Here is a 121,896-nt window from a genome sequence, read left to right as displayed (position 1 = left end):
TGTCGTCATTTTGATTTGATGAACCAAAAACGTTATAGAAAACAGTTTAACAATATAAAAAAAAAAGAACAGAAATATTTAAACTCACTTTTAGAATGTTTTTATTTAACATCCAAGCGAGCAACACCAACAAAAATGTCTATTTAGAACTACTTTGATGTTCAAAATTCATCTGACGTTACCATTTCGATTGTGACGTCAATCACGTGTAGCCCATGTTTTATTGTTATCAGAACATGGCTTTGTATATATTCAAAGCTCAGTAAAGAAGAACGTCATATTAGAATGGATTTTAAAACGTCTGACAAGAAAAGATCGACGAAAATCTTGACATTTTGCAATGTCAAAATACATTTACTAAATATCGACAGGATGTAGGACCATAATTTCTCATAAGGGAGCTACCATTTGATTTTTATGGGGGGGGGGGGGGGGGGCTAGGATGAAAAATTTTTTCCTGCTTTTTTTTTTAGTTGTAATCTCTGTCCTGCCTTTTTATTTTTTACTCTATTCGGTCCTGCCATTTTTTTACTAGTTTATCCTGACTTTTTTTACACAAATTGTCATCCTGCCTTTTTTTTTTTAACAAGTTTCTCATCCTGCCTTTTTTTTTACTCAAAACTCCTGTCCTGCCTATTTTTTTCAAATTTCATCCTAGCCCCCCCCCCATAATAATCAAATGGTAGCTCCCTAATGTTCAGCCAAACATTTAGTTATGTGTTAAAGGTTATGACTTGGATGGAGAAGTGTCTCATTTCTGTGGAGCGCAACTGGAAAAAAATATTTTCATATTAAAGTTTGAATTAAAAATAGATTATTGAATTTTTTTCCCTTAAAACGGGGTTAGAATATACATCTAATTATTTCAAAAATCGAGCATGACATGACCACGAAGTGCACCACTGTCAGGAGACTCAGAGTTAAGGGTAGGTATAGGATTTAAACACGGAACTGAATAACATGTCCGACATCTATTCATCGTTTTAATTTCTTTCTTTAAAGAGGTCAAGAAATCGGACGATCTATGCAATATTGAAAGTTGATAAACGAATCATAAGCTGCTCTGTCAGAGAATCCTTTTAAGCCATTGGCTTTTTGTTATTAAGTTTTCGTCCATTTGGAAAGGTATTATTATCAATGTTTGCTCATTATAGGGAAAACAGTACTATTTATTCTGCCATTGGCGACAATGTTAACATTTTCTAAATTTACCACTTTTTAAGATAAAAACCTGGATAAAACAGTTATATGTTGTGTTAGTACTTTATTACTCTGTTTTAAAGATTAAAGCCAAATAGTATCATGACCAACTTCCAACGGAGCTTGTTTATGTTATCCATGCCCACCGTCATTTTGCACCAAATTTATGAAATTTTGCAAGTCTTTTCGAATAATTCTCTAGAAAATATTTCAATAGGTTTTAAAATTTATATTGTAAATATACACACTGCAGTTATTCATAGATAAATAAAAAATATATGGTACCCTTACATCCAATCACAGCGCTCCTAATTTGACTTCCTTCACCTGCCTTGGGTACACAAAAGGCCAACCTAATGCTGGGAAAATTAAATACTACCATTTTCCCTATAGCCATGTATTTGTAAAGTGAATCTGATGTATACATGATTTGTCTACTTTTCTTTTCCATGACCATGTGCATATTCTTATAGTATTCTCAGTATTCTATTTCATTTTATTATTATTTCATTGTCATAACAAAAATTATTGTAATCATGTTATGAAATTAAAAATCTGCATTTAAAGTATTTCTATTTCTATACAATGCCATTGAATGGTCAATGTGGATTTATAGAACATTTGAAATAATGACATAACAACAAACATGTAATGCATTTTAAACAACAACAACAACAATACTTTATTTTAAGAGGGTTACACAGTTAGATATGGGCCATAATTTGCTATTGGGCTCGTTTCCTATAACGAAAGAAAAGTGATAAAAATGTGTATTACTGTAAGAAAAGTTGTAACAACATCTAAAGATGCCTTTATTTTTATCAACATACAAGTGTATGCTGCTCTTCCCTAGAAAAAATTGAAATTAACAAATTTCGAAGATTATACGACTGTATTTTAGTGTCGTTTCTCGCGTTACTTTTCGCTTCTGAAGTGCATAACGCTGACTGATTTATAGATAATCTTCACCGACAAATTCGTAACTTTTGCTTTCAAATAATAAAGAACATCGACCAATAAGAGTAGTCAGAAGAAAATGCCGAGAACTATAAGTATTTCTGTAGCAGGTGTAAGAACACTAGCGTTACTTTGGTTTCCGATTTCGTAATGCAAATTTTAGATGATGTAATCTGCTTTGTTGTAATAGAATTCTTTATAACAATATGCAAATATGAACTCTCGCGAGATGTTCAAACAGGTAAATCAGAGATGATTTACATTTTAGTTTTGTTCTTCGTAAGAATTAAGTTAGAAAAGGATGTTATCGTTATGCGTTACATTTCACACGAAACAGAAGTCCAGTTAATTCCTTTTTTTTTTATTAAAATTGTTTTTGTCGTTAAGTTCTAATCATTTCCGGTCATACATGAAACATGTGACTAACATGTGATCACGCCCTTACGGCTGGATATATGAAATACTAGGTCTAAACACTGTTTTTGTTTCCAACAGGATGTTAGCAAACATAATCTGTAGACTTGTTTCGTCTTGTTTAAAAAAGGAAAATACAATTTTCAAAGAGATTGCGCCAGGGGTCTATTATTTTTCCTATGTGCATAATGTTACATACGATCTTGTGTGAAAATAAATGCCAAATGACTTGACAAAATCGATTTCAGATTTGACAGACATTATAACACACTTCGTTTCCAGATAACGATGTAAAGGGTCCTTGGAAAATTCAATCGACATTACGTCTCTTATCATTGTGCCGATGCTCGTTGGATTGATTTTGCTTCAGCAGTAAATATTACTGGATATTTTAGGTGAATAAAGATAATTTAATAAAAAATCATGTTAATATACCGTTACACTTGGAATGTACAAAGGTGGTATCTTTGTCACAGTTTTTAATTATTTTTTTTATTCATGTTCTGCAAACACTTTTCAGAAACGCAATAAACTTGTCAAAGGAGAAGTAAACTTTTACCATGCATGACTTGAAAGGAAGTACTTTATTGATTTTAGCCCACTGAAGTAGGTTAAAATGTGGAAACCATGTAGATGGTGTACAGGTCACAAATATCACATGGTGCCTATTTTAAAGATTTTAATTCCAAGTTAAAAGTTTTTTTCTTTACTGGATTTAAAGAATTTTACATTGCCAATGATTTGGAATAAATTGTATATAACTGGAATTTCAAAACAAAATGTAAATACATTTTTTTTGGCTAAAACATCAAGATACAACGATTATGGTATCCTGTATCAATGAAGAAAATATGGAAATTTCTGAATAAATTGTACTAATTGTTTTCGAAACAAGCACATATTTAGGAGTTTTATAATACTGTTACATTTAAGATGGATTTTAAGAAAAAGTATACTGTTTAGATTATTTTAAGCAGATTTTGCAATAAAATAAAACTAAAAAAATGCTTTCGGTTTCTTATGGTTTCCTGGCTCTTTTAAAAAAAACTTTAATTTAACATTGAAAATAGATTTTAAATATTAACATGAAGCAAGTAACACTAGTAATGGTGTTCATTTATGTCTTTTGAAATATATATTGTGCAAAATAAAGAAAATAAAGATTGGTTTCCTGTTTGGTTTCTTGTCACGTAAACGGTGAATCAAAATGTATTAATTTTTTCTTGAAAAACTCAATTGTTCCATTAATACTATTCTAACACCAACACAACCCAAAGAATAAAAGTTAAAGTTTTAGAACTTATAAAAAAGGATACAAAAAGAAACCAAAGGCAGAATACCAAATTATGGTTCATATATAACTAATCTTCCCTGAGGCCCTCATCATGAAAAATCAAACAAAATGCAAATTCATTTATATAGGTAGGTAATTTTATTTTTCCTTTCTTTTTCAGTGAAAAGAATGGCCTTAGATTTGGATGTTATTGTGGACAATTTATATGTTGGAAGTCAACAAGCAACAAAAGATCCCTCTATGTTACGTGAACTGGGTGTTACTCATGTTGTTACAGTCAGTGATGGACCTATCGATAAGATTGTCAATAGTGGTTTCTTTAAATACAAATTTATAGAAGGAATTGACTTTGATATTACTGATCTGCTCCAACGATTCCCTGAAGTAACGGCTTTCATAGAAGAAGGAGTTAAGTCAGGTGCAGTTTTAGTCCACTGGTAGGTAGACTTTAAATTAGTAATCAGACATTTATCAACAATGTCAGAAAAAATTGTTTTGAAATTAAAGAATCAACTACATGTATTTTCTGCATCATATGGGGAAAAAAAATTGAAATTCTTTCTCATGTACTCAGAGTTCTCCCTAAGTACTGGACTCATGAAAAACAGTCTGGACTCATCATATTCAAAATTGGCAAGTCCAAAGATGCATCAAGATTGTTAAAACATGTATCAACTGAGCATTTATGTCATCATTTTATAGCAAAACTTTGAAAATGATCTAAACACGTAGCATTTCCTCGCTCTCTTTATTCAAGGAGATTGAAATAATGAACCTCTGTTAGACTTGCCATAGCTAAAATTGATGAGTTTCTGGACTCACCTTATAAATCTGTAGTGATTCTGTTACCCTGTATTTGTAACTTATGAAATTAAATCCTGTAGAAATTTTTTTGAAGAATGGGTTGAAATTTAATTATCTGTCAATTCCCATCTATGTTTTATTTCCCCAATTAACATATTTTCATTTGCATTCACCATTATCTATAATATTAATGAATTTAAGCAAGGATTTGTCTGGAATTTTGTATACAAATCCTTGATTGATTGATTTTAACCTCATGACCTTTGGTTTTGTTACCTTTTGACAAAAGAGTTATTTTATGACAGTAGATTATATCTTTCATGTCTTTGTTTCAGCCTATTCATGATTAGAATATAAAACTTAAATAATATTATCACATCTTTACAGTGTAGCAGGAGTTTCTAGAAGTGTTACCATGGTGATGGCATATTTGATGGAGAAAAATGGGATGTCTTTTGATGACGCTTTAAAATTAGTGCAACAAAAAAGAAAATATGCAAAGTATATACCAGTACATGTATTTGGTTCAAATAGTGGTTTCATTGGCCTTATTCCTGAAAATCATCAAACCTTAAACTAAAAGGGAACTTTCATAATGGTATAATACTAAACACGTAACAGGAAGGATTGTGCCTGATATTCATATGATGAAGACATGATCTTTCAATCAGTTTAGTTGAGGTCTGGAGCTGGCATGTCAGTAACTGCTAGTAATCTGTTGTTATTTATGTATTATTGTCATTTTGTTTATTTTCTTTTGTTTCATATGTTGACATCGGACTCAGACTTCTTTTAAACTGAGTTTTACTGTGCCTATTGTTGTGCGTTTTTTTTTTTCTACCTTGGCTAGATGTATAGGGGGAGGAATGAGATCTCAAAAAACATGTTTAACCCTGCCGCAATTTTGCGCCTGTCCCAAGTCAGGAGCCTCTGGCCTTTGGAAGTCTTGTATGATTTTTAATTTTAGTTTCTTGTGTATAATTCGGAGTTTAGTATGACGTCCATTATCACTGAACTTGTATACATATTTGTTTAGGGCCAGTTGAAGGACGCCTCTGGGTGCCGTAGTTTCTTGTTGCGTTAAAGACCCATTGGTGGCCTTCTGCTGTTGTATGCTCTATGATCGGGTTGTTGTCTCTTTAACACATTCGTCATTTCCATTCTCAATTTTATTGAGTGTTGAAAAGAAAATATTGTTAAAAAAATTTTTTAAAAATCTTCAAGAATACTTAAGTTATATTATAAGACATGTCCCAAATTGTTAAATTTTGAAAAATTTTAAAAGTTTCATAACTGGAACTGACAAAATCATCAGGGAAGCTTGGCTTTATGTAACAAAACTGTGTGAATAAATTTAGTAAAGAATCTTTAAACTTAAAATTATGTCTTTGCCATGGGTGTATTATCTAACAGACCGACAATTGTATACCGTTATATTTATTATACTTCACGTTAAAATGCTATATTTTGATTGGCTAATACAAGGGTGTTAATTTACTCTACAACATAGCTGAGCATGTGACAATTTTTGAATGTCACCCTCTCGTCAAGACCAATCAAAAATCGTAAATTTAAAGGACAATGGATTGAATTTACATCAAGTAATTAAATACAATGCTTTAGTTCTACGTTTTGGCTCAGATTTTATTATTTGACTGTCAAAATAAAAATAAAAAAACATCTTGCCTCACTTTTGTTGTTTTTTCTAATAATTGTATACCATTATTATATTATGTCTATTATTGACAGATATACAGTGAATTTCATCATTATTTTTATCTATTTATAGCCCAAACGATGGATTTATTAAACAGCTGAAACTGTATGAGAAAATGAAATGTAGATTAGATCCATCAGATGAGGAATACAGAGTATACAGATTGTCAAGTTTAGCAATAACTATGCAGGGACATCAACCTAAAGGTATCAATACTTTATTTGACAGAAAAGATGAAAGGCAGTTTAAAGGCAGTCTTTTCAGATTGTTTTCAGTGATTTTTGTTACTGGTGCTTTGTCATCATTCCTTATATATATATTTTTTATGTTGTAATATTTAGTGTTTTTATTTTGGTCCTCTGGTGACCAATATCCCATCAATCTAAATAGATTTAACATGTTTATCAATTGACTTTTATAAATTGTGACTTGGATGGAGAGTTGTCTAATTGGCACCCTTGCCACATCTTCCTATATCTAATTAATTCTATTGGTCCAAGTGATTTTAGCATAATTGATGTTTATCCGCTAGGTTTTATATTTTTTTATTTATATATTTCACTTGCTACTCTTAAACTCTTAAAGTTTGAATTTATGTACTTTTTGTTTAAGACTTCAATAGAATGAGACGCTTGTTATTCTATCTTTCCTTGAGTTATGTCCCTTCCTTCCTATCTCTAGAAATGAGCTAATTTGTTTTTCATAAATACTTTTTGTTTATAAATTCAATAATTTAATTATCAATTGAATTGTTTCACATTTTTTATGAGGGACCTTTAAGAGCAGTCTTTCTGGTTTTGGTTTTGCCAGAGACATATATTGTATTATATGTCTCTGGTTTTGCCATTGTTGAAGTCCAAACGGTTCACCATAGTTCCTTACATTCACTTTACTTGAACTTTGGTGCAATCATACCACATCTCTTTATTTTTATATACATCCACTTCATTCTAACTTTGGTGGATAAGTGTCTCATTGACAATCATACCATATCTCCTTATTTTTATATAATCTTATTTTGATACAATATTTTTATATAAATCTTATTTTGATACAATACTTTTTATATATAAATCTTATTTTAATACAATATTTTTATATACATCCTATTTTGATACAAATTAATGTTTTTTTCTTAATCGTTTAATCTTATTCTCACAATTTTATTGATTACACCTTTGATTAAGTAAGAAGAGCTTGTCTCTCAAATATATTATCATATAAAAAGAAAATTAAAGAAAATTGTAAAAAAATTTATGATATATAAATGGTTTTTTTTTGTTATTACGTCTATGCATGTGTGTTTGTTAACATGATGTTATATACTTTATTTTTAATTAATTATATTGGTGTATTTTAATATGTCATTGTGTAAATGTCAGTATTTACATGTGTTTTTGTACTTTCCTTTATAAAGCTTTTATAATTTTACACAGTATTGATATGACAATGTTATTTTCATTATTTAATTGAGTGTTAACAGTTGTGAAAGTATTCTGAATTAAAGTGTTTTATATGAAAAGAAATTTAAGTTTTCATTCAAAAACTTTCCAGTAACATGTATGATTTGATGATTAGCCTTGTGTCATATTTATTTTAATAATGTTTTAATTTTTTCATAGCGTTTTTATGTTGATAAGTTAATTTTTTTTCTCATTTTAAGTAGTTTTTATAGGACCGCAAACATTTTTTTGCGTCGTATAATGCTATCATGTCCTCTGCGTTGTCGTCTGAAGACGCATTTAGTTTCCGGACAATAACTTTAGTTTTAGTAAATGGATTTCTTTAAATTTTTACCAGAAGGTTCAATACTACTAAAGGAAGGTTGGGATTGATTTTGGGGGTTATGGTCCCAATAGTTTAGTAATTAGGGACTAAAAAGGGGGCTATAAATGAGCATTTTTGCAGTTTTCAAACAATAACTTGTGTTTAAGTTTATGAATCTCTGTGAAATTATTCCACAAGTTTCCATACCATGAAGGGATGGTTAGTATTGACTCTGGGGGGTTATGGCTCAAAATGTTTTGGAATTAGGTGCAAAAAAGGGGGGAACTAGGGTTTTCTGGTCAGTGGACAATTAAGACAATTTAAAAGCAGTGTAAGGGAGGTAATTCAAAAACATTTTAAATACAATGTTGGGTATGTTCAGAAAAACCTCACTTACACTTCTTGTAAATTATGTATTAAGGAATGTCAGGTTTTGGACTGATTGTAAAAAAAGGGTGGTGGTGGTAGTTTTCATATTTTTTTTCTCCAAATTTCTTTGAAGAAGAAATCTCTAATTGCACAATATTGTGCTATAGATTTGTAAGATCTTGACATTTGTTTTGTGTCAGAAACTCATATTATGTCAAAAATTTCATCACAATCCAAATTCAGAGCTGTATCAAGCTTGAATGTTGTGTCCATACTTGGCTCAATTGTTCAGGGTTGGACTTCTGTGGTCGTATAAAAGTGTGCCCTGTGGAGCACCTGGTTATTATATATATTAAAAAGAAGATTTGGTATGATTGCCATTGAGACAACTCTTCACAAGACTAAATAACACAGAAATTAACAACTATAGGTCAACGGACTGCCTTCAACAATGATCAAAGCACAGACCACATAAGCAGCTATAAAAAGACCCGAAATGACAAATATAAAACAATTCAAAGGAGAAAACTAACAACCTTATTTATGTTCTAACTAATGAACAAAAGACAAGTTATATGACAAAATTAAATCAGGTACAGTGAAACTGGCAGGATAAGAATGATAAGGTCCAGATCTAGTTGCTATAAAATCCCCAGATTGAACAACCTAATTTGGAGTTGTTGCCCATGAAAAATACGTTTTATGAAATTTTCAGTTTTTGGTTATTATCTAAAACACTATTGAAGATAAAGAGGAAATTTTAAAAAGGAAAACTGTTTCTAAAAGTAAGACCTTCAAGTAAGTCAAACATGACCGAAATCCTCAATTGATCTCTTAAATGAGTAATTGCCCTTGAAAGATGGTTGTTACCATATTTTGTTTCTGGCAGAAACTATGATGAATAGAGAAAAAACTTGTCTTCGCTAAAATATTCACCAAATTAAGACCTACAAATAGTTCAACATGAATGAAATTGTCAATAAACACCTAATATTTTATAAATAGTTATTGCCCGTAATGGATGATTTTTAATAACAAAAAAAATGGTGTTTTGAGGAAACTATGAAAGATTGAGAATACCTTTAAGTGGCTTGTTTAAAAATGCATTGGTATACATAAATGATTTTTGATGCAAGATTCCAGGTGAGCAATTTGGGCTCTTAGCAACCTCTTGTTTTATTGTTTTAACTTTGAACTACAATATTACAATAGTGAATTTTGGATCAATAAACACATTTGTATGCATACTTTCTGAAGTGTCTGTACTTAGTCATGAATTTAATAGTTGATTTTAAGATGTGACACTTATTCATAGTGTTTTCTCAGTGTTGAAAATATTTCTTGTCTTTCTCTGTTGAAAAAGTATGTTCCTAATTACTCATAGTAAGTCAGGTAAACACATAAAACAGACATAATTAACAACCACATAAGAAATAAGCCTACCAGTACTTTAGAATTAGCAGCTAAACGAAAGATTCAAATAAGCAGTAAAACGAATAAACAAGAAATACAAAGATACAAAACCGAAATATGAAACAATGAAAAATAATGAGCAGAAGATGAAATAATGAATCGATCACATAAAATCATTGCTTTCCATCAGCTGATATCTATGTTTATCATGCAATCATATGAACAAAGTAAGTGCAGATCAACTTAATTGTTCAAATGGTTTGGTCAAATTGATTTATTGTTGGTTTTTAAGACTATGTTCAGCACATTTGACTCCATTAGGCCATTTATGTGCCACAGTAAAGTGAGAAAATCATGACTTTTATTTCATTTGTTTGCTCTGCATCAATTGTATGGCTTATAAAGATTTTAACCAACCTTGTAAGAAATGGCTGGTCTTTATGCCTTGCATCATTTTTACATTTTGAAGGTTGATATGAAAGAGAAGAGAATCACTTGATCTTGTGTAAATTCTCTATCATTTTTAACTGTACCTGTTTGATTTTAGATGCAGGTATGTTTTTGCCTGGAGATTTAACAGATACACCAACAGCTAATGATTGTGACATTATCTTTAGATGTAAAAAGTGTAGGTTAGTTTTACAACTTTTTATTCTACAAATAACTTACTTGGCAAACTTTTCCAAGGAACAGGGATTATATTACAATTCATTTGCTGGAAAATCAATTATGAGATATTCCCATTGTTTTACAAGAGGGGCGAGAGATACCAGAGGTACATTCAAAATCATAGACTGAAAATAAACATGACAATGCCATGGGTAAAAAAGAAAAAGATAAACAGACAAATAATAGTATACAAGACACAACATAGAAAAAAGACTAAGCAACACAAATCCCACCAAAAGCTCGGGATGAAATCAGGTGCTCAGGAAGGGTTAGCAGTAAAATTACTTTTCCTATTGAAAATTTTTCTATATAAAGACAGGAAATTTGTAAATTGTGTTGTCTATTGTCCTTTTTTTTGGGAGGGGGGGGGGGGAGGAGGGGTTACCGGTATGACGTTGTTTGCAGATTTTTTATTGTCTTGACTCACTCCTGAGTGTTAATTTAATTTAATACTTTTTTTTATATGTTGCTTATAAACCTGTCTATTGTTGAAAGTTGATCTTAAGATACCTTGGTTCTTTGTTTATTGTTGTGTTGCTGACTTATTGAATTATATCCCACATATCCTTTAATTCTTATACAGAGGCATGTTTATGTTTACTTTTTCAGACAACCGTTATTTAACCGATCTTGTTTCTATAAACATACTGTAGGACCAGGAGAAGCAGCATTTGATTGGAGAGGAACATCAAATACTGAAAAATCTACAGAAATTTGTGATAAATCAATCTTTATACATCCTGTTCAGTGGATGAAACAATCCATTATTGACACAGAAGGCAAGGTAAATATTCAGATTAACAAATATACTATAATCTAAGGTTGGTATTAAAAGTAGAGAACTACCCCAAAAGGCAACAGTGTGAAAATACTAATGAACTAAACAAGTTGCAGATTATTATCCTCCGTAAAATGTCTCAGGGCCTACTGGAGTTAAGCAGATCCTGCTCCTCACATATCGCCCATCATGATGCTCAAATAACTGCCATACCATAAAATAACAAAAGACTCATGACTAACTAGGTTCCTTGCATGGGACAGGCATGTAAAAATGTTTGACACTGATTTTTTTTCCTAAATATTTATCGTTATAATTAATTTTTTAATTTGTTTTATTTTCAATGTTAAAATATTTGTTTGCATTAACTCTCATTTATTTTTTCAGCTATCTTGTCCAAAATGCAGTGCTAAAGTAGGATCCTATGTTTGGCATGGTATGTAAAATCTATTTTTAGGCTAACTTTTAAATCAAAGTTTTTCTTATTATAGTCATTCCTTCATTTTATTGATGTGATGCTGTAGCTTATGCATCTATCTTGATAATGCAGAAAATATACAAACTTATGATCTATAACTTAAATGTGCTTGTAACTAATTGCTGTTAGTAAAATTGAGCACACTATCATATATTGCTCTTATAATAAGTAAAATCTACAGATTCTACCACTACATAAAGTGTGCCCGTAGTTTGCCTATGACTGCTTTCATCCATTTCATTTGAACTATGATGGATAGTTGTCTCATTGGCAACAATACCACAACTCTTTAAGGTGGATCGTATGTCTTCCTCCATAGTAGCAAATAATAAATGGTCTAGATCTCTAATGGAATGTGCAAATTTTGAGAGTAGCATGTAATTCATGTGTAAGACTTTTAATGATAATATAGAAAATTATGTGATTCATCATTTTTATACGCCCGGGACGGGACGTATTATGGTATACCGTTGTCCGTCCGTCCGTCCGTCGTCCACACTTCGGACAATAACTCAAAAACACCTTCATCAATTTCCATGAAACTTAAGTGAATTGTTTATATCTATTGACGTAAGCTCCCTTTCGTTTTTTTTTAATTTCAGATTTTAAGTTTTTGATTTATGGGGCTTTATTCATAAAAAAAGGGGGAATTTTCAACACTTCGGACAATAACTCAAAAAGGCTTTCACCAATGTCCATGAAACTTTGGTGAATTGTTTATATCTATTGACGTAAGCTCCCTTTCGTTTTTTTTTTAATTTCAGATTTTAAGTTTTGGATTTATGGGGCTTTATTTATAAAAAAGGGGGGATTTTCAACACTTCGGACAATAACTCGAAAAGGCTTTCACCAATGTCCATGAAACTTTGGTGAATTGATTATATCTATTGATGTAAGCTCCCTTTCGTTTTTTTTTAATTTCAGATTTTAAGTTTTGGATTTATGGGGCTTTATACATAAATAAAGGGGGATTTTTAACACTTCGGACAATTACTCAAAAAGGCTTTCACCAATGTCCATGAAACTTTGGTGAATTGTTTATATCTATTGATGTAAGCTCCCTTTCAATTTTTATAAATTTCAGATTTTAAGTTTTGGATTTATGGGGCTTTATTCATAAAAAAAAAAGGGTGATTTTTAACACTTCGGACAATAACTCAAAAAGGCTTTCACCAATGTCCATGAAACTTTGGTGAATTGTTTATATCTATTAATGTAAGCTCCCTTTCAATTTTTATAAATTTCAGATTTTACATTTCCGTGTTATGAATTTTTATGCCTAAAAAAGGGGGGATTTTTCCAATTTTGGGACTATAACTAACACTTTCACAAAATTTTATGTATGGATGAAAAATTAAGAAAACAAACTTAGTTAAATTTGAGGTAGCCTTAATAGTGCCAATTTTTTTGTGCATTTTTATTTATTATTTGTATTTGACAGGGCTCACACTATTTCTAGTTGATCATATAAATTCATTTAGAGCATAAAAGACAAGTTAAAAGAGCAACGGGCGTATCATGCGCCTAAGCGCAGCACTTTATTACAGCATTATTTTCTAAAAAACACAATATTAATGTTTATTTTTTTTTTCAACTTTGCAAAATAAGGGGAGAAAACTCAAAAAGAAGGGGAAGAAAACCGAGATAAAGTAATTTTATTATAGAAAGTGTTAGCAAGAAAACAAGTTTGGTGACCCCATTTTTTCGTTTTATGTCCCATTTATGGGCATTATGTTTTCTGGTCTGTGCATCCGTCCTTCCGTCTGTCCTGCTTCAGGTTAAAGTTTTTGGTCAAGGTAGTTTTTGAAGTTCAATCAACTTGAAACGTAGTACACATGTTCCCTATGATATGATCTTACTAATTTTAATGCCAAATTACCCCATTTTCACGGTCCACTGACCATAGAAATGATAGTGCGGATTGGGCATCTGTGTACAGGGGACACATTCTTGTTCATATCTGAAAGCATGTTCTTCTCACATTTTATTTTAAAAAAATTTATCACAATGAACTGGATTTTCCATGCATAATCTATACAAATCTGACAATTTTGAACAACCTGTAGCAAGAAAAAATGTCCAGTAACCCATACTTTTTATTACATTTTTGAAAAAAGCATGATCAAAATCTTCATTTTGACAAATTATTGAAGTAATCTATGGATTTTAATTAGGATCTATAGTTGTTAATTTCTGTGTCATTTGGTCTCTTGTGGAGACTTGTCGTAATTTTTAGATATACAATATATGTACATTGTCGGAAAATATAAAATTTATTTGTAAACAATTTTTTTGCAGGTGAGCAGTGTCCATGTGGAGAATGGGTTATCCCTGCATTCCATATACAAACATCTAAAGTTGATGAATGTAAACCTATACAGACAGATATCAGAAACCGTGTAGAACCAGGACAAAATACATGAGGAACCAGGTGGGGTCAGCTGTTAAATGGGAAAAGGAACCAGATCTATACTCATTCAATGAATCTCTTGATTTATAGAAGACAAACTAATAAAAAGACTTTTAAAGTTTTTGTGATGGGAATATTGTGAATATAAGTTGTACATAGAAGCTGTTACTTATCATCAATAAATATGTACATTACCTAACCAGTATTTTCTTCTTATTATTATTTATGTTTTTCCTGCTCTTTTACCTCATGTATCATGACCAAGTAATAACTTGTATCAAAGTTAAAGAAGAAAGGGAATAAGAGTGCACACTTTGAAATGTCTCGCCTTCTTTACTAACCATTGGTTTTATTATGTTAATAGTCCTAAATATAAAGCTTTACTAAAACTATCATATAAACTTAATATGATGCAAGCAAATGATGAGAAATACATTTACACCTTACAATCATTTGATTTACTAAATACAGCTGACCTAATGTTTATATGGAAAAACAAACCAAAACACAACCAGATGCTCCGCAGGGCGTAGCTTTATATGACCGCAGAGGTTGAACCCTGAACGGTTGGGGCAAGTATGGACACAACATTCAAGCTGGATTCAGCTCTAAATTTGGATTGTGATTAAATAGTTGACACAGCATAGGTTTCTGACACAGAATGAATGTGTTCTAATGAACTTAAAATTTTTGTTTTCTCTTAGAGCAATTCACTATGCTGTTGAATATTAATCCTCTCAAAAAAATGTTTGAAGAAATTTTCTTTTTTATTTATGAAATTTCAAATGAGAAAAATTGAACCCAATTTTTTTAATCACATCCCCCTTTCCCTTATTCCAAAACTAATCTCAATTAAAATTTCTAATGGAGTTTGCAACAATAACTACTCATTTAAATACATCATCAAATATTAAGATGTAAAAAAACTGCTTGTTATCACTGAATGGTAAAGATTATTTTAATTTATCAGTTGGTAGTAAAAAGTGAATATACATTGTATATTGTATATAACAAAGATTTAAGTTGATTCTGGACAAAGAAAGATAACTCCAATTAAAAAAAATCTTGCTATTGCACAATATTTTGCAATTAGATATTTCTTGCTTACTATTCTGGACAAAGAAAGATAACTCTAATTAAAAAAATAATTTGCTATTTCACAATATTGTGCAATTAGATATTTCTTGCCATTGCGCAATACTGTGCAATTGAAAAGACTTGCTATTGCACAATACTTAATATAATAATTTTAGATCCTGATTTGGACCAACTTGAAAACTGGGCCCATAATAAAAAATCTAAGTACATTTTTGGATTCAGCATATCAAAGAACCCCAAGATTTCAATTTTTGTTAAAATCAGACTAAGTTTAATTTTGGACCCTTTGGACTTTAGTGTAGACCAATTTGAAAACAGGACCAAAAATGAAGAATCTACATACACAGTTAGATTTGGTATATCAAAGAACCCCATTTATTCAATTTTTATGAAATCAAACAAAGTTTAATTTTGGACCCCGATTTGGACCAACTTGAAAACTGGGCCAATAATCAAGAATCTAAGTACATTTTTAGATTCAGCATATCAAAGAACCTAACGGATTCATTTTTTGTCAAAATCAAACTAAGTTTAATTTTGGACCCTTTGGACCTTAATGTAGACCAATTTGAAAAAGGGACCAAAAGTTAAGAATCTACATACACAGTCATGACAGTTAGATTCGGCATATCAAAGAACCCCAATTATTCAATTTTGATGAAATCAAACAAAGTTTAATTTTGAACCCTTTGGGCCCCTTATTATGTTGGGACCAAAACTCCCAAAATCAATACCAACCTTCCTTTTATGGTCATTAACCTTGTGTTTAAATTTCATAGATTTCTATTTACTTATACTAACGTTATGGTGCCAAAACCAAGAAAAATGCTTATTTGGGTCCCCTTTTGGCCCCTAATTCCTAAACTGTTGGGATCTAAACTCCCAAAATCAATACCAACCTTCCTTTTGTAGTCATTAACATTGTGTTTAAATTTCATTGATTTCTATTTACTTAAACTAAAGTTATTGTGCGAAAACCAAGAATAATGCTTATTTGGGCCCTTTTTTGGCCCCTAATTCCTAAACTGTTGAAACCAAAACTCCCAAAATCAATCCCAACCGTTCTTTTGTGGTCATAAACCTTGTGTCAAAATTTCATAGATTTCTATTAACTTAAACTAAAGTTATAGTGCGAAAACCAAGAAAATGCTTATTTGGGCCCTTTTTGGCCCCTAATTCCTAAAATGTTGGGACCAAAACTCCCAAAATCAATAACAACCTTCCTTTTGTGGTCATAAATCTTGTGTTAAAATTTCATAGATTTCCGTTCACTTTTACTAAAGTTAGAGTGCGAAAACTAAAAGTATTCGGACGACGACGCAGACGCCAACGTGATAGCAATATACGACGAAAAATTTTTCAAATTTTGCGGTCGTATAAAAACCTTAATACTGAGCAATGAAGCGTGAAAATGAGGTCAAATAAAACCTACAAGACTGACAGGTACATCATGAAATATTTCTATACACTAAATATAGCTGACCTATTGCATATAGTACATGTATATAAAAAAAACTAAACCCAAAAACCTAACTTTGACCACAGAACCATGAAAATGAGGTTAAGGTCAGATGACACCTTCCAGTTTGACATGTACACCTTACAATCCTTCCATATACCAATTACACTAGAACTATTGCTTAAAGTATCTGAGATATGGACTTGACCACCAAAACTTAACCTTGTTTACTGATCCATAAAATGAGGTCACGGTCAAATAAAAACTGTATGATGGGCATGAGGACCATGCAAGGTATGCACATACCAAATATAGTTATCCTATTACTCATAATAAGAGAAATTAACTTTACAAAAAATATTAACTTTTTTTCAAATATTCACTGAACCATGAAAATGAGGTCAAGGACAATGGACATGTGACAGACAAAAAAACTTCAAAACATGAGGCATCTATATACAAAGCATGAAGCATCCAGATCTTCCACCTTCTAAAATATAAAGCTTTTAAGATGTTACTATCCCTAAGTCAAGCTTTCTATGACTCGACAAAAATTAATCTGTGCAAAGGTTGACTTGCTATCTTATTACTTTTAAACCAACATGTGTACATACAGCTCCATTGTTTATGTCTTGCCTACCATCAATGAATGTTGAACAAATGAATGCCAGACTCAAGAAGGCTAATCTGACAGCAGCGGCATTAGCTTCTTTAACAGTCATAATTTAGAATGTAAACAAGCTATATAATCAATATCTTGTAAAAAGATGCCTCATCTGTTGTCCTTGACCTCATTTTTATGGTGCAATGACCATTTTAAAGCTGTTTAGCTTTTTTTTCATGATAAGACTATATTTGGTATATACATGTGTTCTTCAGCGCAAAGTTTTAGTGTGATGGCATTCTTGCAGGTGAGGTTTGCTTAAAGTTCTGCTGTGTATTTAAATTGAAAAACAGCAATGAAAGAGGTTCCTTTGCTTCTGTTTTGACAAATGTGTATATGAATTTTGTGACATGAATATACCATTTACATTACAATTAGTTTCATCTCAATTCACCCTAAAGTATCAGGTTAATGAATAGCAGTATTTACCATTTGAGTAGAACTTAAAAATTGATAAACATAAGCAGCAATGCATATGATTTAATTTTCTGGTCTCTAAATATAGACGAATTAACTCTAATAATAATATTTTAATATAAAAATACAACATGCACAAATAATATGTTAAGTTGTACAACCAAAATCTTATAGGCCTTAGGTATATAGATTGTCAATGTAATATATCCTCCTTTTCTTGTTTTAAACAAAATAGACCTAAATACTATAATTTTACATTAAATCAATAAACAATAAACCGAATAGTAAACAAAACCCTCATTAAGTAAAGTAACCAAAACCAGATAAAAACAATCCTGGTAGTATTAATGGAAAAAATCCAAGTGCTTGTAAGATGGCTTTAATTTATCAGTGGGAAGTAAAATTAAATACAGTCGACTCTCGTTATGTCGAAGTCAGCCGGACCAGAGAAATATTTCGAGATACACGTAGTTCGACTCAAACGAACACCGGAAGTTCGACAATCTAAGGGACACAACTCTTGCTTAGCTTGGTAAAGCTAAAATAAATCCGGGTGAATATGGCAAGGGGATCGATATTCTAGTATCCTATCGATGTATTTGTATGTCACAGTCTTTTATTATTATAATGACATTATTTGTACTTATTCAATTGTTTCAATTAAAAAAATCCTATGGCTTTTCCAAGAGAGTAAATTCCAATCGATAGTTTCGTTATTCAGGTTGGTTATAGCTGACAAAATTGTTTATTCTCGGATACAAGAGATTTAAGAAAATTTTGATTTCGATTCATTTTGTTTTATCTCACTCTTTCTTTTCAAAAGAAAATATAACCGTTTGAGTAGTTTTTAGGTGATCATCAACGGAAGCCATAATCCTCACTTTATACACACCCAAGCTCATTAGTGTAAATCACAAATTAATTGTTTTGTAAACATTTTAAATACTTTTTCATGAACATTAACAATGTATCACTAATTATTTATCAAAATTCTATAAAAGATAATCTTAGGTAAACACTCATGGAAATAGCATGTCATAAATCAATACAGTGGTCAGTGACCGAAAATTTAATTACACGTGTATTGTCAGATTAACTCTTCAATCCATTTAAATCCCGGAGGTCATGTTTTGACATATGTGTATTAGTTCGAGATAAAAAATGAATTTTGAATGCTTTGTTAACCTTGGGACCGTAAATTTAGTTCGACTCAACCGAAATTTCGACTTATCAGGAGTCGAATTACATACTTTTGTATGGAATAATGTTCGGGACCGTGTGAAAACTTCGACTCATCCGAAACTTCGAGTCAACCGAGTTCGAGACAACGAGAGTTAACTGTATTGCATTTTACAAGGCATTGGTTGTGGTTGATTCAACTAATATTCTGGACAAAGGAAGATAACTCCAATTTTTACAGATGACTTTAACAATGACATCATTTATATTTTTAGAAATTTTTAGAGCGGATATTAGATTCCTCCACACCTTGCAAAAGTTATGAAATTTTCTTGACAAGTGTAATACTATTTTGTGACTTGAATATCTGGACATATATTATACAGATAAAATTCTGGAAATGTTTATGGATATCCTACAGGATATATGATCAATGCACCATATTTTGTGTATCAAAAAGGTAGTGATGAGCCTTGGAAGATTTACATGTCAAGTCAGTTCCATAGGGTTTTGATTGCGTTTTATGCAATCTGAACCCAATCAGCAGTATCTTGGTTTACATAGATTTCACTGACTTAAAATTAATAGTTTTAAAGTATACATGTATAACTATTAAAGCATTTTAAAAATGTTCTGTTATCTTTCATTTACTTTATAAAAACCTCTGACCATCAGTTATAATAATGTGCTTTACTTTACACAATGAAAATCAAAATATAATTTAAGGAATTTGTTCTTTATTATTGGTTGCATATCTAAATCAATCAACTTCAGGAGACTAAAATTGCATTATTACTAACATAACTATCATGATCAAACTGCCAAGTTCGATAAGTCTGTAAACCTCCAAAATCTTAAATTAACATGCAACTTTGGAGGTTAACATACTTGAAATATGACAGTTACTTAACACAAATGAACAAAACCTCTACTATTAGTACACAAAAAGTTTGGCTTATTCAGTTTGAACCGTCCAAACAACTTTGATGTATCTCATTTCTCTGGTTATATGTCATTTTCACCTTAATAAGCAAATGTGATTACATATATTGTTCACAAACACAAGTGATGGAAAAAAAATAGTGATATTCAAAACTTTTGCCAGATTTTCAAATGCAAACTATCAAGTAATGTGATCTATACTGAATCTTAAGCTGAAGCAAGTATATTATTTATTTACAAATAATTTAATTTTGGATGTAACGCGTCTTCTGATTGGCTGACGTTTTTTTGTTATGAGCCCATAGACATAATTTAGTCATGTGACCGTGACTTCATCAACGGTTTTTCATGGTTTTCTACGGTTTAAAATGGAATTTAGGATTAAATTATAAGAAATGACTGTAATATTTTTTCTGTCTATTCAAAATAACATAAAAAATGTGGTGCACACTGTTAAATAACCCGCTACGCGCGTTATTCAGTGTGCACCAAATTTTTAATGTTATTTCTTCATAGACAGAAAAAATATTACAGTCATTCCTTAAATAAACTTTTGATATGAGACATTTTAACTGTTTTCTTGTGACACATCAGTCTTCTTTTTGAGTGTTCAGATTCAAGATCATGCAACTGGAGCAACTGGGACTACATTTGGTATTTCATTGTCTGGTATAACCTACAACAAAAACAAAATATATATTAGTGACAACATTTGATTGGAGCATTTAGAGTTACTTCCCCTGGTAATACAAAATTTAAAGCAAGTGATATGTTTAAAGAAAGATCTTGTGTATGAAAATAGCACTTGATACAGGTCTCAATTTGAATTGTAATTAAATATTTGACACATAATAGGTTTCTGACACAGAATAACTGTAGTCAAAGAACTTAGAATTGATTATAATTCCAAATGGTTTGAGCAATAACCACCCCAAAGTCAATCCTAACCATCCCTTTGTGGTAAGGAAACTTATTGTATAATTTCAGAAAGATTCATACACTTAAACACAAGTTATTGTCTGGAAACTACTAAAATGCTTATTTGGGCCCCTTTTTTGGCCCTTAATTCCTTAAACTGTTGGGATCATAACCCCCAAAATCAATCCCAACCTTCCTTTTGTGATAATAAACCTTGTGTATAAATTTTTTGGATTTCTTTTCACTTTTACTAAAGTTATTGTCCGGAAACCAACTGTCTTCGGACAAAAACGAAGTGATACCAATAATCATATAAAAAAAGATAAAGCAATACAGCAGAAAAGAAAGAGGGTTAATAAGAATACAAAAGTTTTTTTCTCAGTCAGAAAATTAAGATAATTTACTTTTTTCCATTTTTAAATGTTTTAATTTGATTTTAATTTCTTTCTTTTGTTTTTTTATTCAAGAAACTGTTAATCATTTACAATAATGTACACTATTTTTGAATATTTAATTGTTCATTATCTGTTCATCAATACACCTGAATTATACTTACATTGTCTACAACATGTTTGTATATTATACCATGTTTATTGATGTAATATGTGGAAAGGCCATCAGTCCATCTACAAAAGACAAAAGATTGTGTGTTATTATACATTAAAATTATTTATACATTAAAAAACAAGGTGCTCTGCAGGGCGCAGCTTTATACGACTGCAGTGGTTGAACCCTGAACAGGCAAATTTGGTCACAATATTCAAGCTTGATACGGTCTAGATTTGGATTGTGATCAAATTTTTGACATAATATAGGTTTTAGTCACAAAATAAATGTGGTCAAAGATCTAACAAATCTATTACACAATACTGTGCAATTGAAGATTTCTTCTTGAAAATTTCAAATTTCGAAATTTGAAATATTGTTAACAATCCCTTAATAAAATTGTAACCAAACCTCCCCCCCCCCCACTTAATGAAATCACCCTTGAAGCAATGACCTTTAAACTCAATCCAATCCTTTCCTTTGTAGTATGGAACATTGTAGTACAATTTCAGGGAGATCCATATACTTAAACACAAGTTATTGTCTGGAAACTAGAAAAATGATTTTTTTTTGGCCCTTTTTTGGCCCCCAATTCTTATATATTTTGGGCAATTAACCCAAAACTTAATTCCAGCCTCCCCTTTGTTATATGTAACATGGTGGTACAATTTCAGGGAGATCCATATAATTACACTCAAGTTATTGTCTGGAAACTAGAAAAATGATTATTTTTGGCCCTTAATTCCTCAACTTTGGCCCTAATACCCCTAAAATGTATCAAAACCTTCTACTTGTGGTTTTAAACATTGTGGTACAGTGTCAGAGCATTTGAAATACTTATACACAACTTATTATCCCAAAACTGGAAAAATGCTTGTTTTTGGGCCAATTTGGGCCCTAATTCCTAAACGGTTGGGACCATCATGCCCAAAATCGATCCCAACCTTCCCTTTGTGGTATTGAACCTTCTGAAAAAAATTCATACAGATCTTTTCACTTAAACTAAAGTTATTGTCCAGAAACCAATGTGTCTTCAGACGATGACAACACAGACGACGACAACGACATCATAGCATTATAAATGTTTGCGGTTGTGTTAATGAGAATTTTGTTTAAAAAAAGATTTGGAGTCACATCAATGGGACAGCAACCTAAGGAAAAATATAACTAACAGACATTTACAGAACAATAAATGCAATTAGACAGCAGCAAATAAGATTAGTCAAGCTATTAAACTCAACAAATTTCAGCTATGAACGGATTTTTTTTTTCTGCAAATGAAAGAACTTGATCTACCGAAGTTGATATTGTCATGCTCTGATTTTATATTTTACTTAATCAATAACATGGTCATTTTGCAAGTTTCAAATTTTATTTTAATTCAAGACCCTGCTTACAAAGGCCTTTTAGGTATGAAAACTAAACATATCAATTTAACAAATTAACAAAGAATATATACTGTCATTAAACTTGAATCGAAGTGCTGGATAGCACCTCTGGAAAGTTTGCAACTGTATATGTGCATTATTTCAAATAGGTTACAGACGTGTATTATTTCAAATATGTATTTAATCACAGTTTTGATTTTTCAAACTAAACCATTGTCTCGCAGCAATTTCCAAAAATCACTTATTATGCCCCATTTATGGGCATTATGTTGTCTGGTCTGTGCGTCCATTCATCCATCCGTCCGTTCATCTGTCTGTCCCATTCAGGTTAAAGTTTTTGGTCGAGGTAGTTTTTGATGAAGTTGAAGTCCAATCAATTTGAAACTTAGAACACACCCGTGATATTGGGGGTCCGTGACTGAACTTATGTATATAACTATGCGTAAGCCTTATTTTAGTATTGGGATTGTCATATGATAAAGTCATGCCCATTACAAGATGCACAGTTTCCTCTGCTTTCAAAATCTTTCTGTTTGAACCTATCGACCTGGAACTTATCAATTATTGGTAACATTAATTATTCAGAAAACAAAAGGCCCTGAAGTATTTTTTAATTTTTTAATCAACATGCAGCATTGTCCTATATTTATTCATTTAGTTATAAATAAAGTTGAATTCTTTGATTCGCTGTTTTATGTCATGCCCGCTAACAAATTTAAAACTGTACCTATACGCCTTATTTTAAAAATTTTAGTATTCGTATTGTCATCTTAGAAAGTCTTACTGATTAAAATACTACAATAGGGAACAATTTGACAATGATTGAATTTATTAGTGTCAACCCTGCAATTATGACCCGTGTATATAGCAAAATTCGAAATACACGAGTTTGGTGGTGCACCTGTCAGATGAGAAATGTACAGATAAGGTAATAGGTAATAGGTGAATATACATGTACTATTGGTATTGGTATCGGATTCGACCCTGAACTTTTGTACTCACTTGTGTACTATGGACACATTCTTGTTTTATATATATACATATCTATACTTCTAAATCTAAAGACCGTTTTTATGTTCACCTGATAAATGTATAATCAAAGAAAGCTACAAGTCAATCTTATATATAAGGGTAAATATACTTGATAGGGTATACTGAAAATTTCCCCCCTTTACATCTAGAATGGTAAGAGTGACGCCAACAAAATTCGAACTTGACTTGTGTTTTGTGTTTAATATAAGAATTGCGTATAAGTTTCATAAAATTTGGTTCATGCAAACTAAAGTAAGAGAACAGAAATCAATTTTGGGATGCATGGACATACGTACAAGTAAGGGACGTACATACTTACAGAAAAAAACAAGGATAAAACTCAATATGGTGGGGGCATAAAAATAGTAGTATGACCTCAGGAATAAAACGTTTATATATACTAGATTCATACGATGTTGATCTGAGGTGCTTATAACCCTGTAACACATTTTAGTTGCTGCTGTGTAATTACCATTGAAGCAATGACATTTGAGATTTTTGTTTTAAGCCATTTATTTGATATACTAGTAATCATTGCCTCTGTGTTAGGACGACACATTGTTAATTATAGGTCAATCTTAAAGAATCATACTGCCCCAGGAATAAAGTGTGAGGATAAAAAGTTCTGGATCTGCCACTGCATTGTTAAGCACTAAGAAAGTCATTGAGCTAGTACATGGACAAATGTTATTAGATAATAAATTAATAATTTCTACAGCACTTGTCTTTAGCTTGCCCTAGGTCTTGATACACTGAACTATAATATTCTAAGAAGTAGATGATGAATCGGTTGTTTTTAAATTATACGGATGCTATGATAATTGTCATTAAGACAATGTTTTTCTGTTGTCAGTTTGATCCACTTGAGCATGCTGAACGAGTGAAGGTCCTTACATCCACATTAGAATGTGAAACAGCTAAATATTTAAATAACGCAATAAAGTTTTCAAATGATTTTTGGCATCAAAACTTTCAGATCGATGTCAGTTTGACAAAAACAATGCACTTTTCTATTAAAGCCAGTATTTACCTTTACTTGTCTTTGGCGTGAGACAATAATAATTATCGATTATTTTATATTCTATCACCTGTGTATTGTTAAAATAAATCAAACCATTATTACTTGTCAATTATCTGACAACTTGGTCAAATATCTACTTGTTCTCGCATACCGGAATCTTTCGATACACTCGGGCTTTTACTTATTCAATAATAAACAGTTGTAAATATCGTACATAGTAAAAAATAGTGCTGGAAAATGTTCATTCATGAAATATTCATGAATGAAACGCTGTCTCGCGTAGATTTCTTTTCATTTTCTCTTCAGCCAATGGCCGATCCACAAAGTAGCGTTTGTGATATTTATTTTCAAAATGATGTTAACTCATCTGAATTGTCAGTGAACATTTATTCCTTTTTTTTTTCAAGGAATATGATTTGTTTACTTGAATGTCTATTTTGACATTAATATGTGTATTGTAAGGGTGTTATAATGCAAAAATAAATGAAGTTGCTGGAAATGGACAAGTATTACTTACTGTGAATCCTTTTCAACATTTTCCCTGTATTTTCCTGGATAGAAATTCCAAAACTTTAAAGATGCTGTGTTTGATAATCCAGCAACCCTCCATCTAACTTTCACTGCTCCATCCTCAGGGTGGACTGTTATTTTAAGTAGTTGTACAGTAATTTGAGTGTACTTGAAATATGCCAATATCCTGATCACAGATAGATTTAAAGAATACATGCCAATGCCACTAAAAAAAATAAATATTGTCACATAACTGAACTTTATTTGCCATCAGCTTATGAGTCATAATGTAATCTTTTTTAAAATAAACTTTTTACTAAATTATAATTTACACAAACACAAGGTTCTCTCAATATGGTTTATATTAACATTAACTTCAAGCTTTAAGTTTGGATCACTGTTGATTCATTTGTATTTGTGGGATCATACACATTTTCTTAGATTTCGTGGGTATGTACATGAACCATGATTTTTAACGTGCAACTATAAAAATTTATAAATACAGAGTTACCATTTTCTATTACATCTAACACCAAATCAAATTTAATAGCAGTTCAAATTATGAAGTATGATTTCATGTTTGATCACAATTTTAAGAACATGTCTATTTTTTGCAGGAAATTTTTTCAGTTTGTCTTGTAAATTTACTATTTTTTATTTTGATAAATGGATTTAATGATTGGGTAAGGGACGATCATCAAAAATACTAACCTTATTTTGTAAATAAAAATGATGTTCAGACTGCTTGTCTATGAACTAATTAACCATTAATGTTGGGAAAGAAAATTATCATTCTAATATTTGCAGAAATTTGATGCTTTGATTACTTTGGTGATGCTGGTAGATCTCTGACAGATCCTGTTTAATTTATGACACTCAATGTAAGAAGTTCACCAATCATGCCAATATCAATGATAATCAATTATTTTATAGAGGTTACAATCACTCAGTGTTGTCCCCAGAACCTTAATGCACCATGGAAACATAATGCTATATTTTCATCACAGTGCTATATTCAGTCATTGTACCTGAATCGATTTTATAATGGAATATTTGTAAATGAACTATAATACTGTCAATGTCATCCTCCACAATAATTCTGTTTAATGTTCATGTCTGTTTTAGGATAGACTGACTCAGTGAGAAGATTATTTTCATTTAGAATCTTCCTACTTGTAATTGAATTAATTCTCTAAACAATAAAGTCCTTTTCAGTTTTGAGTACACAGTATCCTTAATTTGTATGTTGACATTTATATAACTTTGTGTTTATTTCAAGCATTTCCATTATTTTGATCCAGTCTATAAACCAAGAATTCCAGTCAAGGAGCTGTCTCAAAGTTTTAGTGAGGTCAGAGTTTTTGCTTTATGTTTTAGCCAGTTCTATGACTTTGAGATGAAGAACAGCAATAAAGTTGTTCCTTTGCTTTTGGTTTTTAATAATTATAACTTTGTGTATAGAATTGATACACCATATCCTTTCTTTTACATTCATAAAAAATAATAGCGATTTACTGAGTGCCTTTTAACTACTTACGAGGTTTTTCTATTCCATATATTGTTCACAAATACCACTTTCGGGTCATATATAGAATAGTCCATCACCTTATTAAAAAAATTTGGAAGCTGAAATGGAAGAAATTTGAAAATAACTGTACAGACTCCAGAAAATTTATAATAACAGTAAGAGTTACACAATGCTAATCGCCGTCAACTATAATATAATTATATACCAGGTAATATGAAATTATTGTCAACTACATACAAATTGTTCTGGATCTTTTTGGGCTTTGAACCATATAGAATTCTCTTTGGAAAATTGTAACCGTTGACCACTAGATAAACATTCTAAAATTGATATTTTAAAAGGAAATTATGAATTGCAGTGGACAAAGAGATACCATCCAGGAAGATTTGAAAGTGTAATAACAAAAATATAATTCTTGTATGACTTGCATATCTACTACACAATCTTGAATGTGATTGGTCTGTTATCATATTCACTGTCTGACCTTAATGCAGAATCTACTTTCATAACCATTGTCCAATGTAAACACTGACGATTTTACTGTAATATATTCATACTGGGGTTCTAAGAAAGTTGAAATTAAAAAATAAAGATAAAATGTTTGGGTTGAGAATATTTAAGGATTAAACAGATTTCTAGATGATCATTGATGTGGAAACTGGTTCTATGACTCAAAAACGTAACATGAAAGTCCATCAGACTATTATTCAGTTTGTGAGACAATCCGTTCACTTTAAACATCAATTACCATAACCTCTAGAAAATGAGTTTCATCCTTAAGTAATACATACTGTTTCTGCCAATCTTTCTTTAACAGCATTCAACTGTTCCATGGAAGGCTTCCCCAGACTTTTGTCATCAGGGGTTTTTAAATCTGTTTTGTCTGGTGATGAAGGTATGGGTTGACTGCTATACCATGATATACTGCTTTTCAAAAATTCTAATTCTTCTTGAGGTAGATTTATACTCTCTAACGTTGAACTTATTTCTCTTGAAATGTCATTTTGTAGAAATTCTAATGATTTGCCGGCACTGGAGTTTGAACAAATACTTAAAAACTCAGAACTGGCATGGTCATTGTTTTGGCCATTTTCATACGTAATTTCAAGACTCCTTTTCAATCTTGGAAGAATACACAATGTAGATAAATCTGAATTTATTATGAGTAAATCTTTTCTCCAATCAAAATGGTTTTGTTCTTTTTCTCCAACAGAATATTTATTTTTGTCACATGATGTCACATTGTCACTGCACCAGAAAAATAAAGCAACACTATCCGAAGAGTTTTGATTCTTATTGTTTACTTTTACTTGTTTTTGACTGGGATCAAAGATCACAGGTAAACATGGCACCTAGAAAATAAAGTAGTAAACATTCATTTTTTATACATAAATTAGGCCGTTAGTTTTCTCGTGTGAATTGTTTTACATAGTCATTTCGGGGCCTTTTATAGCTGACTATGCGGTATGTGCTTTGCTCATTGTTGAAGGCCGTACGGTTGCCTATAGTTGTTAATTTCTGTGTCATTTTGGTCTCTTGTGGAAAGTTGTCTCATTGTCTATCATACCACATCTTCTTTTCTTTATATTAAGAGTTTTCTATATGTAGATAAAACAAAACAAATTCTTAGTTTTACTACAGTGAATTGCATTACCCCACATGTACATATTACAGAAAATGATGCTATTAACATGTTAATATGTTTTCTTCTTTCCTTTAACTTCTCTTCAGTGCTGTTACAGAGTGTTTAATTATCGGCCATTATTTCATTGAAGATTAGGACAAGTAGTAAAACTAGTATAATTGAGACAACTATTCATTAAAGTCCAAATAATCTTGATAATATCAGATTATTACATGGCATTTTTCATATCGCATGTATTATCAGCTCTAGGTTCAATATCAGCCCAAGAGCCGCATGGCTCGAGGGCTGATGTTGACCGAGGGCTGATAATACATGCGATATGAAAAATGACATGTCATGATCTTTTTATCATATGCTTCTCAACAATGGAAAAAAATAACAGATTCATATATTGATCCTTTTACGTGGTTCCAAAAAAGAAGTTCAAAGACTGAAAGTTCACGGACGTTGGACCCCAAATTTTGTACATACAAATCTTTCTATCATATGCCTCAACAGAGAAGAAAATCATTTTGATATAGAGGAATCGAACAACAGCAACAAAAATTCAACAATATACATAATGAACACTGTTTGGAAAGTCAACTTGTTTTAAAGTAACTTTTTATTATGTTTGAAACTGTTAAAAAATGCATTTACTTAAATTATTTTTTTTAAATTATTTTACACAATATACTTTCCAGTATCCAAATAATATTTTTGTACACTACTTTCATTACTTTGTAATGTTTCACTGAAAACGTAGCATTGAGGTGTATTTTCCAGAATTTGCAGAGTATCACCGGAATGCCATGTGATAACGTTACGGAAAGGCATGTGATAACATTCGAAGCATGTGATAAACTTTTCATATCAGCCCGCTAAGCACCAATTCAAAAAATATGGAATTTACTTTAATTTAATGTTATTATCATACAGTAAAAATTAAATGTTATTTATTCTAATTATATGATAAATTCAAATATATGTCATTGAAAGACCTTCAAAAATGAGGAAACCCCATGATTGTAATAACTATTCATAACTATTTTAATTTCATATTTGTATAAGGAACATCTCATTTGACTATTATCTTCAATAAACTATCATTCACAAGCCTTCTTGGGATTATTTTTCAAGTCCTCTCTGCCAATTTCTTTGATTCCATGTTTTGTAGTTCTTCAAACTTTAATAAAATATAATTATATTGAATCTGAATCACTGTGAATCTGACAAAAAGTTTATCTCTAATAGAAAATACTAGCAAACATTTTTTTCTTATGTTTGCTAATCATGCTACATGTTATATCTTTTTAATTGGCATGATTTGACCTCACAAGAGTCACGCTAGTAAATTTATGGTTTTGGGAAGAAAAAAAAAGTAGTTAAGGGGAGATAATTCAAACCTCGAACAGAAAATCAAATCTTTCAAATTTGATAATCATGATAATGGGTGCAATGATATCCCTGGAACCAGAATTGTCTCTTCTTGATAATAAAATAAAAATAAAGTGTACTTTTAATATTACAAAAAAAGTTCTACCCAGAGAACATGTGGAAAAAAGTGCCAATTCTGAACATAAAAAACCTGAAATCAGGTCATGTGCATACCCATTTACATGTAGACATGATACAGGCATATTCGACATAATCAAAACTGTATGAAATTCATAGATTTTTACCTGGCCTTGCAAAAAAAATATAGTTTCAGGGTATAGTCTCCTGCTCTGAAAAGAGCTACAGTGGCTGCAAATAAGTTTTCAATTTTGATTGAATGAAAGTAACAGTGATTTTCCAACCCTCATTTTGGGGCCGAATTTCGGCCCCATTCCCAAAGAGAAATATGCTCTTTTTTTCCCAATTTTCAGCTCTAAAATTCCCAATCGTATATGGACATAGTCGCGAGATTTTGTTATTGTCGTATCTCCGTATCGTGTATTATTTTGTTGACAAATCTCTGAGCGTTCGGGGTATTTCGGGAGTTATCATTATCGTTCACTTAAGACGATGATTGGTTTGCAATCTTTTTTGGATTGCATTGCAATCTACGATATTCTGGTCACGTTTGCGCTTGAAACATCCGAATGAATAATTCAATGACAAAGCAAAAAAATGAGACATAATGTAAACAAAATGAACGTAGATCATGTCTCATAATTCCAAATATTACACAAAGAAGCTAAAGGCGGCGGACGGTAGTAAATGCCGGAAGCTGGAAGCTTTTGGATTCAAAAAGTCGTTTCTACTTCCTTCTGATGAAACAAGTGAAAGAAGGAAAAGACCGACTCTCAGATACAGAACTGGAACAACTAGTTGACATGTTTAAAAATAAACATGAAGGAAAACTTGGAATTTTAAATAAAACTAAAAAATAAATGCTTCAGATTTCAAATGTGTCTTTTTAGAATTTCTATAGATTCTCATCATTATAAATAGAATCAGAAGGGATAGGTTGAGTTTTACCTTTCAAGAGTAAAGTTGCAAAGCTTGAGTGCATGCAAATGTGTCCTCAGACACATTCAACTTTTATTTTTAATCCTTTTCCTTAAAAAGATAGCTTATTTTGTAGGCAATTCATGCAGTTAATCTTTCTCAGAATGCAGGATTTTGCACCTAATTTTCAAAATTTTCATGGGGGGGCATGCCCCCAAACCCCCCTAGCGAGGCGCACACGGCTTATGCCGTGTGCCCGCTGTCGTAAAGACCAATCATATTTTTCCCAAACCATAATTTTTTTCCCAATTGCATGGGCCCCAGGACCCTTCCCCTAAACACCAGGAAAATCACTGCAGTAATCAAGAATGATAAGATCCTTTCAAGTTAATCACTTATAATGATTGTAGAGTTTTCAACATACAATATGGTTATCCTTGAAATTAAAAAAAAAAACCTACATCATAACTATTTTAAATGTTCATCATAATTAAAAGTAAGATTTTATTTTTCCCTTTCTCAAATAGTTATGACGTAGTGAAATGTTAATTTTTTGCTGTGACGCCTTCAGTAGTCTTATAAGATTTTTCAAAAACCTCCACTCCATGGACCAACCAGAAAAATTGTGACATGCGCAGGGTTTAAGCTAGGATTTTGAGGGCTTTAGACATTAGTCACTTTTGCGTGATATTAAAATCAACCTTATTTTGTGTAACAGCAATGGACCAAGGATATATATTACTAGATAATCTTTGTCAGACTTTAAAGGACTTAGGCATGCTTGACAGTTATTGTATGATCTGACTGGTTTGGCCCTTATACAATGTTATAATAATAAGATTCTTTAATGGAATACAGAAATTTAGTTCAAGATTTCTTTTTCTGTTTGTTCCTAAGGGACATTCATGACTAATAAAATTGGATTCCATTTTTTTAAACAAGGAGTCACAGCAGAAATTAACTTGCAACAGTATCTCTCTGCATAATCATTCCCTTGTAAAGCGTCAAAATCGATATTTGGAAATAATTTCTATGAAGTTGGAACTGTATAAAAATCCTTTTTGGAATGATTTTAATGACTGTAGTGTATAAAGGAGGTTGTAAACAAATCAAAAATAGATCATGTTTACAACTTTTGGTTTTAAAATGAAATGAAAACGGGAAGTGATATGTGGATAATAAATTCAAAATGAGCCTGGTTTCATCTATGGTTTGGTTTGTGTATTATAAAAGCAGTAAATTATCCTTTTTTCAATTTAAATATCTTTAGTAAGAGATATATATATAAGTCTTTCTCGTGTAATTGATACTAAATTATTTCGTATTTTACGTTTTAAGTGTCTAAAAATTAAAGCACCAGAAAACTTTTCTGAACGTTTTGAATAAAGTCCTATCTTTTAAATGGAAATTGTAGAAAGTTTATATCAAATATGACGAAAATGCGTTCAAATGACGAATCTACGACAAACGAACTTCAAACATTGTCAAATTATGATGGATTAAGAAATATTAAATTTAAATGTGAACTATCTGGGGGGAAACAATTTTGATCAAATGACGTATCTATACTCCTGGTTGTTGAAATGCTGACTGACTTGATTATCCTGGAAATAATAATTATAATTGTCAATCATGAGATTTAATAATTAAGGATTAGTAACCCATACGATGGCTATAAGTGGATTAGTTGTAATAACAACTTTTACCACCTCAATAACCTGTCATGTTGTACCCGATTATTACCTCATTGGGTCATAATCTTGTCGAAAACATTTGTTGAAAACATGGACAGGTAGATTTGTAATATTTTCATGCGAATATATTAATACTTAAAAAATTTAAGTGACAAAATTGATTTGAAATACTTTCGTCATTTTGAAAACCGTTTTGTAAATAAGGAAAATGTTGAGCGCTAGCAAAATTACTGCATGCATGAAAGAAGCAGAATCTGGTTGCTGACGCGAATAATGATGAAGTGACTTTGATCACATTTTAAAGGAACAGCTATGATTCAAGTTGATTAAATAATTGTTGCTTGATGACTGGTGTACAGCAGCACATATTACAGACAATAATACATTTGGAAAGAAGGGATCAATATATCATTCCTGAAACAATTAAACTTGCCTCTGAATGACTGACAAGTGACTGTGCAGTTCTGGTAGTTTGAAAAGTGGACTTAAAATTTGTTCTCAATATATGAGAGCCTAATCTCTGAAACATTAAGGCCATGGCAGCAATCGAAAGTTGGTACACTTCACATGTCCTTCACCAGAAACCGGAACTTGATTTATGAATAAAGTAAAGAAATAATGAAATATTTGGTTGAAAAAATAAACAACCTATTCAACAAAAAATATTTCATTTCTTATTTCAATCACATTGAACATTAATTTTCACCAATAATATATGTTTGATCATCCATGTAAACATTTATTAAAGAATGTGATTTTGTAAAATGTCGATATACCATCTTTTAATCAAACCGGAAGTGCATCAAGTGACAACAAGGCAAAATGACAACACAACCGACAGGATAAAATCAATCAAACATTACCATCAAAAGAGAGGTTATCGGCAGACGAATCAAATCCAGCATTGCATATTTTGTCCAACAATGAAGTGCCAAAAAGTAGTAATAGTGTTGTCTTTTGTAATTGTGATTTTTGTATTGGAAGATGGTTTGGTAAAAGCAATGTCTCTGTCTCAAAAAAGGGAGTTAAAGTAAGTTTTAACAGTTTTAAGGACATCAGATTAAGTTTGTTTTAAAAGCGCTCATTTTTTAAAAGAAAAAGGATCTCCTGTAGTTGGTGATCGCAATACTAGTATACCAGTATTTTTCACAATACTGGTATAAAAATTTTGTACCAGTATTGTACCAGTATTGTGTTTTTTTTTTTTAAATAAGCAATACATATAGGTAATTAATCTTTTATTAAAGGTGTCACATATATATGCATAATGATATAAACATTTGACATGACAACTTTATATGGAATGATTACCGGTAAGTAACTTTAACTGATGATGCCATAGATGTCAGGTTAGAATTATAGTTAACCCGTACCAATGTAAACTCGTACCAACGTCAACTCGTACCACTAAAAAAAAACTCGTACCAATGTAAACTCGTACCACTGCTAACTTGTACCAACTTATTTAAATGCATTTGATTGGCGTTTAATTATGAATATATACTGTTATTTTTCTCAATACCTCTTAAGTCTGTAAAATGTATATAATTTGAAAGTACAATGACCAATCTGTAGCTAATGTTCCATGTGTATTAGATATAGACAATACCTTGGCAGATTTGATTTGTTGTCTCCCTTGAATCATTCTTTTTTAAACTTATACTGATAACCATTGGATTTAATTTTTAACCATTCCAAATCAGTTACATTGAACAGATTTGGGTACTTTTCTTTTGTTTCTCAAAGGAATTTTATTCACTGAAAGAATTGATTTAGTGTGTTTTAAAGGTTGTAAATTGTTTATGACCAACATGTTAAAAGTATGATTTTTTTTATATATAATATTTTGCACAAGGTATTGATTACCGACCAAGCAAGGGTTGCATAGCATAGTAAAGTAAATGAAACCTGATATCATCCTTAGTTTAGTCTTTCGTTTCCTATGTTGTCACGGTCTTGTGTGCTATAATTTATTAGCCATGGCGTTTATTCATTCTTATGAGTTTGACTGTCCATCCATGGTTCTAATGGTATTGTGAATAGTCAGTAGACGTAATGGTAGTGCTGGCAGCATAACATTTTAAGTTTATTTCTATTTATGAGTTATGAGTTTGACTGTCCATCTGTATTGTGAATAATGGTATTGTGAATGGCCAGTAGGCTTAATGGCAGTACTGGCAGAATAACAAAGGATAAATATATTTTATTTATTAAAATGTAATAATTTGATTAAACAAGTTGATTAGTTAATAATCAACCAATAATCACATAATCAAAGGAATGTATTAATTTGATCACACAATCAAAGGAATATCATATATTAATTAAGGTAATTAAGACCATTTATATTAGTATCTTAATTTAAAAAAAAAACGTATTTTTGTCCAAGTTTTCATTTAAATCCAGTATAAAATTACAGTAATTCAACTTTTTTTTTATTAATTTTAAAAAGAAAAAACACCACAAAACATTCATATTTTTTAATATATTTTTAATGGTACGACTTCCCAGTGGTACGACTTTACGTTGGTACGAGTTAACTTTTTTGGTACGAGTTAACATGGTACGAGCTTCCATTGGTACGAGTTAACTTGCTTCCTCAGGTACACTGTTCTTCAAGGTTTTACAAAACCGGTATGAAACATGTTGTCAATGTCATGAATGTTGATGCTGCTAATCGTAGCTATTGAATTTGCCAGTAAAAAAAGGTCCCTCCCCCAATTTTGTAAACCCTAAAACAATTACAAAATGTACCAAAATAACAAGAAATTAAACATGTCAAATGGAAACCTTAAGAACGTCATGTGGTCATTCTCCACAAAGAGAAGCCATGCTGGCTTGGCATTCAAATATTACAAATGACAATTAAATTAAATCATAAAATGTCATTTGTAATATTGCTGACTGATAATTTCCTTTCTCAGCATAGTAGGGTGATAATTAAATTATCGCTAGAAACTAAGGGCGTTTGTAATATTCGAATGCCATGCTGGCTCAAGCAAGAAAATCAATCTTGTTGAGATGACAAATTATTATAATCTAGTATAAGAAGATGATGTATGATTGCCAATGAGACAACTCCTAAAGAGATCAAATGACTCAAAAATAATTGATTATCAACAGGTCGTTGTATGGCCTTCAACAATGAAAAAGCCCATACTGCATATTCAGCTATTAAAGGACCCAATTTTTAATATGTGGTCCCATAGCCTTTTTGCATCCCAATTCTTTTGAATTAAATAAGGAAATATTTGTTTTATTGCAATATATTTAGAATAAAACAAAATTATTTTTTTTAAAACTCAGTCTTTTATTTTTTATTTACAGATTGAAGCTTAAAGAAATGTTCTTCCATGCTTATAACTCTTACATGGTGAGTAGTTCTTAAATTTAACCCCTTAGAAAAAAACAGTAAAGAAACATTTAAAATTGTTAAATATTATTTTATGTACATACAATGTATAAGATACATATATGTAAAATTTAAGAAATCATCTAGATTAAAGATTTACATATGCCATCAAGACATAATGAATTAGTTAATGGTTGTGCATTATCTGTTTCACGGATGACCATCAAATTTCAAGTCATAACCACAATCCATTCCTTTTTTAGTCCCCTATTGACAAAGTTAGGTTTAACTTTTAACATATAATATTTTTGACTTATTAACTAATCTTTTACTGGCCATGAGCACTAATGAGCAAAAAGACCAGTACAAACAGTACCAGTCCACCATTACCCATCTAGAACACATTCTAATGAGCAAAAAGACCAGTACAAACAGTACCAGTCCACCATTACCCATCTAGAACACATTCTAATGAGCAAAAAGACCAGTACAAACAGTACCAGTCCACCATTACCCATCTAGAGCACATTCTAATGAGCAAAAAGACCAGTACAAACAGTACCAGTTCACCATTACCCATCTAGAGCACATTCTAATGAGCAAAAAGACCAGTACAAACAGTACCAGTCCACCATTATCCATCTAGAGCACATTCTAATGAGCAAAAAGACCAGTACAAACAGTACCAGTCCACCATTATCCATCTAGAGCACATTCTAATGAGCAAAAAGACCAGTACAAACAGTACCAGTCCACCATTACCCATCTAGAGCACATTCTAATGAACAAAAAGACCAGTACAAACAGTACCAGTCCACCATTATCCATCTAGAGCACATTCTAATGAGCAAAAAGACCAGTACAAACAGTACCAGTCCACCATTATCCATCTAGAGCACATTCTAATGAGCAAAAAGACCAGTACAAACAGTACCAGTCCACCATTACCCATCTAGAGCACATTCTAATGAGCAAAAAGACCAGTACAAACAGTACCAGTCCACCATTACCCATCTAGAGCACATTCTAATGAGCAAAAAGACCAGTACAAACAGTACCAGTCCACCATTACCCATCTAGAGCACATTCTAATGAGCAAAAAGACCAGTACAAACAGTACCAGTCCACCATTATCCATCTAGAGTACATTCTAATGAGCAAAAAGACCAGTACAAACAGTACCAGTCCACCATTATCCATCTAGAGTACATTCTAATGAGCAAAAAGACCAGTACAAACAGTACCAGTCCACCATTATCCATCTAGAGCACATTCTAATGAGCAAAAAGACCAGTACAAACAGTACCAGTCCACCATTACCCATCTAGAACACATTCTAATGAGCAAAAAGACCAGTACAAACAGTACCAGTCCACCATTATCCATCTAGAGCACATTCTAATGAGCAAAAAGACCAGTACAAACAGTACCAGTCCACCATTACCCATCTAGAGCACATTCTAATGAGCAAAAAGACCAGTACAAACAGTACCAGTCCACCATTATCCATCTAGAGCACATTCTAATGAGCAAAAAGACCAGTACAAACAGTACCAGTCCACCATTATCCATCTAGAGCACATTCTAATGAGCAAAAAGACCAGTACAAACAGTACCAGTCCACCATTACCCATCTAGAGCACATTCTAATGAGCAAAAAGACCAGTACAAACAGTACCAGTCCACCATTACCCATCTAGAGCACATTCTAATGAGCAAAAAGACCAGTACAAACAGTACCAGTCCACCATTACCCATCTAGAGCACATTCTAATGAGCAAAAAGACCAGTACAAACAGTACCAGTCCACCATTATCCATCTAGAGCACATTCTAATGAGCAAAAAGACCAGTACAAACAGTACCAGTCCACCATTATCCATCTAGAGCACATTCTAATGAGCAAAAAGACCAGTACAAACAGTACCAGTCCACCATTATCCATCTAGAGTACATTCTAATGAGCAAAAAGACCAGTACAAACAGTACCAGTCCACCATTACCCATCTAGAGCACATTCTAATGAGCAAAAAGACCAGTACAAACAGTACCAGTCCACCATTACCCATCTAGAACACATTCTAATGAGCAAAAGACCAGTACAAACAGTACCAGTCCACCATTACCCATCTAGAGCACATTCTAATGAGCAAAAAGACCAGTACAAACAGTACCAGTCCACCATTATCCATCTAGAGCACATTCTAATGAGCAAAAAGACCAGTACAAACAGTACCAGTCCACCATTATCCATCTAGAACACATTCTAATGAGCAAAAAGACCAGTACAAACAGTACCAGTCCACCATTATCCATCTAGAGTACATTCTAATGAGCAAAAAGACCAGTACAAACAGTACCAGTCCACCATTATCCATCTAGAACACATTCTAATGAGCAAAAAGACCAGTACAAACAGTACCAGTCCACCATTATCCATCTAGAGCACATTCTAATGAGCAAAAAGACCAGTACAAACAGTACCAGTCCACCATTACCCATCTAGAGCACATTCTAATGAGCAAAAAGACCAGTACAAACAGTACCAGTCCACCATTACCCATCTAGAACACATTCTAATGAGCAAAAAGACCAGTACAAACAGTACCAGTCCACCATTATCCATCTAGAGCACATTCTAATGAGCAAAAAGACCAGTACAAACAGTACCAGTCCACCATTATCCATCTAGAACACATTCTAATGAGCAAAAAGACCAGTACAAACAGTACCAGTCCACCATTACCCATCTAGAGTACATTCTAATGAGCAAAAAGACCAGTACAAACAGTACCAGTCCACCATTACCCATCTAGAGCACATTCTAATGAGCAAAAAGACCAGTACAAACAGTACCAGTCCACCATTACCCATCTAGAGTACATTCTAATGAGCAAAAAGACCAGTACAAACAGTACCAGTCCACCATTATCCATCTAGAGCACATTCTAATGAGCAAAAAGACCAGTACAAACAGTATGACCGTAATTTGTAAATTAAACATACTCTATTTTTCCAATTGTAGGAGAATGCCTATCCTGCTGATGAATTGATGCCATTGAGTTGTAAAGGACGTTATAGAGGATCACAACCAAACAGAGGCGATATAGATGATAGCTTAGGAAAGTAAGATTTACAAATGATCAATTATACATTTATAATGATTGGAATACAGAGTAAACATTGATCGTGGGTTGCTTAAAGTCCAGTGGCAAATATTTCATGCATGTTCAGGGCAAACAAATATTTATCCTCAATAGCTGGATGGACTCTTATAAAGATAACCTGGCATTAATTATAAAACTCAGAATGTTTTCCATATAAAACAAAGGTAAAATGGTTAACTAAAAAAAAATAATCTGTCCAACAGAAACCTACCGAATGTTTCTTTTAAGTTGGTTATCAGAACTTGTTTCAGTTATGTGACATAATGTATGCACACATGTTTATGTTTATACCTTTCTTAATTTTAGAAATTTACAGAAAACATACATAATTGCATTTAATTTGTTTCAAATATACATTTTCATTTTTTCTTGACAGTTTTACATTGACGCTAATAGATACTTTGGACACATTAGCAGTGAGTATTTATAACATTAGCAGTGAGTATTTATAACATTAGCAGTGAGTATTTATAACATTAGCAGTGAGTATTTATAACATTAGTAGTGAGTATTTATAACATGAGAATTAAGTAAAAATGTTGGTATTGGTACTGATACATATTTCAGGATAAGTATTAGTGTCCCTGTTACAATGAGGAACCAAGGACATATTTCAGGACAAGTATTAGTGTCCTTGTTACAATGAGGAACCAAGGACATATTTCAGGATAAGTATTAGTGTCCCTGTTACAATGAGGAACCAAAGACATATTTCAGGATAAGTATTAGTGTCCCTGTTACAATGAGGAACCAAGGACATATTTCAGGATAAGTATTAGTGTCCCTGTTACAATGAGGAACCAAGGACATATTTCAGGACAAGTATTAGTGTCCCTGTTACAATGAGGAACCAAGGACATATTTCAGGACAAGTATTAGTGTCCCTGTTACAATGAGGAACCAAGGACATATTTCAGGATAAGTATTAGTGTCCCTGTTACAATGAGGAACCAAGGACATATTTCAGGATAAGTATTAGTGTCCCTGTTACAATGAGGAACCAAGGACATATTTCAGGATAAGTATTAGTGTCCCTGTTACAATGAGGAACCAAGGACGTATTTCAAGATAAGTATTAGTGTCCCTGTTGTAATGAGGAACCAAGGACATATTTCAGGATAAGTATTAGTGTCCCTGTTACAATGAGGAACCAAGGACATATATCAGGATAAGTATTAGTGTCCCTGTTGCAATGAGGAACCAAGGACATATTTCAGGACAAGTATTAGTGTCCCTGTTGCAATGAGGAACCAAGGACATAAACATTCCAGGCATGCTTTCTTACTTTTGTTGGTCTTGTTACTGTCAAATGTTTTTGGCATGTTCAGTCATCGGTATAACTTAAACAAGTATAACTAAATGTAAAAGAAACTGCAGGCATTGCGTTATTGTTCAATTTTTGAAATAATTTCCGAGAAGTCTTTTGGTTCTGAAGTTTGTGAAAACTACATGTACATGTAGTCTATATCATTGATTACATGTACATGAATATTATAATGATTTACATGAAACAGATGTTGAAAGAATTAAAACTAATCGTTACATGTTTACTTTTGAGATATTATAATTTATTTCTGTCTTCTCTTTCTAATCTTTGATGTAATTTTTAGGTATTGGGTGAAGTAGAAGAGTTTGATAAAGCTGTCAGATTAGTTATATCTCAGGTGAACTTTGACACAGATGTTGTTGTATCAGTATTTGAAACAAACATTAGGGTTCTAGGGTAAGTACATGTTACCATGGTTACATGTATATGATTTTTAATGTCATATATTTCATCTTCATTTGTTTAAGGTGGTACCCAACACCTTGACTTAAATTAATTTGGCTTGTTTAATTTTCTTAAATTTTGACAAAATGTTTACTTTCACCATATGACAAAAATATAAAATCTCAAAAAACTGGAACCACAAACTTTATCTGAAAAATTTCGTTGTACTAATATCAGTAACACCAATTTGGATCATTGAAAAGCATAATATTTCCTGAACAATAAAATATAATTAAAATGTTCAGGTGATTTTTACAGAGTTATCTCCCTGTAGTGTTATGTACCACCTTAAATGAAAACTTAAAACTTTATTTCACATAATTGTACATGAAGACAAAATTGTCATCATATCAGACCAATGAAGTGTCAAAATTGAAACTAGCTTGCATTCATGCGTGTGAAATATGTGCTCAAAGTCACACTTATATCTCTAAATGAATTTTATAAATGCATTATGATTACTATGAACTCCAAAACATATCCTGATTGTTGAACAGTCAGTGGCTCATTCTGACTGGAAAATATTTTGGTTGTTCATTTCATTCAATGATTAGACAAAGAAACTGAGCATACCAAAAACTCATTAATTTTAAAATCATTGATGTTTAAATATAAAAGTTTGATTAAACAGAAAAATGAAATTCATTTAATCAATTAACTTTTTAGCAACCTCAAACCTGTATTTATTTTTTTAAATTACCTATAAATGATTAAAGAGGAAAATATTGATTTAAATTGAAAACTTTTACTCGTCTATAATATTATACAGTTTTCAATAGATCAATTTGAAAATAGAAATGAACATGTTTTACAGGGGACTTTTAGGGGGACATGTTTTAGCAACATCACTTAAAAAGAGGAGGAAAGGAATGGAATGGTATACAGATGACTTATTATCAATGGCTAAAGATATTGGTTACAGATTATTGCCAGCATTTAATACATCCACTGGAATTCCTTATCCTAGAGTATGTCCAATTTAACATAAGATACAAACAAAATTTAATGGTACTCTTTTGCAGTAATGTCATGTTGCATATTGAAAATGTTGAAGGTCATATTTCTGAAATTTAAATAGAATTTACAACTCAATATAGTTGAGCATTCATGTGATGGTAATTACTATCATTTTGCCAAAATGAGATATTTTTTTGAATCAGTCCCTATAATTTTTATGTTTTTAATAGCTATGGAACTAATCTGAGGAAGTAAACGTACTTTAAAGTTCCCTCATCTTGCCATTGTATATGAAATATAGACATCTTTTTATATCGAAAAACACATGTTTTAAAAAATGTACTTTTAGGTAAATTTACGGCATGGTATAAGAGATATGATTAATAAATACAAGGATACTTGTACAGCATGTGCTGGAACTATGGTTTTAGAATTTGCTGCCTTGAGTCGACTAACAGGAGAACCTATTTTTGAGGTAACATATATTTTTTTCTATTTTTTCTCACTGAAATAATTTGCAATGAAATGTTTTAGTTTTTAAAAGAGAGTAAAAGGACATGGTTGTATTGAGAATGAAGTTTGTTCTTATTATTTGTAAAATAAAGCATAATTACATGAATTTCAAACAAAACTAAAAAGCATAAAATGAAAATCAAAGAACTTAACTTGATTTGCAGAACAAGTAATGAATGGATAATGCTTATAGACAAAATGATAGAGGTAAAACAATATTTTAAATTACCATATTTTATCTCTTACACTTTTTGTAGGAGAAAGCACATAAGGCCATGGATTATTTATGGGAACAAAGACACAGAAGTAGTGATCTCGTTGGGACAGTTATTAATATACATAATGGCGATTGGGTTAGGAGAGGTATGTTTATATAATAATAAAATGGCACATTGTGAATTTAAAAAAAATCAATATACAAAGACTAAATTCTGAGTGAGACTGGGACAAATTACAAATGTCAAACTGAATCTGATAAAAAAAACCAAGGTATTAATTTGAAAAAAGATGTGTTACTCTACCCCACCAGCCTTTGCTTTTTAAATCTAAATAAAATTTGTAAAACTGAAGAAAAAAAAACAACCTCATTCCTATTAAACAAATGAGTTGATGCACCCTACAAAGTCATGGCTGGTTAGATAGATTAGTTGATAATACAATGTACTGTAAACTAGATTTATTCACATGTACATAGTTTTGAGAAGGGAAGCGATAAGTCAATTAGAAATAACTTTGACGGGATTAAGAGAGGTCACATGGTGTTTTTTGGACAGGTACACATGTACTATATAAGAGTGGTGATTAATCAAATTGAAAATTCAAATGGGAAATATGTCAAAGAGATAACATACGACCAAAGAGAAGACAACAGGCGATGTTGAAGGCTAATGGGTCTTCAACGTAGCGAGAGAAACCTGCACCCTGAGATTGAAAGATTATGTCTTCATCATATGTTAAATGTTGAAATTACTTTGTTACTGAATATTTTCTTGTTTCTGACAGAAAGTGGAGTTGGTGCTGGGATAGACTCGTACTATGAGTATGTATTAAAGGCCTACATATTACTTGGTGATGATGAGTATTTAGACAGATTTAACAAGGTTAGACCACCTATATATAAATCATGGTTTAAAACTTCAAATTTTACAAATTTTTGTTTAATTGCAAAGTCATTTGGCTGCTATGTTTCTAAAAGTCATTATAAAAGATCTACTTTATTTTACAGCATTATTCAGCAGTCATGAAATATATAAGCCAGGGGCCATTATTGGTTGATGTACATATGCATAAACCAGAAGCTTTATCCAGACATTTTATGGATTCATTACTGGCTTTCTGGCCAGGTCTTCAGGTTTGTTTTTTCTGAATAGTTATTTTTTTTTTCATTTTTATAATAACTATAATAGTTAGACCTGAAAGTTTGATGGTGCAAGATTTTGAAGTTGGATCAATCGAGTGATGATTTAGAATTATGTGAATAAAAAAAGATATTTGGGGTCAGTGTTTGTGAGACTGGCATCAAAACAATTTTTAGAAAGGAATTAAAAACTATACTTGATCTTTATTATGCATAAGTAATTATGCATAAGTAACTGGGAATTTTTGTTTATTATTGAATTTAATTTTCCAGTTTAGTGAACTTCAGAACTCTGAATTTTTACAGTTTCGTATTTCCCTTACAACAAAGTAAATTTTGAGGTTTAAATTTTAAAATATTATATTCATGAGATCTAGAAGCCAACACATAAATATATACTCACTATTTCTGAATGGGATTTCAAAATGAAATTTACTAATATCTGATATCTAACTAAGTAATTGAATAATGAATTTATTTAAATACTTTATACCATAGGTTTTTTTAACAATAAGACATAATTATTTTTTTTATTCGATATCAAGTTATGTTTTATTTTGCTATAGGTTTTAAAGGGTGATATAAGATCAGCAATACAGAGACATCATATGTTATATCAAGTTATATTTTATTTTGCTATAGGTTTTAAAGGGTGATATAAAACCAGCAATACAGAGACATCATATGTTATATCAAGTTATGTTTTATTTTGCTATAGGTTTTAAAGGGTGATATAAGATCAGCAATACAGAGACATCATATGTTATATCAAGTTATATTTTATTTTGCTATAGGTTTTAAAGGGTGATATAAAACCAGCAATACAGAGACATCATATGTTATATCAAGTTATGTTTTATTTTGCTATAGGTTTTAAAGGGTGATATAAGATCAGCAATACAGAGACATCATATGTTATATCAAGTTATGTTTTATTTTGCTATAGGTTTTAAAGGGTGATATAAAACCAGCAATACAGACTCATCAGATGCTTTATCAAGTTATGCAAAAACACAATTTTTTGCCTGAGGTAAATTTAATAGACAACTTTCGAGTTCGATGCATTTCCGTCAAAAACTCTGGTTTTAGTGAACGTCATTTGTGCGTTTAGGGGCGTCGTCACTTCCGTTCCAACGTTGAGCGAGTGGTTGGAAAACTATAATTCTATATTGTACGAATTATTCGGCAAATTGAATTCTCAAAATTGACAATCAGCATTGCTGTCATTAGGGAATTGTCATTAAGTACCTACAGAACAACCATTATTTCTTGTTTATCCTGCACAATGACTATCACTAAGACGCTTGATGAACGTAAATAGTGCAGGGATACAGGCGACCCCCTCTATCTGGTAAATGACGTCATAAAGGCGCGTATAATTGACCAGTTTTTTCCCGGTGACGGATGAACTCGAAAGTGGTCTATTGTTTTTGTGTAGCCTGTGACTAAAGTCTCCCAACCCGAGATATAGATATTGTTTTCCGTTTTTGTTCTGCTTATATTTGTTTGATAAGAATAACTCCAGATAAATTCAGTGTACTTACTTCAGAAGAGTTTTATGAATTGTGACATAGATCAGATGTATTGGTTGAAAAACACTGGGGAATTTTAATGATCACTAGGTAGCTTACATGTTTTCTCAAATATTATAGAATTCAGTACATACGTCTTTCTGCCTATTATTTGTTCCCCCTATTTTTGCACACATAGATATCAAAAGATTATGATTTAATTTGTTACAGGGATTCACATCTGACTTTAGAGTACACTGGGGTAATCATCCTCTTAGACCAGAATTAATAGAATCTACTTATTTTCTGTTTAAGGTAAGGTGCTTATAATTTATGTTAGCATCATTAACATTAAAAAAATATTTTTGAAGTTAATACAAATATAAAAAAGAAGATGTGGTATGATTGCCAATGAGACAACTAACCACAAAAGACCAAAATGACACAGACATTAACAACTATAGGTCACCGTACGGCCTTCAACAATGAGCAAAGCCCATACCGCATAGTCAGCTATAAAAGGCTCCGATAAGACAATGTAAAACAATTCAAACGAGAAAACTAATGGCCTTATTTATGTAAAAAAATGAAAAGTATATAAGAAATGTAGAGAGTAGAAATTTCTATTTATTTAAAAAATTAACCCCAAAAAATGTTTGAAGAAACAGAAAAAAAAATTAAGGACATGTTCAGTAAATGTACATGAAACTGCAATCTAAAAATACAATTTCATCAAAGCTTGCCATCTCATACAATCTTCAATGCTTGACAAACTTTAATTCAACACATGTGGAAAAATGGTATTATCGTCAAAATTTGATTTTGTGGTTGTACACAAGTCTGCATATGAGCCTATAGAAAGTTTGTACTTTGTTGAACATTTAAACTATTTGTTCACCTGCACCAATGAAATCCTCAAAATATTGTAACCAATAAATAATAAGGAATCCAAGACAAGACAATTTATTACAACTTAGGCACACGGATGGTGCTACAAGAGGATAACAATTATGCATTAACAATTACATATAAACATTTGCAAGCAAGACACACAATAAATAAATAAGTGATATCATACAATAAAACTGAAATATATCATATTTGGATGATTTGTTTGCAAAATTCTTAATTGCAAAGTGGATATGAAGTTATTGTAACATACTATGAATTATGAAAATATTTTTTCAATATGTCTTAGAAACATGCACACTTTTGTTAGCACTGGCATGTTACAGTGTGATAAAAGACCAGTAAATTTCAATTGGGAAGGATTTTTTTGTAATATGTAGGTATATACCTTTCTCTTAAAGACATAATTTGTTCATTGGAATATACAAAAAAATAATGATATTCGTCACCAATTGTATTTGAATTGCAGTGACAACATATACAATTTTCTCTTGGTGTATTTTTCCACCGACCAACTTGGATAGGGATTTTGATATTTGAACATCTAAATTTACTGCAGATGTATCGATCTGCCACTTTAAGATTGAGTAAATATGGCTCTAAACAAAACATTGTTTTGTATGAAGCATAACACACACCTCTAGATGAGTTTGTCATATCAGCAGATAGACTCTGTCCGAATTGGTCAACCAATCTCTGTTTTATTTCTTTTTTAATATCCAAACTTTTGATATCACCCTGGGCATTCCAGACAAAAGAAAATCCTGTATCATCTAAAATTTGTTCACAGTTGTCACTTGGCCTTATTGAGCCTAAACCATAGTTAGACATACAAACATTTATTAGCCTTTCCTGACGAATGAACATATATTAAGATTGATATTATTCTTAACTTACAGGCAACTGGTGATAATCATTATTTAGAAGTTGGCAAGAAAATGATGGAGAATTTGGATGCTCATGCACGAGTACCGTGTGGATTTGCTGCCATTAAAGATGTAACTTCAGGAGCGCATGAAGACCAGTAAGTCAAACTGTCCAAGTGTTATTATCATCTAGGACTTATTTATTTACATTCATAAAACCTTAGAGAAAATATTTCAAAGCTAAATTTCATCTGGTCTTTAATTGTTTTTTTATAACTAAAACACAGTAGTTAATTGTCAGATTGAAGTCATTTTGGCTTTTTGTAAATTTTCTGTTAATACCCAACATTGTTAAACAATTGACAAATCACCTCTTTGTATTTATCTTGACCAGTCCCCTCTTTATACTGATCTTGACAAATCTCTGCTTTGTACCCAATACATTTTTTGACAGATCTTGATTCAAAGTAAACAATTAGTTTGTTATGATTAGTGTAGTTTATAATAGTATGTTATTATGATTACAGATTGGATTCCTATGTCTTTGCTGAGACATTTAAGTACTTGTACTTATTGTTTGCTGAGAAATCTGACCTGATAATAAATGTAGATGACTATTTATTTACCACAGAAGCTCATCTCCTACCTTTATCATTGTCTGTATATAATTACACAGCTCAAGTTCCAAAGGTAACAAAAATTTAAGTGTTATTAACAACTTTTTTTTGCTACATTAATATTTTACATATAGACTTATTCTCAGCTTCAATTTAATTTCATGGTTTAAAAAAATCCTATTTTAGTGGAATATCATCAGTTACAGTACCAATTTGACTGAAGAATCTATTATGCTGGATTTTTGTCATTTCTGATTTACAAAAATGAATTAAAAAGTTGGAAGTCTTTTAATTCATTTTGATTATTTTTTTCTTCTATATATCATTATTACTGAAAGAGAAGACTACATCTTGTGAGCCAACTCTTTTATATACACATTTATTTGACTTTTGTGATTATAAAAAGTTGGTGAACAGTGAAAAAAAAAATAATTTTGACAGCATGCATGAAGAGGTCTGTTATAATGTATTTTCAAAGAAAAAAGTGAAAAAGCACTTTTGAATTGCCATTTCCTTCTTGGATCAGACTTTAAAATGTATTGGTGATATTTACTATTTACTGTAGCCAAATGTTTATGCACTGTATTAATATATTTAGTTTATAATTAACAGATCAGACGAGAGGTATATGAAAGTTTAGATAATCTTTATAATGAAGAAGAGTTATCAGCTACTATTGATATATCAGCCTTAAGAGTAGAAAATACATGTCAGAATCCTCAGTATTTAGCCACAAATTTAATGAATTATGCCACAAAAGTTAGAGGAGAAATGAAAGGATGGATGGATAAATCTGTACCAGTACAAAGGTAGATAACAAATATTTAAATAATTTTGTAAAGCTCAAGAGCAATAAAAGTTTGACAAAGAACTTTTCGCTATAGTGGTTTATTGTAGTAAACATGTACTGTAAAGTAAAAGAAGTAGCACAAAAAAGTAATGATTTACTGTAAAGTTAATCCTTTAAACATTTGCTTTTAAGTTAGTATTGAAAGACATGTCTTTAAATACCAAATCTGTTGGAGGTATACTGATTGATATTTTATCTAAAATTTGTAAATAAATTAGTTGAAACTGACCTTTTGAGAAGCTCTTAGTTACTTGGAGTACTCTTAGATAATTACCTAATTATGTATGTTGTTTTGTAGTTGTTCTTCAGGTCCTCGTCTGAAAGCTGCTGATTTCATAGCTGGTAATAAAGCCCAGTTACAACAGTTACATGACATGGGTATAAGGATAGCTACAATGGCTGATGGCAGGATACAACTTCTCCATTCAGCTGCTGATGTAAGTTATATCAAATGAATGTTCTGTCTTTTGTATTGGTTATCAAGTGTATCTAACATATTGGCCTTAAATATAAAGCCAAGGAAGTAACTGATTTATCAACATAAATAGAGAACAAAAATTTCAACACTTTGACATATCAAAATTAATAAATCCAAAAACACATAAAAAACAAGCTAAAAAAAATCAGATTATCTGACCATGTTTTGAAGAAATATGCATGGTTTTGTTTTGTTTTCATAATTACTGTTATTTTGTTTTCATAATTACTATTATTTTGTTTTCATAATTACTATTATTTTGTTTTCTAATTGTTTATTAATTTGAAATGCTTTTCTTTTCAGGCTGCTTCTGTAGAAGATGCAGAGAATGGTATGAAATTTATGCAGGAAATGATAGAATTATCATCAAAGCAACCACAAGATGGTAAAGTGTTCAAATATTTTTATTTATGTTTAAGTAGAATTATAAAAAAATGTATATGGACCATAATTTGCTATTGGGCTCCGTTTCCTATAACTATAGAAAAGTGATAAAATTTGAATTACTGTAAGAAACGTTGTAACTACATCTTAAGATGCCATTATTTTTATTAACATACAAGTGTATGCTACTCTTCCCTAGAAAAAAAATTGAAATATACGAATTTCCTAGATTCTACAACCGTATTTTTGTGTCGTTTCTCGCGTTACTTTTTGCTTCCGAAGAGCATAACGCTGACTGATTTATAGATAATCGTCACCGGCAAATTCGTAACTTTTGCTTTCAAATAACAAAGAGCATCGACCAATAAGAATAGTGAGAAGAAAATGCCGAGAACTATAAGTATTTATGTAGCAGATGTAAGAACAGTGGCGTGATTTTTGTGTCCGATTTCGTAACGCAAATTTTAGATGATGTAATCTGCTTTGTTGTAATAGAATTCTTAAAAACAATATGCAAATATGAACTCTCGCGAGATGTTCAAACAGGTAAATCAGAGATGATTTACATTCTTGTTTTGATCTTCGTAATAATTAAGTAAGAAAATGACGTTATCGTTATGCGTTACATTTCACACGAAACAGAAGTCCAGTTATTTATTAAAATTGTTTTTGTCCTTAAGTTCTAATCATTTCCGGTCATACGTGATACATGTGACTAACATGTGATCACACCCTTACAGCCGGACATACGATATACTAGTTCTAAACATTGTTTTTGTTTCCAACGGGATGTTCGCAAACATAATCTGTAGACTTGTTTCAACTTGTTTAAAAAAGGAAAATACAATTTTCAAAGAGATTGCGCCAGGGGTCTATTATTATTCCTATGTGCATAATGTTACATACGATCTTGTGTGAAAATAAATGCCCAATGACTTGACAAAATCGATTTCAAATTTGACCGACGTTTGAACACACTACGTTTCCCAATAACGATGTAAAGGGTCCTTGGAAAATTCAATCGAAATTACGTCTCTTATCATGGTGCCGATGTTCGTTGGATTGATTTTGCTTCAGCAGTAAATATTACTGGATATTTTAGGTGAATAAAGATAATTAAATGAAAAATGCATGTTAATATACCGTTACACTAGGAATGTACAAAGTTGGTAACTTTGTCACAATTTTTAATTATTTTTTTTTATTCATGTTCTGCAAACACTTTTCAGAAAAGCAAAAAACTTGTTAAAGGAAAAGTAAACTTTTACCAGGCATGACTTGAAAGGAAGTACTTTATTGATTTTAGCCCACTAAAGTAGGTTAAAATGTGGAAACCATGTAGATGGTGTACAGGTCACAAATATCACATGGTGCCTATTTTAAAGATTTTAATTCCAAGTTAAAAGTTTTTTTCTTTACTGGATTTAAAGAATTTTACATTGCCAATGATTTGGAATAAATTTTATATAACTGGAATTTCAAAACCAAATATAAATATATTTTTTTGGCCAAAACATCAAGATACAAAGATTATGGTATCCTGTATCAATGAAGAAAATATGGAAAATTCTGAATAAATTGTACTAATTGTTTTCAAAACAAGCACATATTTAGGAGTTTTATAATACTGTTACATTTAAGATGGATTTTAAGAAAAAGTATACTGTTCAGATTATTTTAAGCAGATTTTGCAATAAAATAAAACTAAACAAATGCTTTCGGTTTCTTATGGTTTCCTGTCACGTTTAAAAAAAACTTTAATATAACATTGAAAATAGATTTTAAATATTAACATGAAGCAAGTAACACTAGTAATGGTGTTTATTTATGCCTTTTGAATTATATTGTGCAAAATAAAGAAAATAAAGATTGGTTTCCTGTTTGGTTTCCTGTCACGTAAAGGGTGAATCAAAATGTATTAATTTTTTCTCGAAAAACTCAATTGTTCCATTCATACTATTCTAACACCAACACAACCCACAAAATAAAAGTTAAAATTTTAGAACTTATAAAAAAGGATACAAAAAGAAACCAAAGGCCGAATACCAAATTATGGTCCATATCTGAAGCATGAAAACTCAAGTCTCTTTGCTTATAGTACATCGATGTGTTGGTGTAAAATTTCAAGTTCATTGTTGTAATCATACTACTCATTTTCCATTTAATTGTCTTGAATGCTTATAGTATATATTTGTTGCTGTACAATATAAAGTTGGCTATTGTTATCATACTGCTCTACTCTGTTAGTCTTGTATAAGAAGAAAATACATAAATGTTTCCCCTGAATTACAATTTTCTAGAGTCCAATAGTAGTGAAGGTTCTGTGTTAGACAAGATCTGTCAATGATACATTTGTTTTAACACTGGCAGTCAGTTTATAAATTCTGCTTGTAATAATATATTTCTTTATGTTTTAATTCACTGTGAGGAAATTTAGATTAGTAATTCCTGTTCTGTAAAACAATTTATCATAGAGGTATTTTTGTCTGATTTATAAACTTTTTATTCTTTCATCTCCATAATTATGGACTCCATAATTATTCCATAATTATTGTTTTTCAAATATATAAGTCTAGGATATCTCTTTTTCTGTTAGAAATTTCCTTGATTCTAAAGCACTCCTAGGAAAACAGGTTTTATGACTCACGGAAGATATCCCTGATGATCAATATTTATTTTTTGCAGAAACATATGCATTGCTTACATCCGCTTTATTTGTACACTCATAGTTACCACATCTCACTATTTTTACATGCATTGCTTTAATAAACCCTTCTTGTGGTCAGGACTGATAATCAGACTTTTTGTAGATAAAAGACCGTTTCAAGTTAAAATAAAAGGTAATGCAACTATACTTTTCATTTATTTGGGGCTTTTTTTAATAATTTTAAACCCTGTCATTTAAACAAATGTATTGGAGAAATTTTGTGGCATTCTTATCCTATTTTATGCATAGCCTGTAATAGCTTCCAATGGGATTATTTTCACCGCTGTTATCAAATTTGATTTATTGTTATAAAACAACTATTATTTGGTGGTGATTTATTGATTAGTTACCAGTACATCATACAGGATCATGTAACATTTACTTTTGCTGTTTGTTTCCTTACACATTCTACGTTGGTCAATAACAGAAAAGTAAATTTAACTGATAAAGACTGATTAACACTATCACAAGAGATGTCATTACTTGCATGAAAAAAGTGGCCATTGTTTAACGAATTGTTACCAAATTTAATTGTCAAGAATTTTAAAAATTGAGAACATGGAGAATGGAAAGAGACAACAACCAACCAGAGAGTAGACAACAGCTTCAGCTGGCCCTTAGATAGTTTATATAGCATTGTTATTTTACTTTTACAGCTTACCATTGACATGAGATTGTAAAAATCATAGCTGAACCATTGGAGTTTGAGGATTACTAGTATCTTCATTGAACTTATAAAAACGCTTATTGGTATTTGGGGATCTGCAGCACTTGACCTCTTATGACCTAAAAAAATTCTGTGAAGTCTTATTGTGTAAAAATAGTGATAAGGTTTCATCTTTTACCAATACCTCAGATCTACTGGTGTTTTTTAAGTAGAAATAACCTTACTAATATAAGTTCTAAAACAAATTATTTCTCATTACAGTTGCCTTTGATTGCATGGTTATCAATTTAATTTCAGATCACTGTGGTTTACATCTCATCATTGTTTATTTTACAGCTGTCCATTAGTTTGTTAGCAGTTTTATTCATAACAAAAATATGCATAAGGAAGCCTGTTGTTTGTGTAACATCTTTGTATTATTTTATAGCTGCCCATGAGCCGATGGTAGTACAAGTTATAACAGAACCTTATTATGGAACTCTATGGTTTAAAGCAGGTCCAGCACAGTTTGGTTACAACTTAAAAACTAACCCTCCAGTAAGTGTGGTACTTAACAACAACATTTTACTGTATAGAAAAAAAGTCAAAGTCTTTACCAACTTTCTTCCATGTGGTAAATTTCATATTTATTTATCTATGGTTAATATTTCAATGTATTCATCAGTTTTATATGACAGGAGGTTGGTGATAATTTGCCTAATGGTTAGTATGATAATAGATAACAGCTACATATGTTATAGCTATTCAAAGACATAATAAAAGAAAACAGCTAGTCAGCTACAAATGATACAAATACAATAATAATAGATAACAGCTACATATGACACACAATAGTTTTAAATCAGAGACATCTCATTGGTTGATGAAATTAGTTCCCGACTCTCTAACCATGATTATCAAAGATGAAATACAAATTTATTTCATACACAATTGTATTGTTTTTATACAACTGCAAAAAAATGTTTGCTTTTTATAATGCTATCATGTCGTCTGCATCGTCTGTGTTGTCTGCATCTTCGTCCGAAGACACATTTAGTGTCCGGACAATAACTTGAGTTTAAGCTAATGGATCTCTATAAATTTTTACCAGAAGGTTCAAAAACATTAATAACATACAATGTTGGGTATGTTCGGATTTACCTCCCTTACACTACTTGTAAATTATGTATAATTAAATGTTAGGTTTTGGACTGATTTAAAAAAGGGGGGTGGTAGTAGTTTTCAAATTATTTTTTTTAAATTTCTCAAATTCCAAATTTTTTTAAGTTTGAAGAAGAAATCTCTAAATGCACAATATTGCGCAATAGAATTTTAAAGATCTTGACATTTGTTTTGTGTCAGAAACTCATATTATGTCAAAAATTTGATCACAATCCAACTTCAGAGCTGTATCAAGCTTGAATGTTGTGTCCATACTTGCCCCAACTGTTCAGGGTTTGACCTCTGCGGTCGTATAAAGCTGTGACCTGCAGAACACCTGGTTACAATTATAATGATTATGTCTTGCAGGTGCAGGGACCTGTAGTAAAAGCTGAACCATATAAAGCATGTTCCCCGATAGAAAATGCTGCTGAAATAAAGAACAAGATAGCAGTGATAGAAAGGGGTGATTGTATGTTCAATGACAAGGTATGTCAAATAATTCAAACTATTTACTACAAAGATCTGTATGTCAGACAGCAGTGTCTTGGAATAACAGTTAAAATTCTACAAGACATGTAATACTCCTGGCTGATAGATCAAAGTGATTTGCAAAGGAAGACAAGGCTTTGTTTTGAAGTCTGTACTTTAACCTATATACTCATAACACATCTTCTTACATCTACATGTATGTTCATTAGGCCACCTTGGCACCTGACAAAAAAAGATAAGACCCAGATTATACAATAATAAGACTTTAAAATACACAGAAAAAGCATTTAGAGGTCAACAGCAGTAAGAGGTGGTTAATTTTGAACTACATTACAATAGTATCCTACAAATTGAAACCTTTTTCAAATTAATGTTTTCATTCTAACAATACATGGTTTAATCACATTTTTTCTTCTTAATAGGCTAGAAATTTAATGAAGGCTGGAGCTATAGGAGGCATTGTTATAGGTAAATATTTTCTGCTTCAGAGTTTTTTATCAAGAAATAAATGGATGTGGTATTGGTTACATATTGTTTTTGAATTTGTGCATATGTTGGTAACAAAATGTGAAATTTTTTTAATGCAATTTTTTTATCGTAAAAACAGGTAACTGAAGTTGAGTTTCAATCGTGTACTATGATTTGAAAATGGGAGAGTCGTCCTGAACATGCATGAAATATTTACGACTGGACAACAAGTATCAATCAATAATGCAGAAATAATAGATGTTTATGATTTTAAATGGTCTTAATACATGAAGTGAAAACAACATTTTGAAATTGTAATTTTCCTGAAAAACCATTTGATTTTGCAATACATGTACTATGCTTTGTCTCATTTAAATGAGTTTTAATTGTTAAATATTGTTTATATAAACAGATCATACAAAAGGTAGCACTGTAGAGGGTCAGCTTTTGTTTGCTATGTCTGGAGATGGAACTCAAGATGTTAAAATTCCAATGGTCTTTCTCTTTCACAAAGAAGGACATCAGTTGTTTGAAGTTTTGTTAGCTTTTCCAGAAACAGAAGTTCTATTGGCTCATACTCGTAAGAGTGAAGGTAAGTTCATGGAATATTTGTGTAATCTGACATATACATAGTTGCTAACATCCTTGTCCTTGGTTTCTGGTTGATAGTAAAAATCTTAGGCTGTTAGCATTCAAATGACATCTTATTTTATATATACAGTAGATTCTGGCTAATCAGATACCCAAAATGTCAGCAAAATATATCCCATTACCTGATTTATTAATATAGAGTAAGACAATATTTGTATATTTATTGAATATACTGCAATAATGAGCTGACCTAATCCTAACTAGCCCTAACCACAGCTATACATATGAAAAGGGATTGTTTTCCAGAAAAATCAGAGGTTTGGTCATATGATAAACTGAAGTTTTAACCCTGCATGATGAATGCTTATTTGTCAAGTCCAATAAATGTTAAAGTAATTTAGTGAGAAAGTGTGTCATATGGTAGCATGGTTGCTTTTAATGTGGAAAGTCATATCTTTTCTTGGATGGGTTAAAACAAAGATTTTGAATTTGATTTTTGGGATACGATTGCTTTTAAGTAATCTGTAGACTTATACCATTGACTCAGGGCCATGCCCTCACGTCAACTGTTTTATTCTAAACATCATGGATCATCTCAGATTCTTGAGATTGTCTAGCTTTAAATGGTATAAAAACAAAAGGATTGAATTTAAACAACTGTCCTATAGTGTTCTTCTCATAATCTTCATGTTTAGATATTTCCCTTGTCTTGTATGCGTGTTTTTAACAACACGGAAAATCAGAATTAAGCAGTATTTATATTTAGTGTTTTTATAAATTTAGAAACACGTCAGAAGGAATTCCCCAGTTTTGATAACATGCGAGAGTTCTCTGAATTCCGATCGATAAATCTATTTCTGTCATATAAGTACTGAAGTGGAGTTTTCTTATATGTCACCGTTATGAAACTGATATTTAATATTGTACTTCCATAAAGAAATGGAGGTCGTTTAATTAACATTTAAAATATGTCCTTGCTGCAAATCACAAGTCTAGGGTTTGTTAAGGTAATTATGCGCATGTGTATAGTTTTCTTGACTTGAAGGGGTATCAGATTGAATGATAACTGTTGCGCTGGATTCCCCACTCCATTGATTAATTTGAAACTCACGAGATCCTTTCTATGTCTGTCTGCTATTGAGGGTTATTGTTGTTGCATAATTTTAAATTGTATGCATCATTTAAATTAAAATAAATGTAGTTCACAACGTAAAGGTGTAACTAGAACACCCCTTCAGCCAAAATTGAGTCTTCCATGTTATTGCTTCGAGTTGTCTCCCTTCCGTAAGTAACTTTCGTCAAACTACGATACAACGATACGTAGAGACAAATTAACTATTTCTGTCGATAGACGTCGTATTATACTAAAACCGATTACAATTTAAACAGAGGAATGTGTATGGAAAGGAGTCATTCCCACTGACCCAAAGGGAATCAAATAAGAGTTAGGAATGGGGTTCAACCTAGAATTCACGTAGGAAAATAGGTGATAAGGTTCCAAGTGAAATACCTTCTCTCACTCTCAGTGACTGCTTTGGAAAGAAAACTTGCAATTGACAGTACAAAAATAAAACACAATAAGTACATTGTTCATACACTTGTATCAAGGATTGGCTATTTTTAAAGTTAAATAACTATTCAGATTATGTAAATTACATTTTACGAGCATTTTACACGTACAGTTGAGTTATTTTTGAAAATAATACTAATACATGTATCAATGAAAACAATGGCAATCATATCCCTAAGAGCAATCTGCTCTTTGATTGCAGCTTTTCCACCAACTGTGTGGCATGTAGGAACAAGAGCAAAAGGGATTTTATCTATTACATAAAATGATAAAACATTACATTGCGCTGGTGTCTGTAATCATCATTGCTATGTGTGTAATATTTTCCACTTAACATTTAACATTGATCAATAAATCAATAACTAGTATTAACCATAGAACATATTACACTGACCATATTAAAATCATATATATATATATATATATATAAAGATCTGTATTTTGTAATTTTCAGGCTATTTTAGGCCAGATCTAGGGTCTAGTGTCACAACTCAGCCTAAATCACCACCAACTTCTGCAAAGGGCCCAAGTCGTGTTGAGAATGTTCCTAAAGTGACCGTTCGTGTTGTTGGTGATAAAGTAACAAAGACAACTTTAAAAGATGGAAATGATGAAACCATTATTTCTGACAGTTCAGGGAATACAGTGTATTACAAATATCAGGCAGGAACAAACAAAATATTAATGAATGTCAAGGTCAATCCCAAGGACAATAAGAAACCTGAAGTTCCCGTGGTAACAGATGATGATGTGATAGTGATAACAACAAGGCCGGATGGTTCAAAACAATTATCATTTAATTTTGATCATATCTCTGCTGCTGTGTCAGACTCAGTACCACAGCTGAATCAAATCTATCAATATGTTGTGGACATTTTAAAAGAAAGAACAAATTTTCATTCTTTAGACAATCAAGGAGACTACCTCACTGCTGTCGCTCGAATTCTTGAGTCAGCATATTTTAATACAGGTTCATTTGACAGTCAGTCACAGAGAATGTTTGATAAATTAGCTAGTGTTTTAGAATTAAAAAAGAAAGACACAGTTTCAAGTGAAGAGAAATCCACTACAGTATTACATGATTCCAAAGACACAACAGACAGTCTTCCTTCTTATGCTTCAGGGGGAGAATTAAATGAAGAGTTTGAAATTACAGAACAAATCTCTGAGCTGGACTCAGAGTCTTCTAATAGTGAAAAACCTGAGTCAATAGCAAATGTAAAAATTATAGATAAAAATGGTAATATAAAATATATGAAAGTAGAAGAATTTGAAGACTATGCTCAATTTACAAATATTGATGATTATGTATCAAATAAACGGACAGAGTCAAATAATGAAAATGTTGATAATGATACAAATGAAAATGTAGGTGACACTGATAATAATAATAATAATAATAACAAAGATGAGTTATGAGAGTTGCTAATTGTCTAGTAATAAAGAAATGGTATTTTAGGGCTTTTTTCCAATTCAAAGTGTTGTGGATTTAAAAAAAATGGGTATCAATTAGACTTCAGAAATTATAAATGCAATGCTAGTCAACAAAAAGTAAAAAAAATTCTTAGAACTTGAAAATCTGGTTATTGGATAATTAAATTAATTTGATTTGGACTTTTTTTAAATTGATCTTCAGTATTAGATTTTAAAGCAGTGATGATTATTTATGAATTTATGTACTAACTACACGTCAAATAAATATTCTTTTTGAAGATCTGTTAGAAAATGCTGTAATTATATGTCTACTTAATTGATTTTAGTGTTCAATTCTTTTATAATAATTAATGGTTATAGGTTTGTTTTATGTAAACAAACATGGCATCCATTGATGGCACTGGGAATCACATCACATTTGACAAAAAGTTGTATAATAAAATCCTTGAAATAAGAAGTTCCAGGCCAGGAAAAAAAAACAAGATCTTATTTGAATTAAACAAAAAAGATCTGTAACCATTTAAATTTTTTCATAAATATTTACTAGTAAAGATGTTTTTTTAGGTTAAATTTTTGTTTCTAGTAAAAGGCAAAAATCAGAGTATGAAATATAAGTGTTTAGATATTAGATGCTATAAGATTTTGGCATAATGTAGAATAACAAATTTTGCCATGAGAATTTAGTTCTTTTCTGTCTATTCAAGTGAAATAGTTCTGTGTTTAAAATCATGATCATACTTAATCATATAAAGTATAAACACATCCTGTATCATACTGACCCTGAGTATGCAAATTAATAAAGTAATCAAGTTGACCCGAGAGTATGCAAATTAATTAAGTAATCAAGCTGACCCTGAGAGTATGCAAATTAATCAAGTAATTTAGGAATAAATGTGTTCATTTCATGTTAATTAGTTCAGGATATATAATGTATTACATATTTACAGGTATCTGAAAAGTATTACTATTTATACTTTGAATTAGGTTTGACAAAAAGAAAAAGTTTTTCCTAGAAACTAAAAGTTGTTTGTTTCTAAATTGATTTCATATTTGAAATATAAGTTGTGAATATGATTTATTTAATTAAAATTCCGTAAGTGAATTAAGATTCTCATTAAAAGCATTTAACTTTTAAGTGCTTATTTTTTTTTTTGGTGAAGATGGTGCTTTTATGTAATGAAGACTAAGCATTAATGTTGAACATGCGATGTTTACTTGGCTGTTATGTTAAAAACAGCAAATACAAGAGGGATGGGATCATAATTGTCTTTAGGGACTAAATCGGAACTTTGGACTTATTTTCCAAATAAATTTTTCAATTTAAACTAGAAGGTTTGAATGGCAAGTTTTATTAATAACTATATCTTACTTAAACATTATTCTTTTTTACTTCGAAACAAACATTGTATACAAATTAAGAAGTTTGAAATTAATTGGTGCCTATTTGTGATCTCTTGTTCAACTTTGTATGCTGGTATTTAAGCCAAACTTTTATGAACACATACATCATCTAGTCTTCCATTGTAATATATGTGTAGTATTGTGTGTCGGCCATCTGGTAATGGTATAATCCATTGGTATTTAGGGATATTATACCCATACATACAACTTTGATCAAAATTTATCGTCTAGGAAAAATCATCTTTTTATTGTAATGTTATTACTGTTTTAAAAGTTTCATGGATTAATTTTAAAACTACATTGTAATGTATGAAATTTGTTATTTCCTTTTTCATTTATTTAATTCAAACATCTATGTGTTTCAATGCAGAGTTATAGCCAGTAAAAGTTCTTTGTTGTATTTGTTAGTGATAGTTTTTGAAATGAGCCTAACATTGTGTGTTACATTGCTTCTATTATTGTAAACACGTAAATTCTGTGAAGGATTTTATTTCCCTACCTTCAACAGTAGAAAACATGGCAACAATATCAATTGCTGGAACTTCTGTCATAAAAATGCCTCAAGAAAAAATCTTGCAAAGAAATCGACAAACTCTAATAGAAGGCTTTATTAAAAGTAATTTATTTTGCAGTGGTTAGTTTTTAGGATAACAAAATATTTGTTGGTCTCTTTTTGCTGTAAGATAATTTTATAGATATCTAACATTGTATACAGACAAGGATTTGAACAGTGACAAATCAAAGAAGATAATTTGAAACTACAAACACACACAGGGATGTAAGAGAAATTGTACTTTCATGGCTATTTAATTTGGTGGATTTGCCAAAGTTTGCATACAAGCCTAAAGAAAATGAATACTTTGTTAAATATTTATAATCATGGTTTACCTTTATCCACAATATGTTTTTGTGGTAATTCTGTTGTATGGGAGGAGACTTAATTAATTGAATTCCTTGTAGCTTTTTCTCAAAAACAAATAGTATAACTGTAAACTCAGAAATTATTGTGTGCATTAATTAAAGAACTGTTAAAAAAGGGTGATATATATTATTGCGATTTTGGGAACAGCAGCATACAGATATATGTATCATATATCAAAATGTCAGTCTTTTTATTGCAATACTCACCTAGTGGCATTAATAAAAACAACACAATTATTTCTGAATTTATAGTTATCTAATTGATAAGAGTAAAGAATGTGCAATATTTAAACTATTGGTGTCTGGGGTATGTTAACTTTCAGTTTTCTGGGTTTATTTTGGTCGTTGTTAACAAAGATATTGAGATTCCCTCAAGTTTTTATCTTTACACAATAATTCATTGAATAAACACACATAATTTTTTTGGCAATGATATTGTTCAGCATCTTTTTTACTGTGGGAAAATGTGTAACTAAAATATGCGCTCATTAAAATATAAAGTGTTCAATTATCATTCCTCTAGACGTGTTCTATGCCTTTGTTGTTTTAGGTTTTTAGTTATGTTTAAACATATCATATGATGTCATGATGTAAAGCCTCATTATGATATCATGTTTAATAGCCTTGATTTTTTGTTTTTTTTTGTTGTTGTTATTATATTTATTATGTTTTACAATGCCACATATTTTGTGGTTTTATGTACAATGTATTACGATATAAGTTCGCCATCATGTAATATTTCAGAAAAGTTATGAATGTTTTTGTTTTGTTTCAAACTCATCAATGGCAGAAACCAGCTTTTTGAAATAGTTTGTTATGTAATTATTAGCTCTTAGAAACAAATAACGGGTTGAATTCAGAACAAACAACTGAAGTTTTTTGGGGGTTTATGTTATCAATTACAGTGAAATCTTGTCTAAATCAACCCTGTAAAAACTGATTGTCTCCCTTAACTTTATTCTCAGATGAGCTCAGACATTTGTTTTGTAACATTTTTCAGTCCACATTGATAGCCTTATTCCTCTACAATTTAAGGTTTTGGTGAAATGGGTGTGAATTTTGACAACATATATAAGTTCAGAATATTTAAGGCTCTGTATATATCTCATTCATTTCTAAACATTACAAAACATGTCATGGTTCGGTTATTAACATTTTTATAGATGAATCTAGGCAAACTATGTTAAAAAAAATGTAAAATATGTTAAAATCTGGATATTTCCTTGCATTGATATGCCTATAAACAAACTCATTAAACTTGTATAAATTGACCTTCCAAGTGTTCAACAAAATTCCAAATCCTGTCAGGGTTTGGTTTAGACAGGTTTATCTCATTTCATTTGTAATTCTTGGGTATTATTTGGCTTTTTTTTTATATGATTCACATGCAACCAAACAGAAGGTGTAGATTCAGAAATTGTTTTTGATTAACAATTTGTGTATTGTTTTATAATATTGTGAATTTGTTTATTCTTCAGATAAATAGTGTTTTTCTTACTGTTCCCACCCCTCAAAATGAAAATTTGAAAATGAAGAAGTTAAACTGACGATGAGAAATCACAAACTGTACATGTTGTATCCAATTTTCTTACTTACAATCAATACTATAATGTTATCATTTAGATAAAAGTTGAATAATTTTTATACAAATTACTATGACTGAGATCAGATGAACCTAAAAAGATGATGAACTCAGAAGCAAGCTGTTTCAACGGATCAATACCGATTTCAATACCTTGTCTAACCAAATCTTGATAAAAATACAAGTGAACTGACAACTTACAATAAAATTAGCTAACACATGTATAGTTTATATAATGATATCTCAATGTTTGCTTCTTCAAAAGCTGGAAATCACCCACCCACATATTAGTATTGGAAGAAAAAACCTGCCAAATATTGAGTTGATCTCTAATCCAATATGATGAGTTATTTTTTAAGAACAATAAATCCTTATATGGTGCTTTCATGGCTGTCCCATTTTTGTAGAATCATTTTTATAATAAAATTACATAAAACTATTTGTCTCATAATTTTGCCTTTAACAAATTTGATCATACAAAAAAAAAATTGTATAGCCTACAACAAAAAGTAATGGTAGGAGAGTCTATGACATTACTTTTGCAGCAATGGGGTTATCAATAGAACGTATCGCTATTAGGAAATCTGCACCAGTTGAACAGATAATCTGTGCTGCTTGAACTATAGATGACATACAACTATCACTTTTCCATTGTGGCATCAGATATTTTGTATTATGATGTCAAAACTTTACAGGAACCTTTGTAATGTCCAATAATGGCAGACAAATCGCAATAGTGTGGTTAGAAATAACTGACATCAATGTTCATCTGAAATATTTGAAATTGACCTGAGTCATGTGTACTTAGGTCTATTTTGTAGTAACTGTACATAAGGAGGTCAACAATATTTTGTATGTGGATAGGTTGTTTATATCCATCTGACCTTGACCAAATTTTTATGCTCCAGTGGACAGGTTTTTTTTCAAGAGATATTTTTTTTTCATATAGATTTATTAAAGTAGATGAGATTTGAGAGCCAATAAGACAACACTGTCCAAGTCACAATTTATAAAACTAAACCATTATAGGTCATATATATATTCATGCTAAGTCAGCAATCATCAAATCATTGTGTTAATTGGTTGTGAGAATGATTAGATGACATCTGACCTATGTTTGGCTTTAGCTGGTAGTGTACTTCACTTGTGTAAATAGAATATATGTGAACAGTTCTAATTGTAATTAACTGTGGCTTGTGTTTGGATATTTACAATATTGCCACAAACACATTGACGTTACAGTGCATTAGATTTAGGTAGAAAACCCTAGATAACCTATGTCTCATTAGACATATTTCTGGTTATTGTTTTCTGTAAGAGGGCTGTTTCTCAATAGCTTCATTATACCCCACGCAACGGGTTGCGGATGGTATAATGTTTTTGACCCGTCCGTCAGTCCGTTCGTCCGTCAGTCCTGTTTCTTGTCATTGCAACTCCTCTCAAACCACACAACAGAATTTCATGAAACCTTTTCAGATAATAAGGACATACTATGTAGTTGTGCATATCGACGGGAAATTGCGATTCAATTTTTTTTCTAGGAGTTGCGCCCCTTTGAACTTATTTACTTTAATGTACTACTCCAACAGTTTGTCATCCCAACTCCTCTCAAACCACACAACAGAATATCACGAAACCTTTTCAGATAATAAGGACATACTATGTAGTTGTGCATATCGTCAGGAAATTGCGATTCAATTTTTTTTCTAGGAGTTATGCCCCTTTGAACTTATTTACTTTAATGTACTACTGCAACAGTTTGTCATCACAACTCCTCTCAAACCACACAACAGAATTTCATGAAACCTTTTCAGATAATAAGGACATACTATGTAGATGTGCATATCGACAGGAAATTATGATTCAATTTTTTTTCTAGGAGTTGCGCCCTTTGAACTTATTTGATTCAATGTACTTCTGCAACAGTTTGTCATCGCAAATCCTCTGAAACCACACAACATAATTTCATAAAAACTTTGTAGATAATAAGGACAAACTATGTAGATGTGCATAATGACAGGAAATTATGACTCAATTTTTTTTTCTTATACAATTTTTTTTTCTTACACATATTTTATTTCTCCAATGACAATGTGGGGACGTGGGGTATGTGAGTGCGCTCACTAAGGTTCTTTAATTATTAGATCAACAATATTTGACATGTGAATTGATGGTGTCATGTTCATATAAGTTGACCTTGACCTTAGTTTCAGGCTCCAGTTTATGCTTTTTGGTATACTTTGATACAAGAAAGATCATCAATATTTGGTATGTGGATTTGTTGTTACATGTAGTTGTAGGTCACAAGTTAACCTATTTCTTATTGTACAAGTGTCAGAGAACCCAATTTGTCAATCTGAATATTGAACAATGAATCCTAAGAACCCAGGTCAGATAGACAGGTACAATTCTGATACACAACCAAAACCATTGACCTTTCATTACTTATACATTGTAGTATATGAAAACAACCAAAACATGAATATTCAAAGATAACCAAATGCACAATGAAAATGAGGTCCTGTTCAGATAAATCCTGGTCAGAAGGGCATCTATCTACATGATGAATAGAGTTGATCTATTGCTTAAAGTTTCTGGGAAAAGGATCTAATAATTATTATGAAAACAGTACAGGATAGTCTTTAAACTGATAAGTTGAGCTATCATTAGGATACCAATTTTTGTGGATTTTGTGGATTTCGTGGTTACAAATTCCAATATATAATGTATAAGATTTTTTGTTATAAAAAATAAGCAGACCTTGGCAAAACCTGAAATTAAATATCCACAAAAATGCAAATCTTCATCAATCAACAAAATTGGTACCCACGAAAATAAATGAATCCACGACGTACAACTATACATTTCATACACCATATTGAAAGCTTTGTGTACACACATCAAACTAACCTCAAAACCTTTTATAACCACATAATGAGAAAGGAAAAGGTTCAATATACTGCTATTTTTTTAATAAAATTTAAAATGAGAATTCATTGAGTATTTGGTTTGATGAACACTGCACTTTGTGTAACCTTGACCTAAATTTGGTTGACATCCAGAGTATTGTGTGGACTGTCACAAAAAAACTTATTAATTGTGAAATATGCAGCTGCTGCAGCAAATTTGTACCACTAATTTTACAATTACCACTGGGCAGATACCTCTGCTGGAGGAGTGTAGGTCACCAAGGGATCACCAGCCCAGAAAAAAAGTACTTCTGTACTTTCATGAAAATAAGGATATTGTTTGATTAAAATTTGCTGTTGTATAATTTTGGAAATCATTTTAACATAATGAATATATCTCTTTCATGCAAAGGTCTTCTTGTCTGGAATTATGCTATACTTTTAGGTCCACTTGTGTTTTATCAGCTCTTCAATTTTTGTCTTAGGTTTTGAATTTTTCGAATATTTTGGCCTAAAGCATCACACAAGAGTGCAGTAATAAAACAGCCTGTTAATATCATTTTATTGGAAAATCTTTACAAAAATAGTTCTATTGCACTTTCTTACAGGTCTACTCATCAACTTGACACTTTATATATTGTGAAAAGGACAAAAGGGTGCTGATTTGGACTCTTACAATATTAGTCCATTACCATCTCTCAACATATTTTTTAACTATTTTATGGACCTTGAATTCATTACAACAGCAATTCAATTAAATATGTCTACCCCTCAGTATTAAATCTTACGATAAGTTGATTGAATTATGTCCTCATTTTCTATTTAAAATAGTTATACAGATAAAAGAACTTGATGTTATATGAACATTTTATTTGTCAAGTCCCTAAGCTTTCCAGTCTTGGTTGTGTATTCTCTATAATTTCTGTCATTATTTCTGGTTTCAAAATATCTTTTACCTACAAAAGAACAGAATTAATATGTAAAATATACAAAATAATTTACAAGTATATATCAAATGGAATAATTTTTCTTCATATAAAAGGATTGTTATACGATTTGTCATTAGTTGTACCCTGAAATTGTAATATTCTCCAATCATTTCATAATAATGTAAATATTATTTATGTATGAATACAATGAAATAGTATACCGGTAGTCTTTTGAGTGCAGTAAAGAAATTTGTGAGGCAACTATAGTTTTCCTCCCGAAGATCAATGGTTCTCTCTGGCTTCTTCCATAATTGAAATTGATTCAATATTGTTCCTATTTCCCTAACTACAGTAACTAAAGCCCTGGTGTGTCATGCTAATGAAAGAAATTATGTATCAACAAATTTATAAAATCACATTACAACACACGACTATCACTTAGCATGATCAATTGTTCATGGAGGACTGTAACACAGTTCCTAACTTTATCAATATACCATTACATAATTGTTGTTGGTTGCTTATTGTCCAGCGGCAAATATTTCATGCATGTTCAGGATGATATCATTATACATAGGAAACTTACATTAAATCTAAGAGATTCTTCATAAGAATACAACACACTTGTATCATATAACATCATCTGATGTTCAGAGAGAGCTATAACACAGTTCCTTAACCTAGCTATCACTTCACGGTCTCCTTTAGAAACTGGCTAAAATCAGGAAAAAAAATTGTTAAGATATATTCATACAAATATTTCAAAGTCATAGTTGAGAACAACTTGTCATATTTTAGAATGTAGAGGAAGAAATTCCATAATGCTTATTCTTTCATTTTCATTGATACTGATTTTCATATATTGTTGAAACATGATATTTTCATGGATACTGTGTTGAGTGGTATCACCAAATTATGCATTCGATCCTATCAGAGTTCAACCTCAACCTGTTTGTCCTCTTCATCAAAATTTCATAAGGGACGCTATTTTTGTCTGACTGTTCTTCACACACATAAAAGCTTATTATGATACGTTGTTGCGACATTGGTCAGATCATGTGACATTGGTTAATTATTTCAGCCTTTAATATGGTCACAGAAAAAAAAGTAATTTTTGGAAACAATTAAAGAACATAACAGTGGCGTACCATCAAGTTTATTGTCGGACCAGAAAAAGTTTGCACTCTCTCACTTTTTGTAAATACAATATGTCAATCTTAATAAGCTAGGTCTTATACCAAACTAAAAATTCAATGCATACCTCTAAATCTTGTTCATAACCTCCTGTTTGCTCTGTCTCTTCGTTCATTGTAGCTGATATCCAGACAGAGCCATTGTTCCCGAGAATTATTGTAGCACCACATGGTAATGTGTGAAAATGTGTTTTCCTTCGTTTGATTAAGGATGGTGATACTTGTATAATAGTCCCTTGAGCCAGCTAGCAAAATATAAACATGTCAATTAATTTGTTGTAACTGTAAGTTAAAACTTAATTAAATGGAGGAAATTAAATTCAACCCAAGTAACAATATTCAATTAGTTACAATACTTACTATTTTTTTCAATTTTTGTATATCATCTTTATTTACAGTCTTATACCAAAGAGTTCATTCTATGAAGCGAGAAAATAACTTTAAATCATTAAAACAACTGTAGTAATCTTCATGTTAGTTTATAGATGGGTACATCAATTTTCAATTCTGTAAAAAGGAGAACTGATGCATGATGTTAGGTTGTCACTGTTCATTTATTTGTTTAAAAGGTTTTTCTGTTTTATAGGCAGTTTTATATGTCCGAGAAACTGAATCGCCAGAATTAAATCAATAAATGTTTATTGTTTTGTATGTAAATCAGCATGCAAGTTTTCTCATTTGAATTGCATCAAGGTCTAAATGTTTATTGTTTTGTATTTAAATCAGCCTGCAAGTTTTCTCATTTGAATTGCATCAAGGTCTTTTAATGTGTACTATGTTTTATGGTTTTTGCTCATTGTTGAAAGTTGTACAAAGAAGTAAAGTCATTAACTTCTAACTTCTCTGGTGGAGAGTTGTCTCATTGACTTATCAGCAAGACCAACTGACAGTTTTAAAAATCCATACAGGAAAATTTATACTGGTACATACCTTCCCATATTTTAAACTTCTAGTGTGTAAAGATAAGGCACCATCAGAAAATACAGATTGCACCTCTGCCTGTACAAGTTAAGGAAAATTTCAATATAACAGCTGCTATTCAACAAATAACATGAATAATGAAAAGGTACTGTGTATCTGAAGAAAATATGGACCTTTAAAATAGTTGATATTTATTAAAGATATTTATTTTTATAAATCTTGTTTTTCGAGATCTAAACAACTTTATAGGGTCTTTTCTGTGGTTATAAGAAGAAATATTGATAAATACTTTTTTATAATTTCTTGGTACATTTTTGTACTGATGTGGACAAATTACTGATTTTGTTTTGTTTTGTTATGTTTTATATATTAATATCTTGTCTTATGAACTTATTCATATTGCTGTATAATAGATTTTTAGTGACAATGTGGATACATTTCAATTACAACAGGTTGTATAATTTTACAAGAAGAACTCTGTATACATTTTCAGGATTTCAGACTGGTTTTAAGTGATATGATCTTTTGTAAAATATATGTCAGTTTGTGTTTGGAAAACAATATTCAATGCTAAAGGTTGAGCCATATGAACCAGATTTCTTTACAAAATTATGGAATGCAAAATAAATACATGTAATATAGCAGCAAAATCTGTTATTGACCTTGGTTAGTTTGCAATATGTACCAACCACTTAGTATGAAAACTTTGGCACATTTATATCTGAATTTTGTGTTGCAATCTTAATTTTTAAAAGGATACACTTATGAGGTCTCCTTCTTTAAGATAATTTCTCATCATCTTCTCATCTTCCTCTGATCTTCGCCTCTAAAAAAGAAAAGGGAAAGAATCAAAAACTTTGACAAATTTAAATAGCATCATGATTTATCATTGAAATCACTTTCGCATCACTGTAGAAGTCAATTCCACACAAATAGGTCATATACCTTTTAACAATAGAAACTGCAAAAACTTAATGTATGCTGTTTAGAAGTATTTTCATTTTGAAAAATCAAGGGGAGATAATTCATCAAGAAAAAAAAAATGCATTGTACATGAAATATAGTACAAGTAAGATTATAAATTTACACAATATCATGATTTATCATTGGAATCAGGCTCTTTATACATCACTGTAGAAGACATTTCCATATCTTTATTTTTATAATAGAAACTGTAATCCTGAAATTGAATCCTCCTTGAATTTCCATATTTTTTTTAATATAGGGGAGATAACTCATCAAGAAAAACAAAATTTGTATTTCACAACAAATATAGTACAATTTAGGTTGTTCTATCAAATATCCTTAAAACTGAATATATATTTTAAATATATGTACAACTATGCATCAATTATATCAAAATTGTCCACATACAAGTCAACTTACATCCACTTCATTTGAACTTTGGTGGAGAGTTGTCTCATTAGCAGTCATATCATATCATTGAACTTATTTTTATATTAGTAATTTAAAAGGAAAAATAATTCTTACAAGTTCTCCTCCTGGCAGATTAACTGATGACAACATTAATATGGAATCTAACTTTGATCTGGTATCTACTTTCCATCTCTTTTGTCCCACTTCTATAATCCTCCCAATCACAACATCTCCAACTTCACCATTATATCTATGGATTAAAAAAATAATTATGTGTTACCACTTCTATAAACCTACCAATCAAGGGTGAAGGTGTTAATGTGCATGAAATAACCTACACATGACGTGCAACATAGACTTTGAAAAACATTGTATATCAAAGGGACAGTACTGTCACTGTTTTGCATATTTATAGATTAAAGATGAGTGTCAATGAAACAACTCTCTTATGACTAAGAAAAATAGCTGTATACATGGCTTACGACATCCTATTCTCTTTCAACATGACTGACAAAAAACTTTCCTAGTACAGTACATATGTACCTTGAAATGGAGAATACAATGTATTAAAGGAACATTTCATTAGTGGTTGTTGTTTGCTGATGTGGTTCATAAGTGTTTTTTTTTGTTTTTTTATATAGATTAGATTGTTGGTTTTCCTGTTTGAATTGTTTTACACTAGTCATTTTGGGGCCTTTTTATAACTTGCTACAATTTGGTGTAAGCCAAGGCTCTGTGTTTAAGGCCTTACTTTGACCTATAATTGTTTACTATTAACAATAAGAAGAGCTGAAATTGGGAAATATACATCAGGGATCTCCATGGCCTGTTTAACGATGGCGCTCCGCCATCGTTCAAATGTCTTGCGCCATCATCAAATGACCCGCGCCATCGTTTAAACTGTTTTCATTTTATATCTCCACGCATTTTTTTTAGCAATTAAAATAAAATGCATGTAATTGCATAACCCTAGGCTTTTTATATTATAATCCAATACAGTTAATTCTAACGCCTGAGGGATATCCGGATTAAGATCAATAATCACTTGTACCTGAGCTTGTACAGGTAGATCAACAAATCAGACAGGAGAATACTATCTGAAGATCGACGATTGATTCAACTAAGTTTCCGCAAATGCTTATGATAATGTAGATTTATTTAAATAAATAGATTAATAATCTAGTTACAAAGAAAACAGTTTAACAAGTCAAACACGTGCTTTTATTTTGACTTACACAATCAGCATCCCCCTTTTTAAGAAGTACAAAATATTAAAGACGTAAAACAGTTATTATCATTTCATCGCAAATAACTCAAGTTCTGCTGTAAGGGTACTATAGAATTACTTTAAAAGTTAAAGAGTTGAAAACTTAATATTTCCTGTAAAGAAATTTCGTATCGTAATTCCGAATTCATTTCGTAGTTTACAATCAAAATGATACATCCGCGTTTCCGGTTTTTATTCAGACTCGAAAGATGCATGTTGCAAATCATCAATTTGCTAGATAAAGTCATTAAAAACCTTTTCATTTGTTAACGTTTCTTTACAAATCTCTTTAACCTTTTACATAACCCGTACGAATCGTTTTGTTGTTGCTGCAAATGAGCCATACCGGTAATGCCTAATGGGTTCATGACTTCTGAATTTGACAGTGTCCGTCAAAAATAAGCTCCACATGATTTTTAATCCCCATAACAATTACCAAAAATAGCAAAAAAAACTACATGGGGACCTTCATGACAGCTTTTGGTCATCATCTACTAAAGGGGGGACAAGAGGCCTGGCAGTTGAACGGTTACAAACGGCAATTATTGAAAATATTTATAATGAAAATTCAAATAAATATAATTTGAATAAGCAATGAATTAGCATGTTCACCATTCCTTATATGGAGGGATGAAATACTATTGATCGTGCTACACTGTATGGCGTAGACATGGTTTGTGATGGTGAAAGTTCCTCCATCATTCAATTTTCATCCATGGAGATCCCTGATACATGTACCTGAAAAATCACACTTTAAAGCAAAAAAAAAATCGTGGACAGAGAGTTGTCTTATTTGCATTCATTCCTCCTCTCCTTATTTCTATTGTTGAAATAGTGAAAATAATCTGACCAATAAATTGCTAATGTTTACCTTGTTTTAAGAGGTTTTACACATATTAATTTGTTGACTCTCTCCACAACACCGGCTACTGAAGCATGAAGTTTCTCGTCTTCCATATACGTTCCATGACCACTGAAAGTATGCCAACAAAACATAAAATATTATTATTTCTAAAGTACATATAAAGGCCAAATCATTACTTTCTTAAAAGTTTTTAAGGGAGACAAAAAGAGCTGAAATTTCGCATTATAAATGTCCCTGAATAATTATACACCTTCAATACAGGCACTTGTATCAGAAAATTTTTTCCTGTATATATTTAATATGGTATGATTTTATAACACAAGGTACTCGCATTTTGAAAAACCCAGTCGCGAAATAGACAACTTTCGAGTTCGATGCATTGTCGTCAAAAACTCTGGTTTTAGTGAACATCATTTGTACGTTTAGGTGCATCGTCACTTCTGTTCCAATGTTGAGCAAGTGGCCGGGAAAACTATGATGTTATATTGCACCAAAATAGTACTTTAATAATTGACAATCAGCACTGCTGTCATTAGGGAATTGTTATTAAGTACTTACAAAACAAACATTATTTCTAGTTTATCCTGCATAATAACAATCACTAAGACGCTTGATGAATGTTAATAGTGCAGGGATACAGGCGATCCCCTCTTTCTGGTAAATGACATCATAAAGGAGCGCATAATTGACAAGTTTTTTCCGGTGACGGATGAACTCGAAAGTGGTCTATTCAGTTACATTTCGATTTCTCCAGTGTCAACCATAAAACTTGATATGTCGTAAATCTACATTGATTTACCTATACACAATGGTGTATAACATCCATACCTTTGTTGTCAGAATCATTCGTAGCAGGCCTACCCAAGTATGTTAAATATCCTTACCCTCAGCTACCAAGGTCTGAAATAATTAACTGTAATTCCTCAAGAATCAGGGTCTGTTCACGCCCAATCACGTTCTCGCCCATTCACGTTCGCGCCCTTTCACTTTCGCACCCTACATGTTTGCACCCAAAGTCCATTTACCCTACACCTTCACGCCCAATTTTTATTGATATTGTGTTATACAATTTGTAATCGAGTTTTGGTAAACTTGTGTATTGCTTTTTATAAATATCTTTTTTCATTGTTTCTTCATATACATGTACATGATTTAGTGAGATTCTGATATAAACGTTTTTTTGATGTGTTGAATAAATCTGCTCTAAATAAATATTTTTTGTTCATAGTTTCTAAATAAAGTGAGATTCTGACAATGTTTTTTATGTGCTGATAAAATCTCAATCATGTATTGTAATTGTATTTCTATAAATATTTTTTTTTACAAGAGATCAAAGGAGCCAAGCTGTTAAAAACAATTATCTTTTGTGTTTTTGATTTAAAATCTTCAAAGTTTTTAATCATACCAAGCTAAATACATGCAGTATTTACATCAAAGCAAGTTAAATCAACTATCATGATTTTAAAACACTCATCAATATTACCTTTAGCTGTTATAATTACCAATTAGCAGTAATCATACATACAAACAAAAATCAGGGGCGAACATTTAGGGTGCGAACGTGTATTGGGCGCAAACGGAACTGATACCATTCCTCAAAAGCAGTCAATTTTTTATCGTCTAAATGAAAGGGTACATTTTAATGTCATGAACCAAAAATTACCGTTAGCATGGTTAGCCACATTTGGTAAGAATTTTTACAATAATCTATAGTGAAGGATACTATATAAGTCTGGTACCCGCATTATAACCCTCTTGTATGATGTCAAAAGTTCAAGAGGCGTAGATTCTTGGGTCAAGCGGCGCAGCCTAGATTTCCAAATAGCGATAAGGTCTATAAAATTTCAGTATAATTTAGGACTACAATAACAGTGAAGTGAAATATTGATAACTACATGGGAATGATAATACTGATTTATAAAAATTATTTAGGCCTAGACAGCCAAAATGAATAATTCTAAATTATTCATTTTAAATAATCGACAAATAAAATTTATGTTCATTTCATGTTGTACAAATATTGTCATCCATTTCCTACCGCATGAAACCAGTATCTGTAGTAATGACATCGCCTGGACACACAAGGTTCGATATTTCCTCTGTGAACTCTTGTTTTTGACGATCTCTGGCTCCAACAACACGAATATCAACCATGCTGCTTCCTTGCGGGTTTGTTTACAGCTCTGATCGTTTATGTTTTTATTTTTAAAGATTAAAAACTGGTTACTTCCAAACGTTCAGAGGACAACGACGTGAAATCTTAGGTAAAATCCAGAGGATCTTCGAAATTTTAGTCGAAAATTTGACCTTTCATTTTCAATGAAGAATCACGTTGTATAATTTCATCAAATTAAAAGATGACAGAAGAACAAGTTGCAGAAGCTCGTACTAGCAAGCTCGAGGAGCTGCTCATGCAAGATGAGCCCGAGGTAATTAAAATCTCCTTTATACAATACCATTGAAATATTTATACAATTGTCATGATTGTCAAATCACATTTACAAAGTTTTTTCACAGTTACATCATTTAAAAACTGGAAAGAGAGGTATGATTTCCAATGAGACAACTCACTACAGGATGCCAAATGACACAAAATAACAATATAGGTTACAGTAGAATCACGTTGTAAATACAATGTAGGTTACAGAAATCTAGCTTCAAATGGAAGCTCAGCAGAGGAACTCTGGTTATTGTTCAAAACCAAGCTCAACCAAAGTGTAACAAACCACATCCCACACAAGATAGCAAAACAGAAAGATAGCTTACCTTGGCTAACACCAAATGTACGTAAATTAATACGCCGCCGTGACAGAGTATACAAAAAAAAGAAAAAGTCAGCGGATCCTAAGATTACATCAAAATTCAAAGAAGCCAGGCAAAAAGTACAGAAAGAACTACGTCGTACATATTGGAAGTACATCGAAAATATAGTAACACCTAAAGAAAAAACCCAACCACACAGCAATATGAAACGTTTCTGGACTTATATTAAACATATGAAGACTGATAGCAGCGGAGTGGCACCACTTCGTAGTGATGGAGTACTTCACTCGCATCCTGTGGACCAAGCAACAATCCTGAATAAGCAGTTTCAATCTGCATTCTCTTCCAAAGAGACATATAGTCCAGAAGAATTCAAAGCTCGTTGTAACATGCCAGGTCAATACCCTTCTGCTGAAGATCTTATCATTACAGAAAATGGAGTGCAAAAACTTCTCAAAAAAATGAATCCAAATAAAGCTTCAGGACCAGACAACCTAAAACCTAGAATACTTAAAGAACTTGCAACCGAGATAGCCCCAATTCTAACTATCATCTTTACAACATCACTTAATACTGGGGAAGTACCATCTGACTGGAAGAACGCCAACGTAAGCCCAGTCTTCAAGAAAGGAGAGAGATACAAGGCAGAGAATTATCGACCAATATCTCTGACATGCATCTGCTGTAAACTCATGGAACACATAATAACTAGCCATATTATGAATCATGCAGACCTCCACAACATTCTATATCCATTACAACATGGATTTCGTAGCAAAAGATCATGCGAAACCCAGTTAATTGAATTTGTGGATGACATCACCAACAACATGAGCACAGGAAAGCAAACAGATGTTCTCATCATGGACTTTTCGAAAGCCTTTGATAAGGTCGGTCACAGTCTCCTAATGCATAAACTAGAACACTATGGTATCCGAGGAAATGTAAATAGGTGGATCGCTAGCTTCCTGTCTAATCGAACACAAGCAGTAGTTGTTGATGGAGAAAGTTCATCTCACATTGATGTAGAGTCAGGAGTACCCCAAGGCTCAGTATTGGGGCCGTCACTATTCCTGTTCTACATTAACGACATGCCTGATGGAATTAAATCTACAGTCCGACTATTTGCAGACGACACAATAGCTTACCTTACAATATCATCGGACAAAGATTCACATCATTTACAACTAGATCTGGACAAACTTGGAATATGGGAATCAAAATGGAAAATGTCATTCCACCCTGACAAATGCAATGTTCTCACCATCAGCAGGAAAAACAAGACAATTGCAACCTCATACAGTCTACATGGTCAAATTCTTGAGTCAGTCAGCAGTGCAAAATATCTAGGCTGCACATTTACATCCGAACTCAGATGGAATGACCATGTAAATAGCATATGCAATAAGGCAAATCGAACAATTGGTTTCCTAAAAAGAAATTTAAATATAGGATCAACTACAGTGAAGGAGAATGCCTATAAAACATTGGTACGTCCAATTGTAGAATATGCCAGTCCAGTATGAGATCCATACCTTAAGACAGAGACTGACAGACTTGAGATGGTACAAAGAAGAGGAGCTCGCTATGTATCTAACAAGCATCATAACCACTCCAGCGTTAACTTGATGCTACAACATCTGAAATGGACATCCCTAGAACAAAGAAGGAAAGAAGCGAGACTCACAATGCTATACAAAATAGAAAACAACAAAGTGGCCATGTCAAAGGAAGGTCGATTAATACCACCGAAAAGAATGACACGAAACATGCATGATAAATCATTCCAAGTACCATCAGCATCCTGTGATTACCGGAAACACTCATTCTTCCCAACAACCATCCGGGATTGGAACGCTCTTCCTCCTGGGGTCGTATCAGCACCGTCATTCGAGGCCTTTAAAGCCTCGATGACAAAGCTGAAGTAAATTTCAAAAATTTGGGGGGGAGGGGGTGGTCGAACATGCGCACCAAACCATGGCAGAATAATCAGTCCGTTGATTGTGGCCATTACCTGGCAGAAGCAGAAGCAGAAGTGAGTAGGGCCTTCAACAATACATCTTATCGCTAATCCCGGCTGTCCCGGCCGCTTGAACTTTTGACACAAACAACAATCACTTTTCCATTGTGGCGTCAGATATTTTGTTTTATGACGTCAAAATTTTAAGGGAACCTGTGTGATTTCCGGTAATGGCGAATAAATAGTGATAAGGTGTATAGGATTAGCCCTAGTCCAAATAATTATGACGTCTAGCAAGGCTTTCAAGGCTTCATTCGTAGGAAGGCGTCCCAGGAAAAAATTTAAAAGGCTTGTCAGATGTCATAATTATTTGGACAAGATAAGCCCATACGGCATAGTCAGCAATTAAATTAAAAGTACTTGAGAAATGGGACCCTCGAAATGACAAATGTAAAACAATGCAAACATGAAAACAAACAACCTAATTTATTCACAAAAAAATAGCAAAAAAGCTAAAAGGTTACACAACAACAAATGTCAACCACTGAATTAACTATTGCAATGTTTTAATTATTGCGAAAATTGTAACAGGGTTATAATACGAATAATTTAAACTCACATTTTGAAGATTTGTATATATGAATTGAACAGGATATTTCTCAATATCGCAAACATCTATATCACATTTTAATCTTTATGACAAAATAGCAATAATAAATGCATGCAAAAATTTCTGAATTTACAGTATGTAGATTGGCATATTGACAGGAAATTATGATTCAATTTTGTGTCTAGGAGTTATGCCCCTTTGAACTTAGACTAAGACTGCAACATGGGGGTGTCAGGTATGTGAGCTTGCTCACAAAGATTCTCTCTTAAATTTTAGAATTACTAAATTTATTTAAGATGATTGTTAACCTAAATTTATTTTTTTTCAGTTTGTAAAGAACAAAGATGTATGCCAGTCAAGGTGTTTTATTAAAGGACTTGGAACAATGTTTGTAGGTGGGTACATATACCAATATCTTGTCTTCTTTATGAAGTTTTGGTCTGTCATATGTCCATTGTCCTTGACCTCATTTTCATTGGTTCATTGGTCAATGTAAAGTTTTGTGTTTTGGTGTGTTTTTCAAATACTAGAAGCATTATGTTGACTGGTATATTGAATAATAATTTTAAAGTGTAAATGTCTGTCTTACAGGATTATCTGACAGTGACCTTGACTTCATTGTCATGGATGTTAAAAAATGTTCAGTTTTTGTAATACTTATAGTAAAACCAATGGTCATTAAAGCAGGCAAGACATTTCAGCATGTGCACTCTTGTTTACAACATCTTGTAGAACATGTAAGAAAGACAGAAATGTTGTACATGATTTACCAATACATGAGCTATTGTCATGAATATGTTTTTATATCACCCCAAAAATTTGGGATCGTATATGGTATAAAGGCGACATGCGCGTAGCTACATTTACGTCAAAACGCCCGGGTGTACACTTCAATTTTGAAAATAATAAAAATATATCTAAATAGAATAAGAAAATCTGGTTAAAAGCACATCAGCCTTGTGCTTCTTTTTTCAATGGATTGTTATTGTGAAAAAAAATGGACTAAATTTACTTTAATCAAATAGATTATATTATATATTTTTTCCTATTTTTAGCTCACCTGGCTGAAAGGCCAAGTGAGCTTTTCTCATCACTTGGCGTCCGGCCGCCGGCGTCGTCGTCGTCGTCTTCGTCCTGCGTTAACTTTTACAAAAATCTTCTCCTCTGAAACTACTGGGCCAAATTTAACCAAACTTGGCCACAATCATCATTGGGGTATCTAATTAAAAAAATGTGTCCGGTGACCCGGCCAACCAACCAAGATGGCCGCCATGGCTAAAAATAGAACATAGGGGTAAAATGCAGTTTTTGGCTTATAACTCAAAAACCAAAGCATTTTGAGCAAATCTGACATGGGGTAATATTGTTCATCAGGTCAAGATCTATCTGCCCTGAAATTTTCAGATGAATCGGACATTTCGTTGTTGGGTTGCTGCCCCTGAAATGGTAATTCTAAGGAAATTTTGCTGTTTTTGGTTATTATCTTGAATATTATTATAGATAGAGATAAACTGTAAACAGCAATAATGTTCATCAAAGTAAGATTTACAAATAAGTCAACATGACCGAAATGGTCAGTTGACCCCTTTAGGAGTATTGCCCTTTATAGTCAATTTTTAACCATTTTTCGTAAATCTTAGTTATCTTTTACAAAAATCTTCTCCTCTGAAACTACTGGGCCAAATTAATTTAAACTTGGCCACAATCATCTTTTAGGTACCTTGTTTGCAAAAATGTGTCCGATGACCTGGCCATCCAACCAAGATGGCCACCACAGCTAAAATTGAACAGGGGTAAAATGTAGTTTTTTGCTTATAACTCTGAAACCAAATCATTTAGAGGAAATCTGACAAGGAGTTAAATTGTTGATCAAGTCAATATATATCTGCCCTGAAATATTCAAATGAATTGGACAACCGGTTGTTGGGTTGCTGCCCTCCAATTGGTAATTTTTAAAGAAATTTTGCTGTCTTTATGCCCCACCTACGATAGTAGAGGGGCATTATGTTTTCTGGTCTGTTCGTCCGTTCGTTCGTTCGTTCATCCGTCCGTTCGTTCGTTCGTTCGTCTTTCCCGCTTCAGGTTAAAGTTTTTGGTCAAGGTAGTTTTTGATGAAGTTGAAGTCCAATCGACTTCAAACTTAGTATACATGTTCCCTATGATATGATCTTTTTAATTTTAATGCCAAATTAGAGGGTTAACCCCAATTTCACGGTCCACTGAACATAGAAAATGATAGTGCGAGTGGGGCATTCGTGTACTGGGGACACATTCTTGTTGGTTATTATCTTGAATACTATTATAGATAGCGATAAACTGTAAACAGCGATCATGTTCATCAAAGTAAGATCTACAAATAAGTCAACATGACCTAAATGGTCAATTGACCCCTTAAGGAGTTATTGCCCTTTATAGTCAATTTTTAACAATTTTCATTAATTTGGTAAATTTATGTAAATTTTTACCAAATATTTTTCTCTGTTACTAATGGGCAAAGTTCATTATAGATATAATTGTAAGAAGCAAAAACATTCAGTAAAGTAAGAACTTCAAACACATCACCATCACCAAAATACAATTTTGTCATGAATCCATTTGTGTCCTTTGTTTAATATGCACATAGACCAAGGTGAGCGACACAGGCTCTTTAGAGCCTCTAGTTCGTAAATCTAAGTAATATTTTACAAAAATCTTCTCCTCTAAAACTACTGGGCCAAATTAATCCAAACTTGGCCACAATCATCTTTTGGGTTAGTAGTTTGAAAAATGTGTCCGGTGACCCGGCCATCAAACCAAGATGGCCGCCATGGCTAAAAATAGAACATGGGGTAAAATGCAGTTTTTGGCTTATAACTCAAAACCCAAAGCATTTAGAGCAAATCTGACATGGGGGTTAAATTGTTTATCAGTTCAAGATCTATCTGCCCTGAAATTTTCAGATGAATCGGACAACCCGTTGTTGGGTTGCTGGCCCTGAATTAGTAATTTTAAGGAAATTTTGCTCTTTTTGGTTATTATCTTGAATATTATTATAGATAGAGATAAACTATAAACAGCAATAATGTTCAGCAAAGTAAAATTTTCAAATAAGTCAACATGACTGAAATGGTCAGTTGACCCCTTTAGGAGTTATTACCCTTTATAGTCAATTTTTAACCATTTTTCGTAAATCTTAGTAATCTTTAACAAAAATCTTCTCCTCTGAAACTACTTGGCCAAATTAATCCAAACTTGGCCACAATCATCTTTTGGGTTAGTAGGTTGAAAAATGTGTCCGGTGACCCGACCATCCAACCAAGATGGCCACCATGGCTAAAAATAGAACATGGGGTAAAATGTAGTTTTTGGCTTATAACTCAAAACCCAAAGCATTTAGAGCAAATCTGACATGGGGTAAAATTGTTTATCAGGTCAACATTTATCTGCTCTGAAATTTTTAGATGAATCGGACAATCCGTTTTTGGGTTGCTGACCCTGAATTGTTAGTTTTAAGGAAATTTTGCTGTTTTTGGTCATTATCTTGAATATTATTATTGAATCTGATAGAGATAAACTGTAAACAACAATAATGTTCAGCAAAGTAAGATTTACAAATAAGTCAACATGACTGAAATGGTCAATTGACCCCCTTAGGAGTTATTGTTCTTTATAGTAAATTTTTAACAATTTTCATAAAATTTGTAAATTTTTTACCAACATTTTCCACTGAAACTAATGGGTCAAGTTCATTATAGATAGAGATAATTTAAAGCAGCAAGAATGTTCAGTAAAGTAAGATGTACAAACACATCACCATCACCAAAACACAATTTTGTCATGAATCCATCTGCTTCCTTTAATATTCACATAGACCAAGGTGAGCGACACAGGCTCTTTAGAGCCTCTAGTTATAGATAAAGATAAACTGTAAACAGCAATAATGTTCAGCAAAGTAAGATCTACAAATAAGTCAACATGACCAAAATGGTCAGTTGACCACTTTAGGAGTTATTGCCCTTTATAGTCAATTTTTAACCATTTTTCGTAAATCTTAGTAATCTTTTAGAAAAATCTTCTCCTCTGAAACTACTGGGCCAAATTTAACCAAACTTAGCCATAATCATCATTGGGGTATCTAGTTAATAAAATGTGTCCGGTAACTCGGCCAACAAACCAAGATGGCCGCCATGGCTAATAATAGAACATGGGGATAAAATGCAGTTTTTGGCTTATAACTCAAAAACCAAAGCATTAAGAGCAAATCTGACAGGAAGTAAAATTGTTGATCAGGTCACGATCTATCTGCTTTGGAATTTTCAGATGAATCGGATAATCGGTTGTTAGGTTGCTGCCCCTGAATTGGTAATTTTGAGGAAATTTTTCTGTTTTTTTGTTATTATCTTGAATATTATTATAGATAGAGATAAACTGTAAACAGCAATAATGTACAGCAAAGTAAGAACTAAAAATAAGTCAGTATGACCAAAATAGTCAATTGACCCCTAAGAAGTTATTGCCCTTCATAGTCAATTTTTAACAATTTTCTTAAAATTTGAAGATTTTCAATAACATTTTCCACAGAAAGTTCTGTTATAGATAGAGATAATTGTAAGCAGCAAGAATGTTTAGTAAAGTAAGATCTACAAACACATCACCATCACCAAAACACAATTTTGTTATGAATCCATCTGTGTCCATTGTTTAATATTCACATAGACCAAGGTGAGCGACACAGGCTCTTTAGAGCCTCTAGTTTTTTAATTTTAAAATTTCTAATTTTTGAAAAGTTTCAAGAAGAAATCTTCAATTGCATAGTATTGTACAATAGATTTGAAAGATCTTTGACCACATTTATCTTGTGTCAGAAACCTTTATTATGTCAAAGTTTGATCACGATCCAAATTCAGACAGTATCAAGCTTGAATATTGTGTCCAAATTTGCCCTGACTGTTCATGGTTCTACCTATGTGGTCGTATCAGGCTGCGCTCAGCGAAGTCTTTTATTATATACATAAATCTATTCTTTTTATGGCAATTTTGAGTGCAGTTTACATTCTTTTGTGTTTTGTTTTTTGTTCTAATTGTAACAAAATAGGATAGCACTTTTAAACCAACTATTATGCTTATAGATGCATTAACAATAAAATGAAATATGTTGGAGCAAAGAAATCTTTCTTAATTATACTTATTTTTCATATAATTGATTCTATGGTTTGTAACTTTTCTACAGAACCAAAATGACTATAGTAAATTGATTTTTTAAAGGATAACCAATTAAGTGTATTAATAAGGTTCAATTTCATATTTCAGTTGCAACAGCTGTTGGAGTTCGTCAGAATATCAAAGAATTGACAACAAGAAAAAGACTAAAAAAGTATTACATTTTACCTTTAAGTATAGCGGGCTTGGCAGCATTGGCGGTTACTCAATATGAGTACAATAAGTGTAAAGAAAAATTCTTCAAAGATTGGTATGATTACCACAAGGCACGCAACTTTACAAGATTTCCAGAAGGTTCAGGTAAGATACATTTACTAAAACCTCTAGATAAACACTATTTCTTCATTAAAAACATATGCATATATATATGTAGTATACAACTGCAAAAGAAGAACTATGCATTTATGTTCTTTAATTCTGACTGTATGAAATTATGCATTCATGCACTATAAAAGTAACAGCATAAAATAAATTCTCCAGTTATGTTCTATAAATCAGTATATATGATAAATTATGTTTTAATGCACTATGAAACTGCATAAAAGGAACTATTCATTTATGCTCTAATTGCATGAAATGTGCATTTGGGTGGAATCAGAAAAAATGAAGCAAAAGTGTGACATGGGGGGTCCAATTTCAAACTTAATATTTTGTATTTCTTTTTGTCTTGCCCTATTACCAATACTTTAAATTTTATAATTCCAAAGTTTCAGGCCGAACGAAACAGACACATTGAATAATCTTAAAATTTAATAGCATACATCTCAAAAATATTTAACAGAAACCATACTACTTAAAAACAAGTTTGGTAATAAAACAGTCAAGAAAACATTGCTCAGACCTTTTCCAAATGAAAGTCAATATAAAAAGGAAAATTTTAAAACCAAAATTTCCATCTTTTCTGCTAAATCATATAATAACAATCAAATTGAATAGCTTAATTTGAAAAAAATAATAGTAACTAGTGATTGAAGTTTTTGCCAATAAAAAGAATCTTAATATATTTCAGTTACAATAGTAAACTTTAAAAGCCCTGAGATTTTGTGATCATTTGCAAAAAACAAAATGTCATTTCATTGTACCGTTTTTTATGTAATTGTATGTAGAAAAAGCCTTCTATTTTCAGTATTTTGTCACACTCCTGACATATTTTATAAAGATTGAAAAATGCTTTAAACTTTCACAAAAAATCACTAAACACATTGCTATATCATTGATTTCAATTTCTGATATCTTTACCCATAGAACAGGACTTTCTTTTTAGGATCCTTTAAAAAAAACACAAAGAGAGGCACCCCAAAATGTCAGGAGTGTGACAACTGTCTTTAAACATCTACCAAAGAATACAAAGGACTTAAATGTTTTATTTTTTTTATTTTTCAAAGTGGCTATTCCAAAGAGAAGAAAAAAAATCATTACCACTGTGATATGTTTATATCATAGATGTGGGAGTGCATTATATATGTCAGGAGTGTGACGCTTTTTTAAGGCATTTTCTGTCAATTCATAATTTCACAAGAACAAGTTCCACAAGTTTCTTTGTGTAAGAAATGTTAAAACCAAGTAATATTCATATCATTTACCTCTTAAATGTGTTATTTATCATGATTGTTTTGGCACAATCAGTTTTAATTAGTCATTTTTCTATTTTTTGTGCACTGAGTAATGCAAATTTATCAAAGGAACTAAGTGTGTACAACTATAATATCATATAGGAAAGTGAGGAAATGAATTTTGTACAAAATAGAACAATTATTTTGATTTAAAATGGTATATTTAAAGATGTTTCAAGGATTAACCATTCAGATGTAATTCGTCACACTCCTGACATGAATTTAACAATTTAAGAAAAATATGAAAATTAGCTTTATTTTTAGGACAGATAATTGAAAGACAGCTAGTAAAATGAAGAAACTTTTGGTAAACCTTCCATTCCTTAAAACATCTACCAGATTTGCTGAAATAAGCAGGGCAAAATTTTCTAGAAGAAATGATTCAAAGAAAGAAAATTCGAATGTGAGAACTCGCAAATACTGGCTGAATCTGAAATTAAAAATTGATCAGCGGAAGTTGGACCATCTTAAAATAAAAACCTATAAAACCAAGCTAACAAAAAAAAGCTTAAAGAAAGAAGAACTTCAAATTCCAAATTTTATAAACAATATAAAGAAAAACAAAGGCAGTGGCAGAGAAACAGTAGAAAAAAAGGAAGAAAGATAAAAAAGAAGTTGGGTTGAATAAGGACTTAGAATCGAACAAAAACAGCTCAAAAATTAAAATGAGAACAGATCTGTGACTGTGTCAGATTCCAGATCTACAGTGAGAAAACCTGCACAACAAACAAGAAAACAATTGCCACAAAACAAAAATGCTTATAAATGATCCCTTCTAGAAGGCCCTTCTGGGTGTAGCATTCTTTATGATGTGTTTCAAAGAACTCGTCCAAGCATTTGGGTTTTGTGGCAGTTGTTTTCTTGTGTGTTGTGCAGGTTTTCTCACTGTAGATCTGGAATCTGACACAGTTACAGATCTGTTCTCATTTGAATTTTTGAGCTGTTTTTGTTCGATTCTAAGTCCTTATTCAACCCAATTTCTTTTTTATCTTTCTTCCTTTTTTTCTACTGTTTTTCTGCTACTGCCTTTGTTTTTCTTTATATTGTTTATCAAATTTGGAATTCAAAGTTCTTCTTTCTTTAAGCCTTTTTTTGTTAGCATGGTTTTGTAGTTTTTTATTTTGTTTAAGATTGTCCAACTTCCTCTGATAATTTTTTAATTTTATATTCAGCCAATATTTGCGGGTTTTCTCTTTCCAAGTCTCTTTCTTTGAATCATTTCTTCCAGATAATTTTGCCTGGCTTATGTTAGCAAGTCTAGTGGATGTTTTAAGGAATGGAAGATTTACCAAAAGTTTCTAAATTACTAGCTGTCTTTCAACTATCTGTCCTAAAAATAAAGCTAATTTTCATATTTTTCTTAAATTGTTAAATTCATGTCAGGAGTGTGACGAATTACATCTGAATGGTTAATCCTTGAAACATCTTTAAATATACCATTTAAATTCAAAATGATTGTTCTATTTTGTACAAAATTCATTTCCTCACTTTCCTATATGATTTTATAGTTGTACACACTTATTTCCTTTGATAAATTTGCATTACTGTGCACAAAAAATAGAAAAATGACTAATTAAAACTTATTGTGTCAAAACAATCATGATAAATAACACATTTAAGAGGTAAATGATAGGAATATAACTTTGTTTTAACATTTCTAACACAAAGAAACCTGTTGAACTTGTCCTTGTGAAATTATGAATTGACAGAAAATGCCTTAAAAAAAGCGTCACACTCCTGACATATATAATGCACTCCCACATCTATGATATAAACATATATGTAGTTGTAATAAATTTTTTTCTTCTCTTTGGAATAGCCACTACTGAAAAATAAAGAAGAAGAACATATTTAAGTCCTATGTATTCTTTGGTACATGTTTAAAGACAGTTGTCACACTCCTGACATTTTTGGGTGCTTGTATAGAAGTTAATCCAATATGTGAATTATGCACCTCAGGATGTCTGTATAGCCTTTTATGGATAGCTTACACATGTATACAATAAATACTTACCAGTTTTACACACAAATACTCCTTTAAAATACAACCATAACACTTTAATTTAGAAATTATCAAATTTTGCCAATATTAATTTTTGGTACATACCTTTTCACAATGTATATTTATTTACATAATATTTGTGCAATGATAACACCAATCTATAATCTACAAAACCTAGTATTGAAGAATGATTATAAACCATCTTCATATACATGCATTCATCATAATAATTTTTACTCAACATGTAAATTATTAAAAAAAAATCCTGTCACACAAAAAGCGTCACACTCCTGACAAATTTGACATGTTTTTTTAATAAAACTTTTGGCTGGTACAAGATATCTAAATGAAATTTGGCTGCAAGTTAGCTGGTATTGAACTTGTTGGTTTGACATTTAATTTACTTTCCTAAATATAATGGGGGAAACAATATGCCCCAATATGTTAAAATCTTCATTTTTGGAAAGATTAGAACTTGTTCTAAATCTTTACCTAGCCACCGACCTCCCTAACAACATGACAGGTTAGCTACTGTTACTAAATGTATTCACACTGACATATAGTTCCCTATGGTTCTCATGTATGTGCACATAATTCACATATAAACTGAAAAAAACTGGGTATATTATTGGAGCAGTTCATTCAAGAATGTATGTCATTAAGGATCATTAAGGTGTGTTGATGTACAGGCTTTTTAAAAAACATTTTGATTAGTTAACTGGATATTGATTCAACTAGTATGATTGACAACTGTCATTATCACTAAACCATCAGAGACAAGGTGGACCTTTAATTGCAATGCCCCATCTCCTTAATTGCCAATCAAATTGACCACATAACCTATCAACCTCAGTCTTACATAATTATACAGACCATATACATATAATTCGTAATACACAAGTATTTGACCTCATAATTGAATACACAAATGTGTATATTAGATGATGGATATTTATAAGGATGATAGATTTATTTATTGCCAATTACTTTTGATCTACATTACATAAAGTGATTCTGTAAATTATATCTGAAAGCAGAGACATATAATACAATTGTATTATATGTCTCTGCTGAAAGATAAATGATTTATGGATTAACAAGATTTAAAACAAAAAATGAAATATGAATATAGATATGAATAAATAAAAGGTATTCCAGTAAGGCCTGTAATTTACTTGGTAAATTTCAAATAATCATCTGTAATTTATGATAATCAACAATTAAATTAGTACAATTTATTTATCAGGAATTGGCTTGAAACAGTTTTAAAATTTTAAAACTTTTAATTATAACAAACCATTGTTTATTAGTTTATTTCCCATCAATCATTATGTCTATTTTAGTCATTTGAATTTTTATTAGAAGTGAATATATATTTTTGCAATCAAGAAAGAATCCACATTTCAATAAGATAAGTTTTTTAATTGGTTTACATTGAAAAAGTACATTTTCAATGCCCTGAGTTGAAAAATACTTTAAAAAATGATCAAAAGGCACTCTAAAACTTTTAATCTTCAATGCCATATAATCTCTGTTTCAACTTACAAAATGCCCCAAAACAACATTTTTCAATTTTTTTTGTTGACACTTTAAAGTTTTAAGCTGTTGGTCCAGATTTATGTCTTACAAGGATAGTTGGTAACATTTACAGGAAGAATTTTTGCATTTTTTTGTTTTTTAACATAATTTCGATAAGATATAAACTGCAGTTTAAATACAATTGTGCAAATTAAGAGACCCATATTATTTAATTTGAGCTCATTTTATCCTCATACTGGAAAAGCAAGTTTCCTTCTAAAGACCTGCTGTAAATGCAATTTTCAGCAATAGTGCTTTATAAATGTTCATTTTTCCCACCATACCTTAATATGAAATAATTCAAACTACTCTTCTAATCTTTCCATGAGTGATTTCCATCACTTTGATTTCTGATTCCACCCACTTATGAAATTATATCAGTATTGTTACATGCTTTTATTAGGCCAATTAAAATTAATTGATAGATTTTCATCCCCGCCCGCCCCTCTGAAATCGTCCCGCCCCCAATTTTTTTATTTTATAAAATTTACGATTTCCGGATTTCGTTCATTCCCGTTACCGGTAACCGTTGAAATTTCGTTTCATCCTCAAAGGTAGCAATACACAGTTAGGTGTTTAGTTTCGCATTTTGGCCCCTGTGGATTTTTCAAATAGGAAAGTTATTGTGTAATAAAATTCATTTTTAGACAGCTGAATACTAATTTAGCCTTCAAAGATGGTTTAGAACAGCATCAAGATTGTTTTTAACATGTTTTATGGGCTATTTTCTGTTTGACAATCCATATTTTCATAGCTTGACCGGCCATCGGTCCAGAAATTAATGTAATGTTTACAAACACTTTTTTTCTACACGAAGTTTTTGACGCAATTTTACAAAAAAATGAGACGAAAGACATATGATTTTCATTGGATCTACTGAATGATATATGTACACAGTTTCAGAAAAGGTATTACTTCAAGCAATTGAAATTCTACTTTTAGCCAAATTTTGGGGAAATATGTGACATCTTTTCCCCCCTTTTTGCAATATTTTATAGCAAATAAGTGCAGATTGTTGCCATGGATACACCCAAAAGAAATTATATTTTACCATTTTATATACTGGATATAAAATCTATGGAAGATTCTGATTACATACATATGCACATATATGACACAAACAGTAAGCTTAGTATTGCAAGAAGGCAATGAAAAGGGGATGGTAAAATTTATGAGTGCAAATTTTAATATTTTTTCCTAACTGTTTATTGCTACCTTATGGCATACTTACCAAGCTCAGAATTGTATAATTTAAGACTTTTCATACCACAAATCTATTGATATTTAGATTCTAAATCAACTTCTGAGGAAATTAAGTCTTTAAGAATGACAATACATGTCAATTTTATTGTTTACAGTCCTTAGCAACCAAAATTAGACATTTTTACACAAGGCTTATATTTGTACTCTACCGTCTTAACCGTTGCTTCTGAAGGATTGGGGTGCATGTAGTAGCCTAAGAATTGAACGCGTTTGTTTTTTTCTTGCGAATATATCAAATTATTATTTTTATCAAGATTTCATGTTACATTTTGGCATATATTAAATGTATAGTTGAATCAGATGTAGGAAATTAATTCCCTACTACCAAGTTTTTCAATCAAGGCTTAGGTATGCAATACGCATAAAGATTAACATTTTCATGCTTGAAATTGCTAAATTTTGTACAATTTTGCCTCCTCAGATATCTTATTAAGATTTTCAACTAAAAAAACTGACTAAAAAGGTATAGTTTTAAAGATTTGGCCAAAATTGAGGTAGAAACAAGATTTTACACTTTGACTTGGCATTTTTCTTTAAATCAATTTTTGTCGCGTTTCAGTGTCAACTGCTAACCTTCATAAAATATTCATTACTCAACCAATTTTCAAAAATAAAAGGCTATTTTACTCGTTTAAGCTAGCAGAACACAGAAAATTAGTAAAAAGGGAGAATTCGAAAACAATATTTACTATTAAGGTAGCAATACACAGTTAGGAGTTTAGTTTCGCATTTTGGCCCCTGTGGATTTTTCAAATAGGAAAGTTATTGTGTAATAAAATTCATTTTTAGACAGCTGAATACTAATTTAGCCTTCAAAGATGGTTTAGAACAGCATCAAGATTGTTTTTAACATGTTTTATGGGCTATTTTCTGTTTGACAATCCATATTTTCATAGCTTGACCGGCCATCGGTCCAGAAATTAATGTTATGTTTACAAACACTTTTTTTCTACACGAAGTTTTTGACGCAATTTTACAAAAAAATGAGACGAAAGACATATGATTTTCATTGGATCTACTGAATGATATATGTACACAGTTTCAGAAAAGGTATTACTTCAAGCAATTGAAATTCTACTTTTAGCCAAATTTTGGGGAAATATGTGACATCTTTTCCCCCCTTTTTGCAATATTTTATAGCAAATAAGTGCAGATTGTTGCCATGGATACACCCAAAAGAAATTATATTTTACCATTTTATATACTGGATATAAAATCTATGGAAGATTCTGATTACATACATATGCACATATATGACACAAACAGTAAGCTTACCCATACAGAAAAAATGATCACTAGGCAAACTGCATTGCTCAACTGGCCGCCAGTTGAGCTAACAGTTGAGGGCCAGTTGAGGGCTAGCTGGCCATCAGTTGAGCAAACATTGAGGGCCAGTTGAGGGCTAGCTGGATTTTTGCCATGCAAATTAGGTAGCCCTCAACTATCAATGCTCAACTTTATGCAAATTAGTAGAGCAACGTTGAGAAAATATCATAGTTGAGGGCTAGGTGTCCAACAGTTGAGCAATTAGAGTTGAGGGCTACCTGGCCAACAGTTGAGGACCAGGTCATTAAAAGTTGAGGGCTAGGTGGCCAATAGATGAGGGCCAGGTCATTAAAAGTTGAGGGCTAGGTCTTAAAAAGTTGAGCATTATGTGGTAATTGCAAACTGATGACTACACATTGTAGAAAAAATAAATTTAAATTGTGTATTTTTATAGCCAAAATACTGCTGAAAGATCTCAACTCACAACATACTACATGAATGCTTTATCCTTGCTTTTTATACGACCGCAAATTTTGAAAAAATTTTCGTCTGATATTGCTATCACGTTGGCGTCTGCGTCGTCGTCGTCGTCGTCGTCGTCGTCGTCGTCGTCCGGCGTCCGAATACTTTAAGTTTTCGCACTCTAACTTTAGTAAAAGTGAATAGAAATCTATGAAATTTTAACACAAGGTTTATGACCATAAAAGGAAGGTTGGTATTGATTTTGGGAGTTTTGGTCCCAACATTTTAGGAATAAGGGGCCAAAAAGGGCCCAAATAAGCATTTTCTTGGTTTTCGCACCATAACTTTAGTTTAAGCTAATAGAAATCTATGAAATTTTGACACAAGGTTTATGACCACAAAAGAAAGATTGGGATTGATTTTGGGAGTTTTGGTTTCAATAGTTTAGGAATAAGGGGCCAATAAAGGGCCCAAATAAGCATTTTTCTTGGTTTTTGCACAATAACCTTAGGTTAAGTAAATGGAAATCTATGAAATTTAAACACAATGTTTATGACCACAAAAGGAAGGTTGGTATTTATTTTGGGAGTTTAGGACCCAACAGATTAGGAATTAGGGGCCAAAAAGGGACCCAAATAAGCATTTTTCTTGGTTTTCGCACTATAATGTTAGTATAAGTAAATACAAATCTATGAAATTTAAACACAAGGCTTATGACCATAAAAGGAAGGTTGGTATTGATTTTGGGAGTTTTGGTCCCAACAGTTTAGGAAAAAGGGGCCCAAAGGGTCCAAAATTAAACTTTGTTTGATTTCATCAAAATTGAATAATTGGGTTCTTTGATATGCCGAATCTAACTGTATATGTAGATTCTCAACTTTTGGTCCCGTTTTCAAATTGGTCTACATTAAGGTCCAAAGGGTCCAAAATTAAACTTTGTTTGATTTTGACAAAAAATGAATCGGTTGGGTTCTTTGATATGTTGAATCTAAAAATGTACTTATATTCTTGATTATTGAAGTTTTTTTGGTCCAGTTTTCAAATTGGTCTACATTAAGGTCCAAAGGGTCCAAAATTAAACTTTGTTTGATTTCATCAAAAATTGAATCCTTGGGGTTCTTTGATATGCCAAATCTAACTGTGTATGTAGATTCTTCATTTTTGGTCCTGTTTTCAAATTTCAAATTCTACATTAAAGTCCAAAGGGTCCAAAATTAAACTAAGTTTGATTTTAACAAAAATTGAATTCTTGGGCCTCTTTGATATGCTGAATCTAAACATGTACTTAGATTTTTGATTATGGGCCCAGTTTTCAAGTTGGTCCAAATCAGGATCTAAAATTATTATATTAAGTATTGTGCAATAGCAAGTCTTTTCAATTGCACAGTATTGTGCAATGGCAAGAAATATCTAATTGCACAATATTGTGAAATAGCAAATTTTTTTTTAATTAGAGTTATCTTTCTTTGTCCAGAATAGTAAGCAAGAAATATCCTATTTGTGCAATAGCAAGAATTTTTTTTAATTGGAGTTATCTTTCTTTGTCCAGAATCAACTTAAATCTTTGTTATATACAATATACAATGTATATACACTTTTTACTACCAACTGGTAAATTTAAATAATCTTTACCATTCAGTGATAACAAGCAGTTTTTTTACATCTTAATATTTTATGATGTATTTAAATGAGTAGTTATTGTTGCAAACTCCATTAGAAATTTGAATTGATATCAGTTTTGAAAAAGGGAAACGGGGATGTGAAAAAAAGGGGGGGGTTAAATTTTTCTCATTTCAGATTTCATAAATAAAAAGAAAATTTCTTCAAACATTTTTTTGAGAGGATTAATATTCAACAGCATAGTGATTTGCTCAAAGGCAAAAAAACCCTTTTAAGTTCATTAGACCACATTCATTCTGTGTCAGAAACCTATGCTGTGTCAACTATTTAATTTTAGATTTAAAAAGTTTGAAGAAGAAATCTTTAATTGATTTGTAAAATCTTGGCATTTGTTTTGTGTAAAAAAAAAACCATGTAATGTCCAAAATTTGATCACAATCCAAATTCAGAGCTGTATCATGCTTGAATGTTTTGTCCATACTTGCCCCAACTGTTCAGGGTTCGACCTCTGCGGTCGTATAAAGCTGCGCCCTGCGGAGCACCTGGTTAGAAGTTATCTAGCAAATAAGAATAGATCTCTAGTTTATACCAAATTTATTATATTAGAATATTCTTATTTTATTAGTAATACGTTCTAAAACAAAATGTCTTAATAATAAAATAAACATGTCTCCTGTCTTACACATTTTGACAATATATAAATTAATGCATAAATATATTGTCTCATTTTTTTCTTCACTCTTTAAAGTTTATAAAGAAAACACTTTAAATATCACTATTTTGAACTAAAAGACCATAATTATACACTTATTCAAAATGGTGGAAATCAAATCTAATCCAGTGCACTTACCAAAAGATGTTTCCAGAAATATGTGTTAAACATCAATCTTCCTAAATCCAAGAGTCATGTCATCAGAAGAATACATTGTACTTTTCAATGTCAATACAGTTATTTGTAACTTTTTTTTATCTACTTTCATTGTAAAATTCATATTTTATTCATGATAGCTAGAAGACATCTTTGCTTGCCATGTGCATGCTCAAACCCAGTTCAAATTTTAAATGTTTGAGGTTCTTTTGGGTATTGTGACAGTATGATGATTATGATCACTTTGAGATTTGCCCCTAATAATAACTGTTAATTACATAAATCTTGAATATTTGATATATCTTATAATAAAAGAAATACTGTTTGCTTTTTATCTTTATGTCAAAGATTTAGTTAAGTTAAAATACAGAAAAATGTATAAAATTGAAAACATGTGCTTCCCTTAATTTTGCCTCAAACTTTGTGTACATTTATAATAATACTTCCTGTCCATTTGCACTATAAAAGACAGATAAAACAGATGTGCCACACATAACATTTATATCACCAGGTCATATTTCCAATTGCTCAACTTTTGCTCAACTATAAAAAAAATATCAAAGTCTGAACGCTCAACTTTTCCTCAACTACAAAAATTTCAAAGTCTGAATGCTCAACTTTTGCTCAACTACAAAAATTTCAAAGTCTGAAAGCTCAACTTTTGCTCAACTATATGAAAACCAAAGATCAATTGCTCAACTTTTCCTCAACTTAATGGCCAGCTTCAGTTGAGGGCCAGTTGAGCGACATCTATCCAACATACAGTGCTTGGTCAGGTTTGAGTTGAGCTAAGATGCTCAACACCTAGCCCTCAACTATTTTGCTTAAAACAGCTAGCCCTCAACTGTCCGCCACATGGCCATCAACTGGCCCTCAACTTTTTTTTCTGTAGGGGTAGTATTGCAAGAAAGCAATGAAAAGGGGATGGTAAAATTTATGAGCGCAAATTTTAATATTTTTTCCTAACTGTTTATTGCTACCAAAGCTTCCTGTTTCAAATTTCGGTTTTGTACCTCAAGTAACTAAATCGAACAAAAATGATTAAGTCGACCTTTGCGCTGCTCTATGATGACAACATCATCTTCCGAGAGTAAAGATTGATAACGAGAATGACGTGAAATATTGGTGTTACGAGAAACACGCTGTTTCCAAGACTGCAAATCGCGGTATGTCACAAATTTCTGTGATTACGGAAAACTGCGGACTTTTTTATTTATGCAATGACTTTGTCTTAGGAAATTTAAACTGTAAATGATACCCAAATCGCAAGATTCGTGGAAACCATTGATTCAGAAAACATGACTGGATTAAAGATATTGAAACACAAGCACAAACTTGTCAGATTTATGACCGTTTATTGAATTTAAAAAGTCGACTAACATATGCATTTTATTTATGCAAGCCCTGTGATTTCACCCATGGCTGTCTTTTTATGTTGGCAAACAGCAAATGTCCCAATACACCCAAAAAGAGTCATTAAACAACAACTTTTTTTAGCTCACCTGGCCTAAAAGGCCATGTGAGCTTTTCTCATCACTTGGCGTCCGTCGTCGTCGTCGTCGTCGTTAACAATTTTTCAAACATCTTCTCCTCTGAAACTACTGAATGGATTTGAATGAAACTTAGCATGATTGTTCCTTAGATTATCCTGCACAAAGTGTGCTTCGATTTTTGATCCGTCAAAAAACATGGCCGCCGTTACTTAAAATAGAACATAGGGGTCAAATGCAGTTTTTGGCTTATATCTCAAAAACTCCAGCATTTAGAGCAAATAAGACAAGAAGTTAAAGTATTTATTAGGTCAAGGTCTACCTGTCCTGAAATTTTCAGCCGAATTGGGTAACTGGTTTTTTCAGGTATAATGCCCCTGAATTGATGATTTTAAAGAAATTTTGCAGTTTTTGGTTATTATCTTGAATATTATTATAGATAAAGATAAACTGTAAACAGCAAAAATGATCAGCAAAGTAAGATCTACAAATAAGTTAATATGACCAAAATTGTCAATTGACCCCTTAAGGGGTTAATTGTCCTTTAATGACAATTTTTCACAATTTGTTCATCATATTTGCTAACTTTAAAAAATCTTCTCTAAAACTGCTTAACCAAATTCAACCAAACTTCAACTGAATGATCAGTAGGGTGTATAAAATAAAGTTTGTGCTTTATTTTTTATTTCGTCAAAAAACATGGCCGTCATGGCTAAAAATAGAACACAGGGTAAAATGCAGTTTTTGGCTTATATCTCAAAAACTCCAGCATTTAGAGCAAATAAGATATGAAGTTAAAGTATTTATTAGGTCAAGGTCTACCTGTCCTGAAATTTTCAGCCGAATTGGGTAACTGGTTTTTTCAGGTATAATGCCCCTGAATTGATGATTTTAAAGAAATTTTGCAGTTTTTGGTTATTATCTTGAATATTATTATAGATACAGATAAACTGTTAATAGCAAAAATGTTAAGCAAAGTAAGATCTACAAATAAGTCAATTTGACCAAAATTGTCAATTGACCCCTTAAGGAGTTATTGCCCTTTAAAGACTTTTTTCACAATTTGTTCATCATGTTGACTTACCTTAAAAAATCTTCTCCTTTGAAACTGCTGTATCAATTTCAGCCAAACTTAGGCTAAATGAGTTTCAGAGTATCTAGTATAAATTTTATATTTCATTTCCTTGTATGTCAGAAACATAGCTCCTATGGCTAAAATAGAACATAGGAGAAAATGATTTTTTTTTTTGCTTTTGAAGAAAATAGGACGATTCAAAGAACATTTAAATAAATTGAAAAGCCAAAATAATCATTGATGAGAGATTTAACCAAAAAAATTAAGGTGAGCGATTCAGGCTCTTGAGAGCCTCTTGTTTATTATAAAGTTCATGTTTTACATGATAATTATATTTTCATCTTGCATATAAAGTACCAACCCTATTATTTTCAACACTCTCTGAGTTTTCATTTTATTCTGTACTCATAATAATTGTGTTGCATACCAATGCATATGCTTCATTTTATGGGAATACAAACCATTGTTTAGAAACCCAAATACATTTGGTGTAGGTAGTCTAACTGAAGAGAGTATTTCTCACACGTTTTTTTGTTCTTAAGTTTTTAAAGCCGCAATTAGATATATTCATTTAAGGGTTGGAAAAATTATGTAAGATTCCTCATACTTGTGTATATAAAAAAGAAGATGTGGTATGATTGCCAATGAGACAACTACATGTATCCACAAAAGACCAAAATGACACAGACATTAACAACTATAAGTCACTGTACGGCCTTAACAATACATGATATAAGCTTATTATTTCACTTGCATATATGAAGAACTCGTCACAAAACATGCAAGAGGGTTTCATATAAAATAAAATTTAAAAAATAAAATCCTCCCACCCGCCCCATTTTTTTCAAAAATTTGGATGAAAATCTACTAATTAATTTTAGTTGGCCTTACTAGGAGTTTATTTTTTTTGTTCTGCAAAATTTTTGTTTTTCAATGAGATATTCCAACTTGAATACCCTGACAAAAGCCATCTGATTTATGGTTTTATTTTCTTCACACACACTGCACAAAACAAAACAGTAATTTCAGTACCTTTATTTTGAAACATGTTTTGGTTCCCTATACTCCCCATTTGAGGTAGATCTAATTTTATTCATTTGTAAAACATGTAACAAAACAGTTGTTTCTAGCCCGCAGGGTAATTCCAGTACACAATGCCTGTCAATAACATTCATACAAACAACTCAACACATAAGTTGTACCCAAAGATTTTTTATAAGTTCAATTTGTTACTGATAATATAAAAAAAAAGAAGATGTGGTTTGATTGCCACAAGAGACCAAAATGACACAGAAATTAACAAGAGTGCACACGCTGAAATGTCTCGCCTTCTTTACTAATCATTGATATTATGTTGATAGAGCTTAATATAAAGCTTTACTACAACTGTCACATAAAATCAACATTAACCAAAGAAAACGAAACATTGATCAATGAACCATGAAAATGAGGTCAAGGTCAGATGAACCATGCCAATATAGTGGACTTATTGCTTATAAATTAAGAAAAACAGACCAAAACACAAACACTTGACACTTGGCAATGGACTGTGAAAATGAGGTCAAGGTCAAATAAAACCTGCGTAACAGACATATAGATCATATAATATTTCCATACACCAAATATAGTTGACTAATGCATAAAGAATTAGAAAAATAGACCAAAACTCAAAAACTTAACTTTGACCACTGAACCATGAAAATGAGGTCAAGGTCAGATGACACCTGTCAGCTAGACATGTACACCTTACAATCATTCCATACACCAAATATAGTAGACCTATTGCATATAGTATAAGAAAAACAGACCAAAACACAAAAACTTAACTATAACCACTGAAGCATGAAAATGAGGTCAAGGTCAGATGACACCTGCCAGATGGACATGTACACCTTACAGTCCTTCCATACACCGAATATACTAGACCTATTGCTTATAGTATCTGAGATATGGACTTGACCACCAAAACTTAACCTTGTCCACTGATCCATGAAATGAGGTCGAGGTCAAGTGAAAACTGTCTGATGGGCATGAGGACCTTGCAAGTTACGCACATACCAAATATAGTTGTCCAATTACTTATTATAAGAGAGAATTTAACATTACAAAAAACCTCAACTTTTTTTTCAAGTAGTCACTGAACCATGAAAATGAGGTCAAGGACATTAGACATGTGACTGACGGAAAGTTCGTAACATGAGGCATCTATAAACAAATTATGAAGCATCCAGGTCTTCTACCTTCTAAAATATAAAGCTTTTAAGAAGTTAGCTAACGCCGCCGTAGCCGCCGCCGCCGCCGGATCACTATCCCTATGTCGACCTTTCTGCAACAAAAGTTGCAGGCTCGACAACAACTATAGGTCACCGTACAGCCTTCAACAATGAGCAAAGCCTATATACAGCATAGTCAGCTATAAAGCAGATTTAATATTTAACTTGTATGACCTATAAATGTGTTTTTTTTTTTCCTTTTTACAGACACAGCTGTATAGCAGGACATGTAACAGTGACTGATGTGTATCTCTTAACCTGAAGGATGAAAGAAGAAATATATGAGTGTGATACATATAAACTATTATGTGGCAATCTTCAACATGGATAAAAATAGATTCATCTCCTTCTCATTGTTGAAGGATCTTCTGTCCAGCTGAAATTTGTATACCACAATAATGTTATTTGAATTATTTGAACTTTTGTTTTCTTTTTGACTATAGTTGTCAAAAAATGGCAGTTACCTATGGTTTTGGATACATGTTATAATGTTATAAATGAGTTGGTAAAATCCTAGTAGTTCTTTATACAGGATTTTTTTATTTCATCAACAAACTAATATAAAGAGTAAACTAGTACATATGCATTCAGTGTATTGTTAAATTCTAATTCCAATTTCACAGCACCAAACAGTATTTAGAATTTGACCTCAATTTTAACAGATGTTCAAAATTTTTAAGAAGTTGGTAGCTTTTTATGATTGGGTTTTTCAAAAGGAAAAAGTACTTAAAAAAAACAACCAAAAAAGGCCCAGTTAACCAAAAAAGGCCCAGTTTTCATGTTTGAAATCAGTATCTATTTAATCATTGGTAATTTACCAAAGAAATCAGAATTTTGTGCATAATTCACCACATAGAGAATACCATCTGGTTTGTAGATAGAAATTTCATTGTAATTAAAGTACAGATGAAATTTTAAATCATGGTTTAAATTTGTAAGAACTTTTTCTTTATTTGTATTTTTTTTTAAATCGTTAAATTTTTAATGAAAAGTGTTATAGTTCATAGAAGTCTAAGATTTTTCTGGCCTTTTAAAATATGAATTTAATTGCCCTTGCCCAAATGAAAGGATATTTTATATTCATTTGTTACTGAAACATCGAAATAAAACCAACATCAATTAACCATGGATAAAAGTTCTTTAATAGTATTCTTGACCAAAATTTCTTCATTCAAGTCATTTAAGTCTCTTCTTCGTTAATTTAAAGGTTATGAAAATGACCTTCTGATCATTAATTTCCATCATTTTTTGTCATACTGTGTTTTTTAAGCTGTGAAGTATATGTCTATATAACATCATGTAGATAATTACATCAGAATGAATAATATTTGTATTATTGTGATATATGTAAAATAAAGATCTTAATTTAAATACATGTATTATGTTCCTGTTTAAATTTTTACAGTGTATCAAATTGGATTGATAATTATTTTATTCTATTCCAGCAGTATTATCTACTCTTTTTGATCAGAAATGAAATAATACAGTGGAACTTGCCTTATCCGACACACTGGGGGACCAGAAAACATGTTGGATTAAGCAGGGTGTCAGAATACTCAGGTTTTTTCTGCAAGGAAAAGCCAATTTAGGGACCATGAAAATGTGTCAGTGATGATACTCAGGAGTTGGATAAACAGGTTACACTGTAATAACCTATGTGGTATGAGTATTGCTTATTGTTGAAGGATGTACAATGATCTTTTGATGTGAACTTCCACATCATTTGGTTACTTGTGTTGAGTTGTCTCATTTGCAATCATACTAAATATTTTTTTCTTTTTTTCTTTCACGGTTCTGAAAAAAACTTCTCCTGGCTGACTGTAAGATCAATGCAGAGGCTACATCTGAATATGCATGTTAAGTCTGATGTATTGTCTTGAGTGAGTGGAAAACCATAAATAGAACACCAGCTACACCTCAAAGATCTCTTACAACAACTTGTACAAGATTCGTAAATTATCTGTTGAGGGGCTAAATTCTTTCCCCTTTTCATTCATGTCATCACTTTGCCTTTGTTTTCTGTCCATCCATCATCTGTTATAAACTTCTCTTTTTTTTTAAATCTTTTCTGAAACTGCTCAATAGATTGAAACCAAAGTGTGTCTGCTTCATCTATTGGATGTTAACTATATATTTATTGATATTTGTCCAGGTTGATAAAAAAAAAATAACATGGCTGCCATTTCTAAAAATAGAACATAGGGCTCAACTGACAGTTTTTATACGACCGCAAAATTTGAAAAATTTTTCGTCGTATATTGCTATCACGTTGGCGTCGGCGTCGTCGTCGTCGTCGTCGTCGTCGTCCTGCGTCCGAATACTTTTAGTTTTCGCACTCTAACTTTAGTAAAAGTGAATGGAAATCTATGAAATTTTAACACAAGGTTTATGACCACAAAGGGAAGGTTGGTATTGATTTTGGGAGTTTTGGTCCCAACATTTTAGGAATTAGGGGCCAAAAAGGGCCCAAATAAGCATTTTCTTGGTTTTCGCACTATAACTTTAGTTTAAGTTAATAGAAATCTATGAAATTTTGACACAAGGTTTATGACCACAAAAGGAAGGTTGGGATTGATTTTGGGAGTTTTGGTTCCAACAGTTTAGGAATTAAGGGCCAAAAAAGGGCCCAAATAAGCATTATTCTTGGTTTTTGCACCATAACTTTAGTATAAGTAAATAGAAATCTATGAAATTTAAACACAAGGTTTATGACCATAAAAGGAAGGTTGGGTTTGATTTTGGGAGTTTTGGTCCTAACAGTTTAGGAATAAGGGGCCCAAAGGGTCTAAAATTGAACTTTGTGTGATTTCATCAAAAATTGAATAATTGGGGTTCTTTGATATGCCGAATCTAACTATGTATGTAGATTCTTAATTTTTGGTCCCGTTTTCAAATTGGTCTACATTAAGGTCCAAAGGGTCCAAAATTAAACTTAGTTTGATTTTAACAAAAATTAAATCCTAGGGGTTCTTTGATATGCTGAATTTAAAAATGTACTTAGATTTTTAATTATTGGCCTAGTTTTCAAGTTAGTCCAAATTGGGGTCCAAAATTAAACTTTGTTTGTTTTCATTAAAAATTGAATAATTGGGGTTTTTGATATGCCAAATCTAACTGTGTATGTAGATTCTTAATTTTTGGTCCAGTTTTCAAATTGGTCTACATTAAGGTCCAAAGGGTCCAAAATTAAACTAAGTTTGATTTTAACAAAAATTAAATTCTTGGGCTTATTAATATGCTTTATCTAAATATGTACTTTGATTTTTGATTATGGGCCCAGTTTTCAAGTTGGTCCAAATCAGGATTCCATATCAAGTATTGTGCAATAGCAAGAAATTTTCAATTGCACAGTATTGCACAATAGCAAGAAATATCTAATTGCACAATATCGTGCAATAGCAATTAATTTTCAATTAGAGTTATCTTTCTTTGTATAGAATAGTAGTTGATAATATATGTTGGAAATTTGCCAGACATGACTATGATGTCATTTTCTATTTTTATTTGCCAATAACTTTATGTAAATAACTTCATTGGAAATTTGCCAATATAAAATGTTGCTGATGAAGCTTTTTTTCCTTATCTTATCTAAAATGTTTTTAGATAATGTATGTTGGACATTTGCCAGACATGACTATGATGTCATTTTCTATTTTTATTTGCCAATAACTTTATGTAAATAACTTCATTGGAAATTTGCCAAAATAAAATGTTGCTGATGAAGTTATTTTTATTGTTTTATACAATAAACAATGTATATTCACTTTTACTACCAACCAATCTTTACCATTCAGTGATAACAAATACTTTATTTTACATTTTAATATTTTATGATGTATTTAAAAGAGTAGTTATTGTTGCAAACTCCATTAGAAATTTGAATTGATATCAGTTTTGGAAAAAGGGAAGCGGGGATGTGAAAAAAAAGGGGGGGTTTAAATTTTTCTCATTTCAGATTTCATAAATAAAAAGAAAATTTCTTCAAACATTTTTTTGAGAGGATTAATATTCAACAGCATAGTGAATTGCTCAAAGGCAAAAAAAAAACTTTTAAGTTCATTAGACCACATTCATTCTGTGTCAGAAACCTATGCTGTGTCAACTATTTAATTTTAGATTTAAAAAGTTTGAAGAAGAAATCTTTAATTGATTTGTAAAATCTTGACATTTGTTTTGTGTAAAAAAAAAACATGTAATGTCAAAAATTTGATCACAATCCAAATTCAGAGCTGTATCACGCTTGAATGTTTTGTCCATACTTGCCCCAACTGTTCAGGGTTCGACCTCTGCGGTCGTATAAAGCTGCGCCCTGCGGAGCACCTGGTTTTTATTAATATCTTAAAAACTATAGTAGAAGAGAAAAACTGACTGGGTGTCATGAGTTATTAAATAAGTATGTTTGGTAAATGTGATCCTTGCAAGGTCAACATGTCTTTCAGACAGGGTTTAAATGACCTCAACCTAACTTCATAGTTATGTCTGTTTCTCATATATAATAAGCACAAGGTCAACTATACTTGATGTCTGAAATGATTGTAAAATGTACATGTCAGATTGGCAGGTTTCGTTTAAATAAGAACAATGTCTATTTATTCACACATGTCTTTAATGTAGAACAATGACCACGGTCATCTGTAATGAAACATAAAACATTATTAGCAATAATAGGCACAGTTCAGTCCATAGTTATAAGTAGCAAATGTACATAGGCTGGCAATTATAACCCTCTATCTCCCCTTAAGTTTTTGGTTCCTGTAATGTTCCATTAAAGGTGGCAAATACTTGTACACTGTAATATGACTAAGAGGATATTCACACTAATCTCTGTTAGTTGAAATGAGAAACAAAAATCCAAAATGTCAATGTCATGATTGTTAATACATACTATAATCTGAATGCCAGGCAGGTGGTCTACTAGCACGACTAGATTTACGTTGTGTAGTAAGTTCTGTCGGAGTAATAATCAACGGAGAAGTGTTGGTGGCAGCTGTGTTCCTTGATTCTCAAGTGGCATTTCTGTGAATTCCAAACGACAGGATGTGTGTTTTCAACTCTTAGGACTTTTGGATGAAGAAAGTCCTGTCTTGGGCGTTTCCGAAATGTGAAGTTTTTGCTCGCCAGGTAAATCTTGTGAATAGGTGAATTCTGGTGTAGAGCTGTCATAGGAGTCTGAAGTTGCCTGACCAAGTGGATAATGCTTTTCACGAGTAGAATCTTTTGGGGTTTCCATTAATGTATCATACGTCGGTTGTAGTACTTGTTTGGTGTCGAATGATGACGGGACAGGTACTTTCTTATAACAAAGTTCATCTTGTATAGTCTTTGTTGTTTTGATGCCCTTGACAGGAACATACTTCCTGAGAAAGTTCCTGTTGCGTAAAGTTACTCTTCCAGAGCCATCAACCTTTACAGCATATTGATCAAGTTGGCGGACTTCAATGATAATGCCAGTTTTGTCCCATTTGAGTGGGTAATGCCCTATTTGGTTCTGAATACGCACACAATCGCCAGTTGCAAGTTGAGGTAATCTTTTTGTATGTTCTGATAAGCATTCGCCCTGATGTGGCAGTTTCTTAAAGCTTCTTCACGGGCATCAGAGACATATATATATGTGTATATATGTCTCTGCGGGCATCTAACGTTTCCCTCCAAGTATTGTGAGGAGAATATCTTCCTGGTGGAATCGGAATGAAATCCCCGATTGGATGACCAAAGACGCACATTGCAGGGGAAAGTTTTGTGTCTCTGTCAGATGTATTTCTGTACTGAAGTATGCCCCATTGGAATGCATCCGTGTCGAGATCACCTTTAGGACCAGCGTTATCAGCAATCAAGCGTTTAACAGTTTTTACTCAAAACTTCCTCCCTTCAATTGCTATGAGAAAAAGACACTGGCGATAGGCGATGGTATACATCCCAGTCACAAAGAAACTGTCTTGTAGCAGTAGAGGTTAATTCAGGACCACCGTCAGATGCTAGTTTGTCGGGAATTCAAAAAGTGACAAATGTGCGTCGAAGACAGGTTATGAGTCCGGCTGCTCCATTTGATGATCTTTCAACAATTGGCCAGTGTGGGGATCGGTCAACTATGACAAGGTAACAAATCCCTTTGTATTGAAAAAAATCAGAACAAACGCATTAAAACGGGTAGTCTGGTGACATCAGAGGTGTAGGTGGAGCACTCGGGTTAGAAGGTGCTATCAGATTACAATGGTTGCATTCCGCTCTTTGTGCTGAAATAGCAGGGGTAATACCTGGCCAAAAAAAAAACTAATGACTCTGCTCTAGAAATCATTGCTGTTACTCCTTGGTGAGCTGCGTGTAAAGCAGACAACACTTCATCTCGAAGGTTGGGGGAATGATGATTCTGTCCTTGTATATTATAACACCATCAATAGTGTAAAGGTGTTCACGGAATTGGAAGTATTCCCGGAATTGTGGAGGAAATTCATGTCGAAATTCAGGTGTACCAGACTCAATTAAGTTGATAAGCTCATTCATATTGTCGTCACTTGCTGTAGCGGTACGAACTCTGTCCCAAGTAACGGATTTTACTGCAATCGAATCAAGCGAGAATACGGCTGATATAAAGACCATGTTATCTATTTTAGTAGCATCCGATTCTGAATCTGTATGATGTTTGTCTGATAAAAAAGATGTGGCAGGTGACAACGACATTATACTATCTTGATGGCTGCTATGTCATCTAAGAGAATAAGTTTTTCAGGGTCCCCAGTTGGGTGACGTGACACACCGTCAGCGGCATGATGTTTGACGCCTGGTATATGAATCATCCGGAAACGATACCTGAGTGTTTTCTATTTCAAATTTCGAAGGCGTGAATTCCAGATGTCTTCTAAAGATCTGTCACTGAATGTTTTCAGGGGTGGTTTATGGTTAACAGCTATAATTAGATCGTCGCATCCCAGTACAAAATACCTCGCTTTGTCCTAACCGTCGACAACGGCTAGCGCTTCGCCTTCTACTGGCGCATAACGGGATTCAGCTGGAAGTGTAAATCTACTCCCAACAAGAGTTATTCGCCATCCTGTGTAACAACAAAATGGTTCACTTCCTTTGCAGGAACAATGTTTTTGAAATAGCTAGAAGCCGATACCAGTTTTTGACCAATCTGTAGCAAGACATGCCGGTTTACTTTTATCAAAGATGCGAACGCCCTCTTCTATTTCGCTTATGATAGCAGCTTTCAATTCTTCGAACAGTTTGTTGATGTGTTCATCCCAGAAAAATGGTGTTCCTGGTTTCAATAATTGCCTGAAGGGAAGCATCTTATCAGCCATGCTGAAGGCGTAGGACACTTGATTCACACTAGACCAAACCATGATCGTATATCCGTGATATTTTTAGGTGTTGCGAAATCTAGGATGGCTTTAATTAAGGTATTTCTTGCAAGAACGGACAGTGTTGGGTGTGATCTCAAATCCAGCGAATTCTACAATATCTTGACCGAATATGAGCTTCTCAGGATTAGGAGTGATGCCATGACGACCACAAATATCGAGTCATTGTACAGCTTGAATAAAGCTTTCCTCAATTGAATCAGCCCATAGGAGGACGTCATCGACACATTTGGTTTTGTTTGGAATGTCGGCAACAATTTCATCATATCGTCTTGTATAGGCGTCGCCTGAAGCTATGTAACCTTGAGGAGCCGTCCTGTAACGATATCTGCCCCAGGGTGTAATGAATGTAGTCAGATGGCGATCTTCTTCAGGAATTGGCACACTATGATAGCCGTTCCAGGAGTCAAAAACTGTTTTCCTTTTCCATTCGGTACTGATCTAGCCTGGTGGAAAGGTGAAGGCGTATGGTGTGTTTCACGTGTTGCATGCACATTAAGGGGTTGAAAATCAACAGTGCGACGTGGTTTTCCATTTTTTATTGCACAAACGACCATTGGTGCTGGTCCATCAATCCATCAGTGGCAATGGCTTGTGAGCACATGTGTTGAAGGTACTAGATTTATAATAGTCCATGAGAAATTGTTTTATTTATTCGAGGTTGTCTTCAGTTGCTGGATAAGGTAAGTTTCTTGGCATTGGAGGCGACAGCTTCCGTTGAGAACAAGTACGGGTGGTATCTAGGCTGTTAACACTTCTGATGTTGTTTGTGATGTTGTGAGAGTTCTCAGTACCGAGAGTTTGTTGCGTATCGTCAATTTCACCAATTATTGGAAAGCTGTCGGAGATCATTCGAAGAGCAATGCAAGCTTCTCTGCTGATAAATAGCTTATCAGAGTTGTCAGTAACATTCGTCATTTGTCACGTTTCGACATGTCTGCCTTGATCATCTTTGCCTGAATTGCGGAGTATGGTTGCACCAAGGATCATGATACCTTTGTTGTTTGCAGCATGCATTTTCATATTGACAGGGATTAATTCAGTCTGATTTATTCCTAGTCGATGGATGACCTTGATACCGGCAAGGCAGCTCTGGCATCTTGTATCCGCGATGGAAGGGATTGCAACAGTATTTGTTCTTTTTGTCATGTTGAAACCAAATGCTTCATAATCTTCCGGTAATATTCTTAAAACAAGGTTGACGAAGGGTTGTGGCCTTGCTGATCCAGGTACTTGACAGATTATCATAAACATGATGGTCTATGGCAAGCGTTCTATTTAGTTTTTATGAATCGCTGGATATGCTACACAGTGAATCAAAAACAGCACCTTCACAATCGTCTGTATTATGAGTAGCTGTACTAGTTTTTGATTTTTCCTTGCTCCTACAAACCTTTTCAAAGTGGTGCACATGTTCACGGTTGCCGTATCCACACTTATGGCCATATGCAGGGCAATCTGATTTACGGAGACGAGCTGGTGCACTTTTTCCGTGTCCCTTTTTGCCACAATATGTACAAACTTCATTTTTGTCCCTCACGGCTGTCTGTTTTGCCTTTTCATAAGAGCTGGGAACAGTATATCTAACATATATATGTTCCTGATAAGAGCTGCTAGCTACTTGAACTGTTTGTGAATCAAGTAATCTAGATGCAGAACGTTTCCCTGAATCTTTTGCTTCAACGAATTGAGTGACTTCTTCATGGGTCATGTCTTGGTTTTTGTCACCGAGGAGATCTAGTTGGATTCCTGGATCGGAAATGCCTCGTGTAAGAATGTCGCGAATAATGGTGTCTGTATAGTTCACATCTGCGTTACATGCAGGGCACTGTATGAAGAATTTGCAGCCACCAGCTTGTCCTCGCAAACGTGCGCAAAAGCTACGCACTGGTTCGTCACGGTCTTGGTGTATATTATGAAGTGTGACTCTTGCCACCATCGTATTTTCTTCACGAAAAGCAAGTTTCTTGATTGCGGCTAACACTTCTTGCACAGGTTTGTTTGTTAGACTACCCCCTGCTGATCGTGTCAAGTCCTTGCGTAGCTGCTCATCGTAGCATTCTAGAAGCTAAACTACCTTGTCACGGCCGGCAATTTCCGTTGCTTCAACATAAACGGACCACCGTGATTCAAAATATGCCCATTCCTCACTAGTTCCAGCTGTTGATATAACCGGTCTTTTCACTTTTTTTTACTTTCGCTGCTGTGACTGGCTCCAGAGCGTGTGTTGTACTATGAACAGTGATGAGTACAGCTACGATTGCTGCATCAAAATCGTCAGTGACATAGTCACATCCAGGTATTGAACACTGTACTGCAGGCATTGTCGTAAAAGTGTTGTTCCTCACAGGTCTTTAGTAATTACTGGTCGTGGTCATAAGAACAATGTCTATTTATTCACACGTATCTTTAATGTAGAACAATGACCACGGCCATGTAATGAAACATAAAACTTTATAAGCAATAATAGGCACAGTTCTGAACTTTAGTCCATAGTTATAAGTGGCAAATGTACATAGGCACCTCTATCGTTGAATGTTTGTCTGGTAGGGTTTGTCAGATCTTGACCTCACCTAGTTGTAAATTGATTACATGGTGTTCATCTTTTGTGGCAGGGTTTATTTAAACTTGATCCCATTTGTAATTAGTAAAATTGAGAATTGAAATGGGGAGTTTTTCAAAGAGACAACAACTCGAACATGAAGATGACTTTTACTTTATATGTACTGATTATCAGGTTGTCTGCATATGTTGATATCGTAAAATATCAGCTGCGAGACATAATATGAAGCTTTTTGTCGAGTAAGCGCAGCGGACGAGATCAAAAAGCCTTCATATTATGTCGAGCAGCTGATATTTTACAATATTAATATGCCGATAACCTGATAATCGATTTATCGGGCTGTATTTCAATTTTGCGTCTTTTGGAAGTATTGTCTTAGTTTCACCAGCAACCGAAAGTTGACTTGATAAGTTCGGGTCAAACTTATCAACGTCGGTTCAAACATTATGACGTCGCTAACGCTACAGATAAGTTTGAGACACGTTTAGGGCACGTTGTATACTCTTCAAGATCGTTCGACTTTAACTAAAACGTATGCAGGTGTGTTTGAAACACACAGCCCATAAGTACGACCGGGACGCGTCTCAAAAACGTTCAAGGGTTTTTGTCGTCGGAAACCAAAGGGCCAATTTTAACTCAGGCTTACAAATGATGTCTTGAACATCTAAGAAACAACCATCTTCTTAAAAATGAAATAGTGCAGCATTTGTAAGCCAGGGTCAGCACTAGTCAGTCAAATGAGTACTGTGAATACGTGAAAACAGTCATGTGTGACTAGAACTGACTTATGGAGGCCTAAAAAACACAAATTATCTCCCTTTGGTGCAAGTCATGTTCAGCTTTTCCTCCAGTTGGTAGGCAGGATCGTTTTACTTTTAAATCAGTTCATGATACTTTTATCATATGAATACGCAGTACTCAAATTCGGTACATGACTTCCGACTCACATACATTATCATATGAAGTACCCAATTACATGATTTCAGAACAAGTATTTCTAAATATAGAGCCAAATATGATTTGCTCAAATGAGGCCCCTCATGGGGGGGTCCTAGTAATCACATAATCACCATTTTTTTGTCAATATAATCACATAATCATTAAATATTTGCTTATCTTTAGTAATCAAATAATCATAAACTAAAAATACAGTCCTAGGTAATCAAATAATCATGAAATATTTGGCTTAATAATCAAATAATCATTAAAAAAACGACCAAGTAATCACATAATCAAAAACCCCATGAGGGCCCTCCCAAATTAAGTAATATTATGGAACCAGCCTTGTTTATAGGAGAATCATCTTATTACGACCATTTGATATTCTGGGGGGGGGGCAGGAGGATTTTGAAAATAGATAACTCAGCCTTGATAATCACAAAAATAAATGGTTTGTTCTGTGGTAGTTTGAAAATAAATTACCCGACTTGCAATGTATAGAAAATAAATAACTCAGCAGGTCTAATCGAAAGTATGAGATGGCACCAGATTCTTCATAAATTCATCTTTTTTCCCAAAAAAAATCGGGACACTTCCCAAATTTTTTAATAACAAAAGTATAAATATTATTTAAATATACTTGAAATGTCTGAAAATTGGTTTCATTTAACTTGAGGTATATTGTCTCAGGAAACCTTACCTCACCTTTATTTTAACAGGGCCGTAACCACATGTAGGAAATTTCAAAACCAAACGCTTGTCTCTATATCAAATTGTGTTCACGGCCTTGCAAGAAGAAAGTTCTGTTTTCCCTCAGACAGTGAGACTTATAGGCCTGATTTTTCGGGATCAATGTTTCTTATTTATTTGTCTTTTGTTCATTGATTGCCCTTCTGTATTCTGTTAGTGTTGCATTCCTTTTGTAATCTAGTAATTTTGTTATGAACTTGATCATGAGTTTTAAAAAAAAACAGCAGCCACAGGCCTAACTATGTGAATTCCGTTTTTGCTTTATCATGCACATTGATCTTTTGATGTTGTCCCTAGAAACTTCAGTCTTGCACTTTTTCAGATGTGTATGAAAGGGTCTTCGGAACAACCAGAAAGCATGATTTTGCATCATTTGTTCTATAGCTTCTTGGGCCTTCAGTGGCTCCAAAACCCTTCAAAAAAAATTTTGCCTCGCTCCGCTCGGCGTAGTATGTTTGCCAATACATTTAAAAGTTCTTAATGAAAATGAAAAATCTTGCTTCAATAGTGCAGAAAATGAATAATCTGTCCTCTAAGTTTACAAAAATAAATAACCGATCAAAAACAAATCCTCCTGCCCCCCCCCCCCCCCCCCCCAGAATATCAAATGGTCATCCCCTTACGTCATTTACAGCATCAGACGTTTGACAAACAATATGTGTTCCAGGCGTACTATTATAACGTTTGTGCCGACTATTTGCAAAATTTGCTTTCTGACCTTTTAACCAAATGTGATAATTTTACAACACAAACAATCGTTAAACACCAGTAATGAGTATGAATAGCCAAAACTTCAATGGACAAAAATACGTGAAATCGTTTATTGAAATGTAGATGTGTTGGCCTCTGACCTCTAATACATTTGGAAACATTGCCCGTTTCTTTTGGTCACATATTTTTGTCAATATAATGAACTTAGAACATGCGACTGACATTTGAGAGATTTCGATAGCTTTTAAAACCAGGTTTAATCCACCATTTTCTATACAAGTACATATCTGTACCAAGTCAGCAATAAGACAGTTGTTATCCATTAGTTATAATGAAATTAACTTTTGATTTGCCATTTAATACAGGATTTTCCGTTTTGAATTTTCCTTGTCATTAAACCTTTTTTCGAACCAAAGTACATGTGGTCTTTGACCTTGTAAAAGAGCATGTGTAGCGGTTAATTAAGAGATAACTGTATTGTATTTGAAGCTTTAAGGACGTCCATCGGTAGTTTTACTGTCGCAAATTTAGTTTACCTGGCGACGCGGAGCGGAGACAGGTAAACGGGTATTTGCGACAGTAAAACTACCGATGGACGTCCGCAAAGATTCAAATACAATACAGTTATCTCTATTCTAATGCAAAACAAGTTCATAATTAAATTTCAATCATTATTTCAGTGTAAAATCTTCATTAAAGAAAATTCCGCGAAAAGATGTTACCTTCTTTGGTCCCTACACTAGGTTACGTCATAGGTATGCTTCCGGCGTCAGACATAAACACCGGGCGTTTTCTGGCTTCTGTGCCGCTTCAGAATGTAATAAAATTTGATAATAAGAAGATTTTTAGGCGCAACAAGTGAGTTTTTTGTTTATTATTGCAGAAATAACATGACAATACATTCCGCAATTCAAAATGTCGGCTTCCTTAGTTACAGACAAGGAGATAGAGAATTTTACGCTTGCTGTCATCCAATCAGAACGATTGTTACAAACTAATTGCATTAGAATTTTATTTATTCATTTTAGTATGTATTAACACAGACTCAATTACACTTTTTTCAGATAGTCAGACCTCAATTGGAATTTTAACTTTAAACTGGAAATCAGAGAATTACATCAAAGTCATAAGAGAAATTAAGAAAAACATGAAAGTATTAAAGATGAATGGAATTCCATTAAATTTTGAATGGACACCTGGTCATGCTGATATCCAAGGAAATGACATTGCTGATTCACTGGCCAAAAAAGGAGCTAAAGAAGCTGAAAAAATAGAAGAACCATCAGAAGTAACCAGGCAGGACATAAAACGTGCAGCAAGAGAAAGTGTTTTAAGAAAATGGCAGAACCAATGGGAATCAAGTCAACGTGGCAGAAATTATTACAATTATCATCAAAATGTCTGTCAGAAAATACCAAAAGATTTACCATCCAAATGGTCGTTTTCAATTACTACTAGTTTGAGAACAGGTTATTGTGATCTAAATGATTATAAATCCAAAATTATACCATCATCAGACAAAAACTGTTCCTGTGGAGAGCCAGAAACTGTAGAACACTATCTTTTACATTGTTCTAACTATGAGGAGGCTAGAGAGAGAATGAGAACATCTATTTACTTTATTACAGGAAATATACACATGGATTTAGACACCGCCTTATTAGGAATCGATGAAGAAGACATTAATAGAGACAATCGAAATGAGATATTGTGCCATCTGGAAAATTATTTAACGGAGTCTGGTAGATTCAAAAACACTATACAGCAAAAAACACTATAAATCTATATCAAAATTAAGTCAAAATTTTTTAAGCAGCAGCCACAATTTCAATTAAGTACATGAGTGAACATTACATATGTGAAGAAACTACAAAAGAGGAAACGTACACAAGTGTTTACAGTGTCATTTGGGACACTTACTAAAGACTAAAGAGTGGTGTTGTATTGAATAAATACAGAAATTGTTGAGGATATTGCAAAAGTGGGGATTTTATAAATTCATTATTTGTTGGATACCAATTTTCATTGATTTTTTTGTTTTTTCATTACAAATTTTGTTTATTACACTTTTAGTTATTACTTTATGATATGGTACAAAAATCAACCCAAAAAATCGAATCGGTTTGGCGCCCCAGATGACTTTCAAAATGTTTATATCATTGAAAAGGCTCCAAATTATCTCCCTTTGGTGCAAAACATGACATTTTTTTGCATTAAAATTGAAATATCTTTTTAAACTCATGGTGACCTATATATTTTATTATTGTTTTCAAATAATCTGTACATAAACTAAATAATTGTAAAATTTAAGCGATTTCTGTAATTTAGTTCTTTTTTATTTCGATATTACCTCTATTTCTCTATTTGTTCAACATAAAACGGACATTAACAAAAATGTGTGCTTCTTTCGGAGGCAGATTGTGAGCTTAAATGAACGATGTTTTTATTTCATTTTTCTATCAGATATACGATGAAGTTTATTTATAGAAAAAAAAAACGAAATCCTATATTAGAAAAAAAATTATACCCGCTTAAATATAGACTTTTGAAAGCCCACGAAATCAAATATCCATGAAAATGGAAGTTTTCCTCAATCCACGAAAATCTGTAGCCATGAAAATAAATGAATCCACAGTATATATGTTTGGATTGTCGGTGTAAATACTTTTTTAAAACAAATTACTTAAATTTTATACATAACAAGATGACCGCAGTGATGAAAAGTTTTGTAGTTTATAACACGACGGGTGCCACATGTGGATCAGGATCTGCTTACCCTTCCGGAGCACCTGAGATCACCTTCAGTTTTTGGTGGGTTTCGTGTTGCGCAGTCTATGTTGTGTTTTGTGTTCTTTTGTTTTTCTTTTTGTCTTTGTCTTTATTAGTCATGGCGTTGTCAGTTTATTTTTGAATTGTGTGTTTGAATGTCACTTTGGCCTCTCTTTTATAAATCTGAATTAAGAAATATGTATGTACAAAAAAATGAACAGACAATGATGAATCTCTAAAGTGTTGACCGCACTTTTGCTGTAACCATATTTTGACTATTTTACCGATTATGTCTGTTTTGTTCACGCATCGTTGTAAAAATAACGGATAAATTTGATGCGACTGTCATACAGGTGGGAGGTTTAGCGCTATAAAACCAGGTTCAATCCACCATTTTCTACATTTGAAAATGCCTGTACCAAGTCAGGAATATGACAGTTGTTGTACATTTTTTTGATGTATTTTGTCATTTGATTTTGCCAATTAATCAAGGACTTTTTTTTTAATTTTCCTCGGAGTTCAGTACTTTTGTTATTTTACTTTTTTTCGAATTGAGGTATAACAACAAGAAAAAATCTTATTGTAGATTTTACTTCAGCAAATGATCATCATATGATTGTTTCTATATTTTATGCAGTATATTTATGTTATTTTAGTAAGCCCCAGGTTTGCTACCATCTTCAGATTACGAAATTCCAAGCAACTGGAATGATTAAGTCCCGCTTTGTTGAATCATTTCATGTGCCATATGAGATGGGCATTAAAATCAACGCCATTATCTGCCTCATTGCCACATAAATGACAAACAAATGGTTTCACTGGATTAATATGCAGTGTTTTGTGCACCAAATACATACTATACTCTCGGAAAATAATCCTACAGTGCTTACATTCATGGACTTTTCCCGCCGTCTCCATGTCGCTAAAAAGTTTATCTGTATCCGACAACATAATTGTCTGAACGTACTTTTCGTCTGTCGAAATCACAGAAAGTTGTTGTGGTTCAGGTAATGGTCTATCAAAAAAGTTTCGGGACTGAACTGGCGAGTGTATCCTTTGAGATGAAGCAATTGGGTGATCTACAGTAGCGATTGGGTGAATAGATCTTTGAATGGACAAACTTTCGTAATACTCCTCATTATTGTAAACTTCGTGGTCTGAAATAGGTTCTTTTTTTATACATCCTTCGGTAGATTTCAGAAGTCCAGTTGGATAAATATTAGTTTTGTGTACCTCATATGATTGAGAGGTATTCGGACTGCCGAATGGGTTGCTGTCGTGTATCGTTTGACCAAGAAATTCAATATCAAACTCTTCGTTTTCGTTTAATCCGTTGTAATGGTTGTAAGCCTTATTTTGTTCATTAGGTTTTTCGTAATGATTTGGTTCTGGGGTTACATCTTCATTGGCAATAGTTTGGTGAGTATTGTTTATATAACTACAACCACCGGCTAGTTGGCTTTTTACTTGGTGTAGTGCAAGGGATTCTACCGATCTAAATATCATTCCGCATTGTTTGCAATGATGCGCTCCTGTCTTCTCGTGGCACTTTTCATGCAGATTCCTTCTCCGTCCGGTTGCAAATGATTGGCTACAAAAATGACATTTGTATGGCTTTTCCCCTGTGTGTGAGCGCACGTGCACGCGTAGATCGTATGCGGTAAAGTACGACTTACTACAAACCATACATTGGAATTGTTTCTGACCATTGTGGAACATCATGTGTTTTTTGAGAACGGTTTCGAAACTAAATGATCGCCCACATACGTCACACGAGTACGGTTTGTCGCCAGTATGAGTTCTTAGGTGAGTTCGCAAGGTTGTCATGTCTTTGAAGTTTTTGCCACAATGTTCACATTCGTGTGTTCGACTCTTACTGCGCATGTGTGTTCTTTCGTGCTTACGACAGCTGCCTTGGCTATTAAATCGCTTTCCACAAAAGCTACAAGAGAATGGTTTTTCACCTGTGTGTATTCGTTCGTGTTCTTTGCGGTAGAAAGAGCGGGTAAAAACTTTTCCACAATATCGGCACTGCAAAGGATTCGGGCACTGCGGGACTTCTATCATCTCGTTATTCTCTGCGGGTTCGTCTTCATCGGGTAACTCGGACGACTCTGCAGCCGCTTCGGATTCTCCAACTGCTTCAGATGTAATAGTTGATATCACCAATGGCGTCGGCTCTGCAGATTCGACAAGAACTTCTGTTTCATCTTGACTTGATGGTTCATGATTATCCGTTTCCATGACAATCCCTACAAAGATAACAAAAGTACAGTGACTATTTGTTTTGAAATAGAAAAAGAAAACATGAAAATACTATAGTGTTATTAACTGGCTGTTTCTGTATTGGCACTGGTATATATTCAAGGTTTTCTGTATTGGCCTCGAGACCCGTGTTGGTCGAGGGCATATACAGCTGACTGAGAATCTATACCAGTGCCAATACAGAAGCAGCCAGTTAATAACATTTCTATTAAATAATCCAACTTTTTCAATACAGACTTGTTCTGAAGGGGGTCTCATTGGGAGGTTCTGATCCCGGATCCCACTTACTGTTTTGTCAGATTCCAGTATCCCGCTTACACTATGTACGTAAGCAATTTTCATTTTTTGTAATTTCCCGTGTCCTGCTAGATTTCATTTCCCGTTATCACGGCATAATAATTTGACTTTAATCATACATCAAATGTGAATATAGGACCAATATTTCCAATACGGACTGGCAATGATGTGAATATAGGGCCAATATTTCCAATACGGACTGGCAATGAATCCTGAATTACATGCACAATATATGTTTACATGTAATTCAGGATTCATTGCCGCAGTCTGTATTAGAAATATTGGACCCGGCGGGCCGAAAAGCAATATAGATTTATGACCAGGACGACGTCACCAGTATGACACATCGTTTTGGTAGTATAAGGACTGTTTTAATCGTATTATTTAACTATAATTATTTATCATTGAAAGGGGGTGTGGCATGATTGTCATTGTAAAAATTATCCACAAGAGACGTAGGATGTAAATAAAAAACAGAAAAAGAAATATTTAAAAATCGGCTTACAATTTCGGTCACTATAAAATATCTGTACATGTTGTTCTGCTGATAATTTTTGCTTAGATTATATCTATCTATCTATTACAATTTTCAAGATAATAAGCAAAACGATAAAATAAATTTGTTAGAATGATCATTTAACGTTAAGGGCAATAACTTATATATGTGAGAAGTTGACTGACGATTTGAATTTAATAAAATTGTCATTTAGGGGTAATACTACCGATTTATGTTATGCAAAATTCTTATGAAATTCGTCATTCAAAGTCAAATTCCTACAAGAAGTCTAACAGTTTTGATGAAAATGAAAAATAGGTATAGTTCTCAACATTTTTCCAGTAATTCTCTCCCTTGCGTAAGATTTCTCTACCCATATAGAGTTTCGACATGATATAAAACATTCTAAATTATGTAACGGTTATCGGGCATCAAGCAATAGATCTATTTGTCCTCTGGAAAAATCCCATTCCAGTGGTGGATCCAGAGGGGGGCGTAGAGGGCGTACCGACCCCCCCCTTTTTGCTTGGACTTTTTTTTTTAAATGATTAATCAGACTATACTTTGTGAACTTTGCCATTTCCCATGCATTCAATTTCTATGCGAAAATTCTTTACTTATTATGATATTTTTTGCTGGTATTTATTGATTATGTCAAAAGTCATGTGATTCGCTATGGTGGAGTTGACCAGTTCGCCGAAAAAACGTCACTATGTCATTTCGAAATGCAAATTGCAGTAACACATTGCATAGGCTGAGGATGACAATCCTGACACCTTCAAAGCGACAAATGATTGAACAAGAACGTATTGACTCTATTTTACTAATTTTGTGATTTTACTTTTTACAATTCCACAATTTACAGAAAGTTATACTCTTTTACACTCTCATGAAAAAATAAATCCACAGCAAATTTATTTACCTACGAAAACATGTTTAACCCCAAACGCCCCAGTCTATTTTAACTAGAAATAACATAGCGGAATAATGATCCAGTATAAACTCGAGATAGATTTAAAGTTTAAGGTACGAACCACTTATTTGAGGAGGCAGTCTAAGAATTTGAAAAAAAAACTGACTCTGGCTTTTGCCTTAAACAAAATTTTGACCGTATCTTGATTGAAAATAATTAACTTGTACACTTTTTTTGCTATTAGAAACGAAAAATGCCAACAGAATTATTTAGCATTTTTGACTAAGATAATACTAAAATAACGTAAGAAAAAAACCCGGCGAAATAGTGTGTGTTGGGGAGGGGGGAGGGGGTAGCAGTTACAAAATGAAATAGAGTATAACATGAACCATGTATAGTAAGTGTTAATTAAAATTCAACCTTTACTAAGAACTCACTTTTAAATTTTCTTCGCTTCTTTGGACACCAGTTCAACTTTGCTTTCTTCCGCATGCAGGCTTCTGAACTGTAAAAGAAATACTAGCTATGATCAGTGTTAGCTCCTGTTGTTTCATATTACAACAACAGCTCGAAGGCATAAGCACATGGCCGTATGGTCTTCAATTAATTCAGACTAAAATAGTCGGTTGCATGCTTAATATAGTATATATAATTAGGAATTTAAATATGTCGACATGATTTGTCCTTTCTATTGTTGAGCGTATAAAACGTAATAATTATGATATCAACATGTACTTCTTATATATACTTATACCTATCAATGAGGTTATATCAAATAGAAAATCCTTGTTACTATTTAGAAATTAAATTTGTATAGGAGCATGACAAAAGTTATTTACTGTATTTACTGGAAGCTATGCCAATTTTACACAGTCATGTACACACTAGTAGCTGTATGTTAATTATCTGACTACACTCATTAATTCTCCAGATGTTCTCTAACGATAACTGTGTGCATCATTATGGCATAGTAAAATACAACATGTGTCACGTGGTACGTTGCAGGATGTCCAGTAATCTACAAATCTGATAAAATAACTAATTAATTCTATACCAGACAATACGACATTAATCGATGAGATCGACGCTGGCAGGACTTTGGAAAGATGTGAAAGAAACGCCAATGTCTGAGTTACTAGTTCCATTGATTTTCTGACGACATCCTGATTATGTTTCAGAATTCATATGAACTAATATGGCAGGCACCTCGAAGACAAAGACTTTAATTTTCTCAGTACTACAAATTTCCGTTAATCTTTTTATGAAAAATTACAAAAAATAAATCCAGTATTATAAAAAACTAAACATTATGTGACTGACAGCGTAGAAATATTTAAGGCTTACCTTAGCACTTATTTCAAATTCCAATTTGTTCTTGAAATACTGTCCACCCTGCCAGACGGTTGTTAAGAATAATAAAGAATCTGGTGTACTTGATAAGGGCAGACAACTAGATATACTAGAAACCAGACGATGCAGACAGTTATCGTCTGCTAAAGCGTCAGAAATCTGCAGATGTTTTTCAATGACTTGCTGATTATCTGGAAAATCTGAAGTATCTGGCGATCAATTCTGGTAGTAACACATATCTTTAGAGAGAAGGAGTTTGTTAGCTAGAGGAAACATTTATACATGTGTAGCGATGTTCGACAAATTTTGATAATGAAGGGAATTGATATAGAGGCCCATAGGGTTTTCATTCCTCGCGGAGAAACATCTGAACAATCATGTGATCATTCTTCATATGGGTTTTTGATATTGTTGGAAACACAAAAGTCCATACTTGACTGGACGTCAATATATACAACTAAAGCGTAAATACACAATTTCATCTTGGTATCTATGAGTTTATTTACAATCACTGGGTCGATGCCACTGGTGGCGGAGTCAGTTTATTTCCCGAGGGTATCACCAGCCTAGTAGTCCGGAAGCACTTCTGTGCTGACATGAATTATCATTGATATGGTCATATTTATAAATTATAACTGTTTACAAAACTTTTGAATTTTTGAAATACTAAGGACACTAAGGCTTTTCTTCCTTAGATTAGCCTTTAGAGAATATATTACCTAAGTTGTATTTGGCAAAACTTTTAGGCATATTGGTCCTCAATGCTCTTCAACTTCTTACTTTATTTGGTCTTTTTTAGCTCTTTTGGATTCGAGCGTCACTGATGAGTATTTTGAAGACAAAACGCGCATCTGGCGTAAATACAAAATTTAATCCTGGTATCTATGAGGTTTAATTATAGATAATAAAGTCTTAATTGAAATATATAACTATAGGTATATATCCCTTTACATAATTTTTTATATCATCCGACTAAATAGTTATCAAAAGTACCAGCAGTGGGTACCAGGATTAAATTTTGTATTCACGCCAGATTATCTGGATAAATATCAAGAAGTAAAGGACTTGTATCATTATTTCGATAATATAATCGACTCTCTTCCAATATGCCAATTTAGCTATTGCAGTAAAATTCCCTAAACAACATGAAACATAAACAAAGTATAATGTATATACGGGTGAACTTGATTTGTCTTAAAAATGTCAGAAACAGACAAGAAATAGGACACAAAACATAACATAAAAACTAGAGACTAAGCAACACGATCCTAACCAAAAATTGGGAGTAACTCATGTCCTCATTTCACAATGACACCGTCCGGTTGCTCATGTTAATACAACCTCGGTAATAAGTCTTATTCGGTCTGTCACATTTGTGGAGAGGGAACGGAATGGTTTGTAGTTACGACATCTTTTCAACATAGTCATCAAATTTTGAATTATTTAGTGAGAGAAAATCATCTATGTAGCGGAGAATAAAGTTAAATTATACTAATTATTTCCCCTTATGAAGTCAGACCTCGTATGAATGAAGGAAGAAGTTGGTAAAGAAGAGGAGCATAGTTATTTCCTATTCGAATACCGATTGTTTGTTGAAAAAAAACGTCCTCCAAACGTTACAAATATATACATGTTGTCGATCAAGAAATAAGTACACGTATCTTGATAATGTCAGTTCCAGAGAATTAGTTTGTTTGAATAAGAGGGATTTGTTTTTACAAAGTACGATTGGTACCTACCTAAGACAATATACGTGTATCTAAGATTGTTCTTTTTTCTTTCATGAAACAAAGTAGGACCATTTTTTTCAGTTTCAGAATGGGGAATGTTTGTGTAAAGTGTAAAAAAGTCACGGGGGGGGGGGGGGGGGTCTCAACATGGGATTTTGGGTACAGGTGTGCAGCTGGGATTTTAAAAACACCCCCATTCATATATTGAATAATTGTGAAATCCCTACTTATACATATATTTCACAGCGAAATCATAACCCATTCATATATTTATGACCCATTGATATATCACAATCGGTCAATTACTACCTATTGATATATTTCCTCGGTAAAATTGCACCCCATTGATATATTTGACGGATCAAAAAAGGGACCCATTCCAGCGGCACATATGTATATACCTTTATATAGGAAGAGACCCCCCCGTGAAAAAAGTCAAATGTTTAAATTAAACAAACTTCTTCGACATTTATATCACTATATTTATCTGCTCTTTCACAATTACATTAAATTTTGGATAATAAAACATTTCGGCCGAAATGCATCACCGGAGAAACATTCATTGTCGTAATCACGGTCTATGGTACATTAAGATTGATATCGTGCGTTTATGTTATAACATGGTACATTAATTATAGGTTTCATAACGAGTGAGAATTAGATATCGATTGATATCAACTCTCGTTATTTAATAACTCGAGTTGATATCAAGCGATATCTAATTCCTCGTTATTTAATAACTCGAGTTGATATCAAGCGATATCTAATTCTCGAAAGTTGTTAAACCTATAATTAATGCTAAAAAGTTGTATGTGCGTGGCCTATTTGTTGCGAGTTGTGTTGCTTACGGCCGTTTTTCTTTGCAACGCGTACTGATCTGTATACTTTTTGAACTAATATGGTTTTATTTTATTGTGTTGTATGTTCTTGTGTGAACAGAATACTGTTCCATTGACTCCCAGATATATCTTTTTTTTATATTTTTATAGGTTTCATAACGAAAGCACGGGTTCCTTTCTTTATTTCTTCGTCCATGATAAGATTTATATTAGATAATGCAGACGATAAAGCAGACGAAAATCGCGAAAACCAGAAGTAAACAATCAGTTGTCAAGAAAAAAAGTAGTCCCGGCATGACCTTTTCCAGTGAATAATGACCCGATCAACGGCCAATGAAAATATTGGAAATTTACGAGATAAGCCAATCAAATTAACGTAATTTTGATATCACTTTTTCATATCACACTCCGTACGGTGTGATACGAAAAGTATCTATTCACGTGGGAGTTAGATAACAGGCCCAAACCATAAGAGAAGTTCAGTTTAAACACAAGCTATACCAGCGACCAGAAATAAAACAGCAAAACATGGGAAAATAATAATCGTTTTTGCTTTGATGGGTTATTGATTTCCTATAGCCATTCCGCTAGCCAATGCCTACAGTCCAGTACCCTCCTCTCCAGATGAATAGAGATGAGCAATAAGGGAGCTACAAGTTGAGACAGAATTTCTTCCAGAGCATATCTGTTCATACCCGGCAAGATTTTGGATAAATAGAGATGAGCAGTAATAAGGGAGTCACAGGTTGAGCCAGAATGGCTTCGATAGCATATATGTTCATACCCAGCCAGTTTAAGGATGAAAAGAGATGAGCAATAATAGGGGAACCACAAGTTGAGCAAGAATTGCTTCCAGGGCATTTATGGTCATACCCAGCCAGTTTTAGAATGAATAGAGATGAGGAATAATAAGGGAACCACAAGTTGAGCCAGAATTGCTTCCCGCCAGGCATATATGTTCATACCCAGCCAGATTTAGAATG

The 121,896-nt window shown here is 32.4% G+C and overlaps 6 protein-coding genes across 9 annotated transcripts; 3 read left to right on the top strand and 3 right to left on the bottom strand.

Moving 5' to 3' along the window:
- The first annotated feature begins 796 nt into the window (after positions 1-796).
- Positions 797-14,469, top strand: LOC143063381 (dual specificity protein phosphatase 12-like). Of its 2 annotated transcripts, none has more exons than XM_076235500.1 (8): positions 797-926; positions 4,026-4,302; positions 5,057-5,170; positions 6,459-6,592; positions 10,483-10,567; positions 11,214-11,388; positions 11,770-11,818; positions 14,159-14,469. In XM_076235500.1, the coding sequence occupies exons 1-8, from the start codon at positions 884-886 to the stop codon at positions 14,281-14,283; spliced, it is 1,002 nt and encodes a 333-aa protein (XP_076091615.1). In that variant the 5' UTR covers positions 797-883; the 3' UTR covers positions 14,284-14,469. The 2 variants fall into 2 exon arrangements, with proteins under 2 accessions (XP_076091615.1, XP_076091616.1); XM_076235501.1 differs by lacking the exon at positions 797-926 and adding an exon at positions 1,004-1,125.
- Positions 14,470-19,744: 5,275 nt separating this feature from the next.
- On the bottom strand, positions 19,745-33,333 carry LOC143063380 (uncharacterized). The gene is made up of 6 exons (XM_076235499.1): positions 33,157-33,333; positions 27,764-28,324; positions 26,982-27,070; positions 25,452-25,670; positions 21,504-21,573; positions 19,745-20,705 (listed from the first exon to the last, which is right to left on the bottom strand). Exons 1-6 carry the CDS (start codon positions 33,259-33,261, stop codon positions 20,652-20,654), a joined length of 1,098 nt encoding a protein of 365 aa, XP_076091614.1. The 5' UTR covers positions 33,262-33,333; the 3' UTR covers positions 19,745-20,651.
- A 169-nt stretch (positions 33,334-33,502) lies between these two features.
- Positions 33,503-62,864, top strand: LOC143063378 (ER degradation-enhancing alpha-mannosidase-like protein 3). Its single transcript, XM_076235498.1, has 22 exons — positions 33,503-33,753; positions 36,051-36,096; positions 39,100-39,200; positions 39,618-39,657; positions 40,852-40,964; positions 41,827-41,980; positions 42,319-42,444; positions 42,740-42,845; positions 43,485-43,582; positions 43,708-43,833; positions 44,786-44,869; positions 45,582-45,665; positions 47,159-47,283; positions 47,653-47,815; positions 48,355-48,551; positions 48,891-49,029; positions 49,374-49,455; positions 53,256-53,365; positions 54,338-54,457; positions 54,883-54,928; positions 55,341-55,520; positions 57,544-62,864. The coding sequence occupies exons 1-22, from the start codon at positions 33,647-33,649 to the stop codon at positions 58,506-58,508; spliced, it is 3,312 nt and encodes a 1,103-aa protein (XP_076091613.1). The 5' UTR covers positions 33,503-33,646; the 3' UTR covers positions 58,509-62,864.
- A 3,017-nt stretch (positions 62,865-65,881) lies between these two features.
- LOC143063376 (exosome complex component RRP4-like) lies at positions 65,882-74,086 on the bottom strand. The gene is made up of 8 exons (XM_076235496.1): positions 73,927-74,086; positions 71,895-71,996; positions 69,871-70,006; positions 69,140-69,205; positions 68,389-68,457; positions 67,527-67,703; positions 66,852-66,980; positions 65,882-66,292 (listed from the first exon to the last, which is right to left on the bottom strand). Exons 1-8 carry the CDS (start codon positions 74,040-74,042, stop codon positions 66,212-66,214), a joined length of 876 nt encoding a protein of 291 aa, XP_076091611.1. The 5' UTR covers positions 74,043-74,086; the 3' UTR covers positions 65,882-66,211.
- A 74-nt stretch (positions 74,087-74,160) lies between these two features.
- On the top strand, positions 74,161-98,710 carry LOC143063377 (uncharacterized). Its single transcript, XM_076235497.1, has 4 exons — positions 74,161-74,317; positions 77,550-77,616; positions 82,511-82,720; positions 98,138-98,710. Exons 1-4 carry the CDS (start codon positions 74,246-74,248, stop codon positions 98,149-98,151), a joined length of 363 nt encoding a protein of 120 aa, XP_076091612.1. The 5' UTR covers positions 74,161-74,245; the 3' UTR covers positions 98,152-98,710.
- A 14,888-nt stretch (positions 98,711-113,598) lies between these two features.
- On the bottom strand, positions 113,599-118,617 carry LOC143063375 (uncharacterized). 3 transcript variants are annotated; one of them, XM_076235493.1, is made up of 3 exons: positions 118,339-118,617; positions 117,432-117,499; positions 113,599-115,275 (listed from the first exon to the last, which is right to left on the bottom strand). In XM_076235493.1, exons 2-3 carry the CDS (start codon positions 117,484-117,486, stop codon positions 113,756-113,758), a joined length of 1,575 nt encoding a protein of 524 aa, XP_076091608.1. In that variant the 5' UTR covers positions 117,487-117,499; positions 118,339-118,617; the 3' UTR covers positions 113,599-113,755. The 3 variants fall into 3 exon arrangements, with proteins under 3 accessions (XP_076091608.1, XP_076091609.1, XP_076091610.1); XM_076235494.1 differs by lacking the exon at positions 118,339-118,617 and adding an exon at positions 117,834-118,025; XM_076235495.1 differs by lacking the exon at positions 118,339-118,617 and adding an exon at positions 117,749-117,770.
- Positions 118,618-121,896: the final 3,279 nt, after the last annotated feature.

The sequence above is a fragment of the Mytilus galloprovincialis genome, chromosome 2, assembly GCF_965363235.1.
Source record: "Mytilus galloprovincialis chromosome 2, xbMytGall1.hap1.1, whole genome shotgun sequence".
Taxonomy (NCBI): domain Eukaryota; kingdom Metazoa; phylum Mollusca; class Bivalvia; order Mytilida; family Mytilidae; genus Mytilus; species Mytilus galloprovincialis.
Note: the sequence above shows the minus strand (reverse complement) of the source record. Positions and strands in the feature narration are given on the sequence as shown.

What these genes read in the sequence shown, in the direction of transcription:
- LOC143063381 (XM_076235500.1), top strand. Translation starts at nt 884, where the DNA reads ATGACCACGAAGTGCACCACTGTCAGGAGACTCAGAGTTAAGG. An exon ending in TTATTGACACAGAAGGCAAG is followed by an intron (nt 11,389 to 11,769) that starts GTAAATATTCAG and finishes TTATTTTTTCAG; the next exon opens with CTATCTTGTCCAAAATGCAG. An exon ending in AGGATCCTATGTTTGGCATG is followed by an intron (nt 11,819 to 14,158) that starts GTATGTAAAATC and finishes ATTTTTTTGCAG; the next exon opens with GTGAGCAGTGTCCATGTGGA.
- LOC143063380 (XM_076235499.1), bottom strand. Translation starts at nt 33,261, where the DNA reads ATGGCCTTAATGTTTCAGAGATTAGGCTCTCATATATTGAGAACAAAT. An exon ending in AATGTTGAAAAGGATTCACA is followed by an intron (nt 21,574 to 25,451) that starts GTAAGTAATACT and finishes TGTCTTTTGTAG; the next exon opens with ATGGACTGATGGCCTTTCCA. An exon ending in ACAAACATGTTGTAGACAAT is followed by an intron (nt 20,706 to 21,503) that starts GTAAGTATAATT and finishes TTTTTGTTGTAG; the next exon opens with GTTATACCAGACAATGAAAT.
- LOC143063378 (XM_076235498.1), top strand. Translation starts at nt 33,647, where the DNA reads ATGAAGTGCCAAAAAGTAGTAATAGTGTTGTCTTTTGTAATTGTGATT. An exon ending in TTCTCCATTCAGCTGCTGAT is followed by an intron (nt 49,030 to 49,373) that starts GTAAGTTATATC and finishes TTTTCTTTTCAG; the next exon opens with GCTGCTTCTGTAGAAGATGC. An exon ending in TCATACTCGTAAGAGTGAAG is followed by an intron (nt 55,521 to 57,543) that starts GTAAGTTCATGG and finishes TGTAATTTTCAG; the next exon opens with GCTATTTTAGGCCAGATCTA.
- LOC143063376 (XM_076235496.1), bottom strand. Translation starts at nt 74,042, where the DNA reads ATGGTTGATATTCGTGTTGTTGGAGCCAGAGATCGTCAAAAACAAGAG. An exon ending in ATCTGCCAGGAGGAGAACTT is followed by an intron (nt 69,206 to 69,870) that starts GTAAGAATTATT and finishes TTTCTTTTTTAG; the next exon opens with AGGCGAAGATCAGAGGAAGA. An exon ending in AAGAATCTCTTAGATTTAAT is followed by an intron (nt 66,293 to 66,851) that starts GTAAGTTTCCTA and finishes GTTCTTTTGTAG; the next exon opens with GTAAAAGATATTTTGAAACC.
- LOC143063377 (XM_076235497.1), top strand. Translation starts at nt 74,246, where the DNA reads ATGACAGAAGAACAAGTTGCAGAAGCTCGTACTAGCAAGCTCGAGGAG. An exon ending in TCATGCAAGATGAGCCCGAG is followed by an intron (nt 74,318 to 77,549) that starts GTAATTAAAATC and finishes ATTTTTTTTCAG; the next exon opens with TTTGTAAAGAACAAAGATGT. An exon ending in ACTTGGAACAATGTTTGTAG is followed by an intron (nt 77,617 to 82,510) that starts GTGGGTACATAT and finishes TTCATATTTCAG; the next exon opens with TTGCAACAGCTGTTGGAGTT.
- LOC143063375 (XM_076235493.1), bottom strand. Translation starts at nt 117,486, where the DNA reads ATGCGGAAGAAAGCAAAGTTGAACTGGTGTCCAAAGAAGCGAAGAAAA. An exon ending in GAAGCGAAGAAAATTTAAAA is followed by an intron (nt 115,276 to 117,431) that starts GTGAGTTCTTAG and finishes TTATCTTTGTAG; the next exon opens with GGATTGTCATGGAAACGGAT.